This window comes from Cavia porcellus, unplaced genomic scaffold (genome assembly GCF_034190915.1).
Source record: "Cavia porcellus strain 051 isolate PalLab524CR breed Dunkin Hartley unplaced genomic scaffold, mCavPor4.1 scaffold_31, whole genome shotgun sequence".
NCBI classification, from domain to species: Eukaryota; Metazoa; Chordata; class Mammalia; order Rodentia; family Caviidae; genus Cavia; species Cavia porcellus.
In genome coordinates this window covers 31,008,329-31,146,968 of record NW_026947514.1, presented here as the reverse complement: position 1 = coordinate 31,146,968, position 138,640 = coordinate 31,008,329, and the positions used below count along the sequence as shown (strand labels likewise).

The 138,640-nt window shown below is 42.7% G+C and overlaps 1 protein-coding gene, 1 long non-coding RNA gene and 2 other non-coding genes across 6 annotated transcripts; 2 read left to right on the top strand and 2 right to left on the bottom strand.

Moving 5' to 3' along the window:
* Nucleotides 1-42,523: 42,523 nt before the first annotated feature.
* Nucleotides 42,524-128,979, bottom strand: Map3k9 (mitogen-activated protein kinase kinase kinase 9). Of its 2 annotated transcripts, XM_013155300.3 has the most exons (12): nucleotides 128,251-128,979; nucleotides 121,437-121,850; nucleotides 73,811-73,991; nucleotides 64,965-65,113; nucleotides 63,947-64,122; nucleotides 61,462-61,702; nucleotides 59,765-59,887; nucleotides 58,266-58,419; nucleotides 55,622-55,690; nucleotides 54,081-54,193; nucleotides 52,288-53,091; nucleotides 42,524-50,969 (listed from the first exon to the last, which is right to left on the bottom strand). In XM_013155300.3, the coding sequence occupies exons 1-12, from the start codon at nucleotides 128,648-128,650 to the stop codon at nucleotides 50,485-50,487; spliced, it is 3,309 nt and encodes a 1,102-aa protein (XP_013010754.2). In that variant the 5' UTR covers nucleotides 128,651-128,979; the 3' UTR covers nucleotides 42,524-50,484. The 2 variants fall into 2 exon arrangements, with proteins under 2 accessions (XP_013010754.2, XP_063097391.1); XM_063241321.1 differs by lacking the exon at nucleotides 55,622-55,690.
* LOC111757587 (U6atac minor spliceosomal RNA) lies at nucleotides 75,800-75,925 on the top strand. The gene has a single exon (XR_002791899.1). It is a non-coding gene; the product is annotated as a U6atac minor spliceosomal RNA (small nuclear RNA).
* LOC111757594 (U6 spliceosomal RNA) lies at nucleotides 110,770-110,876 on the bottom strand. Its single transcript, XR_002791902.1, has one exon. It is a non-coding gene; the product is annotated as a U6 spliceosomal RNA (small nuclear RNA).
* Nucleotides 128,980-129,233: 254 nt separating the features above from the next.
* LOC134474170 (uncharacterized) lies at nucleotides 129,234-136,214 on the top strand. 2 transcript variants are annotated; one of them, XR_010044827.1, is made up of 4 exons: nucleotides 129,234-129,333; nucleotides 131,151-131,334; nucleotides 133,890-133,987; nucleotides 134,740-136,214. It is a non-coding gene; the product is annotated as an uncharacterized LOC134474170 (long non-coding RNA). The 2 variants fall into 2 exon arrangements; XR_010044826.1 differs by having other exon boundaries at nucleotides 133,890-136,214.
* Nucleotides 136,215-138,640: the final 2,426 nt, after the last annotated feature.

Genomic DNA, 138,640 nt, shown 5'->3' with positions numbered 1-138,640 from the left:
GGAAGAAAGAAAATAAACACCTAGTATCCATTCTGCCTAGGAAATGTTACCAAAACCACCACAGCACCCACAGAAAGGAACACAGAAGTGAGGCATGAACTGAACACTTCAGACAATGACAAAAACAATTCTCTGCCACTCCTCTTCCTGGCTGTCACACAGGGTGAGACAGACCTCGTGAGCTGTGTTCCTGCCTTTTCCTCATTTGTCATGTCTGGGCTCAAGAAAGGTCACTTATGCCACCTTTGTGGACCCAAAGGCTGAGAAATCACAGAAGACCCTGTAGGTCAGGTCTGATTAAATCCCCTCCAGGTACAACAGGAACAAATGGCTACATGTGTTTTCTCTGAGTAAGATCAGAAATTCCTTAAGCTCTGTGATTCCCATGTGGGAAAAGGTTCTAAACCAGGTCTCACAAATGTAACATCATGAGTATCTTGCATGCATTTCATGTTCTGTATCCCTTAGTTTTGTTGACTCTCAGCCTCTTTATGCTAGAACAAAGCAGTCCATTAGAAAATATAATGGGAACCACAATTTTAGTAATCACAGCTTGAAAAGAAAAAGAACCTGAGAATCTGTTCTAAAGAAAAAGAACCTTTAATCTGTTCTAAAGAAAATAAAATTAAGAAAACAACTAAAAAAGAGCAAAACGTTTAGGAATAAATTGAGTAAGAGAAGCACAAAACTAATACTCTGAAGATGATGAGACATTGTTGAAAGAATCTAAAGGAGGCCAAAATGAATGAAAATATAACTTGTGCTTATGAGCTGGAAAACTAAATATTGTTAAAATAGCAATACTAAACTGATATATAGATTCAACCTAGTTTTATTAAAACTCCAGCTGTGTTTTGTTTTGTTTTGTTTTGTTTTGAGACATGGTCTCACTATGCAGTTCAGGCTGGCCTTGAACTCACTTTGTAGCCCAGGCTGGCCTCAAACTTGTACCAATCTGCCTGCCTCAGCCTCTCAAGTGCTGGGATTACAAGTGTACACCCCCATGCCCAGCCTTAGCTGATCTTTTAAAATTGACAAACCTATGTAAACTTCAGGGTTGGGGATATAGCTCAGTAGCACAGTGCCTGCCTGGCAATCATGTTATGAATTTGATCCTGATACCAAATAAATAAATAAATTAATTAATAAACTGCATATGGAAGCCGAAGGAACCCAGAATAGCCAAACATAGACAATGAAGTTGAAGGACCCACATTTTCTGATCTCAGAACTTACAACAAAGATATAGTAATTAAAGCAGTATGGTATTAGCATTAAGATAGATGATAAAGAAATAGAATAAAATGAGATCCCAGAAATAAACACTCACATTTATGATAAATTGATTTTCTACACGGGCATCAAGATAAGTCAACAGGGACAAAGCATATTTTCAACAAATGATGCCGGGACAACTAGCTAGCCATATGTCAAACAATGAAGTTAGATCACTTGCCTCACGCTGTGTATAAAGGTCTACTCACAAGGGACCAAAGGCCTAAATACAAGAACTAAAATTATAAAATTCTTCATGACCTTGGACTAGGTGATGGTTTCCTAGCAATGACACCAAAAGCACAAAAGTAACAAAAGAAAAAATAATGATAAAGTGGACTCTATATCCATTTAAACTGAAAATGTGCCTCCAGGGATAGTCCAAGAAGTGACAACTCACAGAATGGGCAAAAAATTTTCCATTATAATATCTGATAAAACACTTGTATTTAGGATATATAACCAACTATTACAACTCAATAATGAAAGAGCAAATAATTGAATTTAAAAATAAGCAAAGATTCTGAATAGACAGTTCTCCGACGATATGCCAGCGTCCATAATACATTAACAGATGATCACCATCATTAGCTATTTAAAAATTGCAAATCGAAACCATAGTGAGACACCACTTCTCACCCACTAGGCGGCTGTCATCAGGTAGACAGATGAGAAGCATTGTTGAGAAACTAAAGCCTCATACACGGCTGGTAGTAACACAGTATGGTGCAGTTGCTATGGAAAATGATCTGGCAGTTCTTCAAACAGTCTGGAGTTACCCTGTGATCCAGCAGTTCCACTCCTAAGTCCACCCCAAGAGACTTGCATACATAGGTCCACACAAACACCTACACACCAAAGTGCATAGCAACGGTATTCATCACGGTCAGCAAATGGAAACAAGCTGGGCGGTTGAGACACCTCTGTAATCCCGGCTATTTGGGGCACGGAGTGAGAAGGTCAACCTGGGAAACTTAGTGGAACCCTGTTTCAAAATAAATTTTTAAAAAGGGCTGGAGATACAGCTCGGTAGAACACCCCTGGGTTCAATTGCTAGTACTGAAAAAAAAATGTAGAATCAATCTCAAAATCCAACTGACAAATGGATAAATATAATGTGATATAAAGAAAAGAAGTGCTGGTACCTGTTACACAATGAACCTTGAAAATATTATGCTACAGGAAAAGAGCCAGTAACAAAATATCATATATTGTATGATTCCATTTATATGAAATTTCCAGAGTAGGCAAATCATAGCGACAAACATAGATTGGTGGTTGCCTATAGGAAGAAATAAGGAAGGTGAGGCAAATGGAAAGCAATAGCTTAGGGGTTCAGGGTTTCTTGTTAAGGTCATGAAAATATTTTAAAATTGTACTGATAGGTGCACAGATCTGTAATATACTCAGAGCCATTGAAATGTATATTTTAAGTGGGCACATTAGTTAGTTCAATAAACCATTAAAATATCACGCCTATAATCCCAGCACTTGGGAGGCTGAGGGGGGAGGATTGTTGTGAGTTCTAGACCAGCCTGGGCTACAAACTGAGCTCAAGGCCTGCCCGAACTGCACAGCGAGACCCTGTCTCAAAAAAAAATAATAATAATAGTATATTGAGTTCAATTAGTCATTAGGTCAATAAACCATTAAAATAGTATATTTTCTTCAACTCAACATATGTAAACTATTACCTTTTCAGCATATCATCAATATAAAAATTACTAACTATATCCTTTACATACTCTTTTCATAATCCAGTGGGTATGTCTACTTACAGACGATTTCCCTGAACTAGCTGGGTCCTAAGTATTCAAGGGACCCTTGTGGCTGACAGTGATCAGACTGAAGGCAAAGCCGCAGAGCTTCAAGGAAGAAACAGGCCCCAGACTGGGGGGCAGGCGGGGAGCCTTTCTGGTCGTTTGAGTCCTGCCCCTTCCCGGTGTTTTGAGTGGCGCTGCACCAGGACCCTTCAGCAGCAGGTGCACTGAGTCAAAGCAGTCAAGACTACGCAGGAGAGATAAAAGCAGGAAAAAAAGCTCTGCTTTGCTGTACACCTCATTTATGACACTAACAGTTACAGTAGTCCCACTCCAACAGAACTACTGGGACAATTAAATATGATTATGTACATAAAATGCCACAGAGGATATGTCATACAAGCGAGCATTTTTAAAGCATTTGCTAATTAATAAACAACAAAACAATAATATCATCGCCCTCCCTGCCCCGCCCAATCTTAGCTGAGGGCGTGGCACAGGGTAGATCCTCCGGAAGCCATCACTCGCCCAGCCGCACTGGTTCCAAGCTGCTGCCTGCCTCCTCCCAGGGAGTCCTAGCTCAAGGCAGTGCATTCCTTTTTTAGGCAGCTCTGTTTGCTAGAATGTGCCATTTACATTGGCTAGAACTGTCTTTCAGTAGCTTCCATCCACAGTTTGCCTTTGGCCACATCTAGAGCAAGATAGTCTTCTTTTCTGCGTGATATTTCTAAGGACAGCCATCTGAGCTCTCTATTATTTTCCCAGCCTGTATGTGCTCAGTTTCTTCAGCCCTTCTGCTCTCAGTAGGTTTTCAGCTCTAAGCCTTGTTTTTCAGTCTATTGTGGTCCCTTTCACAATGTAGCACACCCACATATAAGGGGAGCATCATCATCTCCCTGTATGTGGATCACACGAATGCTTGGCTTTTTTTTTTTAGTCAAATCATGGGCCAGTGGATATAGTGGATATAGCTCAGTGGCACAGTGCCAGCCTGGCAAGCACAACGTCCTGAGTTCCCGGTACTAAAAAATCAGTCTATCAATCAGATCACTTCACAGTTTGCCTGTAGTATGCTTCCAGCCATATCTTCCACTTATATCACAAACTTTTTAATTTTTATATTATTGAGTTATAATTATGTACAGTAGCCCCCCACATGGTTTCACTTTCTGCTATTTCAGTGATTTGTAATCAACTGTGGTTTGAAAACATCAAATGGAAAATTCCAGAAATAAGCAAGTAAGTTGTAAACTGCACATTGTTCTGAGGACCATGATAAAATCTCACATTGTCCTATTCCTATCTGCCTGGAGTGTGAATCATCCCTTTGTCTAGCAAATCCATACTGTATACAACTCTCACCGTTAGTCATTAGTAGCTGTCTCAGTTATCAGATCAACTGTCCCAGTGGCACTGTGTTTGTGCTCAAGTAGCCCTTGTTTTGCCTAATAATGTCCCCAAAGTACAAAAGTAGTGACACAGGCAATTTGGATTTCCCAAAAAGAAGCAATGAAGTGTCACCTTTAAGTGACAAGGTCAAAGCACAATAATCTTATTTCGAAAGAGACCATAGTCATATTTAAATTGTAGTATGTTTTAATCATTTTTATATTTTATTTTTTGTTGTTAATCTCTTACCATATCTAATTTATAAATTAAACTTTCTCATGGGTATGTATGTATAGAAGAATAATAGATATGTAGGGTTCAGTTGTATCTGCAATTTCAGGGACCCATTGGGATCCACATGTCCTAAAACATTTGCCCTGTGAGTAAGGAGGGGACAACTGTACCATAAAAGGCACAGACCTTGCCTGTTAAATGAATTTACTCCTGTACCAACACGCCAATCATGACGTAGAACAACATCAAAAAGCTCTCTAACTCTATCATCCCAGTTTCCTCCCTCAAGCCTTCGAAAGTAACTACTCTGACTTCTAGCCCTGTAGAACAGTATTTTTTTAAGAAATTCTTTTGCAATTCATGTAAATGGAATAATATAATACAACCTTTTATCTTAAAGAACATTTTTTCCCATTCAATTTAATCACTGACTTTTTGCTCAGAGTCTGTTGTGAGCCATTTGGTCCCGATTCTACCAGCCATATTTGCTAATTTCCTCAACTTTACTCCATGTACAGATTTGATAATAATTCCTTTTATCCTTAGTCCAACATATAGCAACAATACAGATGGAACCCCGAGTACGTAACTAGACAGCTTTCTTCAGTTTTCAAGCTTAGGAGAGGAGAACCATTGTGTCAACATGTGGCAGGCAAAAGGAGGCACAGGAAAACAGTCCATGCTTCGAAAGAATTCTGTCTGGGATGAATGTACAGGGGAGGGGAAATGGCTTCCCTTTAGCTGTCTAAGATTTCTAACTGAGCCACAAATTAAATTGACATAAAGCCCATAAACAGGAGAAAAGGTATTTTAATTACCTACATAAAGGTGAAAGTCCCACAAAAATATGAGACTTGAAGAAGAGCTAGATCACCAGAGTTTATAAACATGCCGAGCTACAAAAAGGAATAAGGACATGGGATTTCTAAGGAGTAGTGGAGACAGATTGTGGGAGGAGGGCAAGAAGAGGAAACACAGTGAGTGAAGATTGTTTCATGACGCAAGTAAAGATGATAAATCTAGGCTCAGTTACTTCCCGATGCAGGCACCTTTGACTCACGAAAATTCCCTTCGTAGATACAAAATTGTTTTACAAAAGGGTAACTTGTCCAGGTTACCTGTGTGTCTGCGGCCTCTCAGAATAACCAGCAGGTTATTCAGCACGGCAGGAAGGTGTGTTCTGGGGCAGCGTATTCTGTCTCACAGTCATATTTTGGGATATTGTGTCATGAGCTCCAGCACATTGGAGAGAGGATCCCTTGGTGAAATGGGTGCCAGGGAGCCAGCAGGGCTCAGAGGAAAGTCTGAGTCACCCCCAGAGTCTTCCCTGAAGTAGAAGAAAGAGAGGGCTCCTGGGGGTGGGGTGCAGAGGGTTGGTCAGCCGCCCACAGGAGAGGGCGTGATGGTTTCCAGGGTCATCTGAACCATCTTAAGCTAATATTATTTGGTCTGGTTTCACACTTTGGTTTGTTTTCTTTGTTTTGCTAAGTCCTAAATGAAGCCTGGCAGCTTGTATAAGCACCTATTTTGCTAAAGCTAGAAACTACTGAAATTATGAACTTAAGGAGAGCACTTAGCCCCTTCCCGCACCCCAACCTCAAAGCAATGAGGCTGTGAATGCAGACTGAGGATGGCCCAAGAGGCAGGGTGAGGCGGAGGTTTAGGGCACATTGGATTTTTCAATCTCTAGGAAAGAACTCCAGGAAAGATTGCCTTAATGAAATGTATCTTGAATTTTACTTTTTGATTACTTCTGATTCAGCTTTCTAGGCCTTCTTCTCCTTCTTTGGTGTATGAATGGGCTTAGGGAGGCAGGTTTCATATGGCAGGAAACCAACTCTAGATCTGCCTTCTTTAGCTGTGTGTCCTTGACCTTATGATGGGCTCTCTTTACCTTCCTCTATTTCATCTAAAAATGGGGGAAGGTAGGTCAGAAATCTATCTGGGTATGAGAATCAGCTAGCAAGCATTTTTGAACATATATATTCAGGTAATGGTATTTTTTTAGAAGCTAAAATTCTGATATGTGGTTATGGACTGATATTTGAGAATCACTGAACTATTACTGTAAGATCTCACTGTCTTCTGTTTGTTCTAAGTCGGGATTTCAGTATGTTACCCACACTGGTCTCAATCTCCCAGGCTCAAGTCATCCTTCTCCATCAACTTCCCAAGTAGCTGGGAATACAAGAGCTTGCCACTGTGCCTGGCTCTCGGTGGCTCACATAATCTGCAAATTTGTGATAGGAAATAGAACCGTATAGAATTGGTCCTTCCTGAACCACCAATCTATTTGCATGAATGAGTATGCATGTAGAAGAAGAAATAGTTCTAAGACAATGGGGATGGAGTCTCTGATCATCAGCAAGGTAACAAGTTTATGGTTGACTGAGATTTACTGGAAATTTCTATGATAAGAAATGAGGAGATTAAAAAACCATGCCAGTGTCACATTTGGTACACAACCCCAGTAAACAAGAAACTGACACTTCATCTACAGTGGAGCATAAGGGACTTAGAACACCAAGGTACCACAGGAGCCAGCACTGAGCTTGCACAAAGGCTAAATTCTTTAGCTTTCCCCATTCCTTGCAACCATAGCTACCGTTAGAGCCACTGAGCCCCACAGTCCTAACCTGGGTCTAACCCTGTCCAGATTTGCACAAGCTTTTTATTAAAAGAACCCAAAGCGTCTTTAAAAATAGGAAGCTTATAACAAAAGGAGGAAAGGAAACAAATCATGTTGTTCATTTTGCAGATAGGAAACTGAGGCACAGACAGTGAAGCGCCCAACATTCCATAACAGGCATAGCAAAAGTTCTTCTGGGATTCATTACATAGAGACTTGAAGTCTCCATTTAGGACTGGTGGAGGTTGCTTGAATCGATTCCCTGCATCTTCTGGCAGGTAGCAACAGAAGAATATTTAATAAGACTATTAATAGAAATCATGCATTAGGGAATGTCTATTGGATCCACTAATATAAGAACTATGTCTGGATCAATATTTATACTGAATATTGCTGATGTTACACAGTGTGTGCATGTGTGTGCATGCATATATTTGTGCCAAGGCCAGGGATTGATCTGTCAAAGGCATATTGTGGTACAATTTCCACCTACAAAGACTTTATTCAAAACTAGGCCCATTAGAGTATAAAGTTCATTTAAAATTAAAATGTAATCAGGTTCTTAGCATCACCTGAGAGCATTTCTGTCCCAGTCACCCTGTGCTCCCCGCCCCCAGCTTTAATGTACCAGAATCACCTGGGGATCTTGTTAAAATGCAGGTTTTGATTCAATGGGCCTGAGTCAAGGCCCAAGATTCTGCCTAACAAGATCCCAGGTGATGCCATGCAGCTGGTCTGTGGACCGCACTCTGAGAGGAGGAGACACAGCAGTCTGACTCCCAAGCACAGGCAAACAGTCTGCAGAGTCAGCTAATTTCCAGTCCTGCACCCAGATATTCCTCTGTCCCTATTGTTATCTAGCCACATGCTGTTTATAAATAAACTTCAGTATGCTTAAATGTGACTGAGCCTTTTGGGTGTTTCACCATTCCAAACATTTCGGGAGCCAGAATAAGGACTTCACCCACCTGCTCCACTTCTGACCCCAACCCACCCCCTATAATCCAGACCCACAACCCTACCATTTAGTCCCTCATTTTCCTCTCCCCACAATAATCCAGTCCTATAATAGGAAACATTTGTGACTACTGTGTATCAGGGCTGTGTTTTGCTACCCATATTGGGTTTGTAAACATCACCTCATCAAGTAGTGATTATTTTAACCTCTGTGTTATTGATGAGGACCTTGAGACTCAATAAGGTTAAATAAATTACCCAAAGTCAGGCAACAAGCAGAAATGCCAAGATGTGTTCCTAGACTGTCCTCCACCGAGGCTCAAATTTCTCGGCCCACCTGGAATGGTAAATGGGGCATTCTCTTTGTAATGTCAGGGGCTGTCGCAGCCTCTCTTCAGCCAAAACTGTGCCTAGTCCTAACCACTCTACTTTCATTTCCTTTTAGCCTGGAAGAAAACTACACCAGGTTCTAAATGTTCAGGATAAGTCTGACTAATTTTGAGCATCTTCAGCCCTTGAGATTCCCGGTCCCCTTCCTGAGCCTCCCAGCCACTCCACAGGACACTTTGCAGGTCCTCCTCCCATTCATAACAAAAGTCTGTTTTCTTTTGTTCTCTCCATCAAAAGTGACTTTCAGGGAAAGAGCTGAACACTTATTAGTGCCTTTTCATGCATGATAATTTTGTGACTTTCTTTTTTCTTGGGGCCATGGGACTTGAACCCAGGGTCTCACCCATGCTAGGCACATGCTGTACCGCTGAGCTACATCCTCAGCCCATTTTCAATATTTTTATTTTGAGACAACATCTCACTCAGTTGCCCAGGCTGGACTTGGACTTGAGATTGTCCTACCTCAGCTTCCTGAGAAACTAGAGTTATAGCTGCGCACCACTAAGCCGTGTTACTTAGGGAGTTTGCAGTTTAGGGCTAGCACTAATCGTCTGAAGGGTAAATAGTTACGAAGAAAAAGGGACTCTGAGAGGGATGGATATTCCAGGCAGGGAAACTTATTCCTGCATATCCTAGTTACTCGATACATGTTTGCTGATGAATCAAGAGGAAAGAGGGATATTTGAGGTCTTCTAGGGCCAGAGAAAGAGCTTGCAAAAGCCATGGAGCCTCTTCTAGCCTTTTACACAACCTAAGAAATGGCTTCTATAGAATGGCTTCTCTTCTCTCCTAGCCATATGGGTTGGCTTTACTTTTAATTAGGTGTTATAAAAATAGTAATTTTACCAGGTGCCACTTAAAGAAGAGAGAATCTAAGCTTTCCAACCAAAAAGCACTTGTGACAAGGAATCGTGCTGATGTGGCCTCTCTTACCCTCCCACTGACTCATTTGTCTATTTAGACTCTACTTAGTGTCACCTTTTGGAATTGTTCAGTAGGCACTAGGTTGAGTCCTCTGATCTCAGAGCCCTATCAAGAATGGACACAATGCCGGGCATGGTGTCTCACACCTGTAGTCCCAGCCCTGGGGAGGCTGAGGCAAGAGGATTGCTGTGAGCTCGAGACTAGCTTGAGCTATGCAATGAGTTCAAGTCCAGCCTGAACAGCAGAGTAAGACCCTGATTCAAAAAAGAAAAAGACATGAAGACCTACAGAGTTTTTAAGGGAAGGCTATGTGTTGCCCTAATGTGTGACCCTGGCAGCTCCACGCACTCCCTGAGCAAGGAGAAAGTAGCAAAATAAGCTTTGGGGTGAAGTTCATCCACTTCAGGAGGTCTGGATTTGGTCGATGCCTTTGTATCTCTGAATAAAAGGGAATGGAACAGAACAGAATGTAGATGAGTGAAGGATGGGAAAGTAGAGATACCTTGGGAAGTTGTGATTATATGGATAAGCCAAGAAATAAAGGCCCAGATAGTTTCTTTTCACTCATTGAAACATCCCAGTGTCTCTTGGGGTAAGAACCAGTGTCCTGACTGGTGTCTACTTAGAAAGATAAAGAGCAAGAAGAATAAAGAGCATGGGCATTCAAGATGAAAATTTTGAGCTTTTCAATGAATAAATGTGGGAAAAGAGTATGGGGAGTATTAGAACTGAACCCCTACACCGGAGTATCATCTTGCTAGAAAAAAAAAAAGAGAGGGTCCCAGTCACAAAGTATTTGGGCAGTGACCTCAATAAGACAGACCTAGCTTGTTCCAAGAACAGCCAGCATGAAGCTTTCCAAGAGATTACCAGCCTTTCAGTGAGGTGTTCAGCATGTAGTTGGGTTTACACGTTTGTGTCCCCATTGCTCCTCAAGGGCAGAGACCGTGTGTCTTGTGCATTTTTGCATCCCTGATGACAGCCAAAATAACAGTGCTCTTAACCCACTGGCCTCTCAACAGCTAATAGTCAGGGGCGAAGAGCAAGGGCAACAAAGATCAAGGACAAGAACAAGTTGCATAGCTACAGCTCCATGTGCGTTACTCCTGTACAAAGCTTAAGATGAGGGCCAACTGTGCCTGAAAGGTGCTTAATGAAAGCACCTCTGCCTCGGCTGCTCTCACTTTGCATTTCACCCATCTCATCACTGTTTAAGCATCACGGCTTTGATACCCAAAAAGCGAAAAATTCCCACCTAAACTCTGATTCTGACAGTTCACTGAGTCCCAGCTGGGGAGAATCAAGTGTATGCTACCTGACTCCTCCACTTCCTCTTCTTCCACCTCCTTCTTTACTTCCTCTTCCTTCTCCAGTAAGGAAAGTAACTAGCAAACCAGTGTCATGCATGTAGGGACCATTCAGGAAATGTGGTCTTGAGGGTCCTAGTGACCAATTCAGGAGGCCCGGAGGGAGAATTGGGGCTTTCACATCTTTAGCTTGAAGAAGCTGCTTTCCAGATGACGTCTAGGCCGTGTGTTAGCAGAAGAGGAGGAATTTGTCCATCTTCAGGGGAGTTCACATTCTTTCTTGATGGCTCCTTCCACCAGGCTGATGGCCCAGCTGGAGCTGGTGAAGCAAAGGTGGCCAGGAACATTCCAAACACGCACAGGGCCACTGCCCACTTCTCCCCATGCTAAAGCAGCCTTTCCCTTTGTCACACATATAGCCCAGGAGGTGACAGAGAAGTTTCATTTGTTTTCTGAAAAGACAGCACACAAGAAACGTGAGAATAAGCACAACTGAAACCGAGGAAACCAAACTCCACGGGGTCACCTTCCTGGCCTCTCATTTCTGCTTATTCGCTTTTTCTCACCTTACAGAACAGCGTTTTCACCCTGGCTCCAGTGTTGAGCTTTTTAGGTCCTGGCCTGCTAATCTAGCTCGGAGGCATCTTCTCTGTCATCATGCCATCCTGGGAATGGCAGCTTACCTACTTCTCTTGATTTATAGGAGGCGCAACTTCAGAGGATGAGGGCAGTGAAGAAGCTAAAGCACGGTGAAGTAAATACCTCAGCGTAACACTTCCATGGGGCAGACTCACAGACGTTAGAGCTAGAAAGCAGTCCATTTAGTGACTCCCTCACGGACCCATGAGGACAGGATTGGGACTCCGAGTTCAGTGCTTCTCAGTGGCCCTGGTTCTTTCACATACTTCTGGGCTGGCAAGAAAGCAAAGAAGGCGGGCCTTTTGGGTTCCACTGTCAGATGGACAGTAAATAGAGAACGCAGCCACAATGATAGTCCCTCCTGCTTTTTCCTGAAGGGCCTTGTGTGAGGAGCCTCCTGACCCACAGAAGCCATGGCTCTGACAACAAGCAGTCATTCTCGATTCATAGGAAGATCAAGACATGATTTCTAGCTCCCTAGCAATACTCTACTACATCTGTCTGTCATTCCTATGGTCTATTCCAAAATGCTTCCGTTAAAGCTTGATTGCGATCACTTCATCCACTTAAAACCCTCCCATGGCTTCCCTCTCACTCAGGGTAAAAGCTAAAGTCCTTGCAATAATAATGTTTTATATTTGGATGTCACCCCCAAAGCCTCATGTGCTCATGGAGGGGCTTTAGGGAGGTAAGTGGCTCATGGGTGTGGGGCACTGGATTAGCCTGCTGATGGGTCTATAGCTGGATGTGATGGAGGGAGGTGAAGCCTGGTGGGTAGAGGTGGGTCACTGTGGGTGTGGCCTGTAAGGGTTTATGTCTTCTCTACTCTTCCCTTCGCCCTCTCTTCTTTCCATTGCCTAGCCAGGAGCTGTCTCTCCTTGGCCATATCCCTCTGCTACGCTGCACTGCCTTAGTGTCAGCCAACTATGGACTGAAACCTCTACAGACTGTGAGCCAAAATAAACCTTTCCTCCTTGAAATTATGGGCAGTGAATATTTTGTCCTAGTGGCAAGAAAGTAACATAATCTGGTCCTATGGTACTACAACTTCATCAAGTGCCACACTTGATCTGTGCCAGCAACAATGGTTTCCTCCCTGTGACCCCTTGATAGTTACCAGGCAGTTTCCCACCTCAGGACCTTGGCACTGACTGTTCTCTTCTTTCAGAATTTCCCTCCACTCACCCCTAGGTCACATGGCTATGTCCATCACTATTTTCCAGGCCATTAATCAAAAGATGTCTTCTTAGTAAGGTCCTCTCTGACTACCTTATTTAAAATTCAGCCATCTGGTTGATCCTTCATATGCATTTTCCTTACTTTAGTTGTTCACCTTACTACTTTCCAGTAAAATATTACCTATTTTATTTATGTCTTATTTATTGTTTACGTATCCACTAGGATGCAAATACCAGTGTCTCGAGCATTAGAACAGTACCTGGCATACAGTAGGTGCTCAACTAATATCTGTTCAAACAAAGAATGAACCAAAGAATGGTTTTAGTGCTTATGCCCATGGCACGGCATGCTCCAGCTGGGAGCAAAGGATCAGGCCTCCTGACAGTAACTACCTGAGCATCTACATCCCCAGTTGTTTACATTTGTCTTCCTCATAAGACAAACACATGGAGATATGTGCCCAGTAGTCTGGCCCCTTCGATCTGTCCCTTCAGAGCTTTCTTCCCCACCCAAAAGCAGCCCACCTCAGGGGTCTTCCTGCGGACTCAATGCAGCTGATCCCCAACAAGGCCGGTTATTCTACAAATGGCAGCACTTACCAGTGTCCTTCGTGATGTGAGGTCATTTATGTAGAGTGGTTCTCTAATCATCATGGGGTAGGTAATATTATCCTATTTTCAGTGATAAGTTGAAGCTTACAGACTGTATGGAAACCTGAGTGATTTTCTCTTGTTTAAGGCCCGGCTCCTCTGGGCAATGGTGGGCTCTGGTTGACATGTTGGTGGCCTGTGTACTCCACCCGTCACTGAAACAGGCCAGCTCTGCTGACCAGGACATAGCAGGAACTGGACCCTGGTGAGACTGGAGTTTCTGTTTCCCGGGAATGTAGCTTTGGATAGAGATCTGAGTCTTCACTGTGAGGCCCTTCATGAGTTGGGACTGGAACCTCACTGTCTGGTCTTGGCACCCTAGGCCAATCAAGCAAGGACAAAGATTAAAATTGCAGGAAAATCAGAAGCAGAGAACTTTGCATCTCAGAAGATCAGTGAGGTCTTGACCCACACTGGAAGGCTTATCTACACTGGATTGTGGCTCAATATTCAGCTCTGAGATTTCATGAGACCTTCTCTTACTCTTTCAATCTAGTGCTCCAATGTTGAGATAAATCAAGGGTTTTTCTTAGAGAAGGCAAGTACCTCCATAAATCAAATCAAATAAAAAGATGCCAGGACTCTAAAACCCATTCATGGGGGTAACTGCCAGTTCACTCAGACTGTCTTCTTCTTGGAGCCTGCAGAGGAGATGTGGGGCTCCACCCCCACCCCCAATGCTACTGCCTCTTTCTGTTCTTCTCTCACCCAACACATCTTCCTGAGCACAACTGAGGTCAGAGTAACTTGCAGGAGACGAAGTCAAGGATGCAACAGTGATGGAAGCAGAGAAAGCCAGCACCATTTGGTGGGCAGGATGGGGCAGCACAGGCAAGATGATGCTTTTACGAGTGCTGAGTCTTTGTGGGAGCAGATGGAGCTGTCTCTTTGTCTCCACTGAGACACAGCAGACAGATGGATAGGATGATGAGGAGAAAGGCCAAGAAGGAATGTGGGCACAGTTAGTCTTTGAGTAGGGGCTGCATCCTTGTGGCCTGCAGGCCCAAACCAGCGCCCTCATCAAGGACACTCTGTACTTCTTAATCTGACTCAGTCCAAAGATGCAATCAAGTCAGATGAAACCCAGAGCAAAGTGAGTCAAAGGCTTCTCTGGGCAGATCCATTAGAGGCAGCTGCTCCCTTGGAGCCACTTGAAGTCTGCAGCTCCTGAAACTCTGTTTATTGACTCTTTATTTCTCCAATTTGTCAAGTACTGTCTGCAAGCTCCAGCCTGCCTCCTAAGTGCTTGGTAGCTTCTATTCAGCCTCTCAGGCTTCACCAATTTGATTAGCACGCTCTGCACACCACCTTTCAAGTCATTAATGAAAATACTGATGAACACTGAACGTAAACCAACTCCCAGGAGTCTTTTCTCCACCCCAGAATCCTCCTGCCTCGCTAACAACCCTCTTTGCAGGTAACCTTTTGCCCATTTGTTCATGACTTTTTGCTCCCTCTTCATTCATTCATTCATTTATTGATTCAATTTCTTTGTTCATTTGATGGGGCTGGACTTAGCGTGATTCCTAGCACAGGGAATACAATTAACAGCTTCCAGCTACTACTATTATGAGATGCGTGGAGAAACGAAGAAGCACAGGCCGGTCTCCAGCCCTCAACAACAAGAATCAGAATAAGAGTAACAGCCACGTGGATGAGATGCTTGCCAGTCACTGGCAAAGACACTGGCAAATAAGTGCTATGTAATGCAGACACTGTCTAGCCTCAGGGTGGACATTATCCACACCTCAGAGGCAGTTGTTGGTAATGATTAAAAGGAACATTCTGGCTCAAGGATCCTCTTCTGGCTCTCCTACTTCCTGTCATGCTTGCCTTAGGTGGCCTCCGTAAAGTAAGGAAACTATTAGTACCCTCATGGGGTTGTTGTGAGGATTTAAATTATTAAATACGATGATACAGAAAAGCTACCTGGAGCTTTGCCCAACACATAATGTGCATTCAATGAATTCTGGCAATTATTATTTCATAGAATACAATTACTCCATATGAGGTGTTATTTTTTGCCCTTACCAACAAGAAAGCTAATTTGTCCCAAATCTAGCAGTCATTAATGAAACTAGTGTCCAAGCCCATCAGTTTGATTTCAAGTCCCATTTGTTTTATGACTATAACCTGGAAAGGGCGAAAACAGTTATAAACTACTATTGTACAAGATAAAAATGCAAGTGAGCTTGTAAAGCACGAACTATTTTCATGGAACACAGTAAATGTGCAGTATACACTATCAGGTGATGTTGATAATGGTGATAGAATTCTAAGTATCATGCTGAGGTTTTTTTAAAAAGAAGTTTGAGGGTGTCAGAGAACAGAGAGAGATCATTTCTGAGGGGAGGACTCATTGGAGACTGGCATGGGGCCATGTGAGTGGGCCTCAAAGGATGGGTGTGATTTGGACACAATGACAAAAGGGCATCCTTGTGGACAAAAGCACATGAGCAAAGGCATGCAGACAGGAATGCTGGGGGGTGTTTGAAAAGAATGGGCCAGAAGCTTCATTCGGACAGCATGAGACATATGAAGGGGAATAGTTGGGACCGCGCTAGTGGGGAAGGGGTCACACCATTACTGGCAAATGACGCTTTGGCCAGAACCCTGGAAAAGCAGATTTCTCACAGTCTGAGTCTCCTGAAGCTCACATTGAGGAAAGTAGGGATTTAGAAACGACAGAAGGGGTTTCTTTAATGTGTCCCAGAATTCTGATGCAATAAGATATGGGTGGTAGATAGGCAGAGCTGACACTAAGACAGCATGTGTATAAATACAGAATTTTTAAAATATTAAAAAGTTTTCTTCCAAGCTGGTAAATGACACTGCTCTGAGCCACCCAAAACCCCTTCTCTAGATTCCAGGACTTCCTTGATATTCCTGCTGTAAAATGATTCATAGCTGGCGCTGTTATGAAAATCTCCCCTGAGGCTAGGGATTTGGCTTTGAGGATACTTTTGCACAACATTTTACCTAATATTGAAAAACACAACAGTTGCACCAGTGAATGGGTCAGCAGGCAAGGGATAGCTGATAAAGTGTAAAGTAGATCCAATCACCACGACACCCTGGCCTCAGATACTCCTCGGGCTAGATCCTTGCTCCCTCATGGGAGCTCTTCCTGCTGAGTCACTAGGGCTGCAGCCTTGGCCAGCCATGTGACTGTGTTTTATGGGAGTCTGGTTCCTTCCTGAGCCCAAGAAGTCCACAAGTCTATATAAGGATTGGGCACTGCCACCACACTAAGTGCACCCCTACCTGTTACAAGCTCCTGGTTTTCCTGTGACTCCCAGCATCAAATGTTCCCAATTCTGCTATTAGCTTCTCAATGCTACAGACAGTACCAGGAAAAGAATCCTAAAGAGTTGGTTCTTGGAAGTTTGGCTAAGGTATTTTTCTTTCTGCTGGTGTCTCATGTTCCAGCCAGGACAGCTGCCTTGGATGCCTGAGGTGAGACTGGGGATGGAGAAGGGAAGCTTGGAGCCTGCTTATTTCTCTGCTACAACTTTTCTTACCCCAGTCAATAGCCTCTCTTATCCCTGTGATACAGGGGAAAGAAACTCCCAACCTGCTAGATGTCTGGTACGAGTTCGTGTTCTCTAAAATTGAAGAGTGAATTTTAGGACCCACGGCGGTTAAGAGCACAGTATATTTGGGGAGGGGAGAAAACTTCTGTCTGAGAGAGACAGAAGGGGTCTTAAGTGGACTGCCAAGGACACAGCCTTTTCTGGGGATTTTTATAGAGCAAATCCACCACGTGAGGCAGGTGCAAAGTGGGAAGAAATGAGAAATCGCAAGGTGGGTGTCTTAGTCACTTTATGCTGGTCGCTGAGACAAAATACCTGATGCTCAAGTTGGGAAAGGAAAGGTTTATTTCTTACAGTTTTTGGAGGTTTCGGTCCACACTCAGTTGGCTCCAAGGCAGGCGGGTATGGCTGGACCGCAGTTCATAGCAGGTATCGACAGCAAGCTCAAACCAGCAAAGAGAAAGACACACCTTCTTCCTGCCATTACATCACATCCTGGCTCCACCCCTATGTGGGTGGAGCATTGACACCATCAATGCAAGCACTATACAATGAACCATCACAAATACACAATGCAAACTCATGAGGCCTGGGGGACACAGACATAAACCATGACAGTGGGCATGAGGTGAGACAAAACTACGGTCAACATAAGATTACAGGCATAATTGCTCATCAAAATTAATTAAATCAGTATCAGATAAGGAAGTGAGTCACAAAGCAAGTGAATCACAAGGTATGTATATAGAACAGGAACTTTTCCTATAGGGTGCTGGGTTGGTGGCTCCTCGTGGCTTCCTCAAAGTGCTGGATACCTGCTTAGAATATCAATCCGATATTTGCCCTTAGGAAATATGTGGGTACACTTGTTTTATCTTTTGTCTTGAGGTCTGGCACACAGCAGAGGTGTCTGTTTCTCCCACAGTTGTAAAGTATCTCATGTTCTGCACTAGCGCTTTCAAGGGCTTAACATTATCTGACTGCCTATAATATTTTTTATCTAATTTAGCTGTCTACAACATCTGTATTTCGATTTATTTGTTCCTACACTCTGTAGACCTTTCACCCACCATAGCCCTTCACAAAAGGCAGTCATGAATAGGGAGGAAAGAAGTCCCCAAGTAAAGCCCCCAGTAAAGCCCATGTTCAAGGGCAACACTCAGGATCCAGGAATGATGCTCCAGGATGAGCAGTACCCCTGTATGCCTGAGTGTGGACCCTGTGTACCACCTGCTGCTCCTCCTTTGGGGAAATTGAACCAGATATGCCAAGAAGGAGGTCCTGAACCCCCAACATCTGCCTTGACAACATTGTTTCTTTAATAAAAATCAGAGCTTTTTATCCTAAAAACAGAGAAGACACATAGGAATTTTAACTCATACACCCTCCATTGTGGCTACTGTCAGAGGCCTTTCCAAGGACTAGTTTTTCTTGGAAGAGGAAAGAAGAACCCATGCATTGTACTGAGGACCTAAACACTCCCCATGTAAGGAGTTCCACCTATCCTTCATCAAGCAGGTTCCTGGAGAGGCACATATTTTTCATCTTAGCCACCTGTATTAATCAGCTTTTTGTTGCTGTAACAAAATATCTGATATCTGCAACTTAAAGGAGAGACTTGTTGTGGTTCACGTTTTAAGAGGTTTCAGTCCATGGCTGGCTGGCTCCCAGGGTAGAAACATCATGGCATAAGGGCACAGTGGAGTGAAGTTGTTTAGTTCATTGAAGGCAGAAAGCAGAGAACGGGAAAGCTAGAGAGGAAAGGGACCAGGGACCAGATAGAATTCCCAAAGTTACTCCTCCATGACCCACTCAGACATACCAAGAAGTATGCCTTGCTAGTATCCTGGGTGGCTCCCAACACAATCAAGTTGACAAGATTAACCCTCACGCCATTCAAGTCCCATACTCCTGATCCCCTAGGCGGCTGGGCTGCCTGATGCTCACCTCATAGTCTTTGCTTATGGAAACAACACTAACCCTGCCTGTACAGCATTTGTCTCAGCCTTTCCTGGTCATCACCAACATTGGCCTGGCTACTCAGATGTCAGCAGACACTGATCTGGCCTCACCTCAACCTGCTTTACTCCACGATGGCTGCTGATTCATCATGCTGTGGTGAAGAGGATGTTCTTGTACCAGCAGAAGATGTCCTTATTGAACTATGGAACATCAGTTTATTTTTGTAGAGACAACAGTAACCTGATTTTTATAAAAGTTGTCAAGTGCCAGGAATTGTTCAAATTGTTTATGTGCTTTACTCATTTAGCTCTCAATTCTATGAGATAAATCCCAATGTTAGCCCCAAAGTATAAGCGGGGGAAATGTGAGCATAAAAGTTTGTTCACATATCCAAAGTTGCATGTAAGGAACAAGGCCAATTGCCAAGCTGAGCTACTGAGATCCAGAGTATTTTATGTTCCAAAACACCACACCACAAGTCCATGGGAGGCACCCAGGGCTGATACCCAGTTCTTTCATAAGACACGTGGGGTGACGGACAGAGATGTGTATGAGGGTTCAACTCCCAAATGGGGGAGAAGAATGATGCAGATGAGGCACTGAGAGGTACAAGCTTCCCCTCAGGCTCAGACAGGTATGTCTCAGGCTTGTACCACTGAGAGGGACTTGTACCTCCGAGAGGAGGAACTTGGACTTACCTCCATGCTCCAAGGCCTGCTCTCATTAAAGATGCTGTGGAAATAGGATGCTAAAGAAAGATGGAGAGCACAGGGGAGCAGTGGGACCTAGCAAAGAGGAATGTACACAGGCTGAATGGGGTGCATAGTGAAACAAACACAGTATGTGGAAGCCAGAAGTTAAGGCTGGGAGCCAGGCTTCCCACACTGCTCACCCTCCCCCACATCACTGATTTGGGGCCAGCCTGGACAGTTGCAGGTTTGAGCTGTAAGCCCTGAAAGCAACCAGCTCCTCATTGCAGCCTCCTCCTCCTTCTTCTCTTCCTCCTCTTCTTTCATCTTCCTTTTCTTTTTTTTTTTTTTTTTTTTTGGAGAAAAAGGTGGAGATGGAGGCTATTGGGAATCAAACCCAAAGATCCTCAACCACTGAGCGACATCCCAGCCCTTTCTTTTCTTTATTTTTTAAATTTTTAATTAATTAATTAATTTTGAGACAAGCTCTGGTAAGTTGCTCAGACTGGCCTCCAACTTGGGATCCTCTTATCTTAGCCTTCTGAGTTGCTGGAGTCACAGGCAAGTGCCACAATGGCCAGCTCATTGACCAAATGTTCTCAAAGGCATGAGATACCAGCAGTCTCTCAAAAGGTCCTGGAGAAAAGAGAGACAGACTAGCAGTGCTAAACACCAAAAACAAATGCTTCTGGAAGTGGAGCTCAGGGCATGCTGGGAATGCTGGTTCCCTAATTTGCAAAGCCAGCAATTTTGCAGGACAGGCAAAGGCCAAGAGCAAAGAAAGGGAGGAGGCCTCCCAAAGCCCCCCACCTCCACCCCCTCCGGCATGCTTTGTCAACATGCCAGTGTCTTTTGGAAAATGCTCCAGAGAAAACAGCAAGAGAGAGCCAAAGGATTTCCTTTCTCCTCCCTCAAGTTAGAAATTCCCTCAAGGTTCTTTCAGGAACCGTGTGTCTTTCTTTAGAACAATCCTAGAGGCTGGCAAAGTTTTTGAACCACTCTAAGAACAGGAAATAAAGAAAGTGGCAAGATTCAAAAGATGTGTCAGAGTCTGCTGCTGTCCCTGTGGGAGCTCGTTGGCCCTTGTCACAGTAGACAGAGTTGAGGAAACTGATTTTTCCACGGTGCCTTTAATGGGCTTGGGACCTGAGGGCCCGGGAAAAATAGATCATACCTGTAGGAGGGAGCATCAGAGGAGCTGAAGACAGAGAGAAGCAGAGGCAGATGGCAGAGATGGAGGGGGACAAAGAAGAGGGAGTAGTGGGAAAAGGAGACAGGAGGAGGAAGGGGAAGGAGGGAGGGAAAGAGATGGAGAGTCGTGTCACCATGTCATCTGTCCTCAGTCCTCCCCACCTCTCCCATCCTCTGCACACTTCCGGTTAGCCAGCTCTTGCTACTGGGCACCTCAGTCTTTCCATTTTGTGGACCCTCCCTGCCCACCTCTCCAGGTCCTCCTGGCCTCTCCCCTGGACCACTTCTGTGGCCTTTCCATTTTTGGTTCTTCCCTTCTCCAGCTCATCTTTCTCACCATTCCAAGTCTAGCTTCTCCAAATAACTCATGTGACATTATGCTTGTCCTATATCATTTCCAATTGCCCCTTCTCTAACTCCCACCTCCTGCAATAAAAAGAGGTGGTTTTTGCACTGACTCAATCTTGGGGAATCTGGGGGGAAACAGCTTCCTTGTAGGAACTGTCCCGCGCATATTTGGATATTTAGCAACATCAGTGCCTCCATGGAACACTATCCCTCTCCTGCCACTCCCATTTGTGACAAGTGGAAATTCCTCCAAACAATGCCAAATGTCTCCTGGGGGCCTAAAGTGCCTCTGGTTAAGAACAACTGACTTCAATAGAAATTCTTACTCTGTCCCTTACTGTGCTCCTTTGGGTGAGTGACATAAATTTTCTGAATCTCAATCGCTACATTTCAATGGGTTAAGGAAAATGCCCACCTTGTGGAGCAGTTTTAAAAGTTGAATAACATAGGGGGCTGGGGATTTAGCTCAGCGGCTTAAGCACTTGCCTTACAAGCAGGCAGTCGTGAGTTCGATCCCCGGTACTGATAAAAAGGAAAAAGACAAAAAAAAAAAAAAAAAAAAGTTGAATAACATAATCTACAACCCTAACATACCTAGATGTGACAAACACTCAGTAAATATTTGTTCTTTTTCTTAACCATCATTCTTCCTCCTAAAAGGCCAGTCAGTTCCTGCTGTGTACAGCTACTATTGTACATGGCACAAACCAGTGTCTACCACAGTGTGGCCCCATCCTGGATCTATGACAGAACAATCATTTGAATGTTATTATATGAAACAAAATAACAATCAGCTGGATAGGACAGTGCCAAAGCAAAACAGAAGGAAGGAGAGAGAGGAAGCCGGACTGAACTCCGTCTTCAGGGACGCCTTCTGCGTGATCCTCACTGCCTTATCACACTCAATGGTTCCACCTTTTAATACAGCCACGATGCAATTAAATTTCAACAGTCTCTTGGGGGCTGATATTCAAACCACAGAAGGCATCAACAACTAAATTGAGTTGGAGGGAGATATGATTTATCTCATAAAATGCATGCTATAGATATTCAGGAAGTATTTTTTTTATCTCTTCAACTAAAAGACACAGACAGAGAAAGGATAATCGTGGTATTAAACTAATTCCTGTGCTCAGGGCCTCTTGCTTAGCTTTTGCCATGGTTCTTCCCCGAGCTCTTTGGCATCTCTCTCCCTCTATTTTCTTTCTCCTCGGGCCACTCCTCACTTGTCGCCTGTGTTCCGCTACCTCTAGTCATCCTTTAAAATGTCAGTGTTCCTCAGTGGCCTTCTCTTCCCACTCTCAGCTCTTTCCATAGTCATCTCACGGATCCGTTGCTGCAATCATTTTCTTGAATTCTGACGGCTGTTGTATCCATCACTTCCCTCCAGAACCTTCTGAACAGCGTGGTGAAAGCATTAACAGACAGATCTGTTTGAATATCTACCGTTACCTCCACCTCATTATGCCCCAAACTGGGTCATTTGTCAATATTCTCCGTTTTCTCCACCACAACCCTTCCCAGTTCTCTCTCTCCCTCCCTCTTAAACTCTTGATATAGTGAACTATTATCACCATATTCCCATCCCCAGAACTAAACTCTCTCTCATTCCTGTATCTAATCCCCAAATCCCAACAAGATTTACCTTTTTTTTTTTTAACTGGTACCAGGGATCAAACTCACAACTGTGCTCTTGCAAGGCAGCCACGTATGCCGCTGAGCTAAATCCCCAGGCCCAAGATTTACCTTCTTAATACTTCATTCCATCCTTTCTTCTACCATTTTACTTTGGACCACTACCATCTCTCATCTGGATGATTACAAAAACAATTTCTTGTTAATTCTCCTGTTTTAATTCAGTTCTTTCTTTCAATTGAAAATATTATCTTTATTCTCCTTGGATTTCTTTTGACTCTTGTTATAGAGTTCAGGCTAACTTCAAACTTGTGATCTTCTGCCTCAGTCATCTGAGTGCTGCGATGGGATTACAAGCATAGGACTTCAAAGTGGTATTCCAAAATACACATACATCACTTCTCTGACAAAAACCTTTTAAGGACTTACCATTGGCCTTAGACAAAATTTTATACTTATCAATCTGGCTAAAAAATTAGCCACGCATTGGGCCCTTCTCAATTCTAGTTCACCTTTCATATACTTGAACTTATTTCTTCCTTGTACTTATTGCTTTCCAATGAGTTCTATGCCTTTCACATCTAGATTTTACACACATTTTCCATCTTGTCTACTTTGTCCCGTTCTTTGCTTTTTATGGCTGTTTTTTTCCCCAGAACCTTTACACTGAGTTACATCTCTTTAAATTACTGAGCTGGAATTTGTAATCCCCCTGCCACAGTCTCCCAGGGTGATGGGATTACAGGCCACCACCACTGTGCCCACTTGGCTGTCTTATTCACATGTAACAACTCAGTTTAGACACCACTTACTCCGAAAACCGAAAACCCTGCTCATGATTTGAGAATCAGCCCATCTCCATACCCTTCCCTGGATGAATCCTGTCCCTGGCCATCACATCCACCAACACTTTCCCTGACAGAACTCAGTCCCTCACACCAAGCTCCTCTTGTACCTTGTCCACATCTTCATTAAAGTATTTACGCTCTGTTACCTTTCCACTGCCGTGTCTTCTGCTACTAAGTAGGATCCCTGATGACACCATCTCTATTTTCCGAGTTGGAAATCTTTTGTTTGTCCTTCCATACCCTTCTCTACACTTTACCCTCCTTTCTGAGCTCCAAGACACTGACTTGTTCTGACTACATCAAAAGAGCTCACCCACTGGAGGGGACAAGGTCAGGATTTCAGGTCACCAGCTAGCAGAGCCCTTTCAGCCACAGTCACATTTCATACCAGACAACCTTCTGCCTGACTCTCTCCTTTTGGGTTCTGGAAATTTCCTCTTGTTTGACATCTCTCAGCCTAAGACTGATGAGACCATCACCGTGTTATTACCTTCAGGACAGAGCATTAGCTCTTGTTTTCCTGACCTCTGCCCTCACCTTTGAAAATCATCTCTAGTAGGGGCTGGGGATTTAGCTCAGCGGCATAAGTGCCTGCCTTGCAAGCACGCAGTCGTGAGTTCGATCCCTGGTACTGATAGAAAAAAAAAAAAAAAGAAAAGAAAAAGAAAATCACCTCTATTAAACTTTCCTCACATACTCAATTACTCAATTTAAATTTGCCAAGACCTGACAAGCTTCCTCTTTAATTCCCTGCCAGTCATATGTGTTGAATGAAGGGATGAATGAATAAACAAAGGAACTGAGAGAAACAACCCAAGTCATCAACCAGCTTGCCTTATTTAACTTCCCCTTCACAAGGAGGGAGATTTCTCAATTAGAAATTGGGAGTAAAATGAGACGATTTCAGGGGCAACCAAGAAAGGGACCCTCAGGACTGTCAGGAGGCGCTGAGGAGGGGCTGTAGGGACATGCTCTTCTATACTTGCAGACTCTGAGGTTTCATGTCAGCCGGGCTCTCCCCGCAGGAGATTCATTTCCTGCAGCAACTGTGTTCTGGCAAGGTGGGAAGGGCTCTCACACCTTCCTTTTCTTCCTCTTGGCTTCCATTCTAGAGAAGAGATTAGAAAATCATAGGATTGTTGCCTCCCTCTCCTCCCACTGAAATTTTGTAGCCTGATTTTCAAGATCTAGAGGCGTGGGAAGGGAAAGCCCAGCAATCATCAAAGGAGGGTAGACAAGAGAGCTGGTCAAGGCCATTGCCTGGGAGAAAGCTTTATTTAGCACAGTTTGTAGAGTTTTCAGTCCATATCAGATGTCTAAGGCAGGGTGGCACATAGCAGAGAGACGACAGTTTATGGTGACAGAAAACAGCAAAAGCCACAAGAGCAAAAGGGAAAAAACAAGCCTCTTTCAGCCCCTTTTATTTTATCTAGACTGCTAGGGTGAGGGTGGTGGCTGTCCAATCAGTGGACTGATCCAACAATTACTCACACTTAATCCCAGCACTACATTACAAATCAATCACAAATTTTAGATTTAGCTGCCTCTGAAACAACTCTATGACTACAAGGGACTTTGGGAGGGACAGCTGGATGCAAACCATAACAGGAAGGAATTGCCCAAGATCACACTGCATGATGGGGCAAAGGACTTGGTTTCCTATCTAACAAGCCCATCTCATTGCTGTATCACACTGCTTCTGAGGATGCGGTGCTCCCAAGATGTCACATTTCGGTGGAAGGACAGGTCCACAAAAGAACTGGGGCAGATAGATTCCTGCAACTTGGAGGAGCGCTGTCAAGCTGCAGCTCCATACTGGGCCCTGGAAAGATACTGTCTAGGTTTGGGGCTGGAAATTTAACTCAGCAGCATAGCACCTGTCTGGCAAGCGCAAGGTCCTGAGTTCATTCCTAGTACTTACACATACACAAAAAGATACTGTCTGGGGCCAGGGGATTTAGCTCAGCGGCATACACACCTGCCTTGCAAGCAGGCAGTCGTGAGTTCGATCCCTGGTACCGATTAAAAAAAAAAAAAGATATTGTCCAGGTTAAGTGTGCTGTCTCTGAACATCTAATAAGAATCTGAATTTTTGTGTGACCGTAAAAGGACACTCAACTTTTCCAAGCCTTAGAATCCTCTACTGATTTTGATAAATACCCTTTCTATTTATCTCAAAATGAAGATAAAAAGAATATCCATAGGGGTTTTGTGAGATAAAATAAGATGTTCCCTTTCAAATACTTAGCACATTTAGAAATAGACATTGAATAAGCACTGCATATATATTGGCTATTATTATGTATCCACAGCCGGTGTCATGCTGTTTTCTCACAGCTTCCTTTTAAGGGAGGGAGGACAGGAACCCAGGTAAGATTCTTGTTCAAATTCATTCATTCATTCATTACTAAGTTGATTAGTAATTCATTAATTAAAGTAATTCATTACTTTAGTAATTCATTACTTAGTAATTCATTCATTACTCTGGGGATCTGGCAGTAAGTCAACAAAAATCCCTGTTTGTAGAGCTTATGGTAGACTTGAGGAAGCAGGCAATAAACAGAAATACACTTAAGTGAATTTTATAAAATGTGGGAGACTAAAGAGGCTGTCTTTCTTCCAGTGGGCATCTGAGATGAATACACAGTTCTCAGGTAAATAAATATGAATGGCAAATAAATACATGAAAAAATGTTCAACATCATTGATCAGTCGAGAAATGCAAATTAAAACAACACTGAGATACTACTTCACTCCAGAAAGAATGGCTACCATCAAGATATCAACCAATAGCAGATGCTGGCGGGGCTGTGGAGAAAAAGGAACACTTCCTCATTGTTGATGGGAGTCTACACTGGTACAACCACTGTGGAAATCAGTGTGGAGATTCCTCAAAAATCTAAGATTAGAAGTCCCATTCCACTCCTTCTGGGCATTTTCCCAGAAGAATTGAAAACACCATACCACAGCGATATATGTGCACCCATGTTTATAGCAGCACAGGTTTTAATAGCTAAATCTTGGAAATGACCCAAATGCCCACCAACTCAGGAATGAATAAAAAAGATGTGGTATTTTTATATAGTGGAACACTACTCAGCCATAAAGAATGATAAACTCGAGGCTTTTATAAGTGAATGGACACAACTAGAAACCATACTCATAAGTGAAATAAATCAGACTTGCATAAACACCATATGTATAACCACTTGTATAAACACCATAATGACTTGCTAGTATAAGAAACTAAAAGAGTAAATAAGCTCCAAAACTTACAATAGATGTAGTAAAAGGGAAGGAAACTGCTCAAAGGGAAATTATGTTGTTTGATCAATCTTGCATGCCTCATCATACCACAGTGATATACGTGCACCTATGTTGATAGCAGCACAATTTGTAATCGCCAGATCTTGGAAACAACCCAAGTGTCCATCAACTGAGGAATGGATAAAAAAGTTGTGGTATTTCTATACAATGGAGTATTATTCAGCTATAAGGAAGGATCACATTGAGATATTTATCAATAAATGGGTGCAGCTTGAGACCATACTCATAAGTGAAATAAATCAATCTCACATGTGTTAATACCGAATAGTTTCCCTAATGTAAGTAATGATTCAAATATATAAAAATACGTGGTAATCATGATTCCCCATTATGTGGCCTTGAAGCCTTATAGTTTTCACTTATTAATTGGAAAGGCTTTATTCTGGGCTTCTTGATATGGAAATATTTGAAGCTATAGTATATGAAGTTTTATTCAAATATTTCAAGGAAAAAGACAGACACTATGGTAACTACTATTAAGTCGGGTTATTTGGTGGTGAAGCACTAGGTTGCTGAAACAGTCATGCTTTGACCTGTATTGTTATATTGGTATGTCCTGTTTTATCTCAATCTCTGCCTTATTCATTAAAAAAATTATTTAGTTATTTTTTATGGTTTTTTTAATTAAGGGAAAAAATTTAAAAAATTAGCAGGATATATAATAGTAACTTTTTTTGATTTCCTATTAACTTGTTTTGAAGTCCTGTAATACTCCCACTATCTTGTTTTGACTGATTAGTCTCTGTTCCATTCTGTATGATAGTATCAAGTTTGAGGGTATAGGCAACTACTTTGAAGGCAATAAGATTCACTAAGATGCCCATTCTGGTTTGACTATTGTCTCCTTTGGAAGTCCTGTAATGTTTACAATGCTTAAGTTTTATTGGTCTTGTTCTCTACTGTTTTGTTCAACTTTATAATATCGAATGAGATAGACAATTCTTTTTAAGGAAACAAGAGACATTGCTGATAACCATTGTTGATAACCTTGTACTCTGTTTTACATCATGTGCTATGTCTATCCTTGGTTTTGACTGACAGCTTTGTTTTGCCATATTTGACTTTATTCTCCCCCCCCAAAAAAAGTAATAAATAAGGAGTAATAAAACCCAAAATGTGTAAATTTTGTTGTAAAAAAAGAGAGGGAAAAAAAGTGCTCTAAAGGATACAACAGCAAGTGTGTTTAGGGGTGTTAAATAGCTGACCATATTAATGTTTTCGGTTGGATCACTGAACACAAGTGTTTGCAGTCTCACTGTTTGAGTGTCCACTTTGTATGCTTTGATACCGTGATTTGAGCAACTATCTCTAAGATGATAATATGTAATCTATTAACTGGTGATTTCTTACTGGTTTTTTTTTTTTTTTTTTTTTTTTTTTGTAGTTCTGTATTACTTGTACCCTTACACCGCTTTGTTTTGTTTTGTTTTTTCTCTTTTTCCTTTAAATAAAATTTAAAAAAAAATCTTGCACGCCTGTATCTGGAAGCCTAAGCAATTACTTTGAGGATAACAATATGCACTGTAACAAACGTTGTTAAATTCCTATCATCTGGTTTTGAAACTTTATGTTGCCGTTGTTTGTTGTTGTTGCCATCATTTTGCTTTTGCTGTGGTTTTTTACTTGTTTGCTTCTTGATTTTTGGTTTTTCTCTTTAAAATAAAAAAATTCATATCAAAAAAATGTGGAAGAGTGCATCCCACAGAGAAACAAAGCAAGGAGGAGGTGGAAGGAAGGGCTGCAGTTTCAGAGAGAATAGTCACGAAAGGCCTCCAGCTGACGAGGCTGAGCAAAGGCCTACAGAAGGTAAGTGCACGGGCATGGGGATTCCTGCGGGAAAAGCATTCCAGAAAAAGGGAAGCGCACATATGATGACCCCCCAAGACTCACCCAAAGTGCAGCTGCCCCTCCTCGTCCAGAAGTTCTACATCTTCAACAGTGGAATCAAATGACCACAGGTGAAAAATACTCGGGGAAAAAACTGCATCTGCACTGAACTTCCTAGACATCTTTGCTTGTCATTACTCCCTAAATGATGCATTATAACAACTCTCTGCATAGAATTTGCATTGTATTAGGCATTGTAGTTAAGCCAGAGGCGATTAAAAGCCTCCAGGAGGATTGCATAGGTTATGTGCAGGACAACACTGTTACTCATATGAGACTTGACCCATCTGTGGATTTGGGTATTCACGGGGGTCCTGGAGCCAATTCCTCACAGATACTGAAGAACTACTGGATCAGGAGGCCAGGCTGTAGGACAGAGTTCTGAAACAGAGACATGCAGGGCAGCTAAAATTAGAGATAAACTTAGAAAACACTGTAAATTACGGTGCTGGAGCTGCGATTTAAACTCAGAACTGCTTTCCAAATCCTTCCTAAGCCCATCCCAAGCATCCAGATGATAGGCGGGTGTGATGGCGTGGGCTGATTCTGTCCAGTCCAGGGAGGACTTTGTGCGACTCATAATCACAAAAGTATAATATCCTTATCTTCAGAATCTTTATCTTTGAATGAGGACAGGAACATATAAAGAAGACAAACAGGGGTGAGGATTTAGCTCAGCAGCTAAAGGACTTGCCTTGCAAGCGCACAGTCATGAGTTTGATCTCCAATACCAAAAAAAAAAAAAAAAAAAAAAGACAAACAGAATATTTGAAATCAGGGCATCCAACATACCCAGAGCTCTAAACAAGCACAAAAGCTTTTTAATCCCAAAGACCCTCAGATGTTTTCTCTTCAGCCACCTATAATAAGGAGGAACAGAGAAGGAAGAGAAACAGAGATTTTTGAAAACTCTCAGGGTGCCAGCATGGCAGCAAGGTGCCATAGCAGGGTGCCATGCTGGCACCAAGATCCATGTGGGCAGAATATAGTCAGGGATCTGGGGACTCATCCTTGATTCCTGGACAGTCTTGGGACACTCTGTGCACCTTGGTTTCCCTCCTCTAGGAACGAGTATGCTCTCTGTCACCCACCTCTGAGGAGACTGTAAGATAGATGAAAGGGAACCTCTTGAAAGGACCGGTTCCCACTCCAGATAATTGCTAGGGAAATGTGCCGGGCCTTTATGACACGGCAGACGTGTGCAACCAAAGCTGAATGGAGGAAATTGCTCACTTTCAGTGGAGGCAGGAACTCTTCCAGGCTATTACGGTCCACTAAGTAAGTTGTCTTTGCTAAGGTGAGATAGCTCCCCCATGTCTTGAAAAGTGAACTGTCATGTACTGTTTGACAAGCATTCCGGTTACGCAGCCAATGACATCCCTTTTCCTTGCTCATGAAATCTCCAAAGCAAGGTCTCCACACTTCCAACGAAAAGATGAGAAAGGATCCCAGATTTCCAAGAGCATGTGGAGTTCATGGTGAAGGAGGACAGAGGGGAGGGAGGGGAGAGACTATCTGAACACTGAGCCTGGGTTGTTCCAGGCAGGGCTCTGTTCCTGTTCCAGCTGTTCTCACTTCTTACTGCTCATCACCTGAGTGGCCTCGAGCAGGTCACGTCACAGCTCTTTTCCCTTGGATTTCTTACAGAGAAAGTGAGAACATAGTCACTATACACAGTCAGCCCTGGAATTCAAGATCTGAAGCAGAAGAGATCTGTGGAGCATTTGTAATGACTGAGATGGAGCATGACTGGGTTGAAATCTGGTCATAGGCCAGATTGAGACCTAAATAGACATTTCACACAGATAGTAAATAAACCCCAAGGAAGGGAGGCTGATTATTTTTACCTGAAACTTGCAGGCCCAGAGGAAAAGTGTACAAATAGGACTGGGGACACATACATACCCAGACTCTGAATTTTAATATCACAAGATCATTATCATACATTGCATCAACCACTGTGTATCCCAAGTGGTGCCTACTGAACCTGCCTGCTTAATTACATGCTCAGAGCACTACAACTTAAAATCCTGGCAACAATATTCTGTGCAATTAGAGCCTAATGAACATACCTTACTTGTGCCTCTAATACTTTGTTAGAGTGTTCTGTAATACTGCATTCACTAGACAGCCTCAGCACCCCTTATCAAATCCCTGCCAATCATTCTCCAGCTTCATGGCCAACAGGTCAATCCTGTGCTTCCCAGTAACCATCCTCCTATTTCTCCCAACTGAGGAACAAGATTTTAAGACCAAGTTGTGAATGCTGAATGCATTTCACCAATGCCTTTGAATGTTGACAGTGAAGTGTTCGCATGCAACCAATATTAGCTTTTAGTCATTAGTCAGCACTTGTAGGTTCTGAATGGAGATTAGGATTTAAGAGTCACACTATCACCCAGGACCACCAGAGACAGAGAACCTTGAAACCATAGTACTCACTTCCATGCATTTTCTCAAACCCAACATTAGCCCGCCTGCCCATTCTCATTAGAGCTCCCAACCAGCAGGCATGTGGTCAGGATTGGAGTCTAACCCTGAGTGAGGGCTATCATCTCACCTGGGAGTAACGGCAGCACTGCTGGGTGTGCTTAAGGATGGAATCACCACATGAGCCCTGTCAACACGGCCTGCATGCTCTCCAGGTCCCCAGGGCTGCAATGACTCTCTCATCACTCCAGAAAATCCATGCTCTACTCTACACCTTAAGTGATATTACCAAAATTGAAAGTAGATAATGCCACTCCTTGTGGAAAACGTTGATTGCTTTCCGCTCAGTAAAACTCAAGCTGCTTATCGTGGCCTAAAAAACCTTCAGAGTCTCCCCCTATTTCTCTTTCTCTTTCTCCCCTCTTTCTCTCTAATTTGTTTTCATTTTTGTCGCTGAGGAGAATGTATTGCTTTGTTCCAGGTTGGCCTTGAACTAACTGTGTAGCCCGGCCTGTTCTTGAACTTGAGATCCTGCCACCGTGGCCTCCAGAATGCTGCCTGTGCCACCGTTCCTGGCTCATATACTTTTCTTTCTTTCATATACTTTTCTTTCTCATCTTTAAGGTCTTATCTTAAATCAGCCACTCTCCCTTGGGATTTATTTTACCCCACAAAGGACATTTGGCCATGTCTGGGAACATTCTGATCATCACAAGTGGGAATGGGTGGTGTCACTGGTAGCAAGTGAGCAGAAGCCAGAGGTGCTGCTAAATCTTCTACAAGCACAGGACAGCTCCTCAAAGGATTGTCTCATTCAAAACGTCAACAGTGCCACAACTGAAAAGTCCTGGCTTACTTTCATTTCCTAAGAATGAGTTTATCTGGGCTGGGGATTTAGCTCAGTGGCATAAGCGCCTGCCTTGCAAGCAGGCAGTCGTGAGTTCGATCCCTGGTACCGATAAAAAGGAAAAAGACAAAAAAAAAAAAAAAAAAAAAAAAAAGAATAAAAAAAAAAAAAGAATGACTTTATCCGACCACCTCTATCTCAAATTGGTGTCCCCTGTATCCTCCATTATTGCTAACTAAAATCTGTAATTACGTTCTTGTTGCTGTTTGCAAGCTTCTCTTTCCAGGTTAGAGACAGACATCTTATTCAGCTTTGTTGCTCCACACCTGTCTGTTAGCTGGCACTCAACAGATATACGTGGAACGTATAAGGGCAGGGAGGAAAAAGAGGATGGGAAAAGATAGTCAAGATTAAGCAGCGCTCCCATCTGACACTGAGCCTCTTTCAGCATCATGTCCCTCTTTGTCCTCAGGTGAAAAATGTGGCATTCAACTTGGCCAGTTGCACTGAGAAAGCTTTACTGGAGAATAAGCTGAGTGTACTCTGAAAACTTTATAAGCCCATAGGAAGCTGGGAATGGAGACACATATCTGCAATCCCAGCTACTAGGGAGGTTAAGGCTGCAAATCCAAACCCAGCCTGGGAAAATTAGTGAGACCCTATCTGAAAAAAGAGAAAAAAAGATTGTAAAATGCATGTACTACAAATACGTACTAATAAAATAAAATTATATGATAAAATAAAAGGGAATGGAATGTAGTTTTTCTCTTCAAGAGAAAAAAAAATCAAGAAGCAGACAAACAAAAAACAACAAAATGATGACAAGGAAAAACAATAGAAATACAGAATTTCAAAACAAGATGATAGGAACTTAACAATGGTTGTTATATTGTATATTGTTATCTTCAAAGTAATTGCTCCGGCAACCAGATACAGGCGTGCAACATTGATCAAACAACATAATTTCCCTTTGAGCAGTTTCTTTCCCTTTTACTACATCTATTGTAACTTTTGGATCGTATTCACTCTTTCAGTTTCTTATACTAGCAAGTCATTATGGTGATTACACATGCAAGTCTGACTTTTTCACTTATGAGAATGGTTTCTAGTTGTGTCCATTCACCTATAAAAGCTTTGAGCTTATCGTTCTTTATGGCTGAGCAGTGTTCCATTATATAAAAATACCACACCTTTTTAAAGTCATTCCTGAGTTGATAGGCATTTAGATCATTTCCAAGATTCAGCTATTACAAATTGTGCTGCTATAAACATGGGTGCACCTATATCGCTGTGGTATGATGTTTTCAGTTCTTTAGGGAAGATACCCAAAAAGGGAATAGCTGGGTTAAAAGGGATGTAGTTTAGTACAAAGACCCTGGGTTCAATCTTTTGTTCTGAAGAAAAATAGGCCCCGTGGGGGATGGGAGGATTGGCATGAAGATACCTAGATTTGTTCCGAATGGCTTCTTTTTTTTCAAGTAAGTTCATTTGAGTGCAGAACCATGTCTTTTTTTGTCCCAGTTTTAGCACCAGAACCTTGGTAGTGCCTAGTACATAATTCATAGGTTCCTCTAAAGTGTTTGTGGATGAATGAATAAATATCACAGGAGAGAACGCATGTAAACCTCCAGCCTGCAGGGGAGCAGATAGGTAATACATAATACCCACTTGCCTGATAACTCATAAACCTGTTTATGGAACCAGTCATTATTTGGGCTCTTGTACCTTTTGGTAGTGACTGTATAAGGTTTCTATCTCTGTGACAAGATATCTGAGAAAATCAACCTACAAGGAAAAATATATTTTGGCTCACAGTTCCCGAAGTTTCAGTCCGTGGTCACGTTTGTCTGTTGTTCCCGGGCATTTAGTAAGATAGACTATTATGACCCCCGAAATCTTGTTTTGACTGATTAGACTCTATTCTATTCTGTATGAAAGTATCAAGTATCAGAGTATAGGCAACTACTTTGAAGGCAATAAGACTCACTATGATGCCCATTCTGGTTTGACTATTATCCTCTTTTGAGGTGCTGTAAGATTTACAAAGTTTAGGTTTTATTGGTCTTGTTCTCTACTGTTTTGTTTAACTTTATAATACCTAAAGAGATAGACAATTCTTCTTAAGGATGCAAGAGGCATTATGGTAACCATCGTTGATAACCTTGTACTCTGTTTTTACATCATGTGCTATGTCTATCCTTGGTTTTGACTGACAGCTTTGTTTTATCATGCTTGATTTTATTCTCTTACAAAAAAAATAATAAGATCTAAGGGAGCAATAAAACCCAAAATGTGTAAATTTTGTTGTAATAAAGAGAGGGAAAACAAAGTGCCCTGAAGGATACAACAGCAAGGGTGTTTAGGTGTGTTACATAGAAGACCATATTAATATTTTGGATTGGATTACTAAACACAACTGTTTACAGTCTCACTGTTTGAATGTTCGCTTTGTGTGCTTTGATCCTGTGACCTGAAACACCGTTTCTAAGATGATAGCGAGTAATCTATTAACTGGTGATAGCTTACTGTTTTTTGTTTTTTGCTTTTCTATAGTTCTGAATTACTTGTACCCTTACACTGTTTTGTTTTGTTCTGCTTTTTTTTCTCTTTTTCCCTTTAAATAAAATATTAAAAAAAAAAAAAAAAGATAGACTATTATGGTGGAAAGGCTGCTCACCACACGGTGGCTAGAAGCAGGGCGGTGTGGAGGGGACTGGCATCTCATATACTGTTCAAAGGTACAACCTGCTTGCCTATTCCTCCCCTCTAGGCCCCACCTCTGAAAGGGTCTCCAGCTGGAAACCAAGCCTTCAACACAGGAATTTTTGAGGGACAGTCTCAGACCCACACTGGAACCTTTACAGTGGCATTGACAATAAAAATTCACTTCTGGGAGAAAATCTTATTCTTTGTCAGCTCTTACAGAGTGTGTGAGAAGGAAAAACAAATTTGGCTTGGAGATCTCCCAGTGCCTCCGTGCATAGTTCCTCACACAAAGCCAAAGGCATTTATACAATTTTGCACCCAGAGACCTGGCTAATTCTCTCCAAACAAACCTCTCCCACCCCCACTCCAACAGCCGCTCCCCCACTGCTCCCTTCCCCATTCAGAGCATATAAGGCCCTGTGGGAATAAGCTTCAGGCAGAGGGGTTCCTATAATGCACCCCTAATTGGAAAGACTTTGCCTAAGTTTTACTTTTAAGTCCCAGAGATTAATGTTATCTTATTAACACCACAAAATGAAAAAAACTGAGCTCTTTCAGTCTAATCTGCTTAGTTTCCAAGGCTGCAGGGAACTTCTCCAAGGAATGTGCTTAGTTTTTGTTAGCAGAAATACAAAAAAAAAAAAAAAGTCTAACATATTATGTGGCATAAATCTGCCTATCTAATTCAGGTTGTAGCAATCTATTAATCAGTCCTGATTTCTGTAACTTTTTTTCCTACAGAGTCTACAAATATCATTACTATTAGGAAATCTCACGTTATACAACTATTAGGAGAATCCTACTCTTACATTCTCTCCCCCCCCCCCCCCCCGTCTCTCCCCACAGACATGCACCCTCAATGTTCTCTCTGTTCTCATCAGCACCACCTAGTGGTATTTCGTGTTCCAGTACTCTTACAAATTATTTAAGAAGCTCCTACCCGCACCCCGCACCTGTGTTTGTGTGTTATATTTACCATGTTTTTCTTCTCTATTCAAAAATAAAACTCAGTTTGGTGCTGAAGACTGAATCCAGGGCTTTGTGCATGCTATGCTACATGCCCAGTCTCCCCAAATTAAGAAATATTTATTGATTTGTTTTAAAATAATAATGATAGGCTGGGCTTGATAGTGCATGCCTATCGTCACAGCTGCTTGGGAGACTGACTCAGGAGGATCTCCAATTCAAGGCCAGCCTGACTAGTTTAGTGAGATCTGTGTCAAAAATAAAAATTAAAAGGGCTGGCATGTAGCTCAGTGATAGAGCTCTTGTTTAACATACACAAGGCCCTGGGTTCAATTTCTAGTACTGAGAGTAACAATTTTCTAAAATGAAAATATATAGAAGGATAATATTTTACATTTTTGTGAATCTCTTTAATGTCTCACTTATATAAAATACCTAAATACAGGGGTATGTTGGTTTATGAACTTGGTTTATTTTGCAATTTTGAGGAAGATGCTTATGTTTGTGTTTGTGTAGAGAAGCTGGCTGTGATTGTGGTTGTCAGCCTATGCAGAGTTTGTGAAAGGAAACAAAATTTTCTGAACACTTTGGTTTACAAACTAAACTGTTTGCAAACAGAAGCATTTGTGAACCTACATATTACTGTATTCATGTCTAGATCAAGATCCGATCTGTTGGGGCTGGGGATTTAGCTCAGTGGCATAAGCGCCTGCCTTGCAAGTGTGTGGTCAATGAGTTCAATTCCCAGTACCAATAAAAAAGAAAAAGACACACACACACACACACACACACACACACACACACAGAGATCTGATCTGTTTCAATATCTTGCTTTAGTTGAAACATGTAAAATGCCTGACCTCACAGTTCTACTGCCATTGACCATAACTGTAGGTATTTTCTTTGATACTGTACCAAAATTCAGTAAGTTGTAGCTTCCTAAAGAATAGTTACACTATAGAATTTGAAGCCATACCCATGAACTTTTTGTACTACATACTGTTAAAATCCACTGGTCTATTTTGGATTGCAAGGGGATTTTTTAATTCATGATTTTGCAACTTCATTGGTTGACATTTGGAAAATACTTCTTCATTGAGTTACGTAGATCTTCCAAATATTGACACATTTCCTTCTAAGACATGAAAAAAATGATATTCATTAATCATTATCAGACTCAAAAAACTGTCAAGCTTGGATTTTATCGTTGGCAGCAAAAACAGTTGTTTTCCTTGAAGTGGCAGACTTACTTCATTTATTTGCAAGAAAATATCTGCCAAATGTCGAGGCTGAAGACTCATACTTTCTTGTTAATCATACTTTCAAATAAAAATAATATCCCCTGAAAACAAGGAAACACAGCTGGCCCAGTCCACAACCCCATCAGCATACATGATTTTCACCCAGACTACCTCATACTTCCATAGGCAGCTGAAGTTCTGTACACGAATCTCACATTTCATCAAGCAGGATGTTGAGAAAGATGCACCTCACTCATGGGTTAGCATTTGATTAACTTAGTCCTGTTACTAAATGATTACTGCTTTACCAAGCATTTTCTTAAGTGTGACTGACATTTCCAGTATTGGTAGCAAAGAAAGCAAGTCGTTGTCAGGGTCCTGTCGTACACTAAGGCACCAAGAGTTTTGCCTACCATGTTAATACAGTGAAAACGATGAAAAATCGGGTGCCATTGTGAAAATAATTTTGACCTCACATGTCCTCATGGATGAATGGATCAAACTCTGAAAACAAACTGTTGCTCTCCTAAAACAGAGTTCCAAGTATGGGTTGTAGGAGCAAGGAGAATGGGGCAGTTATAGTCTGATTTTAAAATCATTTGCTCAGAGATAGGACCAAGGGAAAGATCCTAACTCCTAAATCTCTCAGTCCATGTGGTATTTGTCATTGCCCAGTGCCAAACTACTCATAGAAAGGTCTCTTTACTAGACACACGCATCCTCCTAACCACTGAGCAGACCAAACAGCACAAGTGAAACAGGTGAAAGCCCCTGCTGTATCTCCCATCTATGAAAAAAAAAATCTTTTCTGTTTCTCTCCTAGTTACTACCTAACTCTAATCTTCATGATAAAGAGAAAGCAACCAGAACAAAATACCCAACACAGTGAAGAATGCACGATAAGTAAAATAGCAGAAGATAAGAATATATTTTACATGGGCTACTCCTAATACTTGGAATTCTCATTTACCACCAGCACACAGGGATTATTGAAATCTTACTCACTGTTTAGGTCTCAGTGTAGACTTTACTTCTTACTCCAGTCTCTTATCTCTGTTTTATCTCACCTCTTGTCTGCCTCTGATATCTCTCTGCCTTGGTCTAGATAGATAATGGATGGATGGATGGATGGATGGATAGACAGATAGATAATAGAGATGACTTAGACAGAGATAGAGATATTTACATTCAGATTATCAGTGCCTTAATTGTTGCCTTTCCCAATTTTCCCCACTAGATGGTAAATTCCAAAACAGCAGCGGCACTGGTTTTCGGTCTCCTTCCCTCTCTGGGGTTATAAAACACAAAGGTGACCTGCTTATAAGCACTGGTTTTAGGTGGGGCACACTTCTCCGTTCACCATGGTGCATTTCTAGTACTAAGAATGTTTCGTCTGTTGACAGGTTTGGCCTCAAGCAGAACTGAACTTGCCAGAAACACAGCATCCCAGGCCAGAGTAGGCCACAGTGGATATTTATGAGGTGATTAGAGGGCTGGGTCTTGTCATTTCAGGTCAGGTAAGACACAGAAGGAGATGGGAGTCTGTGTTTTGTTTTTTTATTTACCTGGCTGCTTCTCTTTAACATGGCCCCCAGGACTTCCTTGCAGGTGCTCTAGGATCCTTGATGAACTTCATTGCATCCCAGTGACACTGCCACCTTCTAGAGGACAAGATCTGATCTCTCTTCTTTCTCTTGCCCAACTCTCCCTTCTCCCCTCCCACTAAATTCCACGACTTAATTTGAAGAGCATTTAATTAGACTACAGTCTGCTCAGAAAGTCTGCTCATAGGATGATACTAATCTCTCAAGCAGGAGGCCTCAGTTCCTGGAAAATCGAGTTTTACAGGTAGCAGAAGTACAGTCTTAGGAAAGGGACAGTCCAGAGGCCAGGAAGTTGTGACAGGAGTTTGGGAAGGTAGGCTGGGACCGGACCGAACCCATGCTGGAATGTGACCCTTTCTCGGGTCACTGGGATGTGACATGATGGCGAGTATGTGTGTTTCCTACCATTCCCTTTCCTCCAGCCTCTCCTGATTGGACGGCAGCATGTGACCAGACACCTGCCCTTCACCCCCATCCCTACCCAGAGCTGAAACATGCTCTCCGATGTAAACTAGTTGGACTAGATCGGGCGGAGACCGGAGGGCTCAGAGGATTAGGACATCAGACTCAGCCGTGAATGAAGCACATTCCATAATCAAGTAAACAGGGTGTGGTGAATGCAGGCCCAGCCCAGCCCTTTCACAGAGGAATGAGCACAGTACCTGTGTCCTAAGAGCATGCTGTCTGCCCACCAGGTACCTGGCACTGCTGCCCAGCTGTGCCTTCTGGGAGATTGCACAGCTCCTCCTTTCCAGCATCATCAGAGAGGTAAAGTGGAGGTCCATCAGGATGGGGAAACTGGCTCCTGTCAGATCAAAAAAGACCCATAGCAAAACCAACAAGAAAACCAGCCTCCAGAAAATTTAAAGGGAAAGTTTCATTGCCTCCAGCAACCACACAGGTGGGTCCTGAATCCAGGAGTCAGCTCCCAGCCAGGGCTGCTCAGGGCTATATACAGGGTGCTGAGTTTAGGAGATGTGGGTAAGGGTGGTGGGGCAGAAAAGGACAAAGCGAGGTTGCCTGATACATTAAGCTAAGTTCCATTTTCCTTGTTTCTGTTTCTGTAAAATGCCATCACCTGGTCAAGGCCGAGTTAAATTATACTTTCCTGAGTTAGGCTTTTATCTCTCAGCAATGATGTGGATGGACTCTGCCTGCCTGGGTAGCATTCTCCCCTCACAGCTCTGACCTTGGCTCCAATTCTGCCTTCTAAGAATGGGCTCCTAGAATCCTTTGCTTTATTGCTCAGGGCCAAGAACAGCCTTGAAGCAAGGGGATGTTGGCCTCTGGAATATCTGCTGAAGAACCTGGCATCATGGAAAGTATCCTCCTCTATGAACTTTCCCTGCCATTATTTTAATGAAAATAAAAGTTAATACATGTTCACTGTTTAAAGAAAAAAAGCTTTAAAAAATTCCAAAAGAACATTTAAAAATTATCTATGGTACCTGTCCAAAATGATAAATTTCATTTAACCTTTTTATATAAAGTGCATATTTTAAAAGATGGAAATATATTTTCTGTGTATAATTGGGATCAAATTGATACAGGGGAACAAAACTCCCAATCTGCTATATGTCCGGTATGAGTTCGTGCAACGAATTTTAGGAGTAACACAGGTTAAGAGCAGAAATACTTAATTGAGTGAAAGAAAGCTTCTGTCTGAGAGACAGAGAGGTCTGGAGTGAGTTGCCAAAGGTTCTGTATTTTCTAGGGGTTTTATAGAGTAAAACCATGAGGTGAGATAGATCTAAAGTGGGGAAAACTGGGAACTCGTGAGGTAGATGGCCATGAAGTGGGACAGAGCTATGGTCAACCAATAAGTTAAATTATTCAGGTAAAATCGACCAAATCAGGGACAAATGGGGGAAGCAAGTCAGGTAGCGGGGGAGCATTCTTTACAGATCAGTGACTCTTCCTATAGGAGGAGGTTGGGATGGTGATTCCTGGCTTCTCAAGGTGATCCATACCTAATCCCTAAAGTTTGTACATGGTGTGGTTGCATTTGTTGTGCCTTCTGTCTTGAGATCTGGCCCACAGCAAGAGGTATGTCTCCTCCAAGGTCACAAGACATTTGATCCTCTGTGCCAGCTTCCTGAAGGGCCTCGTCCTGTTTGACTACCTATTTTTTTCCTTTTTACTTATGATATTTCTAAATAGCTGCCTGTAACAAAACTATTTTTTTTTTGTATCCTACCTTTTTAACTTACCATGAGCACATCCCCATTTTCTTAATTATCCTTGAATAATCTAATTTTAGTGGCTTAATATCTTTTGGGGGGGTACCAAAATCAAGTTGACGACCTCACACTTATCAGGCAGGTGCTGTGCTGCTGAGCTATGTCCCCGGCTGTCAACACATGTAAATGCTAGAATCAGATAAATCCAAGATCCAGGACTACTACACTTATGCAGTAGGCTTGGGCACGCAAGTGTCTGGCCCTTACTTTCTTCAAAGTAAAATGGAGATGACAAAGGGTTGACTAGAAAGGTGGTGATAAAGGTCAGGTATCAGTGCAGCTCTTGACACAGATCTAGTTTTATTACTAAGTGGAATTACTGAATCCATGCTATTGTTCTTAATACCACATGACCAAAGTGCTATCTGCCAACATGCAGTGATTTGTGTATATTGGCAGAGTTGGGTCAGTTTTATGTAATGCTGAGTTTAAAGCTAGAGCACTCAAACACTGAGCTATACCTCCAGCCCGTTCTATATTTTGAGACAGGGTCTCACTAAATTGCCCTGGCCTGCTTCAAAATATTACATCTTTCTGCCTTAGCTTCCTAAGTAGCCAGGATTACAAACATTACCACTGTAGCCAACAAGTTGAGCCGACTTTTTATCTTTGCCCAGTCTGTTCCACAAGGGTTATCTGCACCCAAATCTAACTTACCTTGAGGTTCAGTGCACAGCTCAGCATTTTGCAAAAATTCTATCTCATGGTCACCCCTCTTTGTGTCACAGGAAGAGGCAAAAGTTAGGAGTGAAATGAACAGGCAACATTAGGAGGCAAAGGTACCTTACGATGTAGGTTTGGAAGCTTTATTCCACAGGTAGCTGAATGATGAAATTGGGTACTTACTGGTGAAGACTGGCCCCAAACAAGATTCTTCCTGTCCACTTCTGTCTTCATCCACCAAGCACAAAGTCATGGAAAGTAAAACCACAAAGGCTGCTTTGTGACTGGTTTGTTCCAAAAATTCCAGGACTTTTAAATGCTTGGCCAAAGTCACACAACTAACAAGTGCCATTAAGAGTACCAGAGTTTGAAGCCAGGCATGGTGGCACATGCCTGTAAACCCTCCACTGAGGAGGCTGAGACAGGAAGATCAGCATGTGTTTGAGGCCAGCCTAGACTGCATAGTGTGTTCAAGACCAATCTGAACTACATAGAAACACACTTTCTCAAAAAACAAGAGAGTGCCAGAGTCACAAAGAATCCACAACTCACAGAAAGCAAATCTTGTCTACAATTCCAAATCTTGTTTGTCCTCCTAGTCCCTTCCACGATCTCACTGGGAATGTTAGGGTGGAAAAGGCAAGGAGCAGGAGACCACACACACTCAGGAGGGTTCTGAAGGTCAAACCCCGTAGCCCGTGGGAGTAAACTGTGAGAAAATACAGATGCATCTGACAGACTCAGGCAAAAGCATCTTTCACGGGTTCCTGGAGTGCAGTTAGGGGACTGAATGCCTTCAGAGAAGCTTCTTTCCAATAGTCTTTCCACAGCACCTTTATCCCTCTCTATAGTTATGTCTTAAACATAAAAATTCCCAGGGAACAGCCCAGATACTTGGATATCTGCTTCAATTGCCAGGTGCAATGGTGCATACTCATGATCCCAGCTACTTGGGAGGCTAAGGCAGGAGGTTCAGCGTGAGTTTGAGAACAATCTGGGCAGTACAGTGAGATACTATCTCAAGAAAGGCCTGAGCAAGGGCAAGTGTACAAAGAAACACAGCAAACCAGAAGTGATCATTATAACAGTTTTATTCAAGTCTCTGTGTGCTCTGGTGTGGAGACCAGGCTGAGATCAGCATTACACTGTAATACAATGAGAGGTTTAGCCATTGAACCAAGCCTGCTTGGCATCCCTAGTTAACAATTTACAGTACCTTAAAAAACAAAAAACAAACAAACAAAAAACCAGGAGCGAGGGAAAAAGGGAGTTAAGGGAGGAAAAAAAAAAAGAAAAACAAAGAAAAAGAAATGAAACAAAAATGGAGGAAGGAAAGGGGTGGGGGAGAGATGGATGAGCCAGCCAAAGGAAAGAATGTGACAAGTTTCCCTCAGGACTTCTCCATCTTTAAATATTGTTGCCAAGATACAATAACTTAAATCTCTAAGCAAGATGGGAATTCGAGGACAACAGATCAAGACAGATACTCATAAAACACTGATGCAGAGAACGTCTGGGGATAAAAGCTAGCAGCTACTTACAGAGATAAACAAATAGCTATGTGAACTTTCACTTAGGTACCTAGATTTCAAGGCCCATGGGGAAGGAAAATCCCAAAGAAAGCTTTTCTGCAAACTAAGTAAAACCCAACTCCAAGATTTCCCTAAGATCCTCTAAAATAGTCTTAGACTCTGTTATGTCTGAGTGTGGATGTGTGTGGTGGGTGAGTGTGCAGAGTAGGTAGTAAGGGAAAGCAGAGAACATTAAAGAGTTCATCACCTGCTTTGCTATAGCTAAGTACTAAGGGCATGTGGCTCAATGCGACAAGAAGACATCAGCCTGATCTCAAGTTCTCAAAGAGCAGACGCAAGCTACAGTAAGGCTTTCAAGCTCAGGAGACTGGGAGAAAAATGGATTGAAGCTGTAACAGAAGCAATCACAGGACAATTCTAGGCTGGACCTAGAAGAGAGGCCCACAGTGGTGCTGGGAAACAAGCTGCAGAGTGGACACATTCCGCGCAATGTGGTCTGAATCCCTGAAGTCATGGCGAGTAATGGAGGAGCAGCAAGCAGCCTGCAGAAGAGAGGAAGTCGCTGAGTTTTGGGGACAGACAGTGGGACATGACACCTCTCTGATAAAGGGTGATCTCCAAGCCGAGGTGGCCCTCGTGGACACAGTCATCTCTAGGCCCCTCAAAAGTGGCCTACAAATGTGCTTAGAGGAAAGGGATGATACTGGGACCACCCAGATGTACAACTTGCTTCCCCGTGGTGTGACTCTAGCCGTGCCGTATGGCCATCCGAACCTGTTTCCATACCTTGGATGAGGGTAATATCCAATGCCAAAATTACCGAGTCAAAAAGTATATGAACTCTTACGGTTTCTTATAATATATCATTAGTCTTGTATCTAGGTCAAGGTAAATCCCTGCATTGCCTGACAATGATGAAGGAAAGCGCCATAGCAGGCCTGGCTCCTGGAACCCGAGGTAGGTGACAAGAGTAAAATGAAGACAATAGACGATGATTGTGAGAATGGTGCTGGTGGAGGTGTGATGGGCAACATCTTGAAGGCTGTGTAGGCACAGGGCTTGGCATCACAGCTCCTGCAGAGCCAGGGAACGAAACAGCTTCCATTTGCTGCAGCCCTTTGGAGATCTGGGAGAATCAATGATGCTTATTCATTCCCAGGATTCAGACTTCCAAAGAGGTTTGAGGATCTTCTTTATACCTAATCCTGTCCCCATCCCCACCCCACCTCAGGCCCACGCCAATGAAGGGGCCTCAGGGCTCCAGAGAGTCTGAAAGGTCTTCAGGGAACATCAAAGGGTCACGGGCCCAAGGTTAAAGGAAAACACTCTTATTGAAATGTAGGGGCTGGGGATTTAGCTCAGCGGCATAAGGGCCTGCCTTGCAAGTGTGTGGTCGCGAGTTCAATCCCTGGTACCGGTAAAAATACAAAAACACACACACACACAAAAGAAAGAAATGCAAACACACCCAGAGAGCTCCCAGCCTCACTCAGGACTTGAGGGAAAGGGAATTAGAAAACAATCCCTGAAACTCTTACTTGACAATGGCCCCTAAACCATATTCAGCTCACTAAACCTGGATGAAGGGAGTGAGGCACTCTTATTGGATGTGAAATTTAAGAAGCATAGAAAACTCATTAATCAAAATACAAAACATATTTCAAAGTAGTTCTAAAAAATCAAAATTAATGAAAAATATCCATGATGAACACAGTACCGTCGGGCTCCTTCTTGGTAAAAGCAGGTGTCTGGGTAAATAAGTATTTCAGGAATGTAGACAACACATTTCTGAATCTTGCCTTAAACTTCAGTGAAAGCTGAGCAAGTTACACTATATCCATGGGGCCTTCATTGGCCAGAATAGTCTTACAGCCATTCCAATCCTGCCCATCCCAGTAGGAAAAGCAGCCTTCAAGTATCCCCTCCTGAGACTCCCATGTAGTAATGCCTGCCTGCCAATCAGTCCAGTAAAACAAGGTGGTGGGGACTGCGGGGAGGACAGGTCAAACCAGTCCGTGGGAAAACAGGTCAAGGGGAAGGCGGGTCTGTTTCCTGTGGAAACAGAAGGGTATGGAAAACTCCCAGCTCTGGCAACCAGCCAGGCCCAGTCTCCTCTTTCTAGCTCAAAGTGCAAAGTGGGCTCTGATAAGCAACTGCAGAAGCCAGAAGCACTAAGAATCAGGAGGGGCCCGGCTCAAGCTAAAGCAGCCAACCCCAGGGTTCCCGGGACAGCTTAAGGAGGCCAGGAGGCTTTTAGACCCACAACAGAAAATATGAGGGGAGCCTGATGAGATAGTGATCTCTCCAGGATGAATGGAATATACTTTGAAAGTGTCTGAGAAAGCCTATGAGCAACTGACTCGCTGCAGAGCCAATCAGAAACTTGGGGCTGGGCAGACTGTTGAGGCACCTATTAATTAGCCTTAATCAACTAGGATTTCAGCTCTCACCTCCTGCTTTCCAACACTGGCACCTGAGATGGTTGAAACCCATTCAGCCAAAGCAGGGCAAGGACCAGGGCCAAAGTCACTCCAGAAACAACAGGATTTTTTCCCCTTTTATACATGGAATTTTATTCATTTGAATTCTTTATCTAGAAAAATACCTATCTGCTTGAAATAAAGAGATGTTTTTGGAATGTGTCCCTAACAACCTTTTTTTGTTTTTGTTTTTTGAGACAGGCTCTCACCATGTCTCACTATGCAATTCAGGCTGGCCTTGAATTTAATTATGTGGCCAAGGCAGGCCTCGAAGTCAGTGTTCCTTCTGCCTTAGCTTCCCAAGTGCCACGATAACATGCATGTGCCACCACGCCAGCCATAACAACCGTATCTTGATAAGAAATCACTGTCAGGTGAAACTAAGGCAGAGGCAGAAGATACTAGGTTGAACCATATAAAAGCCAGGATTTTGATTGTTTTTGACTTATGATAAGATATACATTACACATACACACACCCTCTCCCACGGCAAGCAAGGTGGAGCTTATCAGTGCTGGACCTGGGGTTCCAGAACCAGACATGTAAGAGATGGAGTCCCACTATGTCATCCAGACTGGCCGCATTTTCCTGAGCTCTGGGGATCATCCTCGGTCTTACACATAGCTAAGACAAGCATGTATCACTATGCCTGGCAGGGTTCGTGTATTTTAATTAGAAGATAGCATCATTCTCACTTCATATCTGGGTGTCTGGGGACCAAAGGGGCAGAGATACTTGCAAATTTACAAGTAGGAGGAGGATAGCTCAGATCACCAAGTTTTTGCCACAATGCATAAAGGGTCACTTTCACCCCTGCCCCAGATCTACAAAGTGGTCCAGTCTTCAGGAAAAGAGGCTTCCCACAAACAGCAGGACCTGCTTCTTCCCCCAGGTTCTTCCATAGGTGAAAAGTCCTTTTAAATTGCCTGACAAGGTCCTTCCGCACACACCTAACTCAAATAAACACAATGCTCATTGGTGTGCATTCCCAGGGAGTATTGGGGGACACATGGACTTTCAACCCCAAGATACACAGTTCCCAGTCAGCCACTCTACAGTACCTACTGTTTTTCGGTCTGTTAAAAGTGAGCTTGCAGACTAGGAATGTAGCTCAGTGAGAGAGCGCTTGACTAACATACACAAGGCCTTGGGCTCAAGCTCCAGCAGTGGGGTTGAGGATCATTTAAAAGTGGAAGACTCCTTGCCTAGAGTGGGCACTGGGATGATGACTTAGGAGTGTTTCCTTGTGTGGGGTGGAAGTACATGTTTCCAATACGAGGACTAACTGGAGCCAGGGTGTTGATCAAACATCAGGCCTAGGCATCCCTGGTGTGTCTTACTATACCTGAGCAACAATGGCCCAAGGGGTAGGGGCTCTGTGCAGATCTCTATCCTCACATGTGACATATGATGTCCCACAGCCAGGGGGAGCTTTCCCAAAGATTCTTGTAGGAATTGGCCTGATTCCAGGCTCTAATCAAATCACACCCTAGGACAGACTCCAAGAAATCAGAGATGGCAAACTGTCACTCTGTCGCTGCCACCAACCTCCCCTCTTCTCCTCAGCAAGATAAATGGTGATGATGGTCTGCCTGCCAGGGAAAGGAGGGAATCTGGAGAGGATGCTGGTCCACACCAGGTGCTCTACACCATGGTCACGAGTGCATGTCTGGTCATGGTGCCCATGTGGTAGGCTAAGCCAGGTCTGAGTCATTCCTCTTCCAGAAGTTAAAAGATGAAACACAGGCAAGATCCCTTGAGGCCAAGGTGTGAGAGTCATGCCAATGTCAACACAGTCATCTTGTGGAGATGGAGGAGGCTTCCTCTACAAGCTGGCAGGGAGCCACAGTGCCTCAGTGACCTTCTCTGACACAGACTCCTTTTACCCTTGTGAAGGAAACATGTGATGATAGCTTTTAAAAGAAGGAAATCTGAGAGGGACTGAGAGAAAAGCCCAAGGTCACACTGCAAATGCAGAATGGAGGAACAGAGCCAACTTGTTCAGTCTCAGAGCCTAGAAACCCAATACAGCAATCTGTTCAAAGTCTTTTAATTTCTCTTCTCTTGAATCCCCAGTACGAAGCAGCCCCCGTTTCTATACCAGGCAAGTATGCTAAATGAAGGAAATGGTATCGTTTTGTAAAGGTCAGAAGGAAAAGCCAGCCCTATTCTGAGCTGTCCAAATGTAAGACATCATTGTTGTTACCATTATTATTACTATCAGATCCTAGGGATGCCAAGGAGGACAAGTTAAGAATGACCACCAAAGCCTCTTAGAAATAACATAAGGTGGGGGCTGGGGATTTAGCTCAGCGGCATAAGTGCCTGCCTTGCAAGCAGGCAGTCGTGAGTTCGATCCCCGGTACCGATAAAAAGGAAAAAGACAAAAAAAAGAGAAATAACATAAGGATAACTGAGAAATCTACTCTGCTTTTAGCGGCGGCCTGGATCCCCAAGGCAGTAAACCAGAGGCAGGAGCTGAAGGAACCGAGGATACAGGGAAGAAAGCAGCACCTGTTCCTATCAGCATCTTCCTTGTGGTGACCACCTAAGCAGAAGCGCGGGGAAAAGAGAACAGCTTCTGCTTTATCCTTAGCTTCAGGGCCTGCTTCTGACTATGACCACAGAGAAAGGACACCTAGGCGGAGAGAAAGCCACTCAAGTGACTGCTACACCAGGATCCTCATCCCATCTCCCACTGTGCCCCAAAGACAATGTGGCATGCAGGGGGCCATCAGAGACCAGGCTGGAGAGACCGAGCAATTGTGTAACTCCTACACTTTCACATGCTCATGGACGCATCTGTAGAATAATCCTGCTTTTGCTTCTTTCAGGAACAATTATTTCCTCAGCCAAGACTCAGCTCTCCCTTGTCTTTCCCCTGGGTGGATTAGTAAGAACTAGATTCAGCCTCTCACTCAAAGGCTGGTAGTTGCCCTGTAAATTATACTAGATCTTTTACACTACAAGAAAGCAAAAAATGGCTGCAACCTAACGAAATGGTACAAAGTAAAAGGAAGCAAGGGAAAACTTCGTGTCTCATGCCAGTGCACAGGCAAGCCAGTGTGGTTTGGATTACACCATAGGCTACAACCTCCCTCACAGCCATTTAGTGGAACTAAGGGTTTAGGGATTGGGATTTTGGAGGGCCCAAGAAAAGGGCACATCAGAGGCCATTTGTCTCTGACTCCCCATCAAGAAAGAGAGTCATCACTGAGTTAGCTAAAACCACAGACAGAATTCACTGCTCCTCTCCTAGCCAAGAAGTAGGCATACGGGGGCAAATATCTCTTACACACTGACTCTAATAAACCAAGAGAAACATGAGCTGCAGTAACAAAATCTTGGACAACACTGGTAGAGGATGGAGCAGAAGGTCTCATAAAACAAGAACGATGTGAAAATCAAGGTCACCTCTTTTGTCCTTGATTTTGTACCACAGTAACAGTGAATGCGCAGTGACCAAACCTGTCACTTCTGCCAGCTGTAGCAGTCCCCCCATCCTGGTATCTCAGCAGCCAATACAAGGAACCTGCATATTATCTCTAACATGGCCAGGGAATATTCCATGATAAAAGGCAGTGAAGCAACATTTAAAGTCTTGTGGGAAAAGGAACACAACCTGGGGACTACACTATCAGTCATACTATTATTGCCACATAAACACCACAGTTCTCACACAGGTGAGGCCTCAGACTAGCAGAAGGTGAAGAAACACATGAGAAAGCTTTAGACAAAGTTCAACATTCAAGTTCAGGAAACAAATACCAGGCAGGTCAGGACTGGTCTTTCTTATCTATCCTACCCAGTTCACGTGCAGAGCTTGGTGCGAGCGCTGGCTGTGCTGACCCAGGCAGCCATGGTCAGCTTCCAGAACTCAGGACGCAACATCGACTGTCTGCTGGTGACTCATGGAGCACCTCAGAAACAGTGTCACTCTACCACGTTGCCCACTTACAGAAGGTACAACTAAGCACACCATTTTACTTCCCAGGCATCATAATGTGGATGGCTGGCTTAGAAGGAATCCCCGCAATTCCAACTCCCAAGGCCCGGGAAGTCCCTCCCCTATGCTCTGTGGAGACATCCACTAGCTGAACACATGACCTAAAGCCCACTGACTCCAGGGACTGGAAGGTAGACCAAGAGAGGGGAAAACACATAAGGACCCAACCACAAAAGGGGCAAACACTGAACTGGCACCAGTGAGTGAGTCTTCCCAAGAAGCTGTTCCTGGAGGAACACGCATGTGTTATCAGAACCTAGCATGCCAGTGTGCTGACCGTAGTGGGTAGATGGGGGTCTTTGATAAGTGCTGGTTTCTACCCTTCACTGAGTGTTTCCAAGTGGCGTAGAGGGACACAAAGACTCCAGCACCCTTTTCAATGCAACCTGTCTGTATTTTTCCTAACTCCCAGTTCTCAGTGGGCCAGTTCCCCTTATCACCTATGGTGTAAATAAATAGGCAGGGCATCTGGGGTACAGCTAGCCCATCAACAAGAGGGCCCCAAAGTAGGCCATCTTGCACTCAATCTTTCCCCTCGCACAAAAGGGACCTGGGACATATCTTATACCAAAAAAGATTCTGATTCACAGATGTTGGGGGTGAGCATGAAGGAGCAGAATCAATCATAGAGCATCCAGTACTGGTATGTGGGAAGGTTGAACTCAGGGTTAACAAAGGGACCCCTGGACAGCTCTGGGCATACCCAGGTGGCTGAGGAGAAGCAGCAGCAGACAAATTTGGCTGAGTGACTCTGCAGTGTCACCCAAAAGGCGAGGAAGACTCTGGAGGGTAGAGGACATGCACGCACCACTCCCTCCCCTACATAGCCAGAGCTGATACAGCTTCTCCTGTGGGCATGGGGAGAAAGGCCCTGCTTCCATCACTTTCATCTTCAAAGTGCATTATCAGTGCAAGAAGTAGGGCTGGATCTCAGGGGACCCAACTCTGGGAAAGGGCTGTGCCAGCCAGCTCCCTCCGTCGCCTGCCCGCCCCGCCCCCCGCCAAGCCTTTTCACGCTAAGACCAGAACTCCTGCTGGATCTCATAAGGAGTAGATCTGTGTGTGTTCATTTCAGCTCGGCACAGAGGCACAGTGCTGTCCTGACTCTGCCCCTCTGCATCCAGGTCCAGAAGCGTCCGCTCGGTGTCGGGTAGCGGCCCTGGCTGGAATGGGAGGAGGGCTGGGAGTCCAGGCCTCTCCTCCACAGTGCTGCTGCTGCTTGCAAAGCAGGAGTCCAGGTTGCTAGGTGTTTCCGTGCTGGAGCTGTTGGCTGGGGAGGCGCTGCGGGCGTGGCTGGGGGACACAAACCACCAAGGATCCAGCCGCTGCCGGTTGGCAGAAGGACGTGGCCGAGGCAGAAACTCCAGAGTCTTGGGCCTCTCCAAGGTGGAGTCCTGCTGGGTGTTCCAGCGCCTTGGTGTTGGGGGAAAGACCACATTGGGGTCAGGAAGACGGGGAAATTCACCTGGATCTCTACTGGGACTGGGGGTTTTCGGCACTCCTGGTCAAGGAGACAAAGGAAGACATCAGATAACAGCATAGCATTTCCAGGTCAGATGCATACTGTACCCTCTCCATCTTGTCAATTCCAGATAACATGAACGAATGAACACTTACCGAGCACTTACTATCTGTCAGAGTATACTGGGAATTACTGGGGATATAGTAGTGAACTAGAGGGCCAATGTTCTTATAGTCTATAATAGCTATGAAATATATGAAGAGCACATCAGGAATGAAATAATTAAAGGCAAATGTTGGCAAAAGATCCACAAGCTGATCATTTGTGTTTGAAAATAAAGTTTTACTGGAACACACTGCAGATGTACTCAAGGTGTGCTTTCCAACTACAGCAGCATAGCTGAGTGTTATAAATAAAACTGTATGATCGACAGAATCTAAAATATTTACCACCTGGTGCTTTCCCAGCAGTGTGCTGACCTCTTAGCTTAAGAGAATGTCTATTATTTACTGTTCACTCATTTAATAGACATATGACCAGAATGGAGTTGTGTATTCTAAGCTTAAAAGTGAGTGATATTGTCTCTTTTTCCAAAGAAGTTAAATATATGAGAATAACAACAATAAGAAGACCACTAGAGGGAAGGTCAAGTGAATACAAATGTCACTCACACATCTCACTAAGACGGGATTGCTAGCTCCTCTTCTCCCACTGGACTAGAGGTATTTTCCAAGCCTGGAAGAAAGTCCTAGGCTACGGATGTGTAAACCTGGAGCCACAGGGATCAGAGGCAGAGGCCAAGCCTGAGTACATACAGTAATTTACCTGGGCACCTCTCCATGCCCATGAGTCAGAGATGAACGCTGAAGAGCAGGATGAATGGTTGGAGGCTCATATTATGAATGTGCCTGAGCTAACATTATTATGGAAGGAAGGAGCCCAGCTATGTGGCAGAAAATATCCTTCCTATGTGCAGTACAAGATTCCCTCCTAATATTGGGGCATCCTCAGGAAATAGCCAGAAACTAGATTTCTACCTCTCCTGTTCTGAAGTACCACCCTGCCCCAGACCCAGGGTCTGAACATCTTCCTGGAGTCCCAGAGCCTCTTCTTCTAGAACCTATCTGACTTCTTGCAATGGCAGGGAAGATCCCTGAGGTATAGGACAGAGAGAAGTCAGCCAATAATGGCTACCTCCCCAACCCCAGATCATTATTTCTTGCTTGAACGAGCAAGAGGGAGAATGCAGCTTACTCAAATCCTGTAGGAGAAAGAAGAAGCAAGGCACCCGCAAACATCTTCACTCCCGAGGAGTTACAAAGGAAGGTGAGAAACAGAAGAAGAGGCCAAGACTCACCTGCTCCATGACTGGGGCTCAGCCCATTGCTGGAGGGGCTCTGGCTGGCTACAGGAGCCGCTGGCTTAAGGGCCCCATCAGAAGGAGTCCGACGATGACCACTTGGCTGTGTGGGGGCAGTGAGGGTGACATGGGTGGGAGTCAGGGACTGGTTAGGGTCTCGCTTGAAGCGCTCCACCCGGACATTGACCAAGGGGTTGTGAGTACATGGAGTCGGCGGTGGGGCCTCAACTGGGCTGACCGGCATCTCGTACACCACAATCTCATCACTGTCAGAGCGCAGTAGGGAGCGGGTGGAGTTGCACTCAGAAATGGAGGAGAGTGAGAGCAGCGTCAGGGAGGCAGAAGGGTCTCCCAGCAAGAGCGTGGGCTCTTCCTTCTTGAAGAGCTTGCGGGAGGGGGGGCTGGTGCTCCGACGTGGACGGCTGGCCCTCTGAAACAGACCCTCACGTCTCTTCTTCTCCTCTCGGACTGGTGGCTCAGGCTCCTCTGGGGGAACCAGCTGGCACCTGCCAGCTTCCAGCAAGTCGAACCCAAGGCCTGTGGCTGCCAGAACAGCCCCACAGCCAAGCAGAGCCATCTCACAGCGACGTTGGTGGGTACCACTGCGCTTGAGGCTATTGGTGGGTGTCAGCTGAGGGGTACTCGTGGCTGAGTTAACTGGGGTGGGCTCCTCATGGACTCCATCACCTGGGGGACCATCCCCATCCTCTCCACGAGGAAACGGGATACAGAGGTAGGGCTGGTTGGGTGAGTGCTGCAGACGATTCTCTCCACTCCTCAGGCCTTCGCTGTCCTCATCCTCTGCACAGACAAGAATGTGGGAGAAACAGGAAATGGAAACCAAGTCTCTAGAGTAAGAACCTGGCCATTTCCCCCAACTCACAGTCCCCTGTCTGTCAGGGATGAGACAATCAGGACATGGCACTGCCACTGAACCCATATGGATGCATCCCCACACTCAACAGTGACCAAATCAGGGAGATGGAGCTGTATTCCAGAGGATATTTCCTATTTGGAGAAGAGTGAATTCACTACTTCTTTCATAGGCAGCAGCCAAGTCCCCCCCACCCACCCTTTTTTTTGTGCCGTGCTTGGGATTTGGATATCCCGTGCTGGGCCATACACATGCTAGGATGCTAGGCAAGTTTCTGGCACTGAGCTGTACTTCCAACCCCATAGGGACTCTATAAAGTACAGCATGAGTTTCTAGAACAGTGAACAGAACAGAAATATCCTGGTATTTTTGTACCTTAAGATTAGAAAGACTTTAGGGTTTCTAGAATGATAACCTGACAATGTGTCTTAAGCCCAGTCTCCACAAAGGATGAGAATCTCCTACATGATGAAGGCCAGTTTCTTCCATGAACTGACCTATTACAACCTTAAAATCCATACAGAAAGAATACTATCTGAGAGTGAGCCTGGAGAAGAACTTACTCACCATACGGTACTCAGGGCGACACTGAAAAGCTTCTGGGGACAAGGGCTACAGTGTTTCTGACCACCATCCCTATCAGATATGAGGAAACTGACTCAGAAAAGGAAGACTCTTATTCAAGGCCTCACCCTTCTATACTGCCCTGACATAACTAAAACTGGCCCCCCTTGGGATAGGAAGCAAGGCCAAGCTTCATCACAGTAGGGGAAGCAACTGTGACTTAGCAAGACTCAAGGAGATGGAAGCAGAGTGGACTGGAAGGATGAAGTGGTGAAGTGTTTCTAGGGGCCTTTAACCTGAGCTTGATCGAGAACTTTGAGGGAACAGGGAGAGAACCAAGAGTAATGCTTACCCATCTCCATAAGGCTGGTGAACCCTGGTAGGGCTGGACTATTCCTCGGGCCCTTTCCCAGGTTGGGGGCACTGGACGACCACTGTCTGTATCCATCTACCAGAGACTTGAGGCTGAAGAACAGGAAACAAAGAGACTCTCAGAATCAGCTTCTTTTACACCATCTTCAAAGGGCCTAAGGACATGCCTCTTTCCTTGTCCACCTGGCCACACTGAAGAGCTTCGGGGAGCAGACAACAACTCTTACTGAGCCATCTGCCTCACGAACATGCACTAAAGAAGCAAAGCGGTATGACCTTGTCCCTCACATGCTCTTGACCTATGGGAAAGTCTGGTGAGCAGGTGGCAAGCAGGCAGAAAGAACAAGGCCTGTCCAGCTGCTGGAGGTCTTGCCTGAGGCCTTCTTAGGAAGCAGCAACTGAAGCACAGACACTGAATGCAACACATTAGAAATACATGGGCCAGATGAGACAGTAGAAATGGGCTCTCATTATTCACACTATTTCTCAACTATCCCTTCCAAGCATCCACATGCTTAGACAACTTTCAAAGCCATCCACTTTTCAAAAAGAAAAATCAGGAGCCAGGGATTTAGCTCAGCTGCATAAGTACCTGCCTTGCAAGCATGCAGTCATGGGTTTGATCCCTGGTACCAAAAAATTATAAAATAAAAAACAAAAAGAAAAGGAAAAATCAGCCAACAAAACTGCACCAATCCTGTGCACTTTGGGAGAGACCTATGTGGGTAGCACATTATGCTGCACTTGAGCCCTTGGTTTATCTGGGGATGAAGAGAAAGAGGATAGTAGCTCACATTCAAGTCCTTGGAATCAACTTATTTGACAAGCCAGTAACTCCCAAGGTTACAGACTGGGTTCCCCCTCAATCCCTCACATAGAGAATGAAAAGCCACAAAGCACTAGTCTTTTCCTAGAGAACAATAAAAGGTAGCACTAGGGAATCTGTGTGCTCTGGTGGTTTTGAAGATCCAGAATTAGAGCCAGAGGTGGCTCCTTTCTTTAATACTTAAAGCACTGAAGTCTACACTCTCAGAGTCCCAGGCCACCTGAGAGATAGAGAAGGATCAGCTTTCTCCTTGATCCTGGAATTTTGTTTTGGATACTATCAGAAACACCAGTGAGTTAAGTGTATCCCAGCCTCTTACTGGTCTCAACCAAAATACTGAGCCTGAGAAAAACATAGTGTTAACCCACAGCCTGGGACTTTGAATGATTTTACATCACTTCTAACACTAGATTCAAGGAAAGCCAGCTTAGCAAGTCAAAAGCAGTATTCAAGACTGAAGGATAAATAGTATTGTGCCTTCTCCCTAAAACTAAGGATACCAGGAGCATTCCAACAACTGGAGTGGTCAGGAAAGTGAGTTATGCTAACACAGGCGTTTTCCCAATGTGCACGATGGTACTGCTCTTAAAATAAAACAAAATAAAGGAAAGAAAGAAAGAACAGAAAAAACGGAAGAGCAATGGAAGGCTGATTGCTACCAGTGCAGCTGGTGAAAGGGTGAAGCTCTGACTCACCCCAAGTGAAAATGTGGAGATTCTGATGGGGTACTTAAACCATTAGCTCTCTCACGTCTCTGAGGGGATCTTTAATGAATAAAGACAATTAGTAGGAGGCAACGAAGGGCACATCTAGCTCAGCCTCTCCCACACTGAAACTGCCGGCTGGACTCAGCAATGCTGCCAGCAGCCGTCCCTTTGTCTGGGCAGCAAAGCCCACACCAGGAAAGCATCGTAACAATGGCCCAGTTTGAGTGCTTCAGGGACATGTTCTCCCAATCCAGTAAAGGTCCCTGGGTGGCCATAGGGTAACTACAGATAGCTGGTAAATCCAAAATACCCAAGGTGTCTACAGACAAGTGTGTATTTCCTGCTGAAGATGCAAATTCACTTAATGTTACTAAATTTGAAATAGTTATTTGCCATTATATATTTTCTTCAGTCAACAGGCACTAAAGTTAGAAACATTAAAGTTCTCAAAAATTTTTGAAATCAAAGTAGTTTTTACTTAACTGCAATTTTAAATAAGAATGTGAGAACTTAAGCCACAAATTTTTAAATTGGTTCATAAGTTTGTGAGGGTAAATCCAGGTAAGGAGGAGGAAGAGTGCAAAGTTGGTATTTCATAATGTGAAATAAAGTTAATTTACTACTAAGATGAAAATATCTTTAAACCAAACAGAACCACTGAAATATTCTGAGATCTAGAGCCCACCTGTTTAATTCCACCTGGAATTACAACAATATCAGAAATATCCAGCAATTCAGGATGACTGAGTTTCTCTGACCTGACTCAACCCTAGCCTAGCCTGGGGCTCACAGAACCAACTAACACGCTCTTGCTCCAATAGAACTTGGTAAAGCTGTACCATCTGCTGTCACCCAAGGATCCGATTGCTAATGCTATATCCAGTATACATAGTTTATCCTGCATTCCTGAAAAGTTTTTTTGCTATATTTTAATTTTTTTCTTTTTCAATTTTTATTTTTATTAGCATGTTTGTGGTACACAATGTTTACATTCTTCGAGGGAAGTTGGTACAGGTATGTAGTATATCTTAATTCTTCTTTTGTTCACTTCCCCTCTACTTCCTTTCCTCTTCCCTTGTGCAAAAGATCTACTTCCTTATTTCCCATTTATTTTGTTTTTTACTTCTACTTTGGATTTCTTATATAAAAGAAACTATGCAATATTTAAGCTTGTATATCTGATTTCTGGAACCAGTTTCACAGAGTCAATCTTTATGAACCAAATGGTTACTTTCTCTTTGAGCTCATAGTCTAACATAGAAGAAATAGATTTTGGACATGATATCTTAGCATTTAAAAGATTAACAATGTAGTTAGGCGTTCAAGGCACTCACAAGTCAATAGTCAATCTTAGAAGTTCTTTGGAAAGTCACTAAAAAAAGGTGAAGGGAGCCAGATGCAGTGGAACATGCCTGTATTCCCAGCACTTGGGAGGCAGAGAAAGGAGGACTATTATAAGTTCAAGACCAGCCTGAGCTACAAAGTGAGCTCAAGGCCAGCCTGAACTGCAAAGTGAGACCCTGTCTAAAAAAAACAAAAAATAAAAAGGTGAATTGCTGGCTAAGCTCACAGGAAACTGAGGAAACTTTGTTTTAGAGTCTAACATCAAGAACAAGAAGCATAAACCATGATACCCATGCTTCTGACATGAAACAAAACTATGTGAGAGGCAGGGAAGAATCGACCTTGCTAATATTGACACATGCTTACTATAAGCCTGCTAATGTATGCACTTCACAAAGATACCCTCACTTCATCCTCATACGGACTTCAAAAATATTGGTACTAATAGTGACCCCATTCTACAGATGAGAAAATATAAGCTCCCACACTGGGTATAGGGGAGCTAGGACTCATGCCCAGACAAGTCTGGTGTCAGCATCTTAGCTCTTAGACGCCATGAACACATGACTTATGAAGAGTGGAGACTCAGGAAAATCTTAGGCCTCAAGCCCACAAGGGAGGACCAGCACATTCAAGGCACCAAGACCTCCATGCTTTGCCCAGTAGTGGGTTCACATGCCTCCGTAAGGCTACGAGGTGAGCCCTGAAAGTTCTAGTGTCCCTCATGTTATATACCTAACTGTACAAGGATTAGTTTGTTCCTGCTTTAGGACAAGTCTTCAATTAACCCTGCCTCTCTCCTCTTTCTTAAGGGAAAGAGCCAAGTGTAAGTAGAATACTCAAGCAGAGCTTCCCTCATTTCCTTAATTGCTTGGGCTACTTGCTACTCTGCACTGACCACCTACACAGATCAGCAGACTACACTGGTGGGCTAAATCCTGCCCATCATTTGTTTCTGTAAAGTCTGACTGGAACACAACCATGCTTAGCCATTAATGTATCACCTGCAGATTGCGGCTACTTAGAAGTTGAACAACTGTGACAAAACCCAATATATCACAAAACCTAAATATTTATTATTGGCTTTTTATAGAAATAGCTTACTAATTTCTGTCCTGGGGGGTTCCCAAGAAACAAGAGATTGGAAAAGGCTGCTATAGAAACCAATAAGCCTGTAATTTCTCAGAAAGCACTGAAACACACAACAGAGAAAAAAGTATTTCACATCATGCTTTTAAACAGGCACCTATCTTTAAGTGAGAGAGAATTCCTATCACTTGGCTCTTACCCTTCATCTCCTGAGGAGAGCTCCTTCTGCCCAAGAGTCCCTGGCCCCCATGTCCGGCCCTTCTTCTTTGGGACTCTCTTCTCCTCCTCCTCCCCTTCCTCTTTTGGGATGACTGAGTTCCGGCCCCAAGTTTTGCTGCTTTCACCTGGTGTCACTGTGAATAAAGGTTGGATAAGATCCAGAAAACAGACAACCAGCCCTCCAAAGCTAGCCTTTACCAAGCACACACGCATGCACGCACACAAGGAGCAGCAGGGAGGTGAGATCTCATCAGAAACTCTGTGCCCAGGTGGACCATTCCAGCCATGTAATAGAGTCCCCAGTCACCAATCATTTAGCTCTCTCAAATTACTGAACATGAACTCAAGCCAGTCAAATACAGAGTTCCAAACAGATCTGAATGAAAAACTTGCCTTTGGGGGTAGAACTGGATGGTAGAGAATGAAGAAATTAATGGAGGTTGAGGGTTGAGGAGTAAGGTAAATAGGAAGAACAAAACTTTTTGGAAAGAAAGACCTAAAAAGGAAGAAAATGAGGGGTTCAAAGCTATGGCAAAGAAGTCCAGTGGAGAAGGAGAGCGGGGAAGAACAGGCACAGAGAAATGGAAGACAGGTGGGACATTCTTCTCACATTGTTACCTAGAGCAAGAGCTGAGACCCACAGGCTCAGGGAGAGGCTTGTATCAGAAATGAGTGCAGGGAATCAGTTACCAAAACAAAGAGAGTTGAGGGCACTGAGGCAAACTGGAGCTCGCAGAAGCTGCTACCAGTTCCAGCCAACTGTGGCTGCATAAAAAGGAAACCTACTGATCTGATTTTTCAAGGAAGGCCAGAAATCTACTATCTTAAATAAAATCCATCTTTACAATGGGAAACGAATTCATTCATTCATTCATTCATATATATATATATATATATATATATAGATATAGATATAGATATAGATAGATATAGATATATATATATACACACATACACATATATATACATACATACATATATGCTCATTTTTTTTGTTTTAAACAAATACTATGGTCAAAATGAAAGCAGTCCCGGTTTGGCCCTCTATGAAATATTTGCCAAGTTTTCTTAATACCTAGACTTTGGAAAAGCCCTTCCTTGAGAAGCATTGTAAAAGAAAAACAATGAGGTTGAGAGTGCACTGGGTCCCTGGCTCCGTGAACCAATCTGTATCTTGTATCACATACCAGCTCCTAAAAGCTTTGTAATTCACCAAAGATCCTTCAGTACCCACAGACCCCTTTGCTGATATCTGACCAAGTGTACAAGGTGGAGTAGGCAGGAGTCAAGTTAACGGAGATAGACAGGGTTGGGGGAACTATAGATTTGCGTACATATGTGCATGTATATACACATTGCTGAGGAGAGGTGGCAGAAGTTATGGATGGAGCAAGCCTGGACCAGTCGGTGGCTGGATAAAGCAGGGGACAGATGCCCCTAGTGTGTTCTGGCCCCAACCAACTTGGGAAACAGTCTCACACTGGATGGCTCGAAGGCGAGGAATGATGGTGGGGCTTGCAGGAGGGCTGGAGTGGCTGTTGATAAGACTCTTTCTTTTATCCATGGTTGGGGAAGCCTGCACCGTGAACTTGTGCTGGAAATCTGTTTGGGGAAAAGACAAACACATATATGAATTAGAATTATCCCATCATCAAATTTATTTAACAAATATGACATTTCTTCACTGGTCTAAGGGATAGGGGCCCAGTTTCCTGCAAAGTTCTGTTCATCTTTCAGAATTCTCTTTTTCCCAAAGGGACATGGCAAGATGAGTGTATGAAATAATGGAAAAGTTCATTATCCAAGTAAATATCACTAAGACAGTCTTCATAATCTCTCTTTTCAATGGGTACAACAAGATTAATTACACATTGAGAGCAGCTATTTAGCTCATGAGATCTTGCTGACTATCGTAGGAAATGTAACTTAAAATTTTGGTTTCATGCCTTCTTTTCAGGGACCAGAGCAGGGAGATAAATGCCCTTCCCTCCATGCAGCCAGAGCATGATATTAAAAGCTAATCCATAGTGGGGGACCTAGGGAACCAAGACAGATAGGGCAAGTACCCCAGTTCTGACATGTTTCAAAGGCAGTTATGGTACAGCATAAAGAACATAAAACGTACAGCTTGGAATTTCTGAGTTTGTCTCCTAAGAGGCATAATAAACGGCTGCTTGTTTGCACCTAGGTCTCCCTGCTAGACTGTGAACTCCTGCAGATGAGGTCTATATTTTTTATATTTGTATCCCCAGCACAGCACTATATGGGCACAGGCTAGGTGCTCAAAAGGGGCTTAAAGACTCCACACTATCTGAAAAGAAAAAAATGTACAACAAGGAAACCAGTAAACACAGCCTTTGAGCACATTCTCAGAATTCCCCGGTCTGTGCCTAAGGCTTAAAACCATCCACAGCTGCTCTTATTACGCCATTTTTCCTCAGTTCCTTACACTTCTAATAAGCTTGCTCTCTAGGGCCTTATAGACTCAGAACACAAAGAACATTTTTATCTATACAAACACACACTTGAACAATCACCTGCCTCCAAAGATATGATACACACCACAAAGATTCTAATTCATAGTTTCATATTCCTTTGCATTTTGCTAAAGGCTGTAATTCCACAAATGTATCTGTATTTAGTCTGTGCATTTCTAAAAGGTTATATATTAGACTCAATCTCAACAGCACTCAGAAAACTAATTATTTAAAGAAACCTTGAGATGAGTTGTTGGGCAGAGCCAAGATTTCTCCTGTCTCACATATATACACTGCAGGGCTGGGTTTAGCTGAGGGGCATAAGTGCCTGCCTGGCAAGTGCAAGGTTGTGAATTTAATTCCTGGTACCACTAAAAAAAAAAAACAACAACACATACACCACAGACAACCCACAACTGCCTGGTCCCTTCTGCATGTCCAGCTACAATGGCCGAGCCACCTGACCAGCAGCCTGGACCATGTCAGTCTCTCTTCACCTCATGTCTACATTCATTCTCACTCTACAGTTCTGAATGGGGTAATTGTTAGCAAACCAGTCTTTCCACAGCATACAATGACCCATTCCAACAGATCCACTTGAGACCTCCAGTCTTGTGTCTCCAAGCTGAGCAGCAGCTCCCACAAACCCCGCTCCATATGAGCTCCTGGCCTTCTCCCACTTCACCCAAGGCCACTGACCAGAGGGGAGGCTGATGCGGTTGCCATCTCTAAGCTTCAGCCGGTTCTTCCGGAACTTGCCCTTGCGTTTCTTCACCCGAGGCTTCTCCTGACACAGCTGGTGGATGATGATGTTGAGCTCCCGTTCTAGGATGTCAATCTCCCTCTCGGCCAGCTCCTGCTCTCTACGCCTCAGCAGCTCCTCCTGGTTCTTCTGCTGGAGCGCAGCCCGTGTCAGCTCCTCCTCCCAGGTGCGGAGCTCCTGCAAGGTGGGCAGATTTGTCAGAAGGAAAGTGGATTGCTCAGTGCAGAGGAGCTCTGGGTGGGCTGGAGAGTTCTCCAAGGACTCGTGCAACCTGGAGGGTCCTCCCACAATGCCTGGTGGAGAGATGAGGCTCAGCAGTTGGATGTGAGTGAACACTGACCATCCTGTGTGGTGGGGTAAGGGGTACTGAGGACACAGCCAGAGAAGGGGATATCACAAGCCCATCTAGAGATGGGGCTAGGGCCATGACAAGTGCATCACAAGTAATATGGAGTTAGCAGTAGTGACATCATACATTTAAAACAATTCATAAAAATTATAACAATATGGCATACACTGCATGCTCTATAACATGAGCTGGTATGAGAATGCATTTGACTTTTCCTAGGACCAGGAATGCCCCCTGATCCATGGTGATATGTTCCAAGCCCTCCAGTGGACGCCTAAAGCCACAGTGTTGAAATCTATACATACTGTGTCTCTTCCTCTAATGCACAGCTATGATCAAGTTTAATTTAGAAATTTAACACAGAAAGAGATAAGCAACAATAATTAAATATACTATAATTAAATCACTAGCATCCCTAAGCTTTCACTTTGAGGTCACAGTTAAGCAAAATAAGGGTTACTTGGACACAGGTTCTGCAATATCACATAGTTGATCTGATAACCAAGACTGTTACTGAATGACTAACAGGCAGCTACATAAGGTCAGAGGATGACTGACATCCTGATAAAACAGTGCAAGATTTTATTACACTATTCAGAATGCATGTAATTTAAAACTTCTGGAATTTTCCATTGACTTTTTTTGGATAATGGTTAACTGTGGTTAACTGAAACTTAAAAAAAAAAATGAAACCATGGGTAAGGAGAGATTCCTGTAACTACTTTTGACAAAATCTACTTTTCATTTTTCTCACTGGTTTATGTAATTTATAACTACATTGTGCTTTTATCAATCAAAAGAAAGATGGTGAATTTAAAGCTAGTGATTTAACAATCTAAAACAAAGCCAGCTGCTCTAGGAGTTCTTCTAAAGGCCATAGCAGTGATGATACAAGTGTTTCTTGAGATCATTTCATTTAATGTTCAGTGCAGATGTACCCAGCAGGGTCCCTGCAAAATATTCAATGACTTGCCAAAAGATGCTATGTTTAGGATTGCTGTGTTACATAAAAGCTCTTCAAATCAGTTCCAAAAAATTATTTCTATTTGGGTAGGAGAACAACAATAATATTGCCACCAACATAGGTTTTAGAATCAGAAGGTCCATAGTCAAGGTTAGTAGCTCTGTGACTTGAAGAAACTACTGATCTTCAGTTCTGAGACGGAGAAAATAACACCTCCAATGTATAATGGTAACAGGAGCCAGAAGACTCCTGGATAAAAAGAACAAAAGGACCTCAGCGGATGCTTTGAGCAAAAAAATAAAATACCCTGAAAAACAATAAAGCCAGATAACATTTTAGCTACTATTACTATCATGTTGCTATTAACCTCCCAAATTCCTGCAGAGTGCAGAGTGAGAAGCAAAACAAGAAGTTAACCACGTTCATATGGACATCATTTGGGCCCCTGGTTGTACCTCTCAGACTTAAGCCTGTACCTACATGATAAGCTGCCTACCTGTTGATGATTGGCTTCACCTGAGTGGGCAGTCGTGCTAACGATATCCAAAGAAATTGCCATTGAAACTCAAAGACAGATCTTTAGCAGGCCAGCACTCTGTGAACTCCCCCACCTGGTCTGAGCCTGGAATTCTTTCAGGAAAAACACACAATTTCAGATCCATGGTATTTCTAGTCCATAATCTGTTTGACTCTGATACCAAAAGATGCTGGTGGGATGTTCTGATAGCTTTTCTAAATGTTGAAGTAGCCCTACAAGAAGTGAACTTCTCTCTAAAAAGTCTACTGTAGGGGCTGGGGATTTAGCTCAGCAGCATAAGCACCTGCCTTGCAAGCAGACAGTCGTAAGTTCGATCCCTGGTACTGGTTAAAAATACAAAAAATACAAAAAAAAAAAAAAAAAGTCTACTGTAGAGCCAAGAAACCTTTCTAAAATCCTCATATTTTCAGGTGACAGGTAAGACACTCATGATCTCCCTCTGTGTGCACAATTAGGCAGATACCATCCAGGAAGGTGGCTATGTCAAAATTCATGGTGTCAGGCAGACTTAGTCCACAGTCCTATTGGAAAAGGTTCACTAAGCCAATGCACACCTTTTTTCTGTTTTACCTTTTCTTTGGCCCTGAGTTGATCAAACATCTCTTGAATCTCATGCTTCCAATCATCCTGCAGGCAGTGGAAGGAGTCCTTGGGCATTTCAAAGAAGCCAGACTCCTCTATAGTAGTTAGCTGATCCAAGATACTCATGAAAGATGGTCGTAAATGCGGGTCAGGATTCCAGCAGTCTGAAAAGAATACATGAAGAAAGAGAGTGTCAATGGGCAAAGGCAAACAGAAGACTTGGGTTATTTCTATGACCTCGTTTACCAGGAAATTCTCCTTTCTCCTTCCAGATACAAACTGGAATTTAGGTAATCCCAAATACAACTCAGGAAATAAAGCTGAGTGAAGCTGGAAACTGAACTGTGGCACCGATATGAATAGAGTATATGAAAATCAACAGTTTCCCGCCACAATTTACCATGTCAGTATATGATTCAAGTCTGGCAATGGGTAACTACAGCCCAGCCCTCAATTTCCATAAATATGAGCTACCCTCTCCGGCCCACCTCCCACAGTGGAATGATAAGAAGGCAAAGATAAAAGCATTAGAGTGGAAAAAGTCAATTTCATCTAATTCCAGCTCTGCTACTAAAGTAACTGCCTAGCCACTTAACCTTGCTCAGCTTTTTCTTTCTGACTTACAAAATTGTGGGATTTGATTCAATACTTTAGACTTCCTTTCTTCTCCGTGGTCCATTTCTATATGTAAGACACTTAGAGATCCTGAAATAAGGGCTATTTTGTGTACACCTTATTTTGTGTTGATAAGATACTAAAGTAATGGATAGCAGGCCTCAGTTACTAAGTTAACACTACAGTCACTGCAGATGGTCCCTTCTAAACCTGCTACCACAGGGTGTTGCCATCGTTTTGAAGTGGTCTTCCAAATGCCCACAGGACTCCTCATCAAGAGAAAAATATCTTCTCTTTCTAAAACTGATCTTAGGAAATTGGTAAACATCTACCAAGTACTGTGAACGGGTATACTGTCTGTCTCCTGTTTTGCTCGAGAGAATTTACTTACCTTCCATGAGCTTAGCAAAAGGTTCTGGGCATGTAGAAGGAATAGGAAGGGCAAGTTTGTTCATGGCCACTCCATAAGCCACTGCTAAGCCATCAATGCCTCGGAAGGGCACCTCCCCCGTCAGCAGCTCCCAAAGCAGCACCCCGTAGCTAGGGAGAGGAAGAAGATAGATACCATACAATAAACCAAAGGCAAAACCTCAGTGAAATAGCTTGTGAGGCTTTACAAGCATTTCTCAGTCTCCTAACACACAGGGAAACAAATAAAATAGATATACTAATATAATAGAAAAAGGAAGCCATAAAGCCTACTAGTGAAAAGCAAAAACACTGGAGTCAAGCACAGTTGTTTCCAAAGTCTTGTTCCATCACTCCCCAGCAACAAGACTATCAGCAAACTATTCTATTTTACTGAGGTAAGGAGGGCAGTGCACATATCAGGTCTGACAGCTTTAGTGTGCCTGCCCTACCGTTCAAGTCTACATAAGGAATTTGTCATTTCCTGTGATTCAGAGAATGTGGAACACAAAGTTTACTGTAAGAATTGTTCTATGAATTCTCAATCAAAGCCAGCGTAAGAATAAATCAGGACAGGAAACCATAAGCCTACGAAGAGTCAGAAGAATGGTGCTTGTATTTTCAATACCAACCTCAACTTTCTTGTAATAGTCATTAGTTCTGTGCAGCCAGCAGCAAAGGCCATTTTAAATATATATATGTAAAATCTATTTATTGTGATACCTTATCTGTACAGAATGCTAAGGCACTTTCCAAACATTAACTGGGATCCCTACACCAAGCCAGTGTAATAAATGTTATCACTACTTAGCAGATGAGGAAAGCAAGCCTTAGGTTCAGCAGCATATATAAAGAACATACATGGAGTACATCATTGTGGGCCCTGACCCAACTCACAATTTCTTCTCACTAGAGTGTCCTTCTATCATTTCTACTTAGTAAATGCTATCATCTTTAAAGACCCAACTCAAATATCCACCATATATTCATTCATTCATTTTAAACATCTACTAAATATGTATCAGGCATAAAGCTCAATGCCAAGCACTGAGACATAGGATTAACAATATAGATCTTATCTGTAAACATTAGTGAGAAACACAGACGAGGCAACAGGTGGAATACAAACTCATGAGTCATGGTAAGGGATACTACGACACAAAGAGGACCTTCCAAAGCAGGCAAAGATGGAACAAAAGATGGACCTTGAGCTAACACCTTAGAAGGAAGGGCCCAGATCTCCAGACGTGGGCAGCATGCACAGAGACAAGTAATCTAGACAAATCTCTAGAGCAGCCCAGAGTTGGGGTGCTCTCAAAGCATTCCTAGTGAGTTTGCTTGGCTTCAAAGAGTAATGTGTCACCCAGTGGGCCAGAGTCTACCTATGGGCCCTCATGGTGGCATGGCTAGTCTCTCTCCACCATGGTTTTACCCTCCTGAGACTTCCAGACCTTATCATCTTCTTTATGTTGTCAGGGGAGCTGCAGGTCTTGACTTTTCTAGACAACTTAAATTGTAGCTGGTGGCTAGATCTCTTAAGAAGCTTTTTCTACTATCCCCTTGTTTGGGATCCTACATAATATGGTTGTTTTTTTACCGGTATATGGACTCCTAAAGAACAAGTACAGTACTTTTAAATCTTTGCATTCTCATGGCCTAACCCAGGCTCTTGTACACACTACATGTACACAAATATGTGAGCTCATAGGTAGGCATGGAAATGCGCGCATGGTCAGGAGGCCCTAGATGGGCTAGATTAAGCCTCAATTTTGCACTACTACACTTTCTGCCCAACCTTTACTGGGACTGTGACTTATCCAGACAGTTGTCACACTGGGTAGCTTTCACCAAGTGACCTCAAATAGCCCTCAGCAGTCCTGACCAGATCTGTAGGTTAGAGCCATTCCCATCCTTAGTTGCCCACTTTTGGCATCAGTGCCCACTTCCACCCTGGAGAATAAAAACCAAAGGTCCCATAGCTCCTCTGTGTTCCATCTAGCCACAGATGACTGGCTTCTAAGCCCTAAATACCTGGAAAGACAGCAGAGTGCTTTACAGACACAACATGCACTATTTGTGCCCTGATATCCCTCTGTGACAGTTTTTATCTGAGTCCTAGAACTGGCAGAGATGTATCAGACCACTAGGAAGCAAGAGGAGCCCGAGATGCTACCCTCTGCAGCTTTGAGGAGGGCAGCTGTTGGCTTGTTTATCTGCATTCGGTTCTATTTAAAGGGTTCTTCAGCTAGGAGAAGCATGAGGCTGCTGCTCAGCTGTAAGAAAGGCTACCTCAGACAGACTAACAGATATGAGTCAAATTCTGTGCTATCACTTGCCAGCTACCTGCTCTTGAGGAACCAAGGTCACCTCTCCAAACCACAGTTTCCTTGTCTGAACAAAAAGACTGCAGTATCTGGCTCCTAGAATAGTTACAAGGAATAAATAACAAGAGCCATTCCTCCTGTAGAGACTGTCATCTGTGGCTGGTAAATGAATGCGTAGTGTCTTCTCCACGATGCCCGAAATGAGGAGGTGTCTGGGGAGAGCAACGTACTGCCTAGAACATCTGGGGAAAGCCTTGCTCAGGGACAACAACTTTTAGAAAAGTAGCCATTCTGGAAATAACCAAACCATGGAGTTTTCCTGTCCCAATGTCTCTCTAGTTTTACAATGGAAGGTAGATGACATAAATGAAGAGCTGATATTGCTTAGGCAGGAACGGAGTCCCAAGAAACAAACTGAAACAATACATAGAAGGTGGATGTAAGTACCAGGAGCAGGTGGGCAGAGGTCAGTGTGATTTACCCCAGATTCAGTCTCACTTTGTTGCCCTCCCTAGGTTGAAAGAAGGTGAAAATTCCTTTCAAAACCATGTGCAAGCAGTCTGGAAGGGCCTGTTCAGCTACATCTGTCTTTCCCAACCCTTGGCAAATTCACCCTCGGTTAATAATTAACCGGTTAATAATCTACCTTCAGAAAGTTAATAAGCCCTAAGGGGCGGGGTTGAACCTGAGGAAAAGATAAGAGTAGATAACAACTCTTCCAAATCACAGGCACAGCAATTCTGCATCTGTTTTGAGACAGAGAGCTTATTCGTATTAACCTGTGTATCTCTAAGGCTGCCATCCTGGGATCATCTTCTGAAATGAGAGAATCAGTCTCCCTTGAATGAAGTGGGTTGGGGAATCTCTTGCTCAGTTGTAAGAAAGGTTACCTCAGGGATCGTGGTAATCATTGGTGACCCCACAGAACCACACTGAGTATCTAATCATCTTTGGCAAAGATAATGAAGAAATATATGTGAAATAACATTGTAAATTGTAAAGTAACATACAATTATTACTTTGGCTACTTAACACATTTGAACTGGTAGGTTTACTAACACACATGCAGTACATGCATCAATGTATTTCTTGACATAATAACATTCATTAATGTGGTAAAGAAAATTCATGCTGTATTACATTTCAAAAGCAGCTTATGAAATAGATGATTTCATTCTAAAAAATGGGTGGCTGAGCACATGAGTAAGAGTAAACATACCAAAATATTACAAGTTACCTCTGTAAGGAGGTTTAGGCTAACTTCCTTTTTTCTGTATTTTGTTATCTGTATTTTCTAAAGGGAGCATGGTTTGTGACATATAGATATAGATACAGAGACAGAGACAGAGACAGAGACAGAGACAGAGACAGAGATAGAGATATATATCACAGGCTGGCTTTGAACTCACAATCTTCCCACTTCAGCCACCCAAGTGCTGGAATTACAGGTGTGTGCCATCACATCCACTTTACTATTGAGACTTTTTAATAAAAGTTTTAAATGACTAAGAAAATGCCACTACTCATCCCCTACACAATAGGCAAGAAGCCCTTGTGAGAAGGTACCCTTGATCATCTCCACTGCTCTCCCAGCATAACACAACCACAGGGCAGAGCTGAGCATTACTCTTCTTGAGGAAGCCCTCAATCCAGACAGAATGAAATTTATATAAATGAGGATCCAGGCAATTATCATCTTACCCTCTGTCACAGAATGTGCAGGAGACCTGCAGAGCCACCCAGAGCAGAAAGACAACCTCAGCTGGCTAAACCCCTGGCAACAGCAGGGAAGCAGAGGCTCCCAGACCCTAGGTGGGGAGGAAGAATGATGGGACCAGACTCACCACAATATCAGGCACAGATAAACATTCAACAACAGTTCTTCAATGAGTAAATGAATTATAAGCCAATTTGGAAACCAGCCTTGAACCAAGTTCCTAGGCAGGTGTTGGCCTTCTCTGGGATATGCTGGGGGATCCAAGGCATGGTGGGCCCCTCACTGTGGAAAGGAATACCATTGGTGACTTTTGCTAGTGTCTAAATATTGCTGTATATTTAGTGAGGGCACACATTTTCCTCTGGTAGCAGTGAGAGGTCTTATGGAGTCATTTCAATGAGTAGGCTTGAGAAAAGAGAGATTAAGGCCCATGCAATAGGTTCAATATCTTGTGTCTTAAAGAAAATCTTGCAGGATAGAAGCTGGGACAAAGCAGACAGAAATGTTTTCAAACCACATTCATCAACCAAACTGGGTCATGAGGCCTAAGTTCTGAGACAATTCTAAACCAGAGACTCCACTAGTAGACCATGTGACAATATCCAAACTACTTCACCCAAAGCTCTGTTGATTTGAGGTTTACCTCTGAGTCATTCTCTTTACAGAGTCAAATAATTGTATCAGATGCCTCTCACCACAGCCTCCTCAAGCCAACTTTCAGGAACTGAAGCTGAAGGACAAGAGGTGGACATTAGCTTTGGAATAAGGATGCTCAGGGTAAAAGAGGAGGGGTTTGCCTTCCACAAGAGGCGCAAGGCTGGACCTTTTGACTTTCATTCCAAATATTCTAGTCCTGACTTGCTCCACTCATGGAGGACAAATTCCTCCAACAACCTTGCACTTTCCTGACTCACATTTCTGTCACTATAAGAAGACATTTCTGCTTTCTCTTCCTACAAGGGATGTGTTTGGACACATGAGACAATTCTGTCCAAATCATCACCAGGAGAAACTGCAGTATGTGAGAATAAAAAAATTAAAAAAAAAAAAAAAAAAAAAAAACATTTCCGGGTCAAGCAGCAGAAGACATGTTAAAAGGAACACTAAAGCAGAAAACAAGCACGTTCCTTTCTTCCTGGCTTCCCATGAAAAAAGGTAAGGGAAAGTCTAGTGCAGCAAGGGGCTAGGATTTGGGGGCTTTGGATGATCTCCCCAAATCTACTATCCCTAGCATCCATAGTAAGAGTTTTAGCTAAACACAGAATTGTCCAGCTAACGCCTCCATTTGTGTGGCTTCCTTGGAGCCAGATGTGATCACACAACCAAGTACAGGCAACAGAGTACACACAGAAGAGATGTGTACACCCCTGTCTCCAAATTAAAAACAAGCTGCTTTCTATGGATAAGCTCTCTTTCTCATTTTTCTCTTTTTTTCCACATTGTAAACAAAAGTAATAGACACTCACATTTAACCATTCAGAAAAGAACAATGCACAGAAAGGAACCTGAAATAACCTGGATTTCTGAATGACTCTGTGGGCACAGCTGTTCTGTCACCCTAGACTGGCTGCACTACTTAAAAAAGAAATGTGCTGGTATCTTACTTAAGGCTCCAGATCTGTAAGTCTCCTCGTAGTACCAGTTTAGCTTAATTCATATAATAATCTGACTAGCATATGGTCAAGCAACTAAAGCATTAAAGTAAAATGAAACTGCTGAGTTTCTGTCTGATTTGAGACAGTCTTACTACGTAATTCAGCCTAGCCTTGAACTCACTGTGTAGTCTAGGGTGGCCATGAACTTGAGATGCTCCTGCCTTAGCCTCCCAAATTCTGGGATTCCAGACATGTATCACAAACTGTTGAGTATCTGAATAGTGCTCAACCTAATGAAAGCAAGGCCTATAAGGACAGAAGAACACACTTTCTCATTAGTTCTTTCACTCTATAATCAATATATGGTGAAATGAGATCAATATACAAGCACTACAAAACAACAAAAAAAAATTTAGAAGAGACCTAAATAAATGAAAAGACATACCAGGAGCAGATGGGCAGAGGTCAATGTGATTTACCCCAGATTCAGTCTACTTTGTTGCCCTCCCTGGATTCATAGACTGGAAAACATTATTATTAAGATGTCAAATAGTTCCCAACGTAATCCACAGATTAAACACAATTTCTATTAACAGATTATTAATTTGTCAAAAAACAACAAAATGATGCTAAGTTTCATAAAGAATCACAAGGAACTCAGAATGCGTATAACAGTCTTACAAAGAACAAAACTGGAAGACTAACACTTTCTAAATTCAAAACTTACTACAGAGCTACAGTAATCAAGAAAGGATGGTACTGGCCTAATGACAGACACGTATTAGTGGGATTAATCAATTACAAATCCAGGAATTAATCTACATATTTTTAGTAAACTAATTTTTGACAAAGGTGCAAGACAACTCAATGACATAAGAATAACAGTCTTTTCAGTAAGTGGTGCTGGGAAAACTTAAAAGACATAGTTTAACAATATTATAAAGTTTCACCCCTAACTCAACATATTAAAAAATTAAGTAGAAATGGATCAGAAACCTAAATGTAACAGCTAAAATTATAATATTCTCAGAAGAAAATATAGGTATAAGTCTTCATGATTTTAGATTAGGCAATGGTTCTTAGGTATGACATCAAAACTACAAGTAACAAAAGAAAAAATAGACGAAGTACACCATCAAAATTAAAAACGTGTTTCAAAAAACACTATCAAGGAAGTATAAAAAAACAAAGAATGGAAAAAAGTTTAAATCATATTTGATAAGGAATTCACTCAATTCAATGATAGAAAGTTAATTTTTAAATTGGTAACGGATTTAAATAGACATTTCTTCAGAAAAGATAAATAAATGGTTAATAAAACATGAAAATATAATTAACATCCTTAGTCATTAGGGAAATACAAGTCAAAAACTACAATGAAATTCCATTTCACACAGACCAGGATGGCTATGACCACAACAGACAATAACGACTATTAAAAGTATGTAGAGATATTGGAACCCTCATATATGTCAAAGGGAGCTGCTGTGATGAAAATAGTTTGCTGGTTCTTCAAAAAACTAAACATAGAATTACCATATAACTTAGCAATTCCACTCCTAGGAATATATCCAAGACAACTGAAAATATATACTCACAAAGAAAAACTTGTACATAAATGTCTACAGCAGCATTATTCGTAAAAGTGAGAACAACACAAATGTCCATCACCCAACAAATGGATAAACAAATGTGGTCTATCCATGTAAAAAGATACTGTAACACAATGGGTTTCTGATATAAGCTATAATATGAATGAGACTTGAAAACATTATGCTAAATATAAGAAGTGAGATGCAAACGAATATATATTATACAATTCTATTTATATGAAATGCCCAGAATAGGCAAACCCACAAAAACAGAATATAAATTAGTGGTTGCCATGGAATACAGGACAGGGGGAGAAAACTGGTATGGGTTTCTTTTGGGGGTAAGAAAAATGTTCTGGAAATACACAGTAGTTGCAGTGGGTTGAATAGTGGCCCTAAAAAGATATGTTGATGTTCCAATATCTAGAATCCTTATCTGGATTAGGATCTCCCCTAGAGTTTCAAGAGGAGATGGCCCTATTAACATCCATTTCAGACTTCTGATGTCCAAAATTATGAAAGAATAAATTTCTCTTCCCTTCAATTTCCTTGTTTGCTGTAATCTGTTGTACCATAGTAGCCCTAAGAAGCTAGTAACAGTGATGATCACTGCACAAATTTGTAAATATATTAAAAATCACTGACTTAAATACATTAAAAGATAAGTTTTACGGCATGTGAATTACATCTCAATAAAGCTATTACTTAAAGAAAATGTGTATATATATATACACACTATCCCTCCACACAAATGCCCATTTTGCAACACATCAAGGAAGCATTTACTTATAGACTAATGCATGCTGGTTCTCTAAGGTCCTTTTTCCTTTCTTCTGGATACCAAGTGTTGCACCTACTATTTCACAGCCATGAGGATTACATTCTACAGTTGCTTATTCCCCCTCAATGGGAACAAAACTTTCTAGATCTATGTCCTTGTGACTTCTTGGGCTCACATTTACTAGGAGGAATGGTTGATTATTTGTAGTCTGTAGCTTTGTAATTCTTGCAGCTTGCTTGGGACTCATCTTTTCCCATTTTTAGATCAATGTCCACCAAATGCAGCTTTGAGTGAAAGACTGACTAGATAACTGGAAAAGATAACTTCTACACCCCCAAAACAAAAACAAATCAAAACAAAACAATCCCAGCATGAAGGATTCTCACTAGCTCAGGAACTCATAGGGAACACTGTGTTTGCACCTATCCAGATCCAGCAGTAACAGCCACTAAAGCCTAGCACAGATGCTGAGCAAGCCAAGCTGATATGGGGAAGATCTCCAGGAGTCATTGGGCAGGACAGACATGAGAATACACATTGTCTCTGAAATCTACTGGTCTTTCCTAAGGAGCACTCTCCAACACAGAATGGGCTTGCACAGAAGTGGTACTTGCCACAGCACTTTGACGAATCTTTTTTGTAGATTAAAGCTTAAGAAAATGCCCCATGGCAATGTGGTTATTAGCACAGACTGCTGTGAGGAGTACTTACACTTACTAGGGATTCCAAGGATTCTATGTGATCTTAGTTCTCTAAGTCCTAAAACATGTGTGAGACCAAAAGACACCTGGGCACCCTTTCCTGCACTTTTGGGCCTTACCTCCACACATCACTGCCTTTGGAAAACATGGAGGCACGAATGACTTCCGGTGCCATCCAAGCATAGGTCCCTGCAGCACTCATCTTAGTGGTTCGGTGCCATTCCCGAGCCAGGCCAAAATCAGTGATCTTCAGGATCTTGTTGCTCAGGTCTCCATTCTCCACTTTCTGCAGGATCAATACTGGGCAAGGAAAAGAATGCAGAAGAAACCAGAATGCATTAATCACGGGACTACATGAGCACAGAGCCTTCCTCCTGGCCTATCCTGCAGGCTTCCATAACTGTTACCATGGAATGACGGTGAAAGCCATTGTTTCTCAAACACCTTCAGGGCATTCATTTTTGTGCCACATACTTTATAGATATTACTTCTAATGTAAGCACTTTACAAGGTAAATAGTATAGGTTGAGCATCCCTAACTCAAAGAATGATTTTAGGGTACTCAACCAGTAAAGTCTATACAAATGCTTCTAAATCTGAAAACAATCCAAAATCTGAAACATTTTGGTCCCAAGCATTTAGAACAATGGCTGTTCAGTTTATCCTGCCATCTTGGTTTTACAGATGCAGGAACTGTGATACAGCACTATAAAACAGATTCCCCAAGTCACTCAACCAAGATACCAGGACAGAAGCTCAGGCAGCCTGACATGTGACACATACCAGGGAGGAGGAGCTGGTGCACTGCAGCATTTGTGCCCTGAGCTCTAACTAGTACCAAACACTGACAATAAAGCACTAGAGTATAGGAGCCACTTGACTTTCCTAGAGCTGCGGAAGAGCCAGTCACCAGTCAGAAACTGAGCGGGCAGTAAGTGAGCTCTCTGGTTACATGGAAGCCAGGCCTTCATGTTCACAAGTGGATGGTTCCACAGGGTCTGTGCAGGCTTAGTCTCTCATGGGCCAGACACTGGCCACCTGGTATTTCAGAGAATTCTTTTTTTTTTTAAGACTAGTCAAGTGCAGTAGTGAGAAGGATATTTCAGAGAATTCTATATGCAAGATTTCAGGGCAGGAAGGAAAGTTCCTTCCTTCATCTCTGTTATTCAAGTCCAACAGCAACAGAGGGAAAAAAAAAAAAAAGCTACTGGAGACAAAATAATGAAAAAAACTGCTGATAGCGCTGTACCCAGGCAGTTCTAACCAGGGAAACTGAAGAAACTACCAATGAGTCTTCAGCCCTGTATGTGCCAGCTTCACTCCCACTAGCTGTAACCTCCCTTCTTCCCTAGGTTCTCTATTTGATGAGACACTTTTACTTCTTCAAGGTGTTTACATTAAAAGATGCTCTTCCACATCTAAAAAAAGGGAATCTTTCATGATGGTACTTCTGGGTGCACATTTTAGGGCAAGGGTAGAGGCAAGTGGCTTGGGTCACACACTCATACTCTTCTTTGCCTACCCCAACTCCCACTGCAGTGACCACTGAATTGTTACACACTGAAAGGATGTGAACCAAAACCTCTATATCCTTCCTGATTCTCAGAAAAGGAGCAGCACAGAGGGATTACTAGCAGCTTTTAGAGCTGGAAGCAGAAAAGAGAAGAGCCACTCCCTGGACCTAATGGACTAAGCCTCTTTCCTCTGCACCCTCCCCCATCCTGATACACCCCTGCCTACCCAGGGCTTCCAGCATGGCGGCAGAGGGTGCAGGCCTTTGAATCCTGAGGCATACTTTTAAGAAAAAAAAAGGGAGGAAAAAAACTTTCTCTGTCTCATCTATTAACAGAAGCTATTTCTAGTCTTCTGTGGCAGAGATAACAGGAAGTGAACATTCAAATAGCCAGGCAAGTGACACTAAGGAAACCACCACTCCCCCTTCAGCAGCAGCCATCAACCATTGCTGTTTCTCTGAGCACCCCATACACAGAAAACTCTGACAGCGACCTTCCTTTTACACACACTATGGGGGTCCAGTCCTGAGCACAGTGGGGAAGAGGATGAAGGTTTATGGGATCAGTCTGTGGGACGGCTAAAAAGGGATGGCAGTATTGTATGAAAGGAGAGAAGGTTAGCACTCCCCTTGATAAGGATGGAAGAGGCCCTTGGGCCTGACAACACGCATAGGGTTACGACACTGCCACCAACTTCATGGCATCTAGCCTTGTAATGTTTTCATTCATTAGATGTAAAGGTTTTATTCTGTTTTATTTGATTTTATTATGTGTGATGGTATGAACAGCTATTTTGAAGAAAACAAGACATTGTGGCAGCCAGTGCTGATTTACTATCATCTTGCTTTTAAGTGTTACCATGCTTTTGTTCTTCTGTTTCCATTGATCCTATCATGTTGTATCTTATTGGATTTTAATATGTGTGAGAGTATAAACAAATTTTTTATGGAAAATAGGATAATATAGTAGCCATTGTTCATTTTCGGTTATTTGGTTCTGAATGCCCTATAATACTTTCATTCTCTTGAATGGTTTTATACTATTTTGTTATGTTTGATACTATTGTATGTGAAGGTATGCTCAACTATTTCAAAGAAAGAGACATTATGGTAGCTACTGTTAATTTCGGGTTGTTTTGTGGTGAAGTACTGTGTTGCTTACATAGTTCTGTTCTGATCTGCTTTGTTCTGTCCTCGTTTGTCTTAATCTCTTTAAAATAAAAATAAAAAGGGATGACAAATGGTGTGAGGGTATGGACAGCTATTTTGAAGAAAACAGAGACATTGAGCTGGGCATGGTGGCTCACGCCTGTAATCCCAGCACTTGGGAGGCTGAGGTGGGAGGATCATTGCGAGTTCGAGACCAGGCTGGGCTACAAAGTGTGCTCAAGGCCCGCCGGAACTGCATAGCGAGACCCTGTCTCAAAGAAAAAAAAAAAAAAGAAAACAGAGACATTATAGCCATTGTTGATTTCCTGCCTCTTGTTTTAAAGTCCTGTAATGCTTTCATTCTTTTCTTTTGGTTGGTTTTATATTATTTTGTTTTGTTTGAATTTATTGTATGTGAAGGTACGGACAACTATTTCAAAGAAAACAAGAGACATTATCAGCAGCCACTGCTGATTTCCTGTTGTCTTGTTTTAAATTCTTGTGTTGATTGCATTATTGTTCTGATCTGGTTTGTTCTGTTTTGTTTTATTCTGTTAAAAAAAAAAAAAAAAGGGCAGGGGTGGCAAGGATAGGGCAGTAGCATGCCTTGAATGAGATGACTTTAGACAGCACAGCTATAGCTCAAGTCCACCAAAGCCCCACTCTGCCTGCTGCCTGATACCCAGCTATTCCAAGTACCAATCAAACACTTGCTGCTCAGGTTCCAGACAGCATCGGATTTTAGCAATCTGATTCAGGTCTAGGGGGTCTTGCCCTCATGAAAGAAGACAGCCTGTAATCAGAAACCACATAGAAATTTTCTCAAAGGATCACAGGCACTAGTGTCCTGACATACTAGCATCTACCAAGTATCTTTTAGTGCTAATAATTAAAGCACCAAAGTGTGGAAGCTTGACTTTTGTTTTGTAGATTTCTTTTCTTTTATGGAGATGAAATCTGAAAAACGTATAATTAACCATTTTAAAGTGAACAATTCAGTGGCATTTAGTACATTCACAATATGTCCACCCACCAATATCGCTATTCAATTCCAAAACATTTTCATCACCCTCAAAAGAAGCCAGACACATTAAGCAATTATCCCTCATCCTCTCCCCAGCAACCACCAATCTATTTTGTCTACGTGGATCCACCTACTCTTATTATTTCATATAAGTGGAATCATACAGAATGATACACTTAGATTATCTCACTTAAAGTTTTCAAGATTTATCTACAGCATCACTTAGACTACTACTGAATCCCTTTTTATGGCTGAATAATAATCTATTGTGTGTGTGTGTGTGTGTGTGTGTGTGTGTACCACAGTTTGTATGTTTATCTGCTGATATTTGGATTACTTCTACTTTTCGGCGATTGTAAACACTGTTGTTACAAACATATGTTTACTATTTTCAGTTTTAAGGGGATGCACCTAGGAATGGAATTGCCTAATTGTATTCTATGGTCTCATCATATTTGATGAGGCTTAACATATTTTATGTTTCTTTGAGGGACCACCAAACTGTTTTCCACAGCAGCAGAATAATTACATACTTTTAAGAGCAGAATACGAGGGTTCCAATTCCTTCACATCCTCACCAACACTTATTTCCACCATCATCTATCTTAGATGTGAAATATCATCACCCTGTGGCTTAGATTTGCTTCTTTCTCTTACTGGATTAATGACACTGATCATCTTTCATGTGCTTATTAGGTATTTATATATTTTCTCTGGAGAAATGTCCATTCAGTCCTTCACTGACATTTTTAAAGTGAATAGTTTACCCTTTTATTGTTGCATTAGAAGAGTTCTTTATATATTTGGGATATCAGATTTATCAAACAGAAAATCTGCAAACATTTTCTCTATTAAATAACCTCTTTTCACTTTCTTGATAATTTCTTTCAGTGCACAAAGTTTTTTCATTTAGATGAAGTCCATTTTATCTATTTTTTTTTGTTGTTGCTCATGTTGTTGGTGTAAATCTAAGAATTCACTGCTGTGATGATGACTGATTGTGTAACTTCAGTAAACTGGCTCAGAAATTTTACACCTTAGAGTATAGAAGCCCACCCTCGGGCAGCTTTGTGCCTGGATAGTATAAAGGGGAAATGGAAAAGGATGCATCTGCTTCTGTTTCTTCAGAGGAGTTCCAGTCTTCATATCATGTCCTGGCTTCTAGTGCAGATGCTTCAGCTTCTGGTGCAGACCCTCAGCCTTCTGGTTTAGACTCCTCAGCTGTCCACTGCAGACCCATCAGCCTCCTGATGTGGACTTATACAGGACACTGCTGACCTGTAATAAGCTCCAGACCTTCAACTGAAGCCTTTGGCCTCTACTGTGCAGATAGATCCTCTGCACTCTTCCTCATCTTACTCTATGGGTGGCCATTGTGAGGCAATTTTATAAATTCTTATATATTTGTATATCTTGTGTTATATCTGCTTCTCTAGTAAACACTGGCTGATACAGATTTGGTACTGAGATGGCTTTAGAGAAGCAGAATTTTAAAGATGAAATGTGTTAATGCCTTTAGGAGTTCCTGGAGTTGCCTTTCTAATTTGATGAGACATAAAGATGTCACAGTCTCTACTTCTAATTCTGTAGGGACTACTGATAATCCTTAGTGCGAATTTAAAGTAATACACAATGCAGATCCATTTGGTGATGCCAATTTACCAAATGGCCAATTTACCTTGTAAGGAATATAGCAATTCTGTACATGGAAGTTTCAAATATTTTTGGCAGAGTGGGAAATGTAATGATGCTGGTCTTAGCATCTCTAGGCAAATTAAGGAAGGAAAACAATAAGGTCAGAATATCCATAGGAGATCTAAAGTCTTCTGACTATGAGGACAAATTCATAAAGAAAAAAAAGGAGCTCAAAAACTCAAATTTCCAGCTCCAGACACACAAGAAATTTAAGTTTCTAAGTGTGTCCTAAAAGAAAATCTCCTATCTTTTAGCTGCAGAGTCAAGACTGTAGAAACCCAAACCAAGGCTCTCATAATTCATGTGGCTGAACTACAAGGTAAGTTTAATGTTCAGCCTCAAAGGGTATCTGAAGCAAAGGTGAGGGCAACGATCGGACAAGAATGGGACTCCATAAATTGGGATGGAGACGTTTGGGAAGATCCTGACCAAGCTGGGATGTTAAGTTTCTAGCAAAATGAAGTTATTTTACCTAAGGAAAAGATTTCCCCACCTGCAGTGGTAGAGACATCCCTACCCCTACCCTCTATGGTGCTGACTTCTGTTGTACCTGAGGAAACTAGCCCTGTGTTGACCAAGCATGATAATGCTGACATTCCTCAGGACCCACTCTCAACTCTTACTTTTACCTCTAGGCCTATGGCCAGGCTTAAATCACAGAAGGCTTCTAAGGGTGGGTACATAGTGTAACCTAGAGGAAGACCAATATTCTCCCAAATTCTTGAATTTTCTAACTCTTAAAGAAGAGTCCTGATCAGCAAGTATAGGAATAGAGTTTATGGGTGTGGGATAAAGTGGGAGAAATATACACCTGGATTAGGCTGCATTTGTTCACTGAGCCTGTGGTAAGCAAGAGACTCTCAATTGAATATTGCAGCTTGTAAGTAAAGGTGTTACTAGTTCATTTGGCTGCTTGGCAGAAACATGAATCAAAAGACAGCCCACTATGAATGAATTAGAGATCCTATGGTTTGGTGGGACTGTTGATGAGGGGACTCAGAGGCTTAGAGAAATGGGGATGCCGGAGTGGGATCATCATGTTAAACCTAATTCTCCACACTGGGACAACCCAGAAAATGTCCCTTCACTGATACCTTGAAAAAAAGATTCATGAAGGGAGTGTCAACATCCCTGAAGAGTCCTGTCACTTGCTCTTCTTTCTATGCCAAACCTTACAGTGCAGATTATTCAATTGAGAAATTTAAGGGCAATGGTTTGGACTAGATCCTGTAATGGCAAAGGTTAAGCGACAGCACTTAATCGCCAAAGGCAGGGTGTTTGGCACATACTCATAATGGACAGCAAAAGCAGAACAGTGACCAAAATGACCTGACACATAAATGTATGGCATTAGTTGATCAGCCACCATGGTACCAAAAGTGAAATAGATGAAAAGCCTATAAAGTTTGCACTAGATTTATGTAATCAATAAAATTTAAGGGCAAATAAACAGATACATACTTCAAATTATGTAACAGGGAAACATGGTCCTTTAACTAGTCCTTTGAATCAGTTTACAGACTCAGAACCCTTTCAATGAAGAGGAAGCCAGCTCCTCTTGAGGGATGACCCTAATGTGCCAAAAATGCATTTAGTAAATCTTTCTCCCATCCTTCCCCAGAGGGACCTGAGGCCCTTTGCCAGAGTGACTATACACTGGGGGAAGGGAAATGATCAGACATTTCAGGGACTACTGGACATTAATTCTGATCTAGCATTTATTCCAGGAGACTCAAGATGTCATTGTGGCCCTAAACTAAGACTAGGGGGCCAACAGAGGTCAGGTGATAACAGAGTTTTAGCAAAGGTCTAATTCACAGTAAGTCCACTAGGCCCCAAATTCATCTGGTAGTCATTTCCCATGTTCCAGAATGTTTAATTGGGACACATATACTTAGTAGTTGGAAGAATTCTTGTATTCGTTCCCTAACATGTAGAATGGAGGCCATTATGGTTGGAAAGGCCAAATAGAAGCTACAGAGTTGCCTCTGCCTGGTAAAATAGAAAGCCAAAAACAATATTACACTCTTAGAGACTGCAGAGATTAGTGCCACCATCAAAGACTTGAAGGATGGGGGGGGGGGTCCCCACCACATCTCTATTTAATTCTCTTTTGGCCTGTGCAGAATAGGGATGGGTCTTGGAGAATGACAGATTTCTATAAACTGAAGACTCTAATTGCAGCTGCTGTACCAGATGTTCCCTTGCTTGAGCAGATTAACACATCTCTTAGTACTCAGTATGGAGTTACTTACTTGGCAAATGCCTTCTTCTCCATACCTACTTATTGTACGTAAGGACTGACAGAATTTGCTTTCAGCTAGCAAGGCCAGCAATATACCTTCACTGTCCTATGTTGGGGTTATATTAACTCTCCAGCTCTGTGTCACAATTTATTTTGTAGAGATCTTGATTGTTTTTCTCTCCCATAAGGTATCACAGTGGTCCCCTATACTGATGATGTTATGCTGATTGGACCAAGTGAGTAGGAGGTAGCAACCACTCTGGATTTGTCAGTAAAGCATTTGGGAATCAGAGGTTTGGAAATAAATCCAACTAAAATTCAAGGTCGTTCTCCTACAGTCAAATTTCTAGGGATACAGTAGTGTGGGGTATGTAGCGATATCTCTTCTAAGGTAAAACATAAAATTATTGCATCTGGCTCCCCCTACAACCATAAAAGAGGCACAATGCCTAGTGGGCCTATCTGGACTTTGGAGGGAACACATTTTTTTCACTAAGGTGTCTTATTCCAGCCCATTCATTGAGTAACTTGAAAAGCTGCTAGTTTTCAGTGCGGCCCAGAACAAGAAAAGGCTCTGCAACTAGTCTAGGATACTCTGCAGTATGCTCTTCACTAGGGCCATATGCTCCAGCACATCCAATGGTACCTGAAGTGGCAGAGGCAGGTAGAGCTGCTGTGTGGAGCCTCTGGCAGGCCCGCATAGGTGAACTGCAGTGGAGGCCTTTAATATTTTGAAGCAAGGCTCTGTCATCATCTATAGACAACTACTCTACCTTTGAAAAACAGCTTTTAGTGTCAGAGATTTAGCTCAGTGGTACAAGCATCTTCCTGGTAGGTGTGAGGTTGTGAGTTCAATCTCTGATACCAAAAAAGAAAAGAAAAACAGCTCTTGGTCTACTACTGAACCTTAGTGGAAACTGAACACTTGACCATAGACATCACATTATCACACAACTGAGATGCCTATCATGACTTATTGTATATTATCTGACCCATCGAGTCACAGATTGGACATGTACAGCAACAATCTATCATTAAATGGAAATGGTATATACATGATTGAGCCAGAACAGATCCAGAGGGTGCAAGTAAATTACATGAAGAGGCTGCCCAGATGCCCACTGCCCCTACTCTTGCCATACTGCCTTTTGCTTCCCACTATGTACCATGGCCTCATCAAGTTGTACTACATGATCAGCTATCAGAGGAGGAGAATGCCAGGGCCTGGTTTATGGGTAATTTTGTGAATTAGGTGGGCACCACCTAATTCTACAAGTGAACAACTGCAGCATTACAGTCCCCTTTGAGGGCATCCCTGAAGGATAGTGAAGGAAAATCTTCACAATAGGCAGAATTTCAGGCCATGAACCTGGTAACACGGTTTGTGTGGAAAGAGAAATGGTCAGATGTGTGACTGTATACTGATTCATGGGCGATAGCTAAGGGTCTGGCCAGATGGTCAGGAACTTGTAGGTAACATAACTGGAAATTTATTGATGAGGATATCTGGAGATGAGGTATGTGGCTAGATCTCTCCTCGTGGCCAAAGATGTAAAAATATTTGTTTCCCATGTAAACACTTACCAAAAAGTGAGCATAGTAGAAGAGAATTTTAACAATCAAGTGGATAAGAAAACCCATTCTGTAAATAATAGTCAACCTCCTTCTCTGGTCATGCATCATGGCCCAATGGGCTCATGAACAGAGTGGTCATGGTGGCAGGGATGGAGATTATGCATGGGCTCAGCAACATGTACTCCCATTCAACAAGGTTGATCTGGCTACAGCAATGGCTGAATACCTAATATATCAGCAACAGTGTCCAACACTGAGTCCCCAGTATGGTACCATTCCCCGGGGTGATCAGCCTGTAATCTGGTGACAGGTTGATTATATTGAGCCACTTCCATCATGGAAGGGACTACACTTTGTTCTTACTGGTGTAGACACATATTCTGGATATGGATTTGCCTTTCCTGCATATAATGCTTCTGCCAAAACTACCATCCATGGAACCACAGAATGCCTTATGCACTGACATGGAACTCTACATAGCATTGCCTCTGAGCAAGGAACACATTTTGCAGCCATAGAAGTAAGGCAATGGGTTCATGCTGTGGAATTCACTGGTCTTAAGTTACTCCTCAACCAGAAGCAGCTGAATAGAAAGACAGGATGGTTGTCTTTTGAAGACACAGTTATAGTGCCAACTAAGTGCCAACAGCTTGGAAGGGAGGGGAAAGGTTCTTCAAAAGGCTATATATATATGCTTTGAATCAGCATCCACTCGATGTCTCTCATGGCTAGAATTCACAGGTCCAGGAATCAAGGAGTGGAAGTGGGAATGGTACCACTTACCATTACTTGTAGTGATCCACTAGCAAAATTTTTGCTTCCTATTCCTGTGACCCCATCATGTTCTGCTGGCTAGGAAGTCTTACTTCTAGAGCAGGAAGGGCTTATACCAGGAAGCACAACAATATTACCACTGAACTGGAAACTAACAATTCCCTCTGATCATTTTGGTCTCCTCATGTCTTTGAGGAAATAAGTTAAAAAAGAAGTCACAATGTTGTCAAGGATAATTGACCAGACTATCAAGGGAAAATTGGACTATTTCTCTACAATGAAGGAAAGGAAGAACATACTTGGGAGTGCAGGCAATCCCTTAAGGTGCCTTCTGGTATTACCATGGCCTGTTATTAAGTTAATAGGAAACTATAACAACCTAATCCAGGAAGAATAACAAATGGTCCAGAACCTTCAGGAATGAAGGCATGGGTCACTCTAGGAGGGAAAGAACTGAGATCTGCTGAGGTGCTTGCAGAAGGCCAAGGGAATATAGAATGGCCGATACAAGAATGGTAGTTCTAAATACCAGCTATGATCCCATGATCAACTACAGAAATGAGGACCGTAACTGTATTAGTTCTCTCCTAAAATGATTCTAATGCAATATAATGTTGATAGGTTTAATATTGGTTCTTAAGGATCGGTAAACCTGCCTTATAATGTTTAAGTTATGAAATGTTAAGAGTAAGCATCACTCAGAGAAAATTTGCCTTTTCCTGTGGGGAGGGAATTAATGCATGTCAGTGTGTTCATGTTACAACATGTGAGGTGTAACTATGAGTTTGTCTTTGTATCTGGAGACTGGTTTTAAGAAATGTGTCTTGCCAAGTTGACAAGGGGTGGACTGTGATGCTTACTGGCTGTATCAACTTCAGTAAAAGAAGTTTAACTAAATTGGCTCAGTAATTCCACATCCTAGGGCATAGAAGTTAAACCCTAGGGCAGCTTGTTCCCTGGATGGTATGAAGAGGAAATGAAAAAGGATGGTTCTACTTCTGTTTCTTCAGAGGATTTCCAGTCTTTGTGTCATTTCCTGGCTTCTGGTGCACATTTCAGCTTCTGGTACAGACCCTCGTAGATTCTTGAGCCTTTCTCTGCAGACCCATCAGCCTTCTGACATGGACTCACACAGGACACTGCAGTGAGCTCCAGACCTTCAGTTGGATCTTTGGGATATACAGTGTGCAGGCTCTTCCTTACTCTTCCAACTCTGTGGGCAGCCACTATAAGCCAATCTTGTAAATTCTTATATATGTGTGTGTCGTGTTACATCTGTTTCTCTAGTACACACTGACTGATACAACTGCCAAACCTATGGTTATGAAGAGTTACCTCTGTATTTTCTTCTAAACATTTTTATGGTTTTAGCTCGTATACTTATGTCAATGATCCATTCTTAGTTAATTTTTTACATATAAAATAAGATAGAGCTCCAAATTCACTTTCCAACATATGGCTATCCACATGCCCCAGCACCATGTATTAAAAAACAAAGTTTTGAAACAAACAGCATGAAGCACAGTTCTCTCTCAACATGCTTTCCTGAGTAGGAGAGAAAGGTTATTTTCTTTTTCTGCTTGGGGTTTTTTTGGAGAAAGGTTATTTTCACAGCAGCTTGTGTATCTGTGTCTATGTACTGAACTTCCTATAAGTTTCCATCACTGACAAACAGCTGCAAAAATAATTGTGCTTTCCCATTTGGTGAAATCCAAGTGCACTGTGTAAATCTCACCTCGCGTGTAGAGAGCAATGGACAACAACTGATTTAAGCAACAAATGATTTAAGGCTCAAGTCAGAATCAAGGCAACAGAGGAAATAATACATATGAATAAACAGCTATTAACCACATAGAGGGCTTTAATGTAGTAGGGAAAGGTCTCCGGCCTTTCAGGGTAACAGGAAGGGTATGATATAACTGGGAAGTCAAGAGAAAAACAACATTTGAGGAAGCTGGATTCAATTTTGGACATAGGTTGCAGTAACAACAGTCAGTACGAAACAAAAGCAATTTAGATCCTAGGCCCCTGAGCATGGAGATTGATTACATGTATGGAGCTAAAGCAAGGCCAGCCCAGAAAAAAACAGACCAAAACAAGCTATGTAAACAAGTTGTTCCAGCACCAAGAGGGCCAGGGGTCCAGGCCTGCCAAGAAATGGGTTGCTAGGCAGAGGGGCTAAAATTGACATTAGTTTTCCCAGTATACAAATAAAGGTGTTACAATGTTTAAGCAGTTACTTTCCTGCCATAAGAAGGATAAGGGCTCCACCTTACCCCAGCTTCCTCTTTTCTTTTATTCTCATCCTCTCCCTGGTCCTTAACCCCAAGAACCTCAGGAGCCACACTGGGTCATGGCAACCCTTGATAAATTCCATAAACTCTGTACCTTAACTTCTGCATCTAAAAAAATGGGGCTAATGACTAAAGAGATTACAGTAATAAAGCAGTTAAGCTCTCAGAACACAATAGCTACGGTCATGACAATTAAGCGTCTTGTACCTGGGACTCCACACTCCAGGATTGATACTGAAAGCCCAGCAGTCCCTGACCCATAACCAAGTCATAAACTTTTGCTGTGTAGGTTCTGAGCCGAACATGGCAGACAGATAGCAGCAGCTATGCAGGCTCTCTCCGAGACCCAGCTTAGAATCCAGGAATGGTGCGGAGGGAGGAATCCTAACCAAGAAGAGATATACCCTGCTGACCCAAGAATGAACTGGGCTGAGAGATACCAACTGGGAATGCAATCCTGGTGCTATAACAGGAACGGATAAAGCCTGAGTGTGGAAGCTGGAGCCCATGCCATTGACAGCTGCAATTTGGGTTTCCTGCTGCCGCGGCTGCATCTGAATCAGATTGGCAGGGAAAGAGACACGTGAAAGCACTGAGAACAAGAATCGGTGAACAGTTAAGAGCTGGGCAGGCAGGGAGCCGTGCATTGACCTCGGGTGAGTGAGGGAAACTGGGACTCTCCCACGGTCTAGGAGGCGCCAACAGAGGACATTCTGGGACCGGGCAGACTTGCTGGAACAGGGAGCTGTAGTGACTTCAGTCACATATCCCCCTCTCAAGTGGGACTGGTGAGCAGTGCCTAGCCTACGTGACGCTGCTGGCTGAGACCCAGTAGGCTAGCACAACCCAGATCCCAGCGCCTGAAGGTGCACCCTAGCGGTGAAGCCTTTCGGTAGGTTGACATGGAGGGGCGGGCCCCACATAGACTGCCTGGTCCGTAACTCCCTGATGTGCTGCAGTCGGCGGGAACACCTAGCCTGCGCAATTCAGTCAGACTGTGGCCGACAGGGAAGGAAGCTGGGCCTCCTATATACGCTTGCATATATAAGGAACAAAGAATATGGGAAGAGGGAGCAACAAGTAAGGCCCCTCGGCCCCCAATCCTGAGAAGCAGGCAATAGCAGACACGCCACCAATAGACATAAAAGGCTATCTCCAGAGCCTCATAGACGAGTTCAGGAATGAAGTTAATAATGACCTGAAGCAAGACATAAGCAGAATAGTCAGAGAAATGCTAAGCACCACCCAAGAAAAAGCAGATGGTGGAATGGAAGAACAGAAAAAGAGGGGAGAATTATTTGATGGAGAAAATAGAGAACACGTAGAATACGTGAAGCAGGTTCAAAGAGATTACCAGGAAACTAAAAACTCTATTGAAAACTGACATAACAGCTTGAAAGAAACTAAGGACAGATTATCTGAACTGGAGGGCAGATTTGTAATATGGGAACATGAAATGAAAAACTTCTTAAAAATAACAAAAAAACAAACAGCAACAATACAAAAACTAGAAGATGATAAGAGAATCTATAACTTAAGAATTAAGAACATAAGAGAAAAAGTGGGGACACAAACAAATGGACTACAAAAGCTATTCACAGAAATAATCCAAGAGAATTTCCCTAATTTAGCAAACGGTAAAGATACTCAGATATATGAGGCATACAGGACTCCAGCTACCTACAACCCAAACAGAGCTATACCCAGGCATATAACAATCAAAATTCCAGAAATCCAATATAAGAACAGAATATTAAAAGCCATCAAAGACAAGAAAAAGATCACTTACAAGGGAACACCCATCAGAATTACAGCAGACTTCTCGGCACAAACCATCAAATCACGAAGAGCGTGGGGGGAAATAATTCAAGCTTTGAAAGATAATAACCTCCAGCCAAGATTGAGATCTCCTGCACAATTATCCCTGGAAATTGATGGAAAAACAAGGTGCTTTCAGGATAAAGAGGAACTAGGGGAATATGCAACCACCAATTCAATTACGAAGAAAAATACGAAGAATCCAGAAATAGTGGCAGAGAGGCCACAATGAATGGAACAGAAAACAAAATGAAGAAGACAAGCTGACAACTATGACAGAAAAAGAGCTCAAGAGAAATGAGGCAGAGAAGATTGGATGATAGGAACAGCTATCTTGGAGAAAACGACATCATAATAGGTAGTAATGATTTGGTATCATCTTATTTTGAAGCCCCATCAAGCTTTTGTTCTTCTGTCTCCATAGGTCTTAACATGTTATATCTTATGGGATTTTATTATATGTGATAGTATAAACAAAAACTTTTATATACAAGGAGATTATACAGAAACCATAGTTCATTATCTGTTAGTTGATTCTAAATACCCTGTAATACTGTCATTCTCTTGAATGGTTATACATTGTGTTGATATATTTGATGCTACAGTATACGAAGTTATACTCAAAGATCTCAAGGAAAGAGACAATATGGTAACTACTTTTATGTCGGGATTATCTTATGGTGAAACACTAATTTGCTTAAATGGTTATCTATTGATCTGCACTGTTTAGTTGTTATGGCCTCTTTTATCTCAATCTCCATTTTATTATTTACTTTTTTATTTTTATCCTTTTAAGGAAAAATAAATTTTAAAAAAGCAGGATATATTATAGTAACCCACTTTGATATTCTATTAACTTGATTTGAAGCCCTGCATTGCTCTCACCATCTTGTTTTGACTGATGTTCCTCTATTCTGCTTTGCTTGATAGTACCAGGTTCGAAAGTTTAGGCAACAGCTGTGAAGATAGTGGGATTCATTATGACACCCATACTGGTTGACTATTACCTACTTTTGAAGACCTGTAATGTCTCCAATGTTTTGGTTTTGTTGGCTTCGTTCTTTACTGTTTTGGTCAATTTTATTATAACTGATGATATAGGCAATTCTATTTGAGATAGCAGGAGGCATTATGGTAACCATTGTTGACCACCTTGTATTAGGTTTTTACATTATCTACTATGTCCACCCTTGTGATTTAACCGATTCTGTTCTGTTAAGTCACATTTGGTTTTACTCTCTTCCAAAAAAAGCAGTAAGAACTGTGGGAGCAATAAAACCCAAAATGTGTAATAGTCATTGTACAAAAGAGAGGAAAAGAAAGTGCCCTAAATGGTATAACTGCATGTAAATTTAAGTGTATAAGATAGACAATGATATTACTGAGTTTTGTTGGATCATTGAACAGAACTGTTTGCAGTCTCACTGTTTGAATGTCCACTTTATATGCTTTAATCTTGTAACTTGAACAAATATTTCTAAGATGACAATATGTAATCCATTAACTAGTGATTTCCTACTGTTTATTTTTTTCTGAAATTCTGTATAACTTGTACCTTTTTTCTGCTTTTTTTTCCTTTTTCTCCTTAAATAAAAATAAATAAATAAAAGCTGTTGCTGTGTAAATAAATGGAATAGTTGACTAACAATAACTACTCCTTACTGATCACTTTTGACACAACTGCATGATTTAATACTCTCCATTTATTTAATACTCTCCATTAATCCTTAAGCCCTAGGAAGCAGGTATAATTCTTTCCCCCATTTTACCTATGCGAAAACAGACACAAAAAGGTTACATCAGTTATCCCTGTTAAATGAGGGACGGGAATGGACACTGCATCTAGACTTCTCTGACCCCAGAGCCAACCCCGTAACCTCTAAGCCATGGGAACCTGGAGGGGGGGGGGGACTATGTGGCTTTAAGATCTCGATTTCTCCCTCACCTTCACTGATTAACTAGTTTTCTGTGCTCTTCCTTTTCCTAAAATCTTCACTCAGCAGTCATAACTATTACCACACAACTTAATATTAATATACTTCTCCTATTCATGCCCAAACACTGCATATAAAGTGTCCCATCTTTTCCTGTAGAATGTGATGGAACGTGACTGCCAGAGTGTAAAAGCCTCATTCTGTGAAACCCATGCCATACCCTCACCAGAAGCCATGCACAGGAACTGCTCTCTGAAAGAACTCTCCCTTTGCTGGCCCTTTATGACTATAATATCTGCGCACCCACTATCCACTGCTCCATCCTCTTGCCAGCAGGTTACTGGGGAAAGACTAAAGAAAGAACACTTCAGTCAGAGGCTCACCAACGACTAATCCTTCCCACTAGTGTAAGGTGGGGTGGGGCCACAAAAGGAAGGATACACTGGAGGGTCTGCCCTCATTGCTCTTCCATCTTCTGGAAGGACAGATGCATGGTAAAACTGAAAAGCAGGTCAAGATGAAGTGTGAGTTAATAAGGGCTGACATTCTGCTATAGTCAGTAAGATGATCATCATTATGGTTTAATCTAGATGTCCCCTAAGAGCCTCATGTGCTCACAGGTGGGGCTTTTGGAAGGTGATTGGATTAAGAGGACTTATAACTGACTTGCTGTTAGGAAGCAGGGTCTGGTCAGAAGAGGTGGGTCACATAAGGCATGGCCTGGCAGGGTGCATCTCGCTCCCTAGTTCCTCCATTTATGCTGTTTCCTGCCTGCCATGGCCCTCTGGCACGGCATCCTGCCTTAAAGCCAGCCAAGTATGCACTGAAATGTGAGCCAAAATAAACCTCTCCTCCTTTAATTGCAGTTGTCAGGGATTGTGTCTCAGCAATGAGAAAGTGACTAAGACAATCATTCTAAATTTCATTAATCTAAGAACATTATTCTTGATTATTTCCAGATCTGAACACCATCTAATCATATTTTCTTAATATTTCTTTCTTTACTCACATGTATAAATACCAAATGGTTTCCCTAGTGTAAGAAATGGTAAGAATACATAACCGTATGTGGTAATCATGATTCCCCATGATATTGCTTTGAAGCCTTATAATGTTTTCATTCATTAGTTGGAAGGGTTTTATTCTGGGTTGTTTGATTTTATTGTCTACGAGATATGAACAATTTTTTTAAGAAAACAAGACAGTATAATAGCTAGTGCTGATTTAGTATCATCTTGTTTTGAAGTCCCATCAAGCTTTTGTTCTTCTGTCTCCACCGGTTGTATCATGTTGCATCTTACTGGATTTTATTAGATGTGATAGTATAAACAAAATTTTTTATGGACAAGGAGATAATATAGTAACTATTGTCCATTTTCTGTTAGTTGGTTCTGAACACCCTGTAATACTTTCATTCTCTTGAATGGTTTTACACTGTCTTGTTATCTTTGATACTATAGTGTATGAAGGTATATTCATATATCTCAAGGAAAGAGACACTATGGTAGCTACTGTTATGTCAGGTTGTCTTGTGGTGAAACACTATGTTGCTTAAATTGTTCTGTTCTGACCTGTTTGTTATCTTCTCTTTTATTTTAATCATTTTTTAAAATAAAAAAATATTTTTTCTTTAAACTGACTTGTAAAAATTACTTAAAGAAGACATTTTAGATCACTAATATTTGGGAAAGCCAAATATTCTTCTCATATTTTGTAATCTATGCAGACAAATAAAATGAAAACAAACTAAGTATTAAGTTTTAGTACCTAAAGCCTGCTTTTTACGTTAGAAAAGAAGGACTGGGGGAAAGGAAGGAAATCATGAAGATTTAAGATATGCCATGTAGAAGTACCAAATACCCAGAATGAATGCAAACATCATACATCATACACATAAGCTAAGAATGATAGTAACAAGAATGAAAATGGGGAAAGGGGGTTTAGTGACAGAGGAAGATTAACTTTTTTTCCTTTGGTGCAGGCCTTGCATATGCTAAGTATGTACTTTACCACTACTGAGCTATATCCCTACGGTGACTTCTGTGATTTTTTTCCTTTATTTCTCCTTTTGTTTTTACCATCTATGTATACATCCTCAACATAACACTTAGGGTTTTTTTGTTTTTGTTTTTTTGTCTTTTTCCTTTTTATCGGTACCGGGGTTCGAACTCACGACTGCCTGCTTGCAAGGCAGGTGCTTATGCCGCTGAGCTAAATCCCCAGCCCCAACACTTTTCTGGACAGAGTGAAAAGTAAAAATGAAACTGTGTGCCCTCGTTTCCTGGGGCCACCATAACAAATTAACATGAACTGGGTGGTTTAAATTAACAGCAGAACTTTAGTCTTTGTAGTTCCGCAGGACAGAAGTCTAAAACCAAGGTTCCAGTTGGGCTAAGTTCCCTCAGCGGCTCTAAGGAAGAACCCTATCCTGCTCCTTTCAGCTTCTAGTAGTTGCCAGTAATCTTTAGTGCTCCCTGGCTTAGGGCAGCGTAGCTGGTCTCTGCCCGGCCTTCACATGACCTTCCTTCCTGCGTGTCTGCCCCTGTGTCTTCAGTGTTTTCCTCTCCAATCGCTGGACAGGGCCCAATCTCTAATGCAGTCTGACCTCATCTTGGCTACACCCGCAAAGACTCTTTCCAAACTTCAAATGTTAGAACTGCATTATATTTTTTGCAGGAAGAGTGAACATAATTCTACCCACAGTACTGTGTAAGACAGAAAATACTGCCTTTGCTAGATAAAGCCTTCCAGAAAGGAATAAGCAAACTAAACTGCCATGGCTCCGGAGAATTTACAAGAACTCCTTTTGGGAAAGGCATGAATGAGTCTTAGGAAAACAAGGTAGTAAGACAGTGGGGGCAGACACTGCACACCCTTCAGGAACGTAGATGGATGGTGGCTCCTATATTTTCTGCTTCCAGATTCACTCTAACCTACCTCAAGTTTTTGGGAAAAGAAAATATTTCTGTAAGGTTAAAATTGGTGCTTAGCCCATCAGGAGGGCAAGGAAGGAGCATCATGAGCACCTACGCCAGACAGCCAAGTGCAGATAGCAATCTAGATGCGGTTTCCCCAGGCAGTCCTGAGGTTCACGATGGCACACAGATAGACAGCAGGTGAGCTGGTGATGACAACCCGCACCAGGCTGCAGGGGATCTAAGCCACCCATTCTCAAGGGACCTTGCTTCACAGTCCTGCAATCCTGCACTTGCGCTTGTGACCTTCATCCTACTTTCCACCTTTGCTAGGTTCTTCCCTTGCTCTGGTGGGATGCATTCTCCAGGAGTCTTCCTTAGGAAGACTGGGTGGGAGATATGTTTTTTGGTTTTTTTGTCAGAGAATGTCTATACTTTACCCCAATACTTGAAATGGAGATGGTTGGAGCTTCCTTCCTAACTCTGAAGGCATCCAAGCATGATTTCCTTACTTCTAACTCTAAGAAGCCCTGAGTCACTCTTGCTCCCTGATCCTCCCTTCTTCTCAGGCAAACTTTTTAGTTCCTACTCTAGGTCCCCACTGCCCTAGCACCTCGGGTGGTGTACAGGAAGTACTGAGAGCTTTCAAATCGGAACACTCTTATCCTTCAGACACAGAGTTCGTGTGTGTGTGTGTGTGTGTGTGTGTGTGTGTGTGTGTGTGTGGTACCAAAGATCAAACTTATGACCTCCCGCTTGCCAGGCAGGTGCTTATGCCACTGAACTAAATTCTCCAGCCCCCAGAGAACTTTCTTGAAGTACTTTATTGTTAATTTCCCTCCCTATGTTTTTCTGTTCTCTCTGTCTCTTTGGAACCCCTATTATTTCAGATAATGGGCTTTCCAGATCAATTCTCCAATTTTCTTATATTCTCTATTTTCTTCATATTTTTTTTTTGTTTTTCTTTCTGAAATGTACCACTCCATCTTCTAATGCTTCTATTACATTTTTTATTTCCCTATCATTGTTTATAATTCCTAAAGGAGCTCTACTCATTTTGCCTTTTTTTTTTTTTTTAAGTGGGAACCCAAATGCAGTAAATAGCTGTTTTTTGTACTGTGGCATAATGTTTTGTTCTTTGACTGAGTGTAGTACTGATGGCTCTCTCTCTCTCTCTCTCTCTCTCTCTCTCTCTCTCTCCCTCTCTCTCTCCCTCTCTCTGGTTTTTGTTTTTGTTTTTCGTTTTTTTGATATCAGGGATCGAACTCATGACCTCATGCTTACCAGGCAAGCACTTATGCCACTGAGCTAAATTCCTTGCTCCCTCTCTTTTCTTTTCTTTCTTTCTTTTGTTCTTTCATCTTTTTTCTCTTTGCTTTCTCTCTGTATAGCTTGTTTCAGGTGCTTTCTCAGTTTGTACTTTGGTCCTCAATGTTCTTTTGGTCATCCCTGGTTGTCTGTTCATGATTAAGCACCACAACTGTGCTGATGTTTTAAAAGGGAACCTTTTAGTTTTAAAGGTACATACTTGCAGAAGAAAGAAAACTATCCATGAGCTGAGTAATTGCTAAAACAGGAAGATGAATATAAGAGGGTCCATTATGCCATTCTTCTTACATGTGTGCATGTCTTCCAAAATAAGTTAAAAGAGAATAAAAAGGAACGAAGCATAGAAAGCTGACTAGAACCTCTAGGAATTCCTAAGAGGAATTTATCAAGTTCGAGCTGCACAGTAGGGAAAGCAGGTAATGGAGGATGAGTATATGAAGTCACTCCTTTTGAGTGAGGTCAGCTTGAAGAAAGCAATACACTTCTAAACTCCTGCTGCAATAAAGGCCTGGCTACTGACATGGTAGGCATCAAGTTGTGAGGAAGGCAGGGTGTCCCAGCATGCAACTTTCAATATATAAACCACTACTACGCTTGTCAGGTTTCTGTGGTCCAAACTGATTGGCTACTGCTTTCCCTCTTCTTTTCTCGAAGGTCCTACATCAGTGATCACTTCTTCACCTGTTTCCCAGCTTCCAAAACTTAGCTGCTACAGTCTCCACTCCTGTGCACCTGTGGGTCTGCTGTCACTTTAGCTAGGCTTCAGGAGGGAACAATGGCAGATGTACCATTTTTGTGTTCAGTCTGCCACTCTAGTGTTTGTTTTCTTGGGACAGGGAGGAAGAAACTGGTATAGTCTGTACCCAAAGGATCGTGTGAAGACTCCCAGACCTCCTCAATGTGCAAAATCTGTCCTGAGTAAGGGTAACAGAAGAAGCCCTAGGGTACTCCTGTTAGCTCCTGGCATAGCCCAGGGTTCAAACAGATCTATATTATGGTGGCCTCTCTTATCTTAACAAGAACAACCTCTGAGTTGCCGTCAGGTAGAAAGCAAACAACAAATTTGGATGCAGGGTCTCCAAAGTAAACAACAAATTTGGATGTAGGGTCTCTGGATGCCCGTCCCTATCTGCATATCTTTGACATGCTTAAGTCTCTCTTTGGGGCCAGCTGAACTCTACCATGCCTTTGTGCTGGAGAACAGTGAAAACTCCAGGGTAAAGAGAAGTCAGGCAAGTTAACTATTCAAGTAAAACCCAATTTCCTAGACACTGCAATCTTTTGGATACCTGAGCCAGCATTCGCAACATTTACTTCCTGTATGTAACACCTTGTTTCCAGTAGAGGAAGGAAGATGATCTGGGACCTCATCCTCAGTCAACAGCCCAGAATGCCAGGAGACCAGCAGCTAACACAGAACTGGGCCCCTGTTCAGCAGACTCAGCTGACACAGCCTGATTCAGGGACCACTACCAGGCATAAGGGCATGAGTGCATCCCCCCAGCCTCTCCTGGCCTTGGCCTTCTGCCCAGTCTGTCCCTCCAGGCAAGACCAAGAGAGGCCAGACTTGCTTACCAAGACAAATGATTCACCACTTAGACTCTCCAACTCCCAGCCTCAGCAGAGGTGTGGTCTGCCTGGAGCCAGCAGGGAGATGCCAGCAGCAGCTAAGGCCCCAGCCAGGTTCTGCACTGTCAGCAGAGCTACACCAAGTCCTGCTGGCACAATCTGCAACGCTGTGCTTTCCCATCAACATTCAGGCCAAGGCAGCCAGAAGTCCCTGTAGGAAGAACTGCAGAAAGGTGGAGAAAACCAAGACCTTGGGGATTTAGGATCTACCCCTTCTGGTATAGAAGAGGAAGCCAAATCAAATGGATGTGTACAAAGCCATCTTCCCCAGCACCACAGATGGACAGCATCTGATGCAGTGACCTTTTCAAGTATCCCAGAGCTACAATAAAGCTGAACCATAAGATCTATTTCCATCCCATAACCCGAAGAGGTTACTGGTGCTCAATATACCTAGGTCTTGAATGAATAAATGTAAACCATCACAAAATGTCTCTGATATCAATTCAAGCACTTGTCTCCAAACACCTGTTGAAGGGCGACACATCAGTCCCTAAGAAGCTACACTAATGATTTCCAATCTTTAAACCTTAAAATATGTCCTTTCATCAAGATATGATATGAAATGAATTAAACATCACAAACATTATAATTAAACATCACAAACATTATCAACAATAAAATGAAATATACCCCTTCAGCCAAAAAGACAATGCCATGTGACGCTAGCTGTTGTTTTATTATGTGTAGACAGCATTGATAATGACAGACTTGCTGTCAGGCCTTAGACTAAGTGATTTACATCCATAATCTTATTTAATCCTCTCAACAACTCAGGAAGACAGGGACTCTCACCATGCTCACTTGCAGACACAGAGACTGAAATTCAGCCAAGCTGGCTCAGAGGTGGTCAGAGGCAGAGGCCAGGCCCAACCCGTGCCTGAATACAAACAGTCAGGGCCCTAGGATATGATGCCGTATTATCACACAGGCACTTGAAAAACAGAAATTTATATTTTCTACAGAAGCATACAGAAGCCTCCTCCAGGGGAAATCAGGATCTCAGTGCTGGAACCAGACGAAGAAGGAGATTATTGCTTCTGAGCAAGAGAACTACGTATCTGCTGCCTTCTCACATCCAAGTATGGGTCTCAAGGTCTCCAAGTCCCAAGGAGTGAATGGGAGAGAAGGTCAGAGTCAGGAGCATTTATGAGACAGAAAGCAAACTGAGAACATGCCAAAAATGGACTGCTACATTAGCAGCCATGGCTCGAAGACCTAGCAAGGGATTAACAGTAGGAAAAGAGCCTGACATCTGTGACCTGGAAGGCCAGCCACAATGAAGATGCTCCCCTCCTCCATTTTCACTGCATCCCCATATCCCCAGTTTCACAGTGGGCACCTGATCCTCATTACATTAACAACACTTCCCAGTCTCCTTGTTTCAAGGTATAGCCAGGTAACTCAGGAATAGCATATGACTGCTTTCTGTAACCTGTCTTAAAAGATTCCAGTTTGCGGCTTTTGGCCTGAGCTTCATCCCTTTCTATGTTGCACTGCTTGGAAAATAAATGTGATAGCTGGAAGTCTAAGCTACTATCTTGGTCCATTAGGATAGGGCCATGTCTGAGAACTGGCAGAGCCGCAAACAGGAGAGAGTGTAAGACTACTAATGGGCCACAGATGTCATGTCAGCCACAGGCTGACTACCACCACTCTGACATAAGAGAGGAACAGATGTCTTTCTCATTTCAGCCACTGTTATTTTAGGTGCCTTCACTCATGGCTAACCTAATCTAATTAATATAAAATTCAATTTCAACACTACAAACCTCTAAGGCAAAACAGAAATAGCCATATCAAAATTACAAATCTAAACCAAAAGCAACATGCCAGTCAAAGATACAATAAAGGGAAAGATTTGGACAGACTTTCTGAGCTGGTATAAAATGAACCAACATGAAACATATGTTTTGGCTACGTATTTTTAAAGTATTATGCCACATTCTATAATAAGTGTTGACTTAAACCTTAAAAAAATCAGCCCACGTGTATAAAAGCTAACATGTATCGGGCACTGAGCTAAACACTAGGTTTTTTAGTAGAAATTAAACCAGTATCCCCCGAAATTAAACCAGTAACCCCCTTCAAGAAGATAAGGAAGAAGACAGAATGTAAGAAAGGGAGATAGTCAACTTAGAATTCAACATAATACATAGTGGGGAGCCCCCAAATGGAAGGAGATGAATTTTCTCATCCCAAGAAGAAATTAAGGCGACTTGCTAACCATCTGAGGTCCCGCTATGGCTTCAAGGACCTACCGCGACTTGCCCAGCTGTCCGAGGTCCCACTGCTTCGACACTGAATTCGGGGTCAGTGAGCCAAAGGGAGAGCTGAGTTGACAGGGTGCCTACATTGACTTGTAGTGAGTGACGGGAGTAGAGCCATTCCATAAATAGGGGGGCTCCGGTGGACGACATTCTGGGACCGGGGGCAGGACTGGCGAATACAGGGGGCAGCAGTGACTTCAGTCAATTGCTCCCTTCCCGAATGGGATTCGTGGAGTGAGCTAGGCCTGGGTCACGTGACCTGGCTGACACCCAACAGGTTATCTGAAATCAAGTCCTTATAGTGGTGGTGCATACTAACCACACTAACCCAGTGAAATCTCAGAAGTCTGACTGATAGTGCAGGACACAGCAGCTTGATTGACCCGGAGGGGAGGCAGCCCAAGGAAATGCAGTGTACTTCATAGCAACTTGACTGATCTCTGCGCTGCTGAACTCCAGCCGCTGCCTGAGGCGCCTCCGGGCTGCCAACAAGACCTGTCACCATGCCCGGGAGTGACTGGGTGCCCACAGGCTGCCCCCGCTCCTAACCCTGCTGCAGCCCCAGACCTGGAGGGGAGGTGATGTAAAGTTTGCCGCCACCTCAGCCACGGCCGCCACCGCCGCTGTGCTTCAGTCGCCACCACTGTGGAGGGGAGGGGAGGGGAGGCAAAGTAATACAGTGCAGGCCACAGCGTTTGACTGACCCGGAGGGGAGGGGCCAGCATACTGTCCCTGTCTGCAACTCACTAGCACACAGCAGTGGGAAGGGTCATCTAGCCAGCATGCTTCAGAAGAATTGTAACCAACAAAGAAAGATACTAGGGCCACCTGGAAGAAGCAAAAAAGACGGGAAGAGGAAGCAACAACAAAAAGTTCCCAGGTCCCAACCCTGAGAACATTGACCCAGGACAGGTAAATACAAAGGATAATGAGAATAGCAAACATGCATATGCAATATCAGACACAGCACTAGTGGACATAAAGAGATATATTCGGGACCTCATAGATGAGTTCAAAAGTGAAATATTTAATCAAATAAAGCAAGATATAAGAAAATTAATTAAAGAGATCCTAAGCACCCCTCAAGCAGACACAGATGGAAGAAAGGAGGAACTCAAAGGAGAGAACCATTTGATGAAGAATATAAAAAAAAAATATATAGAAACATGAAGCAGATTCAAAGAGATCACCAGGAAATTAAAAACTCTATGGAAAGATGGTAAATCAGCTTGAAAGAAACTAAGGATAGATTATCCAAACTGGAGGACAATTTTGCAATGTGGGAGTATGAAAGAGAAAACTTTTTAAAAATAGCAAGGAAACAAGCAGTAACATTACAAAGGCTAGAGGCTAGAAGATGACAAAAGGATCTATAACTTGAGAATAAAGAATGTGAATGAAGAAGCTGGGGTACAAACAAAGGAACTACAAAGGTTATTCACAGAAATAACTAAGGAAAACTTCCCAAACATAGAAAAAGGAAATGATATTCTGATATATGAGGCACACAAAACTACAGCCACCTACAACCAAAACAGACCTACACCCAGGCATATAATAATCAAGATCCCAGAAATTCAATATAAGAACAAAATATTAAAAGCTGTTAGAGACAAGAAACAGATAACCTATAGAGGAATGCCCATCAGAATAACAGCAGACTTCTCGACACAAATCATCAAGCCAAAAAGAGCCTGGAGTGAAATATTCCAAGCCCTGAAAGAAAACAGCCTCCAGCCCAGATTGATATACCCTGATAAACTGTCTCTAGAAATTAATGGAGAAACAAGATGCTTCCAAGACAAAGAGGAACTTGGGAAATTTTCAACCACCAATCCAACTCTACAGAGAATACTCCAGGGCATTCTAGAGAGAGAGAAAAGTACTAAGATTCCAGGAACAGTGGCAGAGAAGCCTCAATGAATGGAGCAGAAAACAGAATGAAGAAGATAAGCAAACAACTGATGGCAAACAAGAGCATAACAGAAATGAGGCAGAAAAGATTTTATTCAAAACTGATATGATTGATAATATCAAGTCTGAGAGCATAGGCAACTACACTAAAGATGATAAGACTACGATACACATTCTGGTTTAATTGCTGGTTTTTGAAGTTCTATATTATATATAAGTTGTGTTTTGATTAATACTGTTATGTACTAATACATAATTATACTATGTCTGATGATATAACCAATTCCATTGGAGATAACAAGAGACAACACAGGAACCATGGTAGAACTCTTTGTACAATGGTCTTACATGTTTATTTCGTTTCATGTGTTTATAGGAATATGTTTTGTTTTACCTTGCCTTGTTTTGTTTCTCCCTCTAATATAGAAAGGATAGAAATACATGTTAAGACTCATGCATGTGTAGAATCTGTAAACAGTTTATGAGAACAGAGCTTATGAAACATGATGAAATGAACAGATACTTTAAGAAAAAGAGACACTAAAATACCCAGTGCTGACTGATCCTTGAGTGTCATAATGTGAAACCCAGCAATAGTATTATTCTTTGTTAGAATGATATTAGCCTGCTTGGGTTTATTCAATCTCAACATAATTCAAGAGAAGGATAACTGCATGTATGTTTAAGTGTATAGGATTGATAACCATATTTCTAAGTTTTTGTTGGACAGTTAAACAGAACTGGTTGCAGTCTCACTGTTTGAATCCCTACTTTATATACTCCACTTTAGTATCTTGAATAACTATTTGTAAGAAGATAATATGTAATCATCAACTAATCATTTCTTACTGTTTATTTTTTCTTTGAAATTATGTATTATTCCTACCCGTTTTTGTTTAGTCTTTAAGTTAAATTTTACAAAAGACACTACAGTACCCAGTGCTGATCAGAGTGTCATGATGTGAAATCCAACAATACTATTATTCTTTGTTCAGAATGATTTTAACCTGCTTTAGTTTGTTTAGTCTAAAAATAAATGAAGATATGGATAACTGCATGTATGTTTAAGTGTATAGGATTGACAACCAAGTTACTAAGTTTTTGTTGGACAGTTGAATAGAACTGTTTGCAGTCTTGCTGTTTGAATTCCCACTTTACATATTCCACTCTTGTACCTCAAACAACTATTTGTAAAACGACAATATGCAAACATCAACTAGTGACTTCTTACTGTTTATTTTTTTCTCTGAACATATGTATTATTTCTACCTATTTTCTGTTTTGCTTAGTCTTTCTTTAAGTAAAATTTTTTAAAAAACCAGAATGTAAGAAGGGACAGAGCAGGGAATCTTTGTTATTTATAATAAACCCTGTATATGCTTTGGTTTTTTAAAACTAGATTATGAATATCCTACTTCAAAAAATTATACCAGAAAGATACAAGAGTAGTTTAATAATATATGTTACTATAGATATATATATATGTGGATATATATATCAGTAGTATACAATATACATACTTTGATCACATTTTTAAAAAAATTTTTTTTATCTTTTTGAGGCAGGTCTCAGTATTCAGTTTAGGCTGGCCTTGAGCTCACTCTGTAGCGCAGACTGGTCTCCAACTCACAGAAATCCTCCCACCTCAGCCTCTTGAGTGTTGGAATTACAAGTGTTTGCCACCACACCCAACTAGTCTTGATTACATTTAAAAAAAAATATTCTGGAAGCTGGAAGTGGTGGCTCACACCTGTGACCCCAACACTCAGGAGGCTGATGCAGGAAGACGGCAGCAAATTTGGCACCAGCCGGAGATACAAAGTGAACTCAAGGCCAGCCTGAACTGAATACTGAGACCCTGTCTCAAAAAGACAAAAAAAAAAGATATTCTGTCTGGCACATAGAAAAACAACTATAGGATATATACCAAAATGCTAGCCATGATGACCTTTGGGTAACAGGATTACAGATGACAAGTTTTTCTTCACATTCATCTATAAATGTCAAAAACGTACTTTTTTTTTTTGGTAGTGGGGATTGAACTCACGATCTCACATTTGCCAAGCAGGCACTTTTGCCGCTGAGCTAAACCCATGGCAACATGTACAGTTTAAATATGAATTTTCATCAATATAAATAAGCCATTAAATAACAATAGCATCAGCAGTTGCTACTGCTTGCATGCCTTCTAAATCCCAGGCATGCTAAGCACGCAAGCTGGGCAACAAGCCCATTTTACAAGTGAGAAAGCTGGGGCTCAGAGGTTATGTAACACATCCATGTCTAGGAAAAGAAAGAATCCCAATCAGAATACCACTCTCACTTCAAGCCCATGCTCCATCCGCTATCCCATGCTGCCCCTCTATCGTCCCTCTGCCTCTCTGTGAGATTGGTATCTCAAAGGCCACAGTGTATGAACTGCATCTTCCTTCAGTTTTTCCTGGATACCTCAAACTGCAAATTATTTGGGCAGGAAACTCCCTGCCCTTGTCTCAAGTCTTGAACACCGAGGATGGTTTACTACAGAGCACTATCCAAGGCACATGCAAGGAAGGAAACTTGTGTTTAGAACAGAAGAAAACTGGCATAAAAGCCACTTATCAAACTGAATTCTACCTTTATGTTCAAAGCCTTTTCTGCTGAAAACCGGGGAGTCAGCTAAAGCCATACTGTTGGAAAAGTGCTCTGAATTCTTCTAGGGAAGGAAACCAGGTTTTTATATTTAAAATGGAATGCTTTGGAAGTGAAGACTAAATATCTGGGACACACACAGATACTTGGACAGGAGTGAACTAGGAAAGCTCTTGTAAGGTGCAGTGGTAAAGGTTTGCTGGCAGGCAGTATCTCCCTATGAAAAATTTAAAACAAATGTGTGTTAAAGACACCCAGGCTGTGACGGTACATTAGGTTAAGGTCTGGACAGAAGACACTGATGGGCAACGGAAATGACCCTGCGATAAGCAGTCTGCAACCACTTTAGAAAGTCTAAGTTTTGATTGAGTCATGCAGACTTCTCCCTGCCAGCACCGCTTCATATAGCATATTCAGGTTCACCACAGGTAAAATCATTATGGGGGCTGTGAGTCAAAAACATATATGCTCAAAAGTGCAAGGACAAGAATTAATTAAGCAGAGGAATCCCTGGGAGCCTGAAGCTCTGTTCTCTCCATTAGGCCTTCACCATCAAGACAGGTATGTACAACATGTGGTCCTAGATATGGCAAATAGACCCAATATAGCTAATAGAGCAAGAAGAATGAGACATTTCCAGTCCAGGACCTCCTCTTCAACTTTCAGGATCCTGTCCCATCAACCCTTCACATATTAGGCTGCAGGAACTAACAAAATACCAGGACTGGCCCATGGCTCATTTTCTACTCATCCCCAGGGTTTCTCTATTTAACCAATCTAACGCTAACAAAAGTGATCAGCATATGCTGGAGGACAAGGCAGAGCCTCTGACTGAGAGTCATATGTCCCAGTGGGTCAACCCTTGAGACACTGGGTTTGGGCCTCAGAAAGACACAATCAGGACCTTAAGCCCCTATCCTGAGCAACTGCAGTGTTCACCAAGTTCTCTGGGAAGCAGATATCACAACCATGGGTAGAAAGGACCTTGGGATTAACTAAAGCCCCTAAAATACAGCCGACATCCAAGATCAGAAATACAACAAACAGCAAATCCTGGTTGTTGCTCCAAGATATCAATACTACTCTAAGATAATAATATGCATGCCTGAGTATCTACTGACTTCAGTGAGTAAAAGATAAAAACTATTTGGTTATTGAAAAAATGTCTGAGTAATCTATGTAAGTAAAAGAAAAGCAAGAGGAAAGAACTTACAGATGAACCTATACAGGAAAATATGCTTTGCACATCTCCATCCTCATTCTTACTGGCTGCAAGTTTACACACCTACAATCCTCACCATCATTTCTAGCTTTTACTGAGCACTTACTACAGGCTAAGCACCATGGTAAAAAAAGAGAGGAAACAGAGCTGGAGTGCAGGACTGGAACACTACACACTGAGGAGCCTGGACTCTGCCCTGGAGTCAGGCCATTTTTAAGCAGGGAAGAGGTGTGATCAGATCCACATTTCGGCAGAACAACTGCGGTTGCAATGAGACACATTCAACTGGAAAACCAACAAGCCAGCAGCAAGGACATAGAAAGCAACCTAACACAGTTTCTCCAGAAGATGATAACAGACAACTAAGGTACAAGGATGAGGGTGGTAGGACAAACTAACTTTACACACAGAGAGAAAGAATAGTTCCTGAGGTCTAACATACCTCTCTGGCATCTCACTACCTGTTTGCTCTGGCTGGGTACCTACATGTAAACAATACAGAAAAATACTAGCATTTAGGGACCAGCGAGACTTTTAGTGATCCCACTTCCCTACGTCTGGTGTAACATCCACCCTATCCATTCCCCTCAGCCTCCACAGTCACTGAGGAACACGGTTTTCTCATTTTCGGTTGCAGTCACCAACTTACCCAGGAATGACTGTCACTGTCTGCACCAGGTACAGTTCTGCAGGTATAGCATGCTAAGACCAGACACTGTTTGCCAAAGTGGCTCAGTGGCATTCGAGTGAGATAGCTGGCAAGCCCTTAGGTCACTTCTGCACTGTACTTTATGTCAGTTAGGGTCTTGCAGCAAGGAGCTCACGGAAAGGCACAGACTAGGAGTGATAGAACTCGTAGAAGAGTTTACCAGGGCTGGCTTATGCTTTCACCAGAAGAGCCAACCTTTTTAGAGCGACTGCTGGGCTCACTAAGCAGTGTTCAGACAGGCTAGTTACTGAATAGGACTGGGAAACTGAAGACTCCATTCAAACCCAAGCATAGTTAGGATTTCAGGCCACTCCCAACTCTGACTGGCCCATGGACATGTGCCATGAGGAGCAAGGAGGAAATCACATGCATATGTGTGGGCCAGAATATGAGAAACCACAGCATAAACCTTCTTCAAATTGTGCCCACACCTATGCTGGCCACATGATTCAACAGTGTGACTGTGCCTTGGTGGGCTGAAGACTAGAAGACATGATAGGGAACTAACAGATGTACAGGCCTCAATTCATCAGCCTTGAAGAAGGATCCTTTACCCAGCGCCAGCCTCCCGTGAGAACTACACTTTTATCACTTCCCTGGATACTGTGCCACCTTCCCCCTGCTTCCATGCTGCTCAGTAAAAGCTCCTTGTGATAACAGAAAAGGTTACCATTTCCCTAACTAAATACCCCAGCATGCATCTGTAGAACACCTTGCTCTTTCTAACATCCTAAATGTGCCTACTTCAAAAGATGCTAACTTGGATACCTACCTACAGTCACAATGTAAAATGAAGCACAGGTGGCACAATTGTTGACTCTAGCTCTGAGTCAGGCCAACACAGATGTCATCAGCAGGAACAGAGAGGCAGAGGCAGAGCATTTGTGCAGCTACTGCCCTGACTAAAGACCATCTCCTCAAACACCCTCCTGCCCTGAATTCTTCTGCCTTCCCAGCTCAAATGACTGAGAAGAGCTGCCAGATCCCAAAGGCCTCAGACATCCAACTACATATCAGATAGAAATAATCAAAGTAAGAGGAACTGAATCAGAATTTTGATGATTTTGTCAACAGAAAGCTGTTCTTTCCTGGAATATGGTCTGGGGTGTGGCTACTGAATGGGCTCGCCAGGATTTTGTATCCCCAAGTTCTGCCTCCAGCTTCCATGGTGAGCATGGAAGTATGTATTTTCAGATCTGCATGCAACACCTCCCATCTTATATTCCTTTCTTCAGTGTGACTGGTACTTTTTCCACTGAAAGAAAGATCCAAACTGGGTTAGTCGAATCTGATAGGGTTTGATACTCACCGTAACTGACAGAAAGCAGTAGAAGTGACAGGGCCTGCCTTCCAAGCTACATCAGAAAAACTGATGCAGCTTCTAACCTTGTTCGTTGGACACCTGCAGTTGAAGCCTTGAGCTACTGTGCAAGTGCAAAAGCTCTGAAACAGGGAGGTCCCTGGAGGGGTTGCATGTGGGCACCTCACTGTCCTAGTCTTCAAGGCCTACCCATGTATGACCAATGTCATACATTCTTTAAGACCTAACTCCTCCATTAAGGACTTCCAGTGAATTCTACCTTCTCCAGGTCCCCAACTTGTGTATCCTTGGCATGCTATGCCATACAGCACCTTATGCTTCCAGCTATTTAGGGTGTGTTTACACAGGAGACTCCCAGGGATACAAAGAATGTAACGGAAGTGACGCCTTTATTATGTATATGATACAAGTATCATATGTCCTACAGCATCTATATATAACAGCAAGCACATCCAATTCTTCTGAGGACCTGCTGGGTAAATAAACTGGTTAAGAATCATAACCCACACAAAGGCAAACATTCCAGGCTCTGTGAACCGTACTCCATTCAGGGCATCAGAGAGGAAAAAGCATCTGAGGGCAGAGGAGGAAGCAGCACCACTCAGCACAGACACCTCCTTCCTCCTCTCACCCTGCAGTCAGGGAAGCCTGCACCACAAAGGATGCAGGCTGTCAACCTCAAAACCTTAATTGCCCTGCAAAGCATGAATAAACTTTCTTAAGAATCACCCTCAAAATCTCCAGCCTTTAAGAGCAGGGAGGGACCAACCTCATGCACCTCCTCAGGCTAAGACTACGTCTGCTCTGACTCACTGTCTTTTTCAGGCTACGCTGTGGGTCCTTTTGTAGTTCCTTCCTCATACCTCTTTGCCCACTAGCAAGGAAGATGAGGACTGCACCTGAACTTTCCCAACCCACCTCCAAATACTACTTTACACACCCTCTTCTCAGGAGCTCGAGCTGACTCTCTCACCATGGCTGGGCGAATTCTCAAGCAGGTGAACCTTGGTTTCCAAGGGGGTGCCTGTCTGTTCCTTCCTTTCTGTTGCTTGGGGAAGTGGACCTAACAAACATACCCAGAATACCCACAAAGTGCAGTACTTATTCTCCGCACTTAGGGAGCCCCTGGGTGAGAAAAGATCCCAGAATATCTCCTTTTTCCTAAGCAGGGACATTTTTACTCTTTTTGGAAGGTCATCTTTGCTAATTTTCCTACTCTCAGTATCTCTTTCAATACACTAAACAGTAGATAAAGCACCAAAAGCTTGCTTATGAGGAACCTACAATTGGGCAGATTCAATGGCCCCTAAAAGCTGGAGCCATGCTCTAGATGAAGCCCAAGTCTTACACATTAAGGATTTAGGACCAGAGCTGTGCCAGCCAGGAGGAAGAGGAAAGACAGTATCCTAAATCAAAACTAGCCCAACTCTTTTATCTTTCTTCATCATTTAGAGGGTTCAAAGCAGCACTACTTTAAATTCCCCCTTTTAATCTCAGTCACTGACTGTACAGAAAGAAGCTCCTAAATTTCATGCTCAAAATCCCTTTTGAAAGAGTGTTTCTGCCAGACTGAGTCATTCAAAAGTTATTTTGTGGGCTGGGGGTTTAGCTCAGCGGCATAAGTGCCTGCTTGGCAAGCATGAGTCCAAATCCTAGTCCTGGAAAAAAAAGTTATTGTAAATCACAAACGTTCACAAGGACCAGTAACAACACAGTCAAGATTCTGATTGTGGGAAAAGAGTTGGGACACATTTGTGGAGAACTGGGTGCTGCTCCACCAACAATCTATCCAAATTGAGGTACTGAAGAATGAACATGAAGTCCAGCTTACATTTCATGACACTGATCTAAACAGATAAACACACCCCAGAAGGGATGCCTCGCTCTTCTCTAGGGGAACAGAACTGCCACGTGGGACAGACATGGTCCACCTGGCACTGTACACAGGCAGCACCCAGAATGGCCCACCCACCTCCAAGGTGACATGGAGCTGAAAGTTGAGGCTCTGAATAACCACACAGGCCTCTGCTGTTAACAAATGTGTCTAAATCTGTTTTCAAATTTACGTTTCTTTTCTGGTTAAAAAAAAAATGTTAAGTTCTATAAACAATCATCTATGAATTTATCTGAAATCTATATATATACCCTTCAGTTAAACAGAAACAAAAGCACAAAACAAACACAAATAGAAACAAGAGACCAATAAAGTGAAAACTTGTATTACAGCCCAACTTTTGGACAGCTCTGGATAAGCCCAACTGTGGTTCAGGACAAACAATAACAAGCAGCAGAGCTAAGGTTCAAGAGGTACTTTTGGAGGAAGCCTAGGTAAAGCAGAAATGAGAAACCAGCTCTCAGATCTTGTGCATTTTAGGGCCTTCATGTCTAGAGGTACCAGAGGCTTCCTAAGGATTCCCTATCTGCAATTCCAGATGTGGGAATGATCTACCCCACAAAGACCCGAAGACCAGGTGTACAGTCCAGGCTGTGGGGAGTCAAGGGTCTCTTGCTGAACAAGTTGCTAGAGAAGGTCTCCTCCTGTGGTCCATCCTCCAAGAGCAGTATAGAAGACATCATGCAAGCACTCTAGAACCTGAATTCACATTCCGTCTCTATCATCGTCTAACTATGTCTAACTCAAAGGCAAAGTATTAAACCTCTAAGTCTCAATTTCCTCTATAAAATGGGAATACTGCCACCTTTGCCTGTAGTATTTGAAGTATGTACTGTTTCAAATAAAATTCTAAAGTATCAAATACAGAATATGATGCACCTCCACATCACATTTCAAAAAATGTTCCCACGCATGGTCATGAATTCGATCCCCCGTACTAATTTAAAAAAAAAAAAAAATGTTCCCATTAGTAACCAAGAAAGAAGATACACAGACTCCACTCCCCAACTTTAACCTTGGCACATATGGTTCTGACCCCTCATTCCGTTATTAGTAATATGTGGGCAGAGTGAAGGATAGGAGTGCTTAGGGAAGTAATAGCATCGTGAGACTCAGGAATCCTACACCAGCATCACTTTGGCAATTCACTCAGCTTCTCCTGGTCACAGCTATAAGGTATCGGAAGCTCCACCTGCATAAATAAGCTCCAAACGAAGTTAAAATGAATGACTAAGATAAAGAATGTCACTGCTCTCCCTAGTTACAGTCCTTTTCTCTTCTGTTTAGACTCTTGAAGGTTAACGGAATGCAGAAACCAAAAAATCCTAAGTATCCAGACAGCATGTACACTGTGACTTAACCTGTGAGAGGAGATGAGGCACAGGACAAGAACAGAACCAACTATAAAGGTGAAATCAGCTGTGACTGCACACTGGAATCCGGGGTAACATTTTCCTTTTTTCCAGGGTACTTTGTCCTGTTACACTGCTCTATCAGGCACACTGTCGCAAACAGTCACCAGGATTTGCCAGGACAGGTCTCAGGTACAGTGTCAGTCCCTACTAGGGCCCTGCTTTGCCTGTCTGGCTCCTAGGGAGGGGTGCGCTGTCAGAACCTTCACAGTTGGGCGAATCCAGAGGCAAACCTTAGGTTTCCAACCACACAAGCTATTCCAATGCTCACCTTCTTTAGAGTCCAAGGCTCCTGAAAAAGTTTATGGAATGGATACATAAAAAACAAGACCTTAAAAGAGAACAAATGAATTTTATCTGATAATATAGTTGAGCCAGGTGTAGTGGTATATGCCTGAGATGCTGGCACTTTGAGAGGCTGAGGTAGGATAATCACAAGTTTGAACCTGGCCTGGGCAATTTAGGGTCTTAGAAAGACCTTGTCTCAGAATAAAAAATAAGAAGGGGATACAATTCAATGTAAAGGCTGTGGATTCACTCTCTAACACCAAAATAGAGAAGAAAGAAAAGGTAGAGGACGAGACCACTACTAAATGCAACTAAGGACAAAAAGAGGCCAAGATTTCTTAGGAACACTGGAGTTACTATCAAATACTTGGACTGCTATGTGCAGAGTCCTCTGTTATACATGATATGAGTGTGAGAGAAAAGTATGGAGCAAGAAAAGACAAGAGTAAAAGAATAATATCCATGTTATCAAAAATCATATGGATCTGGGCTGGGGATTTAGCTCAGCGGCACAAGCACCTGCCTTGCAAGCAGGTGGGTCATGAGTTCAATCACCAGTACCAATTAAAAAAAAAAAAAAAAAAAACATATGGATCAAAAACTTTAAAAGAAAAAAAATAAAGATAAAAACAGAAAACCTGGGGCTGGAGATTTAGCTCAGTGGCATAAGAACCTGCCTTGCAAGCAGGTGGTCATGAGTTTGATCCCCAGTAACGATAAAAAAAAAACCAGAAAACCCTATTGAGCATCTTATGTTTTCATAGAGAAAAAAATTCCAAAAGAAACAAAAACATAACTGCATTTGTTCCTAGAAGTAAGTGTCTTACAAGTCTGGCTGAAAAGGAAATTGGACTTTCTTTATATTTCAATGTTGTATTATTTAACATGTATATTTTGAATTTTAAAAATCTATAGTGTAATTGGAGTGAATAACTAAAACACTGAAAATGCAAGTACAAGACAAAGTATACCAAAAGTATGGCACAAATTGTGATGTAAATACCACGGGAGCAAATGCAGCAGCCAGAATTTATAATCATGGTGGCCAATATACCGATCACTTACTAAATATCAGGCACTGCTAACAGCTTCACATGGATTATCTTATTTAATCCTTACTTCTATCCTCTACACTAATATACAGTACTATAACTATTCTTTTTTCAATTTGCAGAAACTAAAGGATACAGAACATGTAATTTGCTCAAGGTCCCCAGCTAACAAATAACAGAGCTAAGTGGGGTGCAAATCCAGGTTTATCCAAAACTCACGTGTGTCATCTCCCACAGGAAAGGGACTCTGAGACTAAATGGGAACTACAGGGAAAAAGGTCCAGCAATGTTTGGCCAATGTTCACAGGAGGAGGAGGTATGTTTGGGAAAAGACTCAGTGCTGTATAAAACACAGCTGTAATACAGAGATGGGAACAGAGCAAACACGCCACTCACCTTCCAAAATAAGACCACAAAACAGAGTAAGAGCTTTTCAGCCCACCCTGATAGTCCAGTCTTTTTTTTTTTTTTTTTAATATGGAACACTTCACGAATTTGCATGTCATCCTTGTGCAGGGGCCATGCTAATCTTCTCTGTATCGTTCCAGTTTTAGAATACGCGCTGCCAAAGCAAGCACATATTCCAGAGTCTTAAAAGATTCCATGCAACAAGAATGCTAAGCTGGGGAAGCCAGTAGGAATGTGAAAACTGGCCATCCCTTTACCTCAGCAGCCCAGTGCTGCAGCAAAAAGGAGAGATCTCCTGCCTTCCTCCTGGGGCAAAAGCATTCTAATTATCAGGAAAGTCAAACAGAGTCATAAACGGGCCAGCTTTCCCATTCCATCAGGCCAAAGGCCCTAACAGATAAGACAGGACCTGAGCATTTGGAGTTAAAGCTGAGTCCAGAAGGAGCAAGAAGCACAGGCATCTACCACCAAAGGCCCATGCACAGTTAGTGGGAAATGGGGCGGGGTTTCCATGCCTTTCAGATGCTTCAGGTGAAATAAATCTGCCCGCTGAGGTGGGAGAGACAAAACTATGCCTGGCTGGCTTGAGACAATATCCTCCAAGCACTTTAGAAAGTGAAATTCATGAGAACTGATGTTATGACACATGATGAAATGAACAGATACTCTGAAGAAAAAGAGACACTAAAATACCCAGTGCTGATCCTCGAGTGTCATAATGTGACACCCAGCAATAGTATTATTCTTTGATTCGAGTGATATAGCACTACTTGGGTTTGTTCAATCTCAACATAATTGAAGATATGGACAACTGCATATACGCTTAAGTGTATAGGATTGATAACCATATTTCTAAGTTTCTGTCAGATAGTTGAACAGAACTCGTTGCAATCTCGCTGTTTGAAACCCTACTTTATATGCTCCACTTTACTATCTTGAATAACTATTTATAAGAGGACAATCTGTAATCATCAACTAGTGATTTCTTACTGTTTATTTTTCTTTGAAAGTATGCATTATTTCTACCCATTTTCTGTTTTGTTTAGTCTTTCTTTAAATAAAATTTAAAAAAGAAAAAAAAAAGTGGACTTCAACTCTGCCTTACGTACACCTAAAATAACAAGGAATGGGAAGAAGTAGCTCCTGTTCCTTAGAAAGATGGGAAAATGGGGCTGGGGATTTAGCTCAGCAGCACAAGTGCCTGCCTTGCAAGCAGGCAGTCGTGAGTTCGATCCCCGGTACCGATGAAAAAAAAAAAAAAAGAAAAAGACCAAAAAAAAAGAAAGATGGAAAAAAGCACAATGCTGTTTACTGAATGTGGTGCTGAAGTAGTGCTTGTCCCAAATTATTTCATACCACCGTAACTGAAAACAACACTGCTTTTTTTTCTGCATTGCCCACCTTTTACAGGTAAGGTTCCTGGAGCTCCAGGAGGTTAACAAGAGGCCCGGTATCAGGTGCTCCAGACGTAAGGCACTAAGTCCAAGTCTGCCACCCCCCTCGCCTGTCTTTTCCCAGCATGCCGCACAGATTCACAAACCACTCCAGAGAAGAAAAGTTCTTTCTTCTAGATCGAAACCGCCAAGCTTCCTTCTCTAAAAGCAAAAGCTCTGAGGTAGTAAGGAGGGAAAGGAACGTGCAGTGCAACCCATAGCTTTGAATAGTCGCATTTCTATGGACCCTGGGTTTCAAGCAATTCTGTTAGTGAACGGGGATAGTGAGGGATACAATTAAACTATCTAGGTAGTCTTGGGCTCCATCTGAAAAAAGCCCTAGTTTAATACAGAAAAGAGGGCAAGAGGCACCCGTGAATCAATATAACAGCAACACTCTGAGACAGCCAATGTTCCCTGCTTAGCAACAAGGACAGAAGCAGCGTTTGACCTACTGTCTCCAGATTCCAGTCCTGTCCTTGATCTGCTGTGAGGCCCTGTCATAAGTACGTGACTGGAGCATCCTTGTTCAGCAAGGCCATCTGTCACTGCTTGGACAGCAGGGAGGGAGGGAGCCCCTCCAGGCTCCTGTCAACCGTTTCTCCACCAAACCACTCAGCAAAGAATCTCTTTGGGGCCACTTAGCTCCGGTGAGAATAATCCTAGAAGGGCAGTCTGGGAACACTTCAGCCTGACACACCAAGACAGGAACCTGGCAGCCAAGACGTGCCCCCCAACACACCCATGTCCATGCTTTATTTCCTGGATGGACCCCAGACACCCTCTCATTCAAACCTCTCATTTCACAGTTGAGGAATCTGAGGTCCAGAGAGGTCGCAAGATGCATTCACTCTAGATCACACAGATACTGTGTTAAGGGTCGCACTAGGGTCTACATTCCTTATTCTGCTCTAGTCTTGCTCTTAAACAGATGCCCAAGTTCTAACTCCTCTGAGACTTGGATGAATACAAGCTGCGATCCTCTGCCCCTAAAATGAACCAAATACATACCCGGATTCCAGGATATGCATAGGTCTTATGTTATTAATCCTTTTTGTTTGTTTGTTTGTTTGTTTCTGAGACAGGGTCTCACTACGTAGTTCAGGTTGTCCTTGTATTCAATATGTACCTCAGGTTGGCCTCAAACTTGGGACAAGCTTCCTGCCTTAGCCTTCAAGAGCTGGGATTACAGGAGTGCGCCACCAAGCCCAGTTTCAATCCTTACTTTATAACAGGAGGCAAGTGTGGTTCTGTAAGAGGCTGCCTGGGTCCTGAGGGGACTCCATGTAAAGAGTTATGCTTCCCAGATCTGGAAAAGAAGATATATTCTTTTGACTCCACCAAACCATGGACATCAAACATACCTGAGCTCCTCGGTAGGAATGAGGGAAAGTACTAACTTAAGGAATGGAAATTCTGTGTCAGATGAGATCTAAAGAAAGGGAGAAGCACTCAGAAGACAAAGGGAAAGCACTAAGTTAAGTTAAGTTAAGCAAAGGAAAGGAAAGGAAAAGAGGCTCTTATTTCCTCAGAAATTTTGAAGCACAAATCTTGACTTCGAGTAAAGACAAGACCACAGGCTACTTACACAAGTAGTCATTACTAGCTACTACCAGGCTTGCTAGGGGAGTGATATGAGCAAAGAAAGGTTTGTGTTTAATTTTTAAGATACAGTAGCTCAAATCAGGAAGCAAAAGGAAACAGAAGGAAAAGGAAAGAGACTAAAGGTTCATCTGGAAATCAGAGTCCATGTGCTGTTTGGAGTTCCTGTGCTGGACTGACTTTCCTAGGACCGTGCACCCTGTGAAGAGCTCATAGTTAGAACGCCCTGAGGCGCCTCATACAGCACTACCTGCTCCAACACAAGCTCTGTAAGTGCTCAGATGCCGCTTGAGTGGAACCCCTGCCCAGCCCTTTTTTCAGCTGCAGAGAAGACCCCCAAAGGGACCAAATAGGAAGGAAAGGCAGGCAGGACTCAGGAGCAACCCTTGAGGAAAAGAAAGTGAAGCTCCCGCAGAGAGGTCATTTCCCTCCTGACCTCTCTGTGGTTCCTCAGATCTACCACAGAGAAGGATGGCAAAAAGAATCCGAAGGAAACACCAAGACTGCCCTTTGCCTCACTCTCACAGGGCCCTTGGGCCTGCTGGCCTCTGCCTAGACCCTGGAACCCCCTCCCTGTTTTCCCTCTTCACTTTGTCTTCTGAGTGCTTCTGCCTTCCTTTAGATCTCATCTGACACAGAATTTCCTCAGGAAACCCTTCTGCAATGTCCCTACAGAGACACAGCCCTTTATCAACCCCCTCGTGGCACCAACACTGCCCCTTCATGCCACTGGCCAGACTTCTTGCTGTTTTTTTTCTTTTTTGACAGTACTAGGGACTGAACTCAGGGCCTTCCCACTAAGTCTCATCCAAACCCCACCCTGTTTTTCGAAGTTTGAGACAGGATTTTGCAAAGTCACTAAGTTGCCTGAACTTGCAAACTTCCTGCCTCAGCCTTCCAGAATGCTGTGATTATAGACTTGTGCTATCATGCCCACACAGTCATGACTTTACATTTCTGTGTGTCTTTGTTTTGATAAAGATCCTTCTCTCTTATCCCACAGAAAGTTCTTTGAGGGCAGGGCCTGTGACTGTTTTCACTTATTGTTATATTACTAACATCATACACTCAGGCTCAACATAAACCAGCCACTGGGGCTGGGATGTAAGAATGCCTGCCTAATGTACACAAGACCTTGAGTTCAATCCCCAGTACTGCTGAGTGGGCGAAAGGAGAGGAAAGGGGAAGAGACAAGGAGGGGAGGACCCAGGACGGGGAAATCAAGGTTCCCAGGTTCCATTAAAGAGCGGAGAGATACAACAGGACTCACAAGTCAGGCTTCTACCCTCAGCAGCACCTATTGTGGAAGCATGGTCACCTCACTGGCCATTTGCTTCTTTCAACTTTATTCACTTACATATTTATTTAGGCTTGCAGAACAGACCTCTATATTCATGGAGAGTATCTCTCACAAATCGAACACTCTGGGCCTAGCAAACCTTAGGTATAGCCACCGCAACTAACAGATGAATCCAATTCTTTGAGCCCTTGTACATTTTTGCCCAGAAAAATCTTCAGAACACATCTATAATCCTCCAACTCTCTATAAACAGGAACTTAGACAAAGAACCCTAGAGAAGCCCAATGAGGAACATAATGGAGAAGCACCTGAGTGAGTTGGGCACTGCTGGAAGTGTATCATTTGCTCATGAGGTGTACAGAAGCCATTTGGCTATCTCTTGAAAAAGATGGAGAATTGGTTTCTTCAGCTACCACCCACCAGATTCACTCTGGTAATATTTTTTGGTTTCTTACTGTATTTATTTATATGAAAAATTGCTTTCATGGCTTTTCCTCATCTTTTTCTTGATCAGTCTGAGGCCACACTGCTGTCATCAGGACACCTGTGCCTTAGCTGCTTCCTCCACAGGCAGGAATGTGCTCTGGTGCATGTGCTGGAATGAAATGCTACAGTGGAATCCAGCGGTCATGGCCAGCCAATTCCCAGCCATCAAAAGTCCAGGAAGGAACAACCAGCCAGATACACGCCAGGCTTAGAACAACAGTGCCAGCCAACTGTAAGTCAAAGGGAACACAGAAGCACCGTCGCCCTCACACTGCAAGAAAGCACATCTTCAGCTTCCTGAACTCCAAGAGAATGTTGGAGAGGGGCACACATCACAAATGAGCACAGAATTTGGGCTGGAGTTAAGGGTCAAGGTGTTACATGGGCCTCAAATTGCAAGAGCAGCAGTCAATCCAACAACTCAATAGAAATGGACAGACATATGAAGACTATGGAGGGCAGTTCCCAAGGCTGGGTTGGACAGCTGTGACTGGACAGATATTGATAGCGAGTCTAGCAGCACAGCATAGAGTTCTGCTCCAGCAGCCCCTGGCAGTTGGCAACAGGGTCCCATGGAGACATTAGCCAGGAAGAATCAGCTAGGACTGGCATCTGGAAAAGGTGTGGCAAGAGAAGGCAGACACATTCAAGGGTGGCAATGGAGTCACCACTAAATGCCACCTCAGGCATCCAAAACAGGTCAATGAACTCAGGCAATTGGAAAAGACCAAAGGCCTGGAGATTATAAAGAAGAAGAGCAAATTCTAGACAAGTGAGGTGTGAATGATATCCTTACACAACAGAAAGAGAATTTTTACATTTTGATTCCCTGTAAATAAGCCAATTCAAGGGACACTTCATCTATTCATTTACCCATTAACTTATTTAATATATATTTACCTGGAACCATTTGGAAAGCAGACATGAAATCCTTTTGGAAACACAAGGGACACTCCTGAAGTCACAGCCAACAAAGAGGAGATCAGTGAGTGCAACATGGCACCCAGGCTTGCAGTCCAGTGTTTTGATTTGTTCCCACCAAATGCCACAGCCCTCAGAAATGGGTTGCTTCACAGATTCACTCACTTGGCTGGAAGGTATCTGAATATGCAACCACTGAACAAGCAGCTCTAGTCCCTTGTCACTCAAATATTCTTCCCCATACTATCAGGTACTATACATTTAGCAAATGACTGCTTAGTAATGACTACAGCAAGGAATGCAATGGGCCAGCAAAAGGAGAAGCAGCCAGGTTTGGTTGGCACAGGAAACTGGATAGAGTTTGAATAGGCAGGGGGATGAGCCGAGGACATACCTATGAACAAAGTTATTCCCACAGCAAGGGTATATGTTGTGACCCTGGTGACTTAGAAGTTCAGGCTGTGTTCTAGAAGGAAGAGGAGACCAGCCTGGCTTACGGGGAAAGTGCTTCTAAAGGAAGAGGGAGATCAGGCAGCAAAAACCTCATGGAAACTTTAAGTTGACATCTGAAAAGAGGAAGTCCCAAGTCAACTATAGTTCACTATTCTCCTGTTTCAGCTATAAAATGAAGACTGAGTTAGGTATTTGAAACCTAATGAAGATATGGGCAGAAGATAGACTAAATATTAAATAAATTTGAATGCTATGGCCTGGTAGGCAGAATGACATTATTTCTAATTATTTAAAACTAAAGAACTATAGGGCTACACAGAATAATGCACTGAAATACCCTGGCTGTCTAACAGGAGTTTGCAGGTGGCAACAGTGCAGTGATTAAAATACAAGCTGACAATACACTAAGATGAAGGAGAAAAGCCCATTACAAATAATGTATTTATTATTATGTCACTGGGGGTAAAAATAAATGTATAAATGAACAGAAAAACTGGAAAACACTGTTTTTGCCTTCCTGCTTTTGTGTTTTCTAGTGTACGTGCTATTAAAGCAAGTAGTAGTCTGTGTTTTCTAAGAGAAAAGTTGTTTAATAATAAAAGTAATAACACTGCCTTCCCTTTTAAGTCTTTGTATTTTTCCAAAGCTTTTTCAAATTATCTCAGATTTGCTAATTTTTTTTCCTTTTGGCAGGACTAGGGATAGAACCCAGAGCCTCATTTATGCTAGACAAATATTCTTCCACTGAGCTATTCCCACAGCCCAATTAATTTAACTTTTAAAAGACCTATTAAACTGTTGTTCTGCCAAAGGCCTTTATGCCAAACGAATTACTATACAAAATCCTGAAACCATCCTGCCTGTCCCTAAAAAAGAGAAATGACCTTTCCATTAAAAGGGTGCTGTTCACCAATGCCTTTGCTAACAATCCAATATCTGGTTTTGCCCCACTTTGATAGAACAGAGACATAATTCATTTTTACAACCAGTGACTTTTTACAAGGAGTTTTTAAGATGCAGTGTTTAAATTAATGATGTAATGCAGTAAAGTAATACAAGCCATTAGTTAAACCAAGGGTCTGAACTATATGTCCCAGGGCTTTGCTAAGCTTGCTCGGTTATATGATGCTGAACACCCAAGTTTTCCCAAAGTACATCCAGCATTAAGATTCCAGGGTAAGGGGCTGGGGATTTAGCTCAGCGGCATAAACGCCTGCCTTGCAAGCAGGCAGTCGTGAGTTCGATCCCTGGTACCAATAAAAAAGAAAAAGACAAAAAAAAAAAAGATTCCAGGGTAAGACTACTGGCTGCTTCCCCCACCGCCATGTTCATCCTTGGTAACTGACCCTTATTATTCATGGGGCTCAAAACCATCAAACCATCAAAGTCTCTATTTCCCAGTCTCCTCTGAGGCAGCTATGGTCATGTTGTGGCCCATAAATGCAAACAGATATGCTATCCTGGGTCTTTTGGAAGTTAATGGAAACATCTTTTTCTTTGCTTCTCTTTTTCCACCTCCTTCAGGCCTATGTTGTTCTGGGATCAAATTCTCAGTGCTCCAGTAGTCATCTCAAACCCAAAGGGGACCGGGAGAATGCAAGCCATGTATGCACTAAAATAATGGAACAGGCTGGGGATTTAGCTCAGCGGCGTAAGCGCCTGCCTTGCAAGTATGCAGTCATGAGTTCAATCCCTGGTACCGATAAAAAAAGAAAAAGACAAAAAATAAATAAAATAATGGAACAAAGAATAGAACCCTGGGGTTCTTGAAGACATCGTGGAGCTACCCTAAAATGTGCCAGAGGTCTTTGCAAAAATAAATAAATTTATACCTTATTTCAGTCATTGTTATTTTGTTTCATTTCTTAAGATTATATAGTCCAATTTAAACATAATACAGAGTATATCTCAACATAGGATACTATGTGCCATATACACTTCACTGCTAGTACAGCAGATGACTGTTTATTACCAGGGTAATAAAATTTTTTTATAAATCACTGTTTACTAAGACTTTGTAACCAACTGTTAGATGTTTATCATCAGCTACTTTCTTTCTCACAGAGACATCCCCCCGCCATACACACACATACTCTTTTCTCTATTAGTTCAAAGTCATCTAACATATAAACCCCAATATATATACTGCCCTAACATGACAGTGACCAAAATCGTACTCTCTAGAACCCCTAATAAAAACAAAACAAAACAGGCCAGTGTCCCCATGTCTACAAAACACAAAGAAATTATTATTCCCAAACTGGAGACAATGGGCAAAAAATGATCTCCAACTTACCACATACTGCAGTGCAGTAAGAATGACTGGGTCATCAAGGCTCGAGCCAGAGATATGCAGTTCTAAGCAGACACCACCCACAGACTAACATCAAGGTGCTTCCCCAACTTACATTAAGATACACAGCCACGGGGGCTGGGGATTTAGCTCAGCGGCATAAGCGCCTGCCTTGCAAGCGCGAGGTTGTGAGTTTGATCCCCATACTGATAAAAAAAAAAAAAGATATACTACCATATCAACCTCAGCACTACCACATGGTCCAATATACCATGCACATTTCTGACCATGTGTTTTGTTTTGTTTTCCTTTTGCGGTATTGAGCCCAGAACTTCTTCACACTGAGCCCTGTTTAGACAGGGACTCATGATTCCCAAGTGGGACTTGAACTTGTAATCCTCCTACCTCAGCCTCCTGCAGTTCTGGGATGGCAGATATGCACCACAAGTCCTTTAAAATACTATACTTGGGGCCAGGGATATAGCTCAGCAGCACACTGCCTGCCTGGCAACCATGAAGTCATGAGTTCAATTCCCGATACCAAAACTAAATAAATAAATAAAATCAAACACTACTCTGCAGAAATTCATTACTGGCACAACACAGTATCCCTGTACACCCTTCCCCAAAAAATGATATTCAAGTCCTCTACCTTCCTTCTACAGAGAACTTTGGTAAGGGAGCCTTTTCTTCACAAGATCTTAGATTCCCAAAGATAAATCTTGTAAAAGGTAAAAACTTTATATGCCTAGTTTGAAATTACACTCAAATTTGAAACTTTATCAAGGAAATAACAGATATTTACAATTCTTTTATCCCAGCTAGACTTTCTAAATAGGCTCAATTATGTAACACTATAGCATTCTGCCTGGTTCTCTCAGCAAGATAAGGATGGTTAAAAGAAAAAAAGATTTCATTTCTACCAACCCATCTGCTGCTTCTTAACGACCATCCAAAACAACTTTCTAGGTAGAAAGTACTCTGAAGGTCACCAAAAGTGAATTTAACATGTTTAAAGAATAGAATTTTAGATGAAGGACAAGAATAACCACATGATAAAGGAAAAAATAATGGCATAGGAAATAAGAGAAACCAGATTTTACTTTATATAACTTAAATCCTCTTACGTACCATATGCAAAATGCATACATAATGTTCCACACTCTTGCAAGGTGGAAGTTTTCTATTAATAAGGGACCAGAGCATGCAAGTAGAAGATATAAAAGCTATTTTAAATTAAAAGTATATTGTATATATATATCACATGTAGCTTTAAAAATGCCTAGAAGGATACATTCTATGTTCTCTCTAAAGGAAAACACTGCAGGTTAATTCTTTCTTCTGCTTATCTGCACTAAGTTTTTTAAAATAAATACTACTTATATAATTTCAAAATGCACTTTTAAAAGTGAGCAGATTCAAAGTTCTTCCTCCCCTCCTGCCCTTCTTTCTCAGAAAGGATGCTCTGAAGTATATCCTGTATGCAACTGTAACCTCACTACAGTCAGTTCAGGCAAGAGAGCGCACAAGTCATTTTACAAGTGTAACATACTCTAGTGCCTCTGATTCAGTTCAAGGGAAGGGACTGAATTCTCCGCCGACTCACTATTTAATTATATCGAACACTTCCTTTACTGTCCAGTTTATAGATTGTGGGTGTTTAATAAAAACAGGTACTTCTCACTTGTCTGCTATTAAACATCAGGTAGTTATAGAATTAATTAATAGTACCCTTGGGCTACCAGGAGATCTGTAATACTACCCAGCCATGCCATGCTCTCCAAATTAACAGCCACCACCAGCACCGGGTTCTAGTTCAAACAATTCTCCTCTGATGTTCCCTACTCCACAAGGCACCTCCAATGGAGGTGTTTAGGTAGAAATTTGGACAGGTGGTATAGGTTTCCTTCACTTGCTATCCTACAAGAGGAAAACCCCTTTCTGTGATTATAATACACACTTCTCTTCAGTTGGAAAATTCAATTTACATTTTTGTACAGAATATCAGAATTACACGCCACCAACCCTGCCAGCTCATAGGAGTTCAAAATTACCCTCAAACTCCTCCAGTGCCTCATTCTTCTATTCCTAAACCAATTTTTCCTGGCACTCAGGCCACCCCTGCATTTCCATTCAAGGAGGGAGCATCATACAACAATGCTTCCCCAGAATTCCCTCCTACTGAAGCTGTGGCCTGAGTGTGAAGCTGCTCTCAGCCCCCAGACCAGTTCTGCATACTCACTGTTGCTGGACTTAAGGTCTCGGTGGATGATGGGAACGATGGCCTCATCATGTAGGTAGTTCATCCCCCTGGCGATCTGCACAGCCCAGTTCACCAGAATGTCTGGGGGAATTCTTTTGCCAGATAACACTCTATTCAAAGGCCCTCCGCGGGCAAACTCCATGACCAAGCAGAGGTTGGGTTCCTTCAGACAAACCCCTCTAAGGGCAATGATGTTGGGGTGCTTCAGCATAGCGAAGAGCTTGGCTTCTTGGCGAACATTCTCTATGGTCTGGCTGATGTCTTCATCGGGGTCATAGCGAGCTGCTTTCACGGCAACTTCATCACCTATCCAGAAAGCACGATAGACCTTCCCAAAGCCCCCAATGCCAATAATCTCTTCCAGGGTTAGCTCCGCAAAGTCAATCTCTAACACTGAGAAACAAGAAAAAAGAAGCAAGTGAAAAACCTCCTGAAAATACCACTTAACCAGCCACTTACCTGGAAGGATAAGCACAGGAAATTGTTCACTGGATTTTCTGTCTCCCCACTAAAAAGTAAATGCCAAATGGACAGCAACTGTGATTAACTTTAGTCTATTTCCATTGTCCTTAGTGGTGTTCAATACATATTCATAAAACAAACCCCAGAGCTGGGGATTTAGCTCAGCAGCATACATGCCTGCCTGGCAAGCAGGAGGTCATGAGTTCGATCCCCAGTAAAAACAACAACAACAACAACAAAAGTTGTAATCCTGCCTCAAAATTAACCATTTTAGTTAAAAGGAACAATCAAAGGGTCCTTTCTGAGGTTTCTTCAGCTTTACTGTGTATTTGGTGATGAGATACAATCCAGTGCCAACCCAGACAAAAATAGCCACAAGGCAGCTTGGAAAGAGATTTTGTAGCAGTATGACCAGAGGATGAGGAAAGTCACTACCTCCCACAGCAGGATGGGACAGAGTATAAGGGGAGGGGGGAATGCTCAGGAAAGACAACATTTGAAACAGGCCTAAACAATGAGGGGAAAGCCATCTCATCAAGCCATGAGGTATTGAGATCCCAGTGAGGGCAAATCCAGGCAGGGGACAGATGTGAGAGTGTAGGGTACATTGGGAAATTCAGAGAATCCAGTTTGGCTGGATCATCTGCCCTGGGTGGGAGATAAGGTTCAAGCCCTTGTCAGTGTAACCAACAAGTCCTGTAATGTTCATGATGGCAGTGTTATTAGCCTTAGGATTTATAAAGGGTACAACAACTCTGGCAGCCATCTAGAAGATAACCTGAAAGACAAAGTACCAGTGACCAGGCATGGTGGCCCTCAGTAATGGTGAGCGTGGAGAAAGCCGAGCCAACCTAGGAGACTTCCAGAGCTGGCTTTTGCCAGGACTTGCTGACTGAGACATACAGGGAAGCAGCCTCACAAGAGACATCTAACTCCAGGAGTGCCCCAATTAAGCCCCTGATGCTCCCAATAATACCCCAACCTCTCATTTCTTCTCAAATCCAGAGTTTGAACCTACGGTATCTGATTAGGGTTTGAAAAAGCTTTTGTGGGCAAAAAATAGCAGCTACCAGTGGTTATAAAAGTTGGGCTAGACATGATATTGAATGCTATGTGAGCAAAATGCTATTTTATGTTTCTCTCACGATACGTGTTCTCTGCTCAGCCTTCATTCATCCTTCCCTAGCTGATTCAGATTCAGCCCTCAGGTCTCAAATTTAAATGTCAACTCCTCCTAACCACCAGACCAAATGAAGTCAAGGTCTCCCCTCAACTGAATACTTCAGCGTGATCTCCATTTTCCGAGACTCATGAAGGTTCTAATCACTGACTGCCTGCGGCTCTGCTCGAGTGTGACAGCCACAAGGGCAGAGACTCTGTCTGCCTTCTTCACCACTGTACTCACCAGGCCAAACATTTAGTAAGTGACCACTGGGTCCTGAAACAAAATGAAAACAAAACAAACTATCTCAACAGAAAATAAAACAAATTTCAGATCTGGAAACAAAAGTGAATTGGGCCTTTTTAAACAAATGCAGAATATAGCCACATTTTATTAACAAACTAAGAAAACAAAGATACATTTCCAAACTTTTGTCAAGACCAAAAGAGAAACTGCTCACTGCTGGCTGTTCCTTTCCTTAATTGGCCAGCCTCTGATACCCACGCTCTTCACTGAGGCGCTGGTGGTGCTCAAAAATCTGTTCTTGCTTAATTATAGTACTTCCATCCTATCTGGGGCTGACATTCATTTGTATTTTGCAATGTCTACACAAAGGAAACTCTCAAGAACAGTTGGATGACATATCTTTAAGTATATAAAAAGTAGAGTCCTTTTTTTTTTTTTTTTTTTGGTAATGGGAATCAAACTCAGGACCTTGTAGTGCCAGGCAGGCACTGTGCCACTGAGCTATATCCTCAGGCCCTAAAGTGTACCTTAACTCCAAAAGTTCCATTTCTTAGAAAGGCTATCATCTTGGGGCTGGGGTAGAATGACTGTTAGAATGTGTGTTAGCACATGCAAGGGTTCAGTCTCTAGAAAGATAAAACAAGTGGGGGAGGGGGTAGAGGCAGAGAAAAGGAGAAACAGGAAGAGGCAGAGAGAGGAAGACTGGGAGGGGGACAGAGAGAGAGCAAAGATAAGTTATTCCTATGTGTGGCAGTCTTCCTGAATCAAGGATGTGGTAATAAACTCGCAAAATCCATCCCCAAATCCTGCTACCAGTACTAGAGGCCAGAAAACCACTAGTCCCTTGCTCAGGTTCCCTTAAAGCTAGAATTGTAGGTGCAAACAGTTCTACCAACTGCACCCATAAGAACTGTAAGGCAGAAGTAAAAGGGGGAAAATCATCTTGCCGCTTCTCCTTGGCAAGCAAGGCTGTCTCCAACAGCACAGCAGTCTCATGGATGTGGAATGGTACACGGCCAGTAGCTGCCTGACCTCTGAGCTACAGATACAGTACGGTGTTCTTGAAGTCAGCATCTTCAATGGCAGCTGAGATCCTGTACCTTTTCAATGAGAAGTGGAAGCTTGCCTGACACGCCAGTTCTGCAGTGCTGTGGGAGTTCTTCCCATAGGTCCAGCTGAAGTCTCTTCTCCAGCAATTCTGTGAGCTCCTTCTGTCCTACGCTAAATCCCTTTCTTGCTTAAAATACTTTGAGTGCTTCTGAGTCCTAAAAATGATTCCTGACTGAGTCCTAATTTTTGCCTGTCATCTATATGAATGAGAAAAATATGCCAAATATGTCTACATTAAAGAGAGATTAAAAACCCTCTTGGAGTAATACGTGTTATATTGAGTCGTTTTCATCATGCAAGAAACGAACATTCTCTTTTCCTTCCTACAAACATTTATACTTATGAAAAGCCATGAGCCTCTTTAACAATTGTATTTATTATCTTTTTCTTCAGCTGAGACTTTAAATTTTCTGAAGGGAGTTAACTGTTATAATTTTTCTTTTTTTTTTTTTTTTATTGGTACCGGGGATCGAACTCACGACCACCTGCTTGCAAGGCAGGTGCTTATGCCGCTGAGCTAAATCCCCAGCTCCCTGTATTTTTTCTTATACTTATATATTTTTTCTTCCCTCTGGTCTGATGTATAGCTGCCAATACACAGTAGGTGTTCAGTATTTATTAACATTCCTGAAGGTTTAAAAGAAGTGACTGAGGCCTTGGGTGCTGAAAGGACAGCTCCTCAGACCACACTTCACAGGGTGGGAAAGGAAACTAACCCCATACCTGTCTGGGGAGAATCAGGTCTTGGGCTCTTTCTTGGCTAAGGAACTATTAAGACCAACCTTAAGAAAACAGAACACAAGTTCCAAAACATATAAAATACAGAAACCAGAAAGGGGATAGGAGAATTTCTTTTTCCTTTCCTGACATGAAGTCCCTTCAGGTAGGAAGTAAGGTGCCAGATCTTAAGTCGGAACAGTTTTCCTCCTTCCTCTGTACTAGTCAAGACCTGGTTTTAAGCAAAAATCAGGTCAACCTGCATTCAGTGCACTTTTCCATTGCAATGGAAGGACGTTTCCTAGAATAAAACTTTTTATCACTTTTGAAGTCAAGATATTATCCCTCTCAACTGTAGGTTTCAAAGTTGAGTATATAAGTAGTATATTTGGGAGGATTCTGAACTGAATGATGTATACCTGAGAATGTTTATTTCTACTGAATATGGGGAAAAGTGTAAATTAATAATGTGTGCTCTATTTGAAAACAGAAACAACTCTCCTGCAAAAGAAGCTATTTGCTTTTGAAATATGCAGGTCTATGTCTCCCAAGATGAAAACTCTGAAATTGTATATTTTTATATCTTACTAAAATAAAGAAGATGAGCAAAATCCTAGATTGCTTATAACTGTATTCATGGAGAGCTAAATCCTAAATACCTCCATTGGAGTGGACAAAGTCACTATACAAATGTAAGATGGCTTAGAATATCAAAATTACATTTTTTTCCTTAACCTGAGATTTGGTAATTCCCCTCTTTAGTTCTGAAAAAAAGACTGAAACGAAATTTTCACTTTAGAAACTAAATTATAAAACTAAGTCTGAATACTATTGCTTGACTTAGTATCTTCTACTTATAATCTAGAATGTTAATATCATAATACAAGTCCCAGAGGACAAGTTCAGAAGAGTAATTCTGGGGTTTGATTTTATTCCAGATCTTTGGAGATAAAGTTTGTTAAGTCACCTTTATTTTCTAAGAGACACTAACTGGTGGATTGAGCACATAAATCAGAGACATGTCTGTCTTTGTCAATGTAGTGTAGTAACATTTAATATTTGCATCACTAATCTATTTCATCTGACTTATAAGCAACTCCTTATCTTATAATTTCTTTATCCCATGGGTATTTAACATAGTAGCTATCATTTATTAGTTATCCAGTAATTATTTCTGTCTGGAATTAAATTTTCTCAATTATCAAGAATTAATGTCAGTCAAGAGCTAATACCAGAACACCTAGTGAGGCCAGGAGAGAGCACTTACCAGGTCTTTCAAATGTCATCCTCTTCAAATCAGTTATTTCAAGGAGTATAGGGTACTTGTTACTTTCTCATTATCTGGGATCTTGATTTATGATTCCATGCCATCAAGGTAACTACTGTCACAATACAGATTAAGTCCTGGCCACCTCACAGGGAAGGAACTCCTAATGCATCACACCATGTACATGTCTGACTCTCGGAGCAGAAGTTCTTTCTGCCTAAGTCACATTTGACTGCTGATTATTATGACAGCCTGGATCCTAAGATGCCGAAGATACTGATTCTAGCTTGGGAACTTAACATAGCTCTTCTACTCTGATATTAGGTATCTCTAAAAATAAAGCCACAGAACTTCATCCACAAAGAATTTTGACTTAAGATTTAAAACTAGATCGTTTCCTAACATGCCAGACTCTTTGTACATCTTACATATGAGGCCAAATTCATCCTCAATACTATTTCAAGACACTACGCCAGGACCTTTGCTTGGCCATCATCTTACATGTACCTGTGCCAAAAAATGGGTAGCACCCAAAAACAATTTCAAGTAATATGTCATCTCCAAGCAATATAAAGATAAAAACATAGGAGTTTTAAGCTGAATGAGAAGGGCAAGAAACAGAGACAACGTTTAAATATCAACTTGACAACTAAAACATCAAAAGACAAAGAAAAGCAAAAAGGAGTTTACGATTTTGAATTTGTAACTTATCTTAAGTAAAATTACAGGGCCAGAACAACAACTGCTACAAATGAAATTTTAAAAGTAAACATTCAAAGTTGGCCCTTGATAAAGGGTTTTTTAATCGACTAAGATGCAAAGTATACAAAATAAGAAACAATAATAAATACAGATTAGCAATGCCTTTTAATGTAAAGAAATCATGGAAACTCTTAAATACAAAACAGTGTAAAATTCACTAGGACATATTTATATCTTTCTTCTAAAAAGACCCCGTAGCACTGATTAAGGGATTCTAATGGCAATTGAAGTCCTCTGAAAACAAAGAAATTTCATTACATGGATGGAAGAGGGTCTCCTGGGAAATCGATGAAAACCAGGACACCGGGAGAAAGGCCCTGGGAGGGAACCTTGGGTATGGCACCCCGGAGATTTGGCCAATTCCAAATATAGGCAAGGATCTAGGTGAGAAGAAAATGCATTGTCTGAACAGTCTGCCTGTGAAGGGACTGATCTTAGCCACTACACTGAACTCTGAATGCACTTTTCCCTAATAATTCCCCCACTCAGCACTTGTCCTCAGTCCTCATCTTTCTTAGTACCTTACTCAGAGAAACTCCTCATAATAACTTCTGAGACACAGGATTAGGATCCAAGTAATCAAAACATTTCAAAAGCACTTCAGCTCTGAGTTCACACATGCTTCCGGGACTTGAAAGCCAGCCCGGCCCCGTGTGAGACACCTCCATCACTGAAGGCAAATACCTTTAAGGGGCGGAGACCGGTGATAGAAGAGGTTGGCAAGGTCCCTGGTTTGAAAACTAAGGTTATGACAGTAACTACCGGTTTGCCTTAAATTTTTCCAGATTTAGAGACTAGAGGGACCAAAAAGGAACTGGAAATGGGAAGACTCAGGGGCTGGAACTTAGGGATGCTGACACCAGGAGCTGGGCTGAAGCAGCGCGGCCAAGGGGAAGCAGCCCAGTAGCCGGCGTCCCGAGCAAGGCCTGCGGCGTCTGGCTCCTGCGTCGCACCCATGGGTGGCCTGCAGTCCGCGCGCGCCCCGCATCCCACCCGCGCTTTTCGCGCGCCCCAGGCCTCCATCCTCCCGGTCCCCGCCAGGCTCCCGGGCCCCGCCTTCGGCTTACACTGGATGGGCGGGTAGCAACTGGGGTCTTCGCCGCCTGGCTGGCAGCGGCTGGAGAAGGCGCTGCGCGGGGTCACGTAGTTGCTGGGGAAGATGCCCACCCGCTGGTTCAGCTGCCCGGTCCACCAACCCTCGTCGCCGGACACCTGCGAGTCCTTGGACAGCACCTCCACCACGTCGCCCAGGCGCAGGGTCAGCTCGTCCTCGCCCGCCGCCTCGTACTCGAACACCGCTGTCCAGTAGGGCAGCGGCGCATCGCAGCCCAGCTCCCCGGGGGCCACCGCCGCCGCCTCCTCCTCCTCCTCTTCCTCTTCGGCCGCGGCCCCCGACCCCTCCTCCCCCGGCGGAGCGGCAGCGGCGGCGCTCGCCAAGCCGCCGAGAAGCGCTCTGGAGGGCTCCATGGAGCGGCCGATCCATAGGGTGCGGGGCCGCCGCCGCTCGCAGGAGCCGCCGCCGCCTATTGTTCATGCGGCTCCGCAGGGCTGGGGACCCCCGCCCCCGACGGCGGCCGCAGGTAGCTCGGGCCGGCGGGGCGGGGACAGCGGCAGCCGGGGCCGCGCGGCGGGGCGCCGAGTGCGCAGCGCGCGGACGCTCCCTCTGCAGACGCACACGGCGGGCCGAGTCCCCAGCCTGGCGCCCGGCCCCGCGCACGGCCCCGCGAACTCGGCGGCCCGTACCTGCGCGCGGCCGGTGCCGGTCGCCACCGCCGCCGCTCCCCTCTCCGCCCCGCCCCCCGCGCGCTCGCGACCACCTGACGCCGGCCTGGCTCCGCCCCAGCCTGCGGACCCGGGGCCGGGGCTACCGGGAGCCTGGGCCCGCCCCCCGCACCAGCCCGCGCTCCCATTGGCTGCGGAGACCGGTCCCACAGGTTCCTCCCCACCCCCTGCGCCTCAGGCGCCCCGCCCGCTTTGCGGGCTGGCGATCTCAAACTCCAGGTCGACCCAGCGCTCTCTCCCATTGGTCCACCGCGGCTTCAACCATTGGTCCACAGCACCTGTCCATTTCCTGGGAGAGCACAGCTCCTCCCGGCAGGAGGCGGCTCCCGCCTCATTGGGTGCGCTGGAGAGAAGGTGCCTCCTGGAAGGTAACGCTGAGCTTTCATTCAGACCCCAAAGACTGGAGCAGAGTCTCCTCTCTTTGTTTGCCCTGCGTGCAGGGCCTCCATTGGGCAGTTACCGGTGTTCCTGACCTCATAGGGGTGTGGGCAGAGGAGAAGCGAGCCGGGTTGCACCCCCCGAAAGAGCGCTTTCTTTTCTAGCTCCCTTTTCTAGTGGTTCTCCACCTCTTAGGTCTGATTGCGCTAGTCCAACCTGGAGGATCTGCTTTTGCCCCCCACCCTTACCGCCCCCCTCGCACCCGTCCCAACCCGGAGCCTTCCACTCCCTATGTAAGTCCACAGTAGTGCTTGGTTCAAGAACTCCTTAGAACTACATTCCTCGCCTTAATGAAATCTGCACAGCTCGCCAGCTCCCAGATTCCATCGTTTTGGAATCCAGAAAGGCCGGAGACCACCTTACAGGGCCTTCGCACTGAGGCAGGGAGAGCTGATGTGAAGCAGGCCTGCCTTCCCTGAAGAGAATCAACTTTTCTGCAGTCTGTGGGTGTCTTGCCTGGAGTTGCACCTTAGGTCATACTAGTGACGTCCACAGAGCTCAGAACAAGAACCAAAAGCAGGAAACGAGAGCTGACGCTGTGCTCCTCTATAAGGGCTGACCTTTCTCTACACCCCTTTGTTGTACTCCATTTATTTTTCAGACATTAAGAAGAACATACAGGGCCCCTGTTTTTCCTCTGTGCTTTGATCCTATTATAGTAAAGTCCACTAAGGAAAATTCTCTGTTATTTGAAACAAGCCAGCACTTAAAGATATGGCTTCAGAGCTACCAAACTGTGCTGCCTTTTCCTCTTTAGAGGCAAAAATAGAGACGATTTATTTAGCAAGAGTTAGTACTTCTCCACAGTTTTCTTGTATCATTTTAGATTGAGATTTATCATTAGACAAACGAGCAATTTGGGAAAATAACCAGGCTGAGGCGAGTGTTTAGCCCTGGCTTGTACCCTGCATATCCTGAAAGTGGGGGGCAGGACTGCAACATTAGTGGTGTTTGTGGATAAATATGGCTCCCTTGAGCCCTAGGCATCCAAGTGGGATGGTATTGTTCAAAAAGCTGCCAGCCAGGCCAGGTGGCACACTAATTCCAGTTACTCAGAAGGCTGGGGCAGGAAGATGGCAAGGGCAATAGAAGGAATCTAGTGATTTAGACCTTCTCAAAATAAAGAGATGTGGTGGCACACTCTTGTAATCTAAGCACACTGGGAGGTTGAGGCACGGAAAATAGTAAATTTGAGCCCAAGCTAGGCAAATTAGCAATTTAGCAAGACCCTGTCTAAAGGGATTGTAAACATAGCTCAGTACAAAGCCCTGGGTTCAATTTCCAGTAACACACACATACACACTTGCATGTGCGCACACACATGTACACGCACATGCACTAAAGCATATCCAGAGTAGGTTTTGAGAAAGAGTTAATAATAAATGTAATAAATGCCCTAAAGCCATTTGAATTCTCTACTATATGTAGAAAAATATGTGTAAGAGTCCATGTAAATTCTCTAGCTTTTGGTTAAGATAAAACCATGCCTTCTCCAAACAAAAGAATCCCAGAGTGTAGGTACTTCATGTTTTAAAAAGACCTTAAGAAAAAAGATTTTCTTAAAAAAAAGTTTTCTTGATAAAATTTTAATGGGGGGAGGAATTTTATAAAGCGATTGTAGACACACAAAAAGGAAACACCATAAAGAAAAATATCTGTATTTTGGGTCTCTTCAAGTAGAATTTTGAGTAATTGGATGACTTTGTCATTTTGCTTATGTATAATTTTTTTATGTTCTGCTCTATAGTTTTGTGGATTCCTTCCTCCCTGGGAAAGGGAAAGAGAAAAGCAACCCCTGAAGCCTACCAACAGGAAATCTTTAACTCCCTGTACAATTTAAATTGTTACTGCTATAGCACGTGTTCGGGATCTCCTGAAGAATCATTCATCCAACATTCCAGCAAGTCATTCAGTAAATATTTCTTCAGTGGGTAAGTGCTAGGAATTCAAATGAGGAAAGATCCTTACTCTAAAGTTGTTCAGCAGGGCTTCAGGGAGGAGGTCAAATCAGAGGTGGTCCCAGAACATATGGTGAGTGAGCACACACATCAGCTGGGAACGCTTGGAAAAATAACTCCTTAGGTGACATAAAAGGATACAAAAGAACTCTGAAAAAATGAGAGAAAAGCAGATTATAGAGGGCCTTGTGATTGCTTGATTCACACTAGTAATTATTTAATTGATTATTTGCAATTATTTAGTGTCAAGTGCATTCGCCATAGGGCAAGGACCAGTCCGGCTGGTTTTCCCAGTTCCTCCAGGACCTAGAGAGTGCTTAGCGCTCAGTTGACTCTCAGCACATATTTTGCAACTCAATGGCTAAATTAGCAGCCCAGGGAGTCAGGGTTTTGTTCAACAGATAAAAGGTTATCCCTGCAAGCTTAGGATCAGGGCCCCCAAACAGTCAGACTTTTCCTGTGTGAAGATCTGGATGGGTGAGGAGAGGCTTCAGTGGAGCTGGAGTCTACAACTTAATCAGCTGAGAACAGAAGTCATGGAAATGGATATTGAGGTGATGGGTAACCATGACAGAAATTCTAACCAGAGAAGAGACAAGAGCAAAAAGGCAGTGAAACTGCCTGAAATAAAAGAAGTGCAGAGTGAACTCCAGGTAGAATCGCCTAGATTTCACCATTGTGAGGTTCCTGAGCAGGAGATTGATGAACCATAACAACAAAAAAGAACATTTCATTTGTGGCACGGAGAGGTATAAAACCAGGCGAGGAGGAAATAGCAAATTGGCACTGGACTCAGGTCAGAAGGTCATGGTGTATCCTGACCCTGCCCTTTACCAAACCATGTGATGCTGAGCAAGGTATGTGTTTGAACCTCATTCTGAAATAGATGTCATAGTAGAACCCACCTTTTATGGATGCTTAAAGGGTTAAATGAGTTGAGACCTACAAAAGCATGCTGCTAACACTGAGTGATTATTTAACAGTATTTCTTTCTCTCTTTCCTCTGTGCATCACCTGCAAAAACATGTTTCACTTGCACTTCAGCTCAGGCCTTTTGCCTGGAAGCCAAACCTATGGCTTTTCTCAAAAAAAAAAAAAAAAAAAAAGATGGAGAGAAGGAAGAAGGAAAGAAGAAAAAAATAATAAAGACAGTGGAGAAAGAAAGAGAAGGGAAGCAAAGAATGAGAGCCAGCTGTATAAACTAATGGTTTGGGAGCTGGATTCTGAGTGAATTTGAACCCATGCTTACTGGTTTCTGTGAAGTGACTTAACCTTGTGTCCCCAGATCCCTTATCTGGAAATTAGGGATAATAGCATCTATCTCTCTGGGCTCCTGGAATGATCAAGGAATATGATGAACGTTATATGCTGAATACAGACTTTAACCCTACTTATTACAATTGTAGCCTAAAGTACAATTTAGTAGTTTCACCCTCCCTTTTGGTTCTTTCGAGGAATTTTTAAAATCAGCATTTTGGTACCAAAATCCCTCAAGCAGGCACTGACCTTTTCTGAAAGAGAATTCAGTCCACCCTTCTCATTTGTTATGGTATGCCAATTCAGGAAAGGGGCCCGAGGTCCTCATGTGTAAAACCCATTTGTAACAGTATGGGTTTTTATTTTTTTCAGTACTGGGGATTAAATCCAGCACTTTTGAACTGAGCCACATCTCTAGCTTTTTTCTTTTTCTCCTCCTCCTCCTCTTTCTCTTCCTCCTCCTTGTCTTCATTTAAGTTTATTTTGAGTCAGGGTTTCACTAAGTTTCCCAGGCTGGGCTCAAACATGTGGTCCTCCTACCTCAGCTTCCCAGAGTGCTGGGATTACAAATGTGTGCAACCATATCCAGCTTCAAAATGATTTTAAATGAATGGTACAGGAAGGTGTGCATGGAGCTGATGGAAGAGAAATTTAAACCAGACTTGAAAGTTTGCCCCAGAATAAATTACATTATGGCGATAGTTCAACATGGTGGAAGGCCAAATACAGGATGCTTACTCTGACTTCCTCCCTTCTTCCCTGATTACAGCTTTCTTCTTCCTTTCCCACAGACATGAAGAAAATTCCAATCAGCTCCTCCAGCGTCATCAATGCTGGCTTCTGCTCAAAGGTCACATATACCCCTCACCCCTAAATCCCAGCAGAGGAGAAAGCCAAACGCTTGCTGGTTGTGGGCTTCTCTCTACATCCTTTAAATAACAAGGCCACTTTTACTTTTTCTTATATTCTGCTCCTTTATTGAGCTGGAAAACTCTTAACAAGACTCAGGTTAAGATTTCTGATCAAGTAGGCATAACTTTGAGCCAAGCTTTTGTATCATTAGCCTTAAAATTACCCTTGTAGAATGTGGTCAGGAAAAAAGGGGACCCCTGGTAGCATCTCATACATAAGTGCTCAATTAATTTTTAAATGTTTTTAATGTCACTGATAGTGTTTTAATTCCAGTGTTTCAAGGAGTAATGCTTTTTTTTTTTTTTCTTTTCTTTTCTTTCTTTCTTTCTTTTTTTTTTTTTTTTTTATTTTTGTCCCAGGGATCAAACGTGCAACCTCATGCTTGCCAGGCAGGTGCTTAAACCAGTGAGCTAAATCTCTGGCCCATAGGAGTAATGCTCTTTCAAACATCAAAATGGTAAGGAATCTTTCCTCTTTTCTTCTCCCACTTGTCTGTTATGAAAACCATGCTTCAGACTAGGGGCAGTGTGGGAGTGTCAGTGTCTCTAGAGAGAGCTGCATTTTAACATTGATCAGAGCCCTTCATCAAGGAGTGAAGGTCATACAGAATTTCTGTCTCATCCAGCTGGTAACAGAGTGAGCCCCTGGGACAGCTTTTGTGAAATTTCACTGCTTATGTCCATGCTGGGCCTCCGAGAACTTCATGTAAGCTTTCAGTCAGGGATCCCAGATAGTGATATAGGGGAATGAAATTTTCGACCTACTATATGTCCGGTCCGAGTTCATGTTCTCTAAAATCGAAGAATGAAGTTCAGGAACAACGGAGGTTAAGAGTGGCATATATTTATTGAAAGAAGGAAAATTCTGTCTGAGAGAGGCAGAAGGGGTCCTAAGCGGGTAGCCAAAGACTGTCTTTTCTAGGCACTTATATAGAGTGCCTAGAAAGGTGAGATGGGTCAAAGGTAGGGAAAAAAGAAATGGGAACTTGCAAGGCAGACAGGCATAAGGTGCGACAGAACTATGGTTAACCAATAAGATTAATTGTTCAGATAAAATTGATTGGGGACAAATGGGAAAGCGAGTCAGGCATTCTTAGGGAGCAGTGACTCTTCCCTAGGGGGTGACTCCTGACTTCCATAGGGTGATAGAGAACTATTTAGAATACCAGTCCTCATATTTGGGTGAATTTGTTTGATCTTTTGTCTTGAGGCCTGGCCCACAGCAGGAGGTGTCTGTCTCCCCCACAGTTGTGAGATATCTGGGCTCCTGCACTGGCTTCTTCAAGGACCTAGCCCTGTCTCACTGCCTATAATATTTCTAACTAATTCAGCTGCCTGTAACAATAGGTCCAAGCAAAAAGAAAGAGAGGCTGTTAAAGAGATTATTCCTGAAACTGGGGTCAGCAAAGAACATGCAACTACTGGGGAAATGATCACAATGTGTATGGGGGGGAATCTACCTGCTGTAATTTTAATATAATTTTCTAAAAATGTGATAATCAAGAGGAAAAAGCATGTATGAAACATATTCCTAATTATGTGGAAAATATATTTGCACTAGTATTAAAAGCAATGTATCAAAATGTGAAGGGCAGTTATCTCTAATCTAGAAGTGACTATTTTCAAGTAAGCACACATCAGTAAACTTGATTTAACCATTGTACCACATATACAGATAGCAAAACTTCGTGTTATACACCACAATACACAGTTTTGTCAGTTAAAAGAGTGAAAAAGAGGCTACCAAAAAAAAAAGAACAATATGCTATTGCTGATGATAAAAACTTCTAATGATGCAGAAAGGTGCACAACATGGTAAATGAAAAAATCCTTTATACAGTATGAACCCAAATGTGTATGAGGTGTGATTAGAAGCTACAATGAATGTTTACATAAAGATTCAAAAGTGCGTTACGGAAATTAATCCCCTTCACGAGCACACTTACGCCATTGTGCTTGCCACTCTCTGTGCAGTTATAGGAGTCCTCCTTCACAAGCATCTTTAGTTCCCCTGTCCAGGCTGCCTCAGTTATAATAAGAGATTCAAACCTTTACCTTTCATGGTCAAAAGGAAGAAGAGCCAGAAGGCACAGGGTGCCAGATCCCGTGAATGAAGTGGATGAGGGTGCCCCATGCTTTTGTAAACTTGCCTTTCTGTTGGATGGCACTCAGTAGCAGCAAATAGCATATTTATATATTTACATATTTATATATGTATATATACATATATGTACATATATATATTTTTTTAGCATATATTTTTTTAATCACACCTCGTAAAGACATGAAAGAAGACTTCCAGAACTGCTTCAGAAAGGGGCAAGAAAGGTAGGATATGTGTGATTGCAGTGAGGGGGGAGTATTTTGAGGTGTATTAATGGCAATGTGTCCTTTACTGTAATAATTTTTTAAAATATTTAAACAGTCACTGTATCGTTTGATCACACTGTGTGTGTGTATGTGTGTGTGATTTTACCAAAATCTTTTTAATTAAATAGTAAGATGGGTAATTTTTCTTGCCTTCATTTCAAAGAACTACTTGTCCTTATTTTTCATAGCCATATTTATGGCTAAAATAACCATATAATATTTCTGTAGTTGGAATAAAGAACTACAAAATCACTTTTTTGTCCCAGTGAATAAATTTCAACTGAAAGTATTATTGTTAACTGGGGAGATGGTAGAGGAAGTAAAAAGTCCCTGAGAATATTAATAACTATATTATTAATAATACAAAATACCGATAATGATCATAGCTGCTACCAGTTACAGGCTGCCAGGTATCATGCACCATTCACAATTTATTTAATTTGACCAACTTTAAAAGCTCTTCCATGGAAACAGGTGCTGGGGTCCACATGCTACTCCACTCATTCCCTCTCTCTCTGTCCTGCGCCTCTCTCGGTTGTGTGCAGACATATTCAAGGACTAAGCATCATGTAGGGTCACTCACCTAACACTGGCTTCAGCCTTTGATTCTTCATCTTTTCAAAACTTGGTCGTTAAAGCATGTTAGTAAGAAAAATTTAAGCTCAAATTTCAACTCACGGTTTTAGCTCTGAGATTTACACCTGAGAAGGATAAGAATCTGAAACAATATCGGCTTAAAGATTTTTGTGATTTTCTATCAAACAAATCAATACAATCTGATGAATTAGCAACTCTTCCTAATTGTCCATGAACATATTTTACAGTAGCTGCAGCTGTTTCCTGATGACCTTTTGGGGACAATGGAAGGCAACTGCGCCACTGTGTGGCGATTTGGGCCATGGCGCTCTTTTCCTAATTGCTTTAATTTTTTTTTTCTAATTTCATATTTTAAATGCTGTAAGTAACCACAGCGGCCACTGGGTGGAGGTCTTTCAATTCCTTAGTGTGGAAACTAACATTAAGACAAATGATACTTCAGCAACTGAAAGTCTAACATCACCTAGATAGAGAATAGGGAGTTGGTTTGGGGGAGAATGTCAGAACTGTAAGATTAGACATGCTGAGTTGGAGATCACTCTTCTGTACGACTTGCTGTGTAGTCTAGAGCAACATACTTAACCTTACTGACAGGTCTCGGTGTCTTTGAGAATAAAAGAGATTGAAAAAAAAATCGTACACATTTCCTAACAGGGTTTTAAAGATGAAGTGAGCTAATACATGGGCCACACCAAGAACATGCCTGGAACATAGCCCTCCACAAAGGCAGAGTGATCATAGTGTCTGCTGGGACCCTCAGAAAGTCCTAGGAGCATTCTTTTTAATCACTTCTACTAATAAGGAAACAGATTCAGAGAGGTTATTCAGTGGGGCCACCACTGTAAACAGCAGATTCACACACTTGAGTGTGGGTACCTGTTTAAAATCTCCTATAGATTAAGTGTCTGTTCCCCAGAATTCATGCGTTTTGGGAGCTTCATCCCCAAGCTTACATATTAATATTTGGAGGTGGGACTTTTGGTAAAAGGTGAAAAATTTATATGATCTAAAGAGAAACCAGAGTGGTGGGACCTTTGGGAGATGATCGAATAGATTAATCCATTCATCCATTGATGGATTATTAAAGCAACTTTTCTGGGGTATACATGCTGTTTCTCCATGTGATGCCCTCTGCTCCCTAGGGTCCTACAGAGTCCCCACCAGCCATAAGAAATGACCAGATGTGGCCCCCTGGTCTTGAACTTTTAGCCTACAGAAATATGAGCCAAGTAAGCCTTTATTCTTTCTAAATTACACAGCCTGTAGTATTCAGCTACAGCAGCAAAAAATAGACTAAGACAAAATCCATTTCCTCAGACACTGTTAGTTTTATGTCAAGCCAAATTTTCTCAAGAGTCTTCTCATGTTTATGGGCTTTGTCTTTGCAAAAAACATTCTTTTGGGGGGAGTGAATAACAGCAAAAGATAACTTGCAAAACTCCCCTACACTTGAGATCATCTTTCAGACACAATGGGGGCAGCAGATTTCCTCGCACCCCTGCATCACAACCCTACTGCTGTGGCCTCCTCGTGGAGACACCCCACGGACACCCAGCAGCCAACTCACCCCCTTCTGCTCCCTGCCCCAGTCCTGCTCTCCTCTGCAGGTCACTGACGGGAGGACCCATGTGTGACCTGTCCTCCACTCATGGCCCAGGGGCACCAACTGGGGACACCTGAGTTTAGTGCTTCTGCCTGTGCCTCATGCCCTGACCCTCCCAGCGCAGCGGGAGGCCGTGCTCTTCAGAGGCCTAGGCTTCTGCACTTCTGTACTCTGGAATGGAAAAAGGGGAGGTTCTCTTAGAACTGAAGGAAGCAATTTCCCATCAGACTGTGAAGCTGGATGTGGGAGGGAACACAGAAAACCTCAAAGGGAATGTGTCTGAGCGACCAAGGCTCTCTTTGTCCTCCTCATCCTCTTCCCCCTCTTTCTCCCTCTCTTCCCTTACTTTCCCTCCTTCCCACTTTCCCTTCCTCTGTCTTTTCATGCTTCTTTCCCTTCTTCCTTCCTACCAGCTTCCTTTTTCCCTTCCTCTCTCCCTTTCTGCCTCCACCCTCCCTCTCTCCTCTCTGATCCTTTTCTCTTTGTTTCTTTCCTTCTGGAATAATGTGCCCTGTTTCACTGCAGACACCCCCAGAACAAA

Excerpts from the sequence above, each read along its gene's own strand:
- Map3k9 (XM_013155300.3), bottom strand. The coding sequence starts at position 128,650 with ATGGAGCCCTCCAGAGCGCTTCTCGGCGGCTTGGCGAGCGCCGCCGCT. Across the intron at positions 65,114-73,810 it reads AAAGGCAGTGATGTGTGGAG|CTACGGGGTGCTGCTTTGGG; the intron begins GTAAGGCCCAAA and ends TCCTCTCCCTAG. Across the intron at positions 53,092-54,080 it reads CACCAGCCTTATGGAGATGG|AGGATGAGGACAGCGAAGGC; the intron begins GTAAGCATTACT and ends TTGTCTGTGCAG.